Raw genomic sequence first — 135,968 nt, 5'->3', positions numbered from 1 at the left:
CCCTATCCCCCCCCTAGGCATTTTAATCTGGTTTATTACTTGCCACCTTAATTGGCTGATAGAATGTTTAGCTTCTAGAAAATGGGATGACACTGGGGCATCCTTATCCCCACACCTGATGTTAGACTTATGTTTCCTTATTCGATCATCGCCTTTCTGGTGGTCTCCCTAATATAAATTTTAGAACATGGGCATTGGATTAAATAAATTATAAAGGTGGAGTTAGGTAAAATGATCCCTTATTCTATAAATTTTACCAGATCTGAGATGGGCAAATGTAGCCCCCTTAATCATAAAATTACAGCTATTACATCCCAGACAAGGGTAACACCCCAGGTTTTTCTCCGTTATATAACTCTGGGTCAACTTTTTATCAGTACCAATGTCTGTCTGTACAAGCATATCTTTGAGGTTACGATTTCTTTTGTAGGCCATCATCGGGATATGTTGAAAACTGCTAATATTTGGATTACAATCTTTCAAGATATGCCAAAGTCTGTAAACCATATTTTTGATCTCTCTAATATTTTTACTATACTTAGAAACCAGGACCAATCTGTCCTCTTTATTTCTTACTTTCTTATCCTTGTTTCTAATAAGCTAGGAAGCCCTATCAATATTACTTACTGCTGGCAATTTCTTTATCAATAAGAGGTTTCAGATAGGCCCTATCCAAGAATTTGTTGCCCATTTCCTCTTAATCTGTCTGGTATAATACTATCCTGGCTCACAATACGCTTAACGCTAATCAAGCTGACTCCTGGGTAGGGGGAGTTTAAAGTACTTCTGGGTGAAAGCTATGGTTGTGGGAGTAAATTATTTCTATCTGTGGTTTTAGTATGTATATCACATCGCAAATTACCTCCTTCCTTCACAACTTTAGTATCCAGGAAGGCAACAGAAGTCTCATGCCACGTAAGGGTAAATCTAATACCCCTAACTACCAAAATCAGCTCAGCTACAAAACTCAAGCAAGGAGACAATGTTATCCCCCCTCCCCCCCTATATGCTAAACACATCATCGATAAAAAAAGACCACCAAGTGGCTCCAAATTTTCTATATAATAGATTTTCATATACATACTTCTCTTCAAAAATTACCCATGAATATGTTGGCATTATGAGGGGGGCAACAGTAGACCCCATTGCAGTCCCCTGATTCTGCTATACCATGTATCTTGAAATAGAAAATAGTTTATTAAACAAAACTAGTCATAGAAGTTCTTCCAAAAATACTAATTGTAGTCATATTATATCTCCCAGTATTGAACAATAACTTCTTGACACAGGCTATGCCATTCTCATGTTTTATAGATGTATATAAACTCTGCACATCTAGGAGTATATAGAATGCATTTTTCTGTCTCAAGAAACTTTATTTTTTCAATTTAGACACTCAATAGCTTTAATTTGGGTATTTATAGTTTGTGGTGTGTGTATAGTGTATATATATATATTATATATATATATATATATATATATATATATATATATATATATATATATATAAATATATATCAGTACCTGTGTGTATATATATATATATATATATATATTAATATATATGGGCCCTGGGACAAAATCTACATTGTATTCCCATTGTTTTATTTGCACGCATTGGGTTTAATACCCATTGTAATTTTAATTATTTTACAGGCTGGGCTGGTTTACGTTTGTCGGGTTAGCACATGTATGTCCTCGGCCTTGCGCATGTTCCTGTTTAACACCCTTTGTAATTTTAATTATTTTTCAGGCTTGGCTGGTTTACACTCGTCGGGTTAGCACACCTATGTCCTCCGTCTTGCGCATGTCAGGTTTGGTGCAATTATAACTATCATTTTTTTTTGTGTGCACGTTATTCATTACTGCTGTGGCATTCAGATGTGAAGTTCATATGTCTTGTGCTTTGTTTTGCATTTCGGCTTAGCGTGCCTTGAAATGCTACTTTTTGGGGAAACTATTACCAAAGTCGTTGGGTCAATTTTCTCTCTGGCTAAATATTCTATTTTCCTTTGGAAGATAGTTCTTCCTTTATATTCCTTTAGATACGAAGGTGATAATCCTTCTTTAGGAGGGCTTATTTGCATGCAAGTTATATGTTTAATAATATCTTTTTGCTGATGTGGCTGTTTGTGGCTTTTGGTTATGTAGTCTTTCTGGACAGATCTTTTTTATGCCACAAAGACTTTTTAAAACTTTTTATCTTGTTTTAATGTGCAATGCTTTCTTTGTGATGTCTTCTTGTCATCATTCATTTATGCTAGAGTATGTATTTAGCTGTTCTCTCTAGAAAAAGCATTATAACTGGAGTCTTGGTCTCTTGACATGATTTCTTTTTTTCAAACTTTATAAGTCTTTCTTTTAAAGAAGTTTATATTTCTGGTTTGGTTTTCTATTATTTATACGGTGTCCTGGGGGTTCACAAGCTTTTTTTCCTCAGGACTAGAAGTCCAAGATTTCCTTTCATCAGAATAAGGCTCAGTAATCTTTTTCCTCCTCTCAGTATCAGAGTTCCTCTGGTTTGATCGGGAAATAATAGTATAATATTTGTGTTTCAGAGTCTTTAACTGAATTTGAGCATTAGTCTCACTGCTTGCAAGACTGCAAGCTATTTACCAGACCTATTTATATGCTCTGAGAGATGCTGTCAGGGTCTGTTTCCAGTGTTGGTTCTGGAACAGGATAAGCAGTTTAATATCCTCTCCCCTTCCAAATCTGTGTTGTAGATTTCAGTCCTTGATCTAGAGGCCCTGGTAGGGAGCGAGGTTATTCCTTTTTCAGGAAGCTTGGGTTGTCATTATGGTCTCAAGGATATAGAAAAGGTTTCAGATCAAGGCCTCCCAAGGGAAGGTTTTTTTTTGTGCTATATTCCTAGGATCCCTGTAAGTCTTAGGTAGATGGGAACTTCAACCTATTCTTTCTTCGTAGAAGTAGGGGGGAATTTTTGGTTCTTATTCTGATCTAGAAACTTTATACATACTTCTTTAGTTCCTACTGTTGAAATGGAAACTTTCCAGACTATTATGTGAGGTTAGTTTATGTCCTCAACTGTTTTGAGAATTTTTTACCTTTATGTTCTTATTTCTAGGAATCTAGTCTTTGTTTTCTGATATTTACTTTTGCAGTATGTTGCTTTTCTATTTGGACTGGCCACAGTTCTCAAATATTCTGCAACGTTTTGGGTGCCCACTTATCTGTAATTAGCTTTCAGGGTATTGTAGTATTTCTTGGGCCAGGTGATATCTTGGTTCAAGCAGTATTTCCTTTTCTACAGACTGTTGTTTCTTTAACATTGGTTGGGAAATCTTTTCCCCCCCAGTCTTTTAGTTCCTCAGATAAAGGCTTTCTTTTCTGGGGCTTAGATGGTTGAATCTGGGGTTTGCCTGTTAGAACCTTTTCTTAGTTTCTCTTTGCATGGGAGGTGTCATGTCTCATGTTTGTCCGTCTGCTTGCATTTATATGAGTCATCTTTAGCTTTATATATTTTGCTATGATACAGGGTTTTGTCTCTGTTGTCTCTGAGGATTCATTTTCTTTTCAGAGCAAGTCTGTTTTTGTCTTAGTGGCTGAACTATTAGCTCTTTATGCTGGGGGTTTCTTTGTTCATACTTATTGATCTGTAATTTTACAGATGCAAGGCATGGTGTGTGTGTGTGGGGGGGGGGGTGGCTTCTGAGGGTCTCAGAAGGGCATACAGAGTTTGGTTTCTTTGAGAGGTGAGGTTATCAATTAATATTTTAAAGTCCATGCATTATTCAGGGCCTTTCAGGGCTGGCTTCTTTTGAGGAGAATCTTTTCTCTGTTTTCAGATTGGACTATGTTACATCTGTAGCTTATGTCAATCATCAGGGGGGAACTTGCAGTTCCCTACTTATGAGGATAGTATTTTAATTGCTTTCCTAGGCAGGATTTTATTTCTGCTGTTTTTTTATTCTAATACTGAATAACTGGGAAGCAGGGATTTTTCAGTCTTCAGTTTTTGCGCCTGGAAGAGTTTTCTTCTCTTCTTTTGGTTATGTTTCTATCAGACAGTAGTTCTTTTTTGGGTTGCTCAGATATGTTTCTTATAGCTTCCTGGTTCAATCTATTTTTTCCTGGGTATGGTGGTATGTCCAGGGATTCTTTGAACTGTGTTTGTGGATGCTCTGGTAGTTCAGTGGTTATATTGGTTAGCCAATATTTTTTCTACCTCTGTTTTTCCCCCCAGCGTGATTGTTAAGAATAGTTTTGGAGTTTTTTTGTTTACTCCAACTTATTCCTGATGTCCAGATTATTTCTTTGGCTGCTTCTTTGGATCCAGCCCTTCTCTTTATGTCCTTTTTTTCTATTAGGATTCTAGTTCTCTCGACATGATGGCTTGGGGATAGAATCATTTATTCTTTTTGTTTTAAACTATTTGTTCAGTGTATTAGATTCTTTTTCAAGTTTGTTAGGTTTATTATTTAAAGGTCTGGAAGGCCTTTATTTTTTGGCTTTATTTTTCCAGATTTCTAGCTATTTTTTAAGGGTTAGTCTGGATAAAAGTTTATCCGCCAGTTCTTTAAAAGGTCAGTTTTCTGTCCTTTTTTGTTATATTCCATATGAAGATTGCTAACCTTTCTGACATACTTTGTTTAGTCCTAGCCTGGCCTAGAATTAAGCCTGTTATTTTCCAATATTTTCCCCCTTGGGATCTTTATATTGGTTTTGAGGATTTTGCAGTTTTCTACTTAAAACCTTTGCTTTTTTGTTTCATTTAGTGTATTTCTTCTGATAGAAGAATTTCTGCTCTTTATTTCTTTTCTCCTTATCTAATTTAGGATAAGGTGATGTTTTCTAGCTATTACGTTGTTTTGTTGTTGTTCCTTCCATATGTCTTATTTCCATATAATTATTCTGAGTGACCTATTTGTTTTGATTTCTGTTAGAGCTGTGTAGTGTAATGTGTGACACCACTAAGGCTTTCAGGCAAACTTTTAGTTTGTTCCTTTTGCTGGTTCTATGCCATTCAGTTTTTTTCTCCTGTTTCTTTGGCTTCTTGGTAGAAGCTTTTTTATTTATTTAGTTGTCTTGACAGGTAGCATCCACCCTGTTCTTTCTTTCAGTCCAGTTGCCTTTTCTTGTTTTCTTGTATTTCTGATTGTTGTATCACTGAAACCAATTTTGCTAGATAGCTATTTGGTCTTTCCTTGCATATTTTTTTCTATCATTTTTATGTTTTTGCTTCTTCTGAGGTGGCCTTTGGTAGGGTGTCCTTCAGGCAGTTTTCTCAGGTTATTTTAATTTATGCCTGTCGGTTATTTTTTATTGCCTTTTTTAGGCTGTTGTGGTTGTGGATTTTGATTCTCAGTGAAAAAATAGTTTCTTCGATCCCTCCCTTTTATGTGGACTTACTCCTGTACTCCACAGGCTTGGGTATTAGTTCCCAGGAGTAGTGGATGGGTGACTCTCACCACCGGTATGAAAGAAAACATAATTTATGCCTACCTGATAAATTAATTTTCTTTATGGGTGTGATAAACAATAAGACACCACCCTGTTTTTGATTTGGTTGTTTTTTTTATTTTTGTGCACATCTTTTTTCCCTACTCATTTTATGGCTCTTATTCCTTTTTCCTACCTCATTTTGCTTGGCTATATGTTTCTATATGTTAGAAAGAGGGGTTTTATAGAGTTCTTGGGGTTTGGGAATCTTTTTCTCCCAACGGTGGTAGGGAAGAGTAATTCCCAGGATCAATGGATTGTGGACTCACCATCATGAAAGAAATGATTTATCATGTAAGCATAAAATATTATTATTTTTTTATGGTAAATTTATGAAAAGCGACACAAGCTATGCTGCAACATTTTTACGATGCAAACTATGAGCAATTACAATTTTTGAGTTACGCGTTTCATATTCCTGAATGTTATTCACTTACTTATAATAATTAAACAAATATACCTATTTTGAGTTCAATGTACATGTGTTGAAACTATTAGACATTGGGCTAGATACGAGTGGGGCGCTATTTTTTGCTCCCACTCATGCATTAACTCTGCTATAAGTAAGCTTTTTTGTGCTCATCGGGTAACGCACCTATTAGAGGTTGAAAGTAAAAAGTTGAATTTAAAATATAGCAACTGTTAACGTATTCCCCCATAGACTTCAATGGAGTGCGAAAAGTGGGGAAAAAAACGTACTTGCCGCTCAAACGCGATCACATTTTATCAAGTACGCTAATCCGACATGAAATATTAATATCCATTCCAATGTTATTCACATAGCAGAATATTCTATTTATTCTTAAATACATATTTCTATACATATCTGATGTTATTTTGGTAAAATATATAATTATATATATGTTTAGATATAGATATATATAGGAAATATATATTTAAAAAATACTTAGAACATATTCCCCTATGTGAAGACCATTGTAATGGGAAATAACTTACAGTAAATATATAGTTAAACACTTTATTACATATGAATGTTGCATAAATATGATTTTTCATGTTTTCAGTTACCTGACTGCAAGGGGCTCCAAAGTGTGTATATATATATATATATATATGGGGTAGTTTATTGCCCGAAAACGTTCACTAATTAAAGGTGACATTATTTAAAAGTCTTCTGGAGTGCTTCTTGTCTTTTGATATAGTATATATATATATATATATATTATATATATATATATATATATATGTATTTATGTGTTTATATGTGTATATAGTGTCTGTAAATACACACATATATACATTATATATATATATATATATAGAATATATATATATTATATATATATATATATATATAGTTATGTATATTATTATATTACCACACACACACACACACACACACAATATATATATATTTATATACACACACACACACACACACACAGCCACATATATATATATGTATATTATTTATGTATATGTATGTGTGTTTATTATATATATATATATATAGTATATATATTGTATATTATTATATATGACACACACACATATATATATATATACACACAACACACACACACATATATATATATATATATACACACCCACACACACACACATATATATATATTGTATATATATATATGTATATGTATGTGTGTTTTTATATATAGATATATATTATATATAGTATGTATATTATTATATATACACACACACACACACACATATATATATATTACTATATATATATATATATATATATATATATATATATTACACACACATACATAAAAAATGTTAAAGCTTTTTTGCATGCCTGTTTTTTTCCTGAGACCTCATATATTTGAGCCCTTATAACTATTTTATACAAATTTTCTTCATTAATATTTTTATTAAACAGTGTTATAATGAGTGTAACTGTACATTTAAATGTATTTTTGATGTGCTTTGTGAAACTTTGTCTCGCGTAACAGTTAACCCAGAGCTCTGAAGTTGCGCCATTCTGTTAAATTCAATTGCGCTCATTTACCTTCAACTGGTAATATGCACGCTACATCCGATGCACTCATAGAGCTGCAATAAACCCCTTTTCTCTCACACGCAACAGTTAGCACCCTACATATAATCTAGCCCATTATTGGCAATTACAGTGTTGTGTAGATTAAAACACAATATTTATTTATAAGACAAAGATTAAATAATATATCCTAATATCGACTAATATTTACAATTATAGTTAAAAAAAGTTAATTTAAATGTCTTGAAACTAGTCATAAATATGTTATCAGGGTATGCCAATATTATATACATGCTATTGTTGAGGCTACATGTTAAGAAAAATAATATATATGTTGATATTGTCCATGATGCTTTCTCTATTTTGAACACAAATATGACATAATAGGTCCCGGAGTAAAGACAAAGGATATCATTATTGCCTGGAGTTACACTGCAGGAAATTCTAAAGCTGAGAAAATCTGTTGGACCAGAAGAATAATGTTAATTCATTTTGATGATGTTAAAAGGACATAGTGCTTAAACATTTTGTAAGATGTCTTTGAAAGAAGAGTTAAACATGTTTAAATTTCTTTTTTTGTTGTTGCATGAAAAAGGTGAAGTGTAGTTTAGCAAATTAAAGTACCCCCCCCCCCATTTTTTTTCTTTATCTTGAGCTAAAACCTAGACAATACTTACCAGGTGAGATCTTTTTTCCAGAGGGGCATTGACATAATAACCATGCTCCTTTTACCTATATAACTCTTACCTGAGCTCCCCATCCTCATTCCTAGTTCTGGACAGCATAGATACACAGAAACAGTTAAGAGTGGGACCCTGTTAAGTATTATCTAGGTTATAGGCTAAGATATAGAAATTTCAGTTTTTATGATTGAATTTCTAATTGTCTTGGCCAACTATCCAATACTTAACAGATGAGAGAATATCAAGCAGTATGTCTCAAGAAGAATAGGGAATGGGAAAAGAGAAAACAAAAACAAATGTGAATAAAAAATATAGAGATTTATTTAAGAAACAGAGCTCAGATTTTCCTTCCAAATTAAGCATAAGATGAAGACATCCAACTCATAATGTTATATTAATGTGTGCAGTGGTTTTCCATGCAGCTGCTTGACAGTTGTATTATTTTTAAATACCCAGAATGTAGAGACTGTCCTTGTGTGAGTGTGCCCTGAGCCTAGCATTAACTGGTAAAGAATTAAACTTGTAGATGTCAGAGTTACATTGTGTAATCTTAGATTAAATTAGTTGTCTTTGGAGGTTTACCTTTTCTATTCCTGAGAGAAATAACAAACAATCTATCTCTTCAATTGAAATTTTTAGTCTTAACATATTTATGAAGACATTGTACAGATCCAATGTATAAAAAGATGGTAGAACAATCTCCTTTAGAGGAATAGAAGTCTGAAACCACCTTTTGTAGGAATTCCAGAACTGTTTAATAGGATAACTTTATCTTGATAAAAAAACAAGGGAGGGTTCTTTCGCTGACAAGGCTGTAATTCTGATACTTGTCTTGCTGACGTTATTTGCTACCAGAAACATAGTTTTTCAAAGTTATATTCCACAATGATGCTGATTTCAAAGGTTCAAAAAGAGCTATCATTAAACCATTTCATACTAGAGGTAAGTCCCCAAGCAGAATATTGACAATTGCAAGAATATGCTCCAGGGCTTGAAAGAACTGGAGTATCAATGGGATGCTGAGTCCATCTGACTCCAGTCTTGCAGAATTTGCTTATACTTGGACTTTCAGACTAGAGGTAGAAAGGCCTTGTTCATAACTATCATGTAGAAACTGAAGTAACTGAGAATTTTGAACATCTTAGAGAGGAAACCTCTTACATCTTTTCTGACAATCCAAGTAGATAAAACATCCTAAATACTATATTATGCTTTTGAAGTCGAATATTTTCTTACTTGTAACAAAGTCTAAATAACTAGAGGAGGGAATGTTCAAACTGCTAAACCTTACCCACTCAGCCATTCCACCAGAGCTATTTGTGAGGACAAGGATAAAACACTGGACTTGGCTTAGGATGTCTAGAATTTCTGGGAAGTAACCAAGAAGGCTGAACTGTTAGCTGAAGCAGAATAGGGAACGATGGTCATCTTGGGCCAGTAAAACAGTCAGGTCAAACATCTCTTTCTCTTTCCCAATTCTGTACAGGAGGTCGTGGAAGTAATTCCAGAAGAGGAAAGACATACCCAGATGTAAATCCTGGGTTCTGGGCAAATGCTTCCATCCCCAGACTGGCTCAGTGATGGATACCTGTTGAAATTTGCTTACTTGATGATTGTGATGATCTTCCATGATGTCTATTTCCGAAAGGCCCTTCGTCCTTGTGACCTTGAAGGAAAACATCTTCTTTAGATATAACTTTGTTGAATGAACCTGTCTTTCTGCTCAGAAAATCTGCAAATATGTTTCTGTGGTCCTTGGTCTCCTGGAAGGGTGACCCAAAACAGGTCCCTGCAATGCTGCCAAACTGAATTCCTACTTGATATAGGAAACCATTGTCATATGATCTGACATAATCCTTACTGACTGATTTTGAGTATTGGATAAAAAAGCTTGTAAGGCCTGAGAGTCTGCTCTTAATTCCATAATGGTTTGCTGGAAGTTTGAATCCTCCTGGCTCCAAACTCCCTGGACATGATTTTGCCCGCGGATTGCACCCCAGCTTGTGCTGCTGGAATCTGTGGTTTCATTTTATCCAATTGAGCTGAGTTAATGGAACTCCTTGGTAAAGATTTTTGCTCTTCATCCACCATCTGAAATTTTATTTCAGAGACTTTGGAAAAGGGAATCTCGTGCATCAATAAAACTCCTTCTACCAGTGTGCAAGAAAAGGAAAATTGGAATGGCCTGTCTCTCCACCTGTTTTGACTATAGGAATTTTATTTATTTATAAAATATTTTACCAGGAAGGATACATTGAGATTTCTCCTCGTTTTTAAGTATGTCCTGGAATGGTAGAATTGAACTTGCCAATCCGCTTCAATCCATTGCCTTACTGTTAACCACATGTATATTCTGAATTATAAAAGGAACAACTGTGCGGAAGTAAATCTAGACCTCTTTCAGTATTGAAGAGGGTGCCCAAAAAACCTTCTGGTCTGGGAAGGCTTGAGCTGGCTCTTTCTCTCATTGACCAACCATCCAAAGTTTTCTTAAGATTTGCAGGACTGTATGTGTATGAAGTTCGGCTCTAAAGATGTCACCAGAAAAATTGTTGTCTAGGTAGTGCAGAAGAAAAATACTCTATGTTTGCATTTCTGCCACCAATGGAACCAAAACCTTTGTGAAAGCTCTTTGGTGTGGTGCTATCCTGAAAGGAAGAACCACAAACTCTAAACGCTGGACAATTTACTGTAAGCTGAGATATTTTCTGTGAGGTGCTGCTACTGGAATATGTAAATAGGCTTCTTAGAGTCTATAGAAAACTAGAAAGGAAGTTTTGGGGATTAGAGGAATTAACAATAAGCAGAGAATTCCTTGTGAATTTTCAGGGTTTCAGAAACTGATTTAGAGATTGCAGATTCAGACTGGTCTCCATGACTTGTCTTTTCTTTTCTCTTCATCAGGAATAACCTTGTTATTGAAGGAAAATACTTCTTGAATGACCTGAGTTTCTAAAATGGAGCTTTACTTTTTGCTTCTTTCCATCCTGAGGAACCTGAGATTAAAAAAAAATACAGGAGGCTTTTTTTAACATAACCAATTGTAACAATATCCACAGCCCATTCATTTGGAATAAACACGTACCCAGTTATCCCTTAAAATGTGAGAGACAAGCTCCACAGGAACATTCTGATTACTTACACTATTACTGTGGCCGAGAAGAAAAATAAATAAAATTTACCACGCCCTCTGCCTCTAGTTGCTGACTTAGACTACCAAAAGCTGTGAGCAAAAGTATTCTTTAAAATCACGGGTTTCTGTAAGCGTGAGCACGTTGCCTGAAATACCCAGAGACTGGCCTTCACTGTCTAGTAATCTAAAGTTGCAAAGGACTTTGCCTTCAGTCCTCATAGCAATTAAATCTTTAAGCTTCTTCCAAAATGCATAGTTGAATAAATGGATAAATTCAATAGGTTGAATTTAGATGAAGGTTCCCACAATCTCAGCCATAATACCCTTTTAGCTAGATTAGCAGCCACCATACACCGGCAATGAGACATAACAAATCATGCATAGCTTCAGAATAGAAGGTGAGATGTTGAAAAAAAAAATGAAATAAGACACCTTTTTTTCCACATTAGTTTAAGAAGGATGTTACTCAAAATATGAAACCCAGCTTTCAGCAACCGTAGAAACAGAGAGCATTGCTAAAATAGGGTGAAACATGGCACTTTGGAATGTAAATGTTTTCTTTAGATTATATTCCATCTTTTTATCCATAACATCACATATTCCCCCTGAATTTACAGTAGGAAATAACAATCTTTTAGGTAAACGTGTAATAGGTGCATCTACTTTTAAAAGGGAATTACAGAATCCTACAATAGATTTAGGTAATGGGTACATTTCTCAGGAATAATAAGCTGTTAATCAGATTTCATAAACTCTTCCAAAAACAAGTTTGACAGAGTCTCAAAGGATATTCCACAGGTACAGGAGTATCAGCATTATACCAATCAGAAGAAAAGGCATTCCTCCTTAATAACAGGCATTCTTGTAAACAATCAGACTCAGGTTCAGCAGTAAATTGATTATTAAAAAACAATCCTCTAATACTTGGCCAATACATTTAAAGTATATATATTTTTTATCTACATAAGCAGGCTTATTGCACAGGACACTACTTTTAGGCATAACAACAGATTTAGACTCAGGGCTGCAAGACAGAAAATAGCCTAATAAAAATAGAAGTTAAAATGAGCAGCAAGAGGAAAGGTAAAAAATTAGTTACAAGAAGGCAGAAACCAGATCAGTATATAAATAACTCACCAGCCACCCATGGGCAACTGATTATATACTTCCCGTGATTTAAATGAGGTATCTGGATATCCATCTGGAACAAGGCAGCAGCTTTAGAGAAAGTGCAGCCTTAAAAAGCGTTCAAAGCATTGTCATAATGATCCAAGTAACTCACCAAACAGCAAGGAACCAGATGAGAACACCCCAACTGCAATCTCGGGAGTGTTAGGCCTACTAATAAAGCCGCTGCGCATGCATGCTGAAGTCTTCACAAAAGGGCTAAATTATACTGTCACTTCTGCATCCAATATAGTGGTGCTCATCCGCAGGAGGTAATGGGGCACAGGCAGCCTCCTACTACCAAGGATAGCCTCGATCAGCGGGAAATGTGTAAGCAGCCCTAGAAGAGGATCATTCTATGATAGAAAGAACTAGGAATGATGACGGGAGCTCAGGTAAGTAATATCTAGGTAAAAGGGACATGATTAATATTTCTGTCCTTTGGAGAGGGGATCTCATCTGTAATAAGTATAGGATAGGTTTGTCAAGATAGCTTTTTACAGTAAAACAAACAGGAAGTGCAGTTTTGTGTACACCAGATATGTAGATATCCAATACATAGTGGCTGTTAGACTAAATGTAATTAATTCAACAATGGAACATCATTTATTTTTTTAAATCAAAGCAACTGTAATACACTTACATATTCGTTTTTTAGGGGGGGGGACCTTCTTGATTGCAATAGCCCTTTAAAGAATGAGCGTAGCTAATAGTATATTTAATAATTTTCAATTGAAACTTGGTTTTACACAGAGTGTTCTGATAAATATATTAACAAACATGAATATTCTTGATATTATGTATATTCAATCCATGGTTTGTCTTTAAAAAATGGGATTATGCATAGTAATTTATATACACTTTAATATTTAATATATTGTGGGATGCATGGACAAGTGAGACATATATCAGTTTAGATACACTTACTACTAAGGTAACTCAGGGGCCCAGTGAGTTGTAAATTGAAGACATGGAGGCCTACTTATCAAGCCGTCAACCGCAAATACGCTGGAATTCTGCAGCGTAATTGTGGAGAGCTTCATTCCCCTTAGGTTTCAAAGCCTACAGACCGGCAAAAGTTTAAATCTGTGATGTAACATACGATCCGCCGGTCTCAGGTCCGACACAGATTGATGCTTACGTCATTACAGATGTTCCGAATGCAAATTTGGCACTATCTGACTACTTTTGCTAGTTAACAAATACCTACCAGGTACGCTCGCCACTATTCCGGCCCAGCGTACCTGCTTTTCAATCCGCCGCCTGCCATAGGAATCGTTGGGAGTCTGAAAGCAGCAAAAGCTCATGTTCGCTGCTGCCCGATATCCCAGTGATTCCTATGGTAGAATAAAAGGTTACGTTTAAACCTAACACACCTAACATAAGCCCTGAGTCTAAACACCCCTAATCCTGCCGCCCCCTACACTGCCGCAACCTACATTATGTTATTAACCCCTATTCTGCCACCACCAACACCGCCGCCACCTACATTATACTTATTAACCCCTAATCTACCGCCCAGACACCGCCGCCACCTACATAAAGTTATTAACCCATCTTGCGCTCCCGGAGCCCACTGCAACTAAATACATGTATTAACCCCTAAACCCCTGGCCTCCCACATCACTACCACTTACTAAACCTATTAACCCCTATACCGCCAGCCCCCCACATCGCCATAAACTAAATTAAACTATTAACCCCTAAACCTAACAACCCGCTAACTTTATATTAAATATTATCTCATCCCTATCTTATAATAAATTTAAACTTACCTTTAGATTTAAATTAAACTATATTAAACTTTTAATTAACCTACCCTAACTATTATACTAAAATTACATTAAACTATATTAAACTAATAATTAATCTACCCTAACTATTATTCTAAAATTACATTAAACTATATTAAACTAATAATTAATCTACCCTATTATACTAAAATTACATTAAACTATATTAAACTAATCATTAATCTACCCTAACTATTATACTAAAATTACATTAAACTAATAATTAATCTACCCTATTATACTAAAATTACATTAAACTTTATTAAACTAATAATTAATCTATCCTAACTGTTATACTAAAATTACATTAAACTACAAATTAAATTAACTATATTATATATTTAAACACCTAACCCTACTCAAATAATTTAAATATACAATAAAAAAAAATTACAAAGTTACAAAAAAACTAACAGCTAAGTTACAAAAAATAACAAACACTAAATAAAAAAGAAATTATCAAATATTTAAACTAATTACACCTAATCTAAGAGCCCTATGAAAATAAAAAAGCCCCCCCCCGGAAAATAAAAAACCCCTAACCTACAATAAACTACAAATAGCCCTTAAAAGGGCCTTTTGCGGGGCATTGCCCCAAAGAAATCAGCTCTTTTACCTGTAAATAATATATACAATTACCCCCCCAACAGTAAAACCCACCACCCACACAACCAAACCCCCCAAATAAAAACATAACTAAAAAAACCTAAGCTCCCCATTGCCCTGAAAAGGGCATTTGGATGGGCATTGCCCTTAAAAGGGCATTTAGCTCTATTGCTGCCCAAACCCTAATCTAAAACCCACCCAATAAACCCTTAAAAAAACCTAACACTAACCCCCGAAGATCCACTTACAGTTTTGAAGATCCGACATCCATCCTCAAAGAAGCCGGGAGAAGTCCTCATCAAAGCCGGCAGAAGTCTTCATCCAAGTGGCCAAAGTCTTGATCCAAGCCCGCAGAAGTCTTCACCCAGACGGCATCTTCTATCTTCATCCATCCTGCGCAGAGCGGCTCCATCTTCAAGACATCCGACACGGAGCATCCTCTTCGTTCGACGTCTTCTTGAACAATGAATGTTCCCTTTAAATGACATCATCCAAGATGGCGTCCCTTACATTCCGATTGGCTGATAGAATTCCAATCAGCCAATAGGATGAAAGCTCAATCCTATTGGTTGATTGCAACACCCAATAGGATTTTTTCCACAATAATTCCTATTGGCTGATAGAATTCTATCAGCCAATCAGAATCTAAGGGACGCTATCTTGGATGACGTCATTTAAAGGAACATTCATTGTTCAAGAAGATGTCGAATGAAGAGGATGCTCTGCGTCGGATGTCTTGAAGATGAAGCTGCTCCACACCGGATGGATGAAGATAGAAGATGCCGTCTGGGTGAAGACTTCTGCGGGCTTGGATGAATACTTCGTCCGCTTGGATGAAGACTTCTGCCAGCTTCAATGAGGACTTCTTCCGGCTTCTTTAAGATGGATGTCGGCTCTTCAAAACTGTAAGTGGATCTTCAGGGGTTAGTGTTAGGTTTTTTTAAGGGTTTATTGGGTGGGTTTTAGTTTTAGATTAGGGTTTGGGCAGCAATAGAGCTAAATGCCCTTTTAAAGTGATGGTAAATTTGTTAATAGTATTCAACATATTTTATGCCAATCATCTGCTCACCATGCGCCCCATGTTAAATAGGACCTGCTCGCTCCCATGCTATGAACTCCCTAATTGCGATGGAATGTTTTCTGTATGGAAACCAGAGCTGAGGATTCTCATTTACAAATGCGCAAGTAGCGTAAGAGTTGCGCATGTGCATTCCATCGCAATTAGGGAGTTCAGAGCACGGGAGCATGCAGGTCCTATTTAACATGGGGCGCATGGTGAGCAGATGATTGGCTAAAACTTATGTCAATCAAAGCAGCCCCTGTGAAAAATTTAGAGAGAGGCTGATTATAACATTGTACCGTTACTGAAATAAAATTAAAGTTAATAAGTAAAAAGATTTTTTTTTATATAATATAAGCATATCAATGTGCTAGTTAAGGTAAGAGTTTATAAAATATGTTGAACACTATTAACAAATTTACCATCACTTTAAGGGCAATGCCCATCAAAATGCCCTTTTCAGGGCAATGGGGAGCTTAGGTTTTTTTAGTTAGGTTTTTTTTTGGGGGGGTTGGTTGTGTGGGTGGTGGATTTTACAGTTGGGGGGGTATTTGAATTTTTTATTTACAGGTAAAAGAACTGATTTCTTTGGGGCAATGCCCCGCAAAAGGCCCTTTTAAGAGGTATTTTTAGTTTATTGTAGGTTAGGTTTTTATTTTGGGGGGGCTTTTTTATTTTCATAGGGCTCTTAGATTAGGTGTAATTAGTTTAAATATTTGATCATTTCTTTTTATTTTGTGTAACTTAGTGTTTATATATTTTTTAACTTTTGTTTGTTATTTTTTGTATTTTAGTTGTTAGATTTTTGTAACTTTGTAATTTTTTATTGTAGATTTAAATTATTTGAGTATTGTTAGGTGTTTAAATATATAATATAGTTAATTTAATTTGTAGTTTAATGTAATTTTAGTATAACAGTTAGGATATATTAATTATTAGTTTAATATAGTTTAATGTAATTTTAGTATAATAATTAGGGGTAGATTATTAGTTTTAATATAGTTTAATGTAATTTTAGTATAATAGGGTAGGTTAATTAATAGTTTAATATGGTTTAATGTAATTTTAGTATAATAGTTAGGGTAGGTTAATTAATAGTTTAATTTAAATCTAAAGGTAACTTTAAATTTATTATAAGATAGGGATGAGATAATATTAATATAAAGTTAGCGGGTTGTTATGTTTAGTGGTTAATAGTTTAATTTAGTTTATGGCGATGTGGGGGGCTGGCAGTTCAGGGGTTAATAGGTTTAGTAAGTGGTAGTGATGTGGGAGGCCAGAGGTTTAGGGGTTAATACCTTTAGTTAGCAGCGGCGGGATAGGGGTTAATAACTTTATTAGAGTTGTGATGGGCTCCGGGAGCAGCGGGATAGGGGTTAATAACTTTATTTAGTTGCGGCAGAGTCTGGAAGCAGCGGGATAGGGGTTAATAACTTTATTTAGTTGTGGCGGGGTCTGGGAGTGGCGGGATGGGGGTTAAACAGTTTAGTATACTGGCGGTGTTTAGTGACAGGGTATAAATAAAGCTGTGAAAAAGCCGAATAGCAGCGAGATCGATGACTGTTTAGTTAACAACAGTCCGCTGCTCATTGCCCCTTACTTGGTGCGTGGCTTTTTGACAGCTTTTTATATAAATATGGAGAGCATATTCAGGTCTGCGGCCGCGATGTTAGGCGATGTCAGTGAGCGTATTGGTGCCGTCAAATGCAGCATAGTTGACGGCTTGATAAGTAGGCCTCTAGGTGGTCTGAACATTTGAGAAATATCAGCAATTTAGTTTAGCTTACAGTGTTTCTAGACATGTTTACATCATGGTAGCAAGAAACATATGTTTAAAGTTACTCCCATAGAACAGATCTGCAATATTGATTCAGGACTTAGATATAAAAAATTAAGAGTAAGAGAATCCTTTTGGATATGTAAAATATATACTCTTTACCATGATGGGCTAAATGAAAATATTGATTTAGCATTTTTTAAATTAAACTTTTATTAATTATGGAGCTTTTGTTCTTTAGCCTGATCAAGTCTTTTGTTCACTATTTATGTTTAAATAGTTTTGTATAATGTTGACTTTAATTTGATTTTTTTTTTTTGTGGTTATATGAAATTATTATTTAATGTCTGTCAACGAATGTGCGATTAATATAGGTATTATCCTTTTGCATAAACTAGCATTTGTTTTTAAGTTGATATTGTTTGGTTTTATTTGCTTATGAACTAATCTGATTTGAGCAAGGTCACATTTATATAATATATATAACTATCAATACAATTTTTTTCGATATGTTGAGAGAGCATATATATCACTTGATTATGAGCATTGATATGTGTATAATTGTTGATTGTTACTATAGATACTAGTCTGATCAATATTTAATCTAACGAGGAGCACAATTGTTTACTGTTACCATACATACAAGCCTGATCTATATTTCACGTGAGTATATCGCCCACTTTTGGTTGCGATAAATTACATCACGTGATGATTTGATGTCTTTGGGTAATTGTGCTTTGGATTATAAAGTCAATTTAATAGATTTGAGTTTTAAATGATTGGTGGAAATCAATGGATTTGAAATGGGAGTTTATGCTGTATTGGACGTACATACGTAATTATCTTCTGTTGTGTACATAAACTGCCAGAGGAAATAACCAGAGAAACATATGGGCTGAGAAATGTGTAGCAGTTATTACTGAATGTTTTTATTGAAATAATGTATACTGTTTTCATTTTGTGACCTTGTTTGGCAGTTGGAGTACTTTTGACCACCTAAGCAGATGTAACCAAGTGACCGGTTTTGATTTTGCTGAGATCTCAGCCTGCATTTTAACACCCAGAGAGCCTTTTAAATATTGTGAGTATATGTCTAAAGCCTCCTATCTCTGTATTGTTTGGTATAACACTGAAGTTTCATGTTTTTAAAGATGATGTGATTTTTTTTATTTGGGTTCACCTATTAGTTATTCTTTCCTGAATTAAAGGTCACTAAATACTTCTTGTTTTTGAGTAAATATTATGCTTGTTCCACGTTCATTGCAAAGTCGAAAAAGCTAATTCTAGAACATGCAAATACTGCGTATCAAATAGTTTGGTTTAGGTACATTTCAGAGTTTTGAAAACCTAAGTTACTTATTTCTTTCATAAAGGTGGTGAGAGTCTATGAGCTATTACTCTTGGGAATTCCACTCCTGGCCACTAGAAGGAGTCAAGGATTCCTTAAACTCCAAGAGCACTTAAAAACCTCCTTATTTTTGCCTCCGCAGGAGGAAGGTGAAGAATGGAGGTGCTCCAGGTGTTCTTTTGGTGAGAGGGGTTCTCAGACCAATTTGAGGCCCATTTCCCCTCAGAGAGCTACTGTTTGGATAGCGGGAAGTTTATGGAGTATTGGTTAGTGGCACAATTACACCCATTGGTAGTTAGTCACAGGGACCAGTCCCTAACCTTCTCCTTTTGGATCGTCGTTATACTCAGAACCTCTCTCAAGCGTACAGCACTGGATTGGCTATCCAGTGTTCAGCAGTGTGGGTGCTTATTAGGTAAGGTAGAGGATCAGTAGGTGCCCAAGAGCTGTCTGCAGCTTTTTCTCTTTTACAAAAGAACTTTGTACTTCCACACTGATGTGCCTTCTATGTATGTGTTGTGTTAACTCCTTGACTTCCAAAGCAGATATCAACAGCTTGCAGTGCCTTATCATCTCTGTGAGTGAGATTGAAAGTGTCTCAAAGAGTGTTCTCAAGACCGGATGTACCCCTGGGTCCAGCACCTCTTATAAGATACAGCACAAGTTTTGACGTTTTTTGGGAGAAAACTGTGAGACGGCAGCAGTCCCATTTAAGGGGAGTATTTTAGCTATACCATATTATCCTGTTGTTTATATCTGCTTATTAGGTAAGTATGTTGTTTAAGTGGGCACTCACATAGCCTATAGGCTATTAATAGGTACACTTATTGTTTTACATCTTAGCCAGGGGACTATTATGACAGGCATTTTTCCTTATATGTTCAGTTTGGGAATTTGGGCTGCGGGAACCTACATTTTTATTATATACACCTTATGTTTTAAATTTTTTTTAGCAAATATTGGTTATTTTGAGCTTGTTCGACTTATGTTAGTGGTGGGTTCTGTTTAGTTTTTGCACGCATACGTAACTATTTTTTAGCTTGCGTCAGCTTTGTTTGCATGCATGTTTAGTTTTGTTGTGCACATTGTTATCTTTTTAGTGTGCTATGGTTTTGCCTGCTTTGGTTATTTAGGCCTAGATTTGGAGTTTGGCGGTAGCCGTGAAAACCAGCGTTAGAGGCTCCTAACGATGGTTTTAGGCTACCTCCGGTATTTGGAGTTACTCAAAATAGGGTCTAACGCTCACTTTTCAGCTGCGACTTTTCCATACCGCAGATCCCCTTACGTCAATTGCGTATCCTATCTTTTCAATGGGATTTTTCTAACCCCGGTATTTAGAGTCGTGTCTGAAGTGAGCGTTAGAAATCTAACGACAAAACTCCAGCCGCAGAAAAAAGTCAGTAGTTAAGAGCTTTCTGGGCTAACGCCGGTTTCATAAATCTCTTAACTACTGTACTCTAAAGTACACCAACACCCATAAACTACCTATGTACCCCTAAACCGAGGTCCCCCCACATCGCCGCAACTCGATTAAATTTTTTTAAACCCCTAATCTGCTGACCGCCACCTACGTTATCCTTATGTACCCCTAATCTGCTGCCCCTAACACCGCCGACCCCTATATCATATTTATTAACCCCTAATCTGCCCCCCACAACGTCGCCGCCAGCTACCTACACTTATTAACCCCTAATCTGCCGTCCGCACGCCGCCGCCAGCTACATTATCCCTATGTACCCCTAATCTGCTGCCCTAACATCGCCGACCCCCATATTATATTTATTAACCCCTAACCTGCCCCCCACAACGTCGCCGCCACCTACCTACAATAATTAACCCCTAATCTGCCGACCGCAAAGAGCCGCCAGCTACATTATAGCTATGTACCCCTAATCTGCTGCCCCTAACACTGCCGACCCCTATATTATATTTATTAACCCCTAACCTGCCCTCCCTAACATCGCCGACACCTAACTTCAATTATTAACCCCTAATCTGCCGACCGAATCTCGCCGCTATTCTAATAAATGTATTAACCCCTAAAGCTAAGTCTAACCCTAACACTAACACCCCCCTAAGTTAAATAGAATTTACATCTAACGAAATTAATTAACTCTTATTAAATAAATTATTCCTATTTAAAGCTAAATACTTACCTGTAAAATAAATCCTAATATAGCTACAACATAAATTATAATTATATTATAGCTATTTTAGGATTAATATTTATTTTACAGGTAACTTTGTATTTATTTTAACCAGGTACAATAGCTATTAAATAGTTAAGAACTATTTAATAGCTAAAATAGTTAAAATAATTACAAATTTACCTCTAAAATAAATCCTAACCTAAGTTACAATTAAACCTAACACTACACTATCAATAAATAAATTAAATACATTACCTACAAATAACTACAATGAAATAAACTAACTAAAGTACAAAAAATAAAAAAGAACTAAGTTACAAAAAATAAAAAAATATTTACAAACATAAGAAAAATATTACAACAATTTTAAACTAATTACACCTACTCTAAGCCCCCTAATAAAATAACAAAGCCCCCCAAAATAAAAAAATGCCCTACCCTATTCTAAATTACTAAAGTTCAAAGCTTTTTTATCTTACCAGCCCTGAACAGGGCCCTTTACCGGGCATGCCCCAAGAAGTTCAGCTCTTTTGCCTGTAAAAAAAAACATACAATACCCCCCCAACATTACAACCCACCACCCACATACCCCTAATCTAACCCAAACCCCCTTAAATAAACCTAACACTAAGCCCCTGAAGATCATCCTACCTTGTCTTCACCATACCAGGTTCACCGATCCGTCCTGGCTCCGATATCTTCATCCAACCCAAGAGGGGGCTAGACATCCATCATCCGATGGCTGAAGAAGTCCAGAAGAGGGTCCAAAGTCTTCATCCTATCCGGGAAGAAGAGTAGATCCGGACCGGCAACCATCTTCTTCCAAGCGGCATCTTCTATCTTCATCCGATGAGGACCGGCTCCATCCTGAAGACCTCCACCGCGGACCCATCTTCATCCGGCGACGTCCAACTGAAGAATGACGGTTCCTTTAAGGGACGTCATCCAAGATGGCGTCCCTCGAATTCCGATTGGCTGATAGGATTCTATCAGCCAATCGGAATTAAGGTAGGAATATTCTGATTGGCTGATGGAATCAGCCAATCAGAATCAAGTTCAATCCGATTGGCTGATTTGATCAGCCAATCGGATTGAACTTGATTCTGATTGGCTGATTCCATCAGCCAATCAGAATATTCCTACCTTAATTCCGATTGGCTGATAGAATCCTATCAGCCAATCGGAATTCGAGGGACGCCATCTTGGATGACGTCATTTAAAGGAACCGTCAATCGTCGTTCAGTCGTCGGCCAGGATGGATGTTCCGCGTTGGAGGTCTTCAGGATCCTGCCGCTCCGCTCCAGATGGATGACGATAGAAGATCCCGCTTGGATGAAGACTTCAATCGGATGGAAGACCTCTTCTGCCCCGCTTGGATGAAGACTTCTACCGGATGGAGGACCTCTTCTTGCTCCGCTTGGATGAAGAATTTGGCTCGGCTGGGTGAAGACGACTCAAGGTAGGGAGATCTTCAGGGGCTTAGTGTTAGGTTTATTTAAGGGGGGTTTGGGTTAGATTAGGGGTTTGTGGGTGGTGGGTTGTAATGTTGGGGGGGGGTATTGTATGTTTTTTTTTACAGGCAAAAGAGCTGAACTTCTTGGGGCATGCCCCGCAAAGGGCCCTGTTCAGGGCTGGTAAGGTAAAAGAGCTTTGAACTTTAGTAATCTAGAATAGGGTAGGGCATTTTTTTTATTTTGGGGGGCTTTGTTATTTTATTAGGGGGCTTAGAGTAGGTGTAATTAGTTTAAAATTGTTGTAATATTTTTCTTATGTTTGTAAATATTTTTTTATTTTTTGTAACTTAGTTCTTTTTTATTTTTTGTACTTTAGTTAGTTTATTTTATTGTAGTTATTTGTAGGTATTGTATTTAATTAATTTATTGATAGTGTAGTGTTAGGTTTAATTGTAGGTATTTTATTTAATTCATTTATTGATAGTGTAGTGTTAGGTTTAATTGTAACTTAGGTTAGGATTTATTTTACAGGTAAATTTTGTAATTATTTTAACTATTTTAGCTATTAAATAGTTCTTAACTATTTAATAGCTATTGTACCTGGTTAAAATAAATACAAAGTTACCTGTAAAATAAATATTAATCCTAAAATAGCTATAATATAATTATAATTTATATTGTAGCTATATTAGGATTTATTTTACAGGTAAGTATTTAGCTTTAAATAGGAATAATTTATTTAATAAGAGTTAATTAATTTCGTTAGATTAAAATTATATTTAAGTTAGGGGGGTGTTAGTGTTAGGGTTAGACTTAGCTTTAGGGGTTAATACATTTATTAGAATAGCGGTGAGCTCAAGTCGGCAGATTAGGGGTTAATAATTGAAGTTAGGTGTCGGCGATGTTAGGGAGGGCAGATTAGGGGTTAATACTATTTATTATAGGGTTAGTGAGGCGGATTAGGGGTTAATAACTTTATAATAATAGCGGGTGCGGTCCGCTCGGCAGATTAGGGGTTAATAAGTGTAGTTAGGTGGAGGCGACGTTGTGGGGGGCAGATTAGGGGTTAATAAATATAATATAGGGGTCGGCGATGTTAGGGCAGCAGATTAGGGGTACATAGGGATAATGTAAGTAGCGGCGGTTTACGAAGCGGCAGATTAGGGGTTAATAATAATATGCAGGGGTCAGCGATAGCGGGGGCGGCAGATTAGGGGTTAATAAGTGTAAGGTTAGGGGTGTTTAGACTCGGGGTACATGTTAGAGTGTTAGGTGCAGACGTAGGAAGTGTTTCCCCATAGGAAACAATGGTGCTGCGTTAGGAGCTGAACGCGGCTTTTTTGCAGGTGTTAGGTTTTTTTTCAGCTCAAACAGCCCCATTGTTTCCTATGGGGGAATCGTGCACGAGCACGTTTTTGAGGCTGGCCGCTTGCGTAAGCAACTCTGGTATCGAGAGTTGAAGTTGCGTTAAATATGCTCTACGCTCCTTTTTTGGAGCCTAACACAGCCTTTATGTGGACTCTCAATACCAGAGTTATTTTTATGGTGCGGCCAGAAAAAAGCCAGCGTTAGCTTTTTGGGGTCGTTACCGGCAAAACTCTAAATCTAGCCGTTAGTTAGCACGCCTTGCTCATTGTTTAGTGGATTTATATCACTCCTCTGTTTGCTTTAGCCTTAACTGGTGGAGGGGTAATATTTATCTGTGTATCTGTGTTTCCAATCAGGCAATTTCACAGTGGTGGCTTACTTCTATCATCAAGAAGTAACTCACAGTTACCTTGCAATGAGGGAGTTGTACTGAATTTTGTTCTGGGCAGAGACTAATCTTTGTTACATTTTTTCAGTTCATATTCCAGGAGTGAGCTTTTGGGAAGCAGGCTTCTCTTCATTCAGAGGAGTGTTTCTTCATTTAGAAGTTTTCTATCAAATTGTGGATCAATTGGGTCTTCAAGAAATAGTTCTGATGGCTTCTCTGTTGAACAACAAGCTCCCCAATCATTTTGAGAGGTACAGGGATCCTCAGGTGGAGTTTGTGGTTGTTCTAATAGCTTCTTGACTGTTTTGTCTAGCTTATATCTTTCCATCTCTTGTTCTGTTGCCAAGAGTGATGATAGCCCGGATCATGCAGGAAGTATCATAAGTAATTCTGATTGCTCCAACTTTTCCTCACAGATCCTGGTTTGGGGATCTGGTGCATATCTTTAGTTTGCTCGATGGCCTCTTCCTATGATCCACGACCTTCTGTCTCAACTTGATGGCTTGGAGATTGAATGTTTAGTTTTTAAACAGAAATGTTTTTTTTGTTTCTGTTATTGAGATCTTGATTCAGGACCGTTATCCTTTGACAAAAAAGGTTTTTCATAGTGTTTGGAAGACCTTTTTTTTGGTTTGTAAAGTATGTTAGCTGGCACTCTTATAGAATTCCTTGAAGTCTTCAGTTTCTTCAAGATAAGGGTTTATCCGCACATTTTTTAAAGAGCCTGATTTTGGATTTTCAATTTTGATTCTCAAGAAGTATGCTAACCTTCCTGACTTTCAGAGTTTTGTTCCAGCTTTAGTCAGGATCAAGCCAGTGGTAAAACCAATTTCCTCTCTTTGGAACCTTAATTTGGTTCTAAAAATTTAGCAGGTTGTTTTTTTAAGTCTATGCACCATTTAAATACTCACTTTTTTTCTTGGAAGGTTTTGTTTCTTTAGGTAATTCCAGCTGTTGTCTGCTCATTTTTGTGGACTTTCTTATCTTGTTTGCCATCAGGATAAGGCAGTTTTCAGAATTAGTTTGATTCTTACTTTTTTTTCTAATCTAAAAATATTCTAAGGAGAAGCTTCTTCTTATTTTGGATGTTGTTAGGACTTTGAAATTCAATTTGCAGGCTCCTAAGGATTTTAGACAAACCTCTAGTTTGTTTGTGCTTAGCTGTTGATTGATAAGTTTATTGGAGGTGGGTTAGCCTCCTCCTAAACATTGTACTGCTCATTCTCTTAGGTCAGTTACTTTTTCTTGTTTTTTTTTAGAATGAGGCTTCTGTTGATACAATTTGCAAGGCAGCTAATTGGGAACAGACCAGTGTTGCCTAGCAGGTAGCTTATCTGCTTTACAAGTTGGAGGCTGTATATTTGAACACAGTTATGGGTGCTGGTTCTTCTTTACATATCTTTTCTATATTCTTCTTTTTTGATGTTTTTACTTGTTCTGAAGTGGCTTTTAGTAGGAAAATCCTTCAAGCAGTAGTTTCTGGACCGTTGATATTTTTTTTAAAAAAGAGTGTTTGATTTAAAGGATATATTGTCTCACCCAAATTACTCATGTATTCATCAGCAGCTTAGTTATAAGTTTCCCAGAGGTAATGGCATGTGGACTCTCATTACCTTTATGAAAGAAAATATAATTTATGCTTTCCTGATAAATTAATTTCTTTCCTGGTGGTGAGAGTCAACGAGACCCAACCATTTTTTTGCTAGATTTTAATTTTATATATATATATTATTTTTCTGGCGGCAGTTTAAGTAGACGCCTCTTTTTTACCTGCTACTTTTTTTTTGTCCTTTCCTATCTTTCTTATCTCCATGCTTGGCTATATGTCAGCCTGGCTTACCAGTAAAGTTGGAGGGGCTTTAAGGGCTCTTGGCGTTTTGGGAATCTTTGCCTCCTCCTAGTGGACAGAAGTGAAATTCCCAGGAGTAACTCATGGACTCTCATCACCATGAAAGAAATTAATTTATCAGGTAAGCATAAATTATATTTCTTTCATGTAATTAACAAGAGTCCATGAGCTAGTGACGTATGGGATATACATTCCTACCAGGAGGGGCAAAGTTTCCCAAACCTTAAAATGCCTATAAATACACCCCTCACCACACCCACAAATCAGTTTTACAAACTTTGCCTCCAAGGGAGGTGGTGAAGTAAGTTTGTGCTAGATTCTACGTTGATATGCGCTCCGCAGCAAGTTGGAGCCCGGTTTTCCTCTCAGCGTGCAGTGAATGTCAGAGGGATGTGAAGAGAGTATTGCCTATTGAATGCAGTGATCTCCTTCTACGGGGTCTATTTCATAAGGTTCTCTGTTATCGGTCGTAGAGATTCATCTCTTACCTCCCTTTTCAGATCGACGATATACTCTTATATTTACCATTACCTCTACTGATTCTCGTTTCAGTACTGGTTTGGCTTTCTACAATCATGTAGATGAGTGTCCTGGGGTAAGTAAGTCTTATTTTCTGTGACACTCTAAGCTATGGTTGGGCACTTTATTTATAAAGTTCTAAATATATGTATTCAAACATTTATTTGCCTTGACTCAGAATGTTCAACTTTCCTTATTTTCAGACAGTCAGTTTCATATTTGGGATAATGCATTGAATTATCATATTTTTCTTACCTCAAAAATTTGACTTTTTTCCCTGTGGGCTGTTAGGCTCGCGGGGGCTGAAAATGCTTCATTTTATTGCGTCATTCTTGGCGCGGACTTTTTTGGCGCAAAAATTCTTTTCCGTTTCCGGCGTCATACGTGTCGCCGGAAGTTGCGTCATTTTTTGACGTTATTTTGCGCCAAAAATGTCGGCGTTCCGGATGTGCGTCATTTTTGGCGCCAAAAGCATTTAGGCGCCAAATAATGTGGGCGTCTATTTGGCGCTAAAAAATATGGGCGTCGCTTTTGTCTCCACATTATTTCAGTCTCATTTTTCATTTGCTTCTGGTTGCTAGAAGCTTGATATTTGGCATTCTTTCCCATTCCTGAAACTGTCTTATAAGGAATTTGATCTATTTTGCTTTATATGTTGTTTTTTCTCTTAGATATTGCAAGATGTCTCACGTTGCATCTGAGCCAGAAGATACTACAGGAAAATCACTGCCTGCTGGATCTACCAAAGCTAAGTGTATCTGCTGTAAACTTTTGGTAGCTATTCCTCCAGCTGTTGTTTGTAATAATTGTCATGACAAACTTGTTAAAGCAGATAATATTTCCTTTAGTAATGTACCATTGCCTGTTGCAGTTCCCTCAACATCTAAGGTGCAGAATGTTCCTGATAACATAAGAGATTTTGTTTCTGAATCTATAAAGAAGGCTTTGTCTGTTATTTCTCCTTCTAGTAAACGTAAAAAGTCTTTTAAATCTTCTCTCTCTACAGATGAATTTTTAAATGAACACCATCATTCTGATTCTTTGGACTCTTCTGGTTCAGAGGATTCTATCTCAGAGATTGATGCTGATAAATCTTCATATTTATTTAAGATGGAATTTATTCGCTCTTTACTTAAAGAAGTACTAATTGCTTTAGAAATAGAGGATTCTAGTCCTCTTGATACTAATTCTATACGTTTGGATAAGGTTTTTAAAGCTCCTGCGGTTATTCCAGAAGTTTTTCCTGTTCCTAATGCTATTCTGCAGTAATTTCCAAAGATGGGATAAATTGGGTAATTCATTTACTCCTTCTAAACGTTTTAAGCAATTATATCCTGTTCCGCCTGACAGGTTAGAATTTTGGGACAAAATCCCTAAAGTTGATGGGGCTATTTCTACCCTTGCTAAACGTACTACCATTCCTACGTCAGATGGTACCTCGTTTAAGGATCCTTTAGATAGAAAAAATTGAATCTTTTCTAAGAAAAGCTTATCTGTGTTCAGGTAATCTTCTTAGACCTGCTATATCATTGGCTGATGTTGCTGCAGCTTCAACTTTTTGGTTGGAAACTCTAGCGCAACAAGTAACAAATCGTGATTCTCATGATATTATTATTCTTCTCCAGCATGCTAATAATTTTATCTGTGATGCCATTTTTGATATTATTAGAGTTGATGTTAGGTTTATGTCTCTGGCTATCTTAGCCAGAAGAGCTTTATGGCTTAAGACTTGGAATGCTGATATGGCTTCTAAATCAACTCTACTTTCCATTTCTTTCCAGGGAAACAAATTATTTGGTTCTCAGTTGGATTCTATTATTTCAACTGTTACTGGTGGGAAAAGGAACTTTTTTTACCACAGGATAAAAAATCTAAAGGTAAAAACAGGGCTAACAATCGTTTTCGTTCCTTTCGTTTCAACAAAGAACAAAAGCCTGATCCTTCGTCCTCAGGAGCAGTTTCAGTTTGGAAACCATCTCCAGTCTGGAATAAATCCAAGCCTGCTAGAAAGGCAAAGCCTGCTTCTAAGTTCACATGAAGGTACGGCCCTCATTCCAGTTCAGCTGGTAGGGGGCAGGTTACGTTTTTTCAAAGAAATTTGGATCAATTCTGTTCACAATCTTTGGATTCAGAACATTGTTTCAGAAGGGTCCAGAATTGGTTTCAAGATGAGACCTCCTGCAAAGAGATTTTTTCTTTCCCGTGTCCCAGTAAATCCAGTGAAAGCTCAAGCATTTCTGAATTGTGTTTCAGATCTAGAGTTGGCTGGAGTAATTATGCCAGTTCCAGTTCCGGAACAGGGGATGGGGTTTTATTCAAATCTCTTCATTGTACCAAAGAAGGAGAATTCCTTCAGACCAGTTCTGGATCTAAAATTATTGAATCGTTATGTAAGGATACCAACGTTCAAGATGGTAACTGTAAGGACTATATTGCCTTTTGTTCAGCAAGGGAATTATATGTCCACAATAGATTTACAGGATGCATATCTGCATATTCCGATTCATCCAGATCATTATCAGTTCCTGAGATTCTCTTTTCTAGACAAGCATTACCAATTTGTGGCTCTACCGTTTGGCCTTGCTACAGCTCCAAGAATTTTCACAAAGATTCTCGGTGCCCTTCTGTCTGTAATCAGAGAACAGGGTATTGTGGTATTTCCTTATTTGGACGATATCTTGGTACTTGCTCAGTCTTTACATTTAGCAGAGTCTCATACGAATCGACTTGTGTTGTTTCTTCAAGATCATGGTTGGAGGATCAATTTACCAAAAAGTTCTTTGATTCCTCAAACAAGGGTAACCTTTCTGGGTTTCCAGATAGATTCAGTGTCCATGACTCTGTCTTTAACAGACAAGAGACGTCTAAAATTGATTACAGCTTGTCGAAACCTTCAGTCTCAATCATTCCCTTCGGTAGCCTTATGCATGGAAATTCTAGGTCTTATGACTGCTGCATCGGACGCGATCCCCTTTGCTCGTTTCACATGCGACCTCTTCAGCTCTGTATGCTGAACCAATGGTGCAGGGATTACACGAAGATATATCAATTAATATCTTTAAAACCGATTGTTCGACACTCTCTAACGTGGTGGACAGATCACCATCGTTTAATTCAGGGGGGCTTCTTTTGTTCTTCCGACCTGGACTGTAATTTCAACAGATGCAAGTCTCACAGGTTGGGGAGCTGTGTGGGGATCTCTGACGGCACAAGGAGTTTGGGAATCTCAGGAGGTGAGATTACCGATCAATATTTTGGAACTCCGTGCAATTTTCAGAGCTCTTCAGTTTTGGCCTCTTCTGAAGAGAGAATCGTTCATTTGTTTTCAGACAGACAATGTCACAACTGTGGCATACATCAATCATCAAGGAGGGACTCACAGTCCTCTGGCTATGAAAGAAGTATCTCGAATTTTGGTTTGGGCGGAATCCAGCTCCTGTCTAATCTCTGCGGTTCATATCCCAGGTGTAGACAATTGGGAAGCGGATTATCTCAGTCGCCAAACGTTGCATCCGGGCGAATGGTCTCTTCACCCAGAGGTATTTCTTCAGATTGTTCAAATGTGGGGGCTCCCAGAGATAGATCTGATGGCCTCTCATCTAAACAAGAAACTTCCCAGGTATCTGTCCAGATCCCGGGATCCTCAGGCGGAGGCAGTGGATGCATTATCACTTCCTTGGAAGTATCATCCTGCCTATATCTTTCCGCCTCTAGTTCTTCTTCCAAGAGTAATCTCCAAGATTCTGAGGGAATGCTCGTTTGTTCTGCTAATAGCTCCGGCATGGCCTCACAGGTTTTGGTATGCGGATCTTGTCCGGATGGCATCTTGCCAACCATGGACTCTTCCGTTAAGACCAGACCTTCTGTCGCAAGGTCCTTTTTTCCATCCGGATCTGAAATCCTTAAATTTAAAGGTATGGAGATTGAACGCTTGATTCTTGGTCAAAGAGGTTTCTCTGACTCCGTGATTAATACTATGTTACAGGCTCGTAAATCTGTATCTCGAGAGATATATTATAGAGTCTGGAAGACTTATATTTCTTGGTGTCTTTCTCATCATTTTTCTTGGCATTCTTTTAGAATACCGAGAATTTTACAGTTTATTCAGGATGGTTTAGATAAGGGTTTGTCCGCAAGTTCTTTGAAAGGACAAATCTCCGCTCTTTCTGTTCTTTTTCACAGAAAGATTGCTATTCTTCCTGATATTCATTGTTTTGTACAAGCTTTGGTTCGTATAAAACCTGTCATTAAGTCAATTTCTCCTCCATGGAGTTTGAATTTGGTTCTGGGAGCTCTTCAAGCTCCTCCGTTTGAACCTATGCATTCATTGGACATTAAATTACTTTCTTGGAAAGTTTTGTTCCTTTTTGCCATCTCTTCTGCTAGAAGAGTTTCTGAATTATCTGCTCTTTCTTGTGAGTCTCCTTTTCTGATTTTTCATCAGGATAAGGCGGTGTTGCGAACTTCTTTTGAATTTTTACCTAAAGTTGTGAATTCCAACAACATTAGTAGAGAAATTGTGGTTCCTTCATTATGTCCTAATCCTAAGAATTCTAAGGAGAAATCGTTGCATTCTTTGGATGTTGTTAGAGCTTTGAAATATTATGTTGAAGCTACGAAATCTTTCCGTAAGACTTCTAGTCTATTTGTTATCTTTTCCGGTTCTAGGAAAGGCCAGAAAGCTTCTGCCATTTCTTTGGCATCTTGGTTGAAATCTTTAATTCATCTTGCCTATGTTGAGTCGGGTAAAATTCCGCCTCAGAGAATTACAGCTCATTCTACTAGGTCAGTATCTACTTCCTGGGCGTTTAGGAATGAAGCTTCGGTTGACCAGATCTGCAAAGCAGCAACTTGGTCCTCTTTGCATACTTTTACTAAATTCTACCATTTTGATGTATTTTCTTCTTCTGAAGCAGTTTTTGGTAGAAAAGTTCTTCAGGCAGCGGTTTCAGTTTGAATCTTCTGCTTATGTTTTTTCGTTAAACTTTATTTTGGGTGTGGATTATTTTCAGCAGGAATTGGCTGTCTTTATTTTATCCCTCCCTCTCTAGTGACTCTTGTGTGGAAAGATCCACATCTTGGGTAGTCATTATCCCATACGTCACTAGCTCATGGACTCTTGTTAATTACATGAAAGAAAACATAATTTATGTAAGAACTTACCTGATAAATTCATTTCTTCATATTAACAAGAGTCCATGAGGCCCCCACCCTTTTTGTGGTGGTTATGATTTTTTTTGTATAAAGCACAATTATTCCAATTCCTTATTTTATATGCTTCGCACTTTTTTTCTTATCACCCCACTTCTTGGCTATTCGTTAAACTGATTTGTGGGTGTGGTGAGGGGTGTATTTATAGGCATTTTAAGGTTTGGGAAACTTTGCCCCTCCTGGTAGGAATGTATATCCCATACGTCACTAGCTCATGGACTCTTGTTAATATGAAAGAAATGAATTTATCAGGTAAGTTCTTACATAAATTATGTTTTTTGCTCTCAAGGGGAGGGTGAGAACAAGCTTAATTTGTGAAGAAATGCAAGAGGTGCTTAATCTCCCTTTACATTTCACTGTGAGGATCTTTATTTCTCTCTTGCAATATGGTTCAGTCACAGACTCTGCTCCCCATATACTTTTATTTGCATTTGCTTAGTGCTGTTTCACCTCTTTACCTGTTAGCTCTGATCTTTCTCGAACTGGTGTGGTCTGGAAAGTTTGGTTGCATCCTAGATTGAACTACACAACTGAGACATACATTTAACTCTTATGTAACTCAGAAATATAGTTTAGTGTGGCTGCACAGTGTGTTTTTCTTGCATGCAGGTGATACTGTTTTCTTGTAAATAAGAATACTGATATAGCTATCAGTTATAGCTGGATATGCATTTCACATCGAACTCTGTGTCACCTTGAAGTAAGTTACCTTATCTCACAAACACCACAGTCTCCAAAACTATTTTCACCTTCTCTGTGCAAGATAACATAATAAAGCATATCTGCTATGTAAACTTACCTTGCAAATGTTTGCATTTTATCTTGTAACTCAGTTTTCTTATTTTAAGGGCTGAATGACACTTTTCCTTCATAGGGGTCATGAGGATTGTCTGTAGAAAATTCCATGTCCAACTATTTTACATACCACAGGTATATCGGTGTTCTTTACAACATTTAGGAATTTCACTGCTACCAATGGATTGGTATAGTTTGGCTGGTAAAAAAAGCAAACAGAAAATAACAGGTATGTAATCACTTATAAACCAGAGAACACTTATCTTTCAATCAAACGAATTATGATGAAAATACCTGAGCTTTTTTCCCATAGTAAGGGAAGTACTGTAAGCCGAATGTCCCTCCTGGTGGAAAATATTCTAATGGTCCCATGTCTTCACTCTGTTTAGTATAACAAAGGGCTTATAAGAACAGGAACATTTACTAAATCAAAACTATACAGTATAATGTATTCAAGCAAACTTAATTATTTAAATATTGAAAATAATAAATACTGCTTTTTATCTCTGCTTAGGCCAATTAAAGGGACAGTAAAGTCAAAATGAAACAAATGTATTGGATAGAACATGCAGTTTGAAGCAACGTTTCAATTTACTTTGATTATCAAGTGCGCTAATTTCTCTTGGTATCCTTTGTTAAAGAGTAATCTTATGTATGCTCAGGAGCATGCACGTGTCTTCTACCCACGTGTCAGCGGTGTTTGCAAATAGATAGGTGCATTTGGATCCTTTGTTAGGATCCAAATGCAGAAGACGGTCGCTGCTTGTGGCATTCAGCTCTTTTCGGAGCCAGATTTATTCTTGTGAAGTTTAACAAACTAAGATCTGGATTTGCCCTGATCTTACTGTGTTAAACTTTCACAAGAATAAATCTGGCTTTGAAAAGAGCCAAATGCCAAAAGTGGTCACCTTTTTCCGCATTCGGATCCTAACGAAGGATCCAAGGGCACATGTCTATTAACAACAGTGTTTGTAGAAATGTTATACATACTGTAATTGCAACCATTGCTACCATAAATTATTAAAGACACAAACATGCTCCTAAGCTTCTATCAGCCTACCTAAGATTATTAGTGGTGTTATACATAGTTGCAAATGCTACTGCCATACGGCTAGATTACGAGTTTTTGTCGGTAATGGTATGCGTGGCTAATGCACAGTTTTTCCTTACCGCTCACCTAAAGTAACGCTGGTATTATAGGTATTTTTAAACCCGGCGTTAGCCGCAAAAAGTTGAACGTAGAGCAGAATTTAGCTCCATATCTCACCGCAATACCAGCGCTGTTTACGGTAAGCTGGCTAAACGTGCTTGTGCACGATTTCCCCATAGGAATCAAAGGGGCAGAGCCGGCTGAAAAAAAACACCTGCAAAAAAGCAGCATTCAGCTCCTAACGCAGCCCCATGGATTCCTATGGGAAAATACTTTTATGTCTACACCTAACACCCTAACATGAACCCAGAGTCTAAACACCCCTAATCTTACACTTATTAACGCCTAAACCTGCCGCCCCAACATCGCCGACACCTGCATTATATTATTAACCCCTAATCAGCCGCTCCGTAAACTGCCGCGACCTACATTATACTTATGAACCCCTAATCTGCTGCCCCCAACATCACCGACACCTACTTTTTATTTATTAACACCTAATCTGCCACCCCCCAATGTCGCCACCACCTAACTACACTCATTAACCCCTAATCTGCCACCGCCCGCCACCACTATAATAAAGTTGTTAACCCCTAAATCTAAGACTTCTGGCCGTCTGGAGGACCACTTCTGCCCGGTTGGGTGAAGACGTCTCAAGGTAGGGTGATCTTCAAGGGGTTAGTGTTAGGTTTTATTAAGGGGGGATTGGGTGGGTTTTAGAGCAGCGTTGGGTGTGTGGGTTGGGTGGTGGGTTTTAATGTTGGGGGGTATTGTCTTTTTTTTTACAGGTAAAAGAGCTGATTACTTTGGGGCAATGCCCGCAAAAGGCCCTTTTAAGGGCTATTTGTAATTTAGTATAGGGTAGGGATTTTTTTTCTTTTGGGGGGCTTTTTTATTTTATTAGGGGGATTAGGTGTAATTAGTTTTAAAAAATTGTAATTATTTTATTATTTTCTGTAATTTAGTGTTTGTTTTTTTGTACTTTAGTTTATTTAATTTAATTGTAATTAATTGTAGTTAGTTTAGGTAATTAACTTAATTATAGTGTAGTGGTAGGTGTAGTTGTAACTTAGGTTAAGGTTTATTTTACAGGTAAATTTGCAGTTATTTTAACTAGGAAGTTATTAAATAGTTAATAACTATTTAATAACTATTGTACCTAGTTAAATAAATACAAACTTGCCTGTAAAATAAAAATAAACCCTAAGCTAGCTACAATGTAACTATTAGCTATATTGTAGGTAGCTTAGAGTTTATTTTATAGGTAAGTATTTAGTTTTAAATAGGAATTATTTAGTTAATAATAGTATTTTTATTTAGATGTATTTAAATTATATTTAAGTTAGGGGTTGTTGGGGTTAATAAATTTAATATAGTTGTGGCGATGTTGGGGGCGGCAGATTAGGGTTTAATAAATGTAGGTAGGTGTCGGCGATGTTAGGGACGTCAGATTAGGGGTTAATAAAATTTAACTAATGTTTGCAAGGCGGGAGTGTGGCGGTTTAGGGGTTAATATATTTATTGAAGTGGCGGGCGATGTCCAGTCGGCAGATTAGGGGTTAAAAATGTATTTAAGTGTTTGCAATGTGGGTGGGGGGGGGGGGGGTGCTCGGTTTAGGGGTTAATAGGTGTTAGTGTACTTTTTAGCACTTTATTTAAGAGTTTTATGTTACGGCGTTAGCCCATAAAACTCTTAACTACTGACTTTTAAATGCGGTAGGAGTCTTGACAGGAGAGGGTGTACCGCTCACTTTTTCCAAGACTCGCAATACCGGCATTAGGCAAATCCCATTAAAAGGATAGGATACGCAATTGACGTAAGTGGATTTGCGGTATGCTCGAGTCGCGGAAAAAAAGTGAGCGGTACACCTGTACCTGCCAGACTCGTAATACCAGCGGGCGTTAAAAAGCAGCGTTGGGACCTCTCTTAATCTAGGCAAGACTCGTAATCTAGGCGATAGGTTGTTAGACATGTGCACACCCATAAGCTCCTATAAGCATACCTAGACTTACTCTTCAACTAAGAATACTAAGAGAACAAAATAAATTTGATAAAAGAAGTAAATTTGAAAGTTGCTCTTTCTGAATTAGGAATTTTTAATATTGACTTTTCTGTCTCTTTAAGGAATTCTATAAATAACTAATAAACATCATCTGTATGGAATATAGCATTCTCAGTCTGGAGTTTGCACTACCAATTCTAGTTGGAATTGGAAAGCCCACTATGTGCAGGATTATACATGTAGATAGGACATAATAAATTATAAAAGTAAATTGCATTTTTTTTTTACTACACATAACATACAGTATATTATGATCGAAAAGTTTTTTCAGTTGGTGTAACAGGATATAAAGTGCAAGATGTCATTTTATTTTTGTAGTATACTTACATTTGATGTGCAGTTTACATAGGGCGCTGTCTTGTTGCCAGGCATAAAATTTATAATCTAAATTTAAGATAAAAAGTATATAAGGTTTATGGGGTTTTTTCAGTTATATATTTTAAAAAGCATGGGAATAAGTCAAGAAATGTGTGTTAACTCAAATGTACAAAACAAATCCTGGTTTAAAGGAAGCTAGTGTAAAAATAAATGTATAATAATATAATGTATAATAATATTTTAATAATTTATATTTCTTTCATGTAATTGCCAAGAGTCCATGAGCTAGTGACGTATGGGATATACAATACTACCAGGAGGGGCAACGTTTCCCAAACCTCAAAATGCCTATAAATACACCCTTCACCACACCCACAATTTAATTTTACAAACTTTGCCTCCTATGAGGTGGGTGAAGTAAGTTTGTGCTTGATTTTTATGATTTCTTCTATGATATGCGCTTCTAAGCATTCTGAAACCCAATTCAAGGGTTCTCTGTTATCGGTCGTAGGCATTCATCTCCTACCTCTCTTTTCAGATCGACGATATACTCTTGTATACCATTACCTCTGCTGTTAGTTTTCAGTACTGGTTTGGCTATCTGCTATATGTGGATGGGTGTCTTTTGGTAAGTATGTATCTTTTTTTTTTTTAAAGACACTCTCAGCTATGGTTTGGCGCTTTATGTATTAATATAAAGTTTTAAATATATGTATTTTACTTTGCAGTCTGGCAGTTTCATTATGGGAATGATGTTTTAGGACGTTTGTCTTACCTGGGGTATTGTCTTTTTTTCAATTTGACTTGTTTTTTTCTTTGAAAACTTGCGGGCAAATTAGGCTCGCGAGGGCGCAAAATGCTGGTTTTTATTGCATCATTCTTAGCGGGAGAATTTTTTTTGGCACAAATGTGCGTCTGTAGTGACGCAAGTTCGTCATTTCCTGCATCTTAGTTGACGCCAGGTTGTTTGGCGCGAGTTGCGTCATTTCTGGATATATGTTGGCGCCCCAAAAAATTTAAACTTCCTCTTGCATTGTGCGTCATACTTGGCGACAAAAATGTAGATTTATTTTACCCCACTTCCTGTATGCTCCTTGCCTTCTTAATGCTCAGAGGGCTATGCTATTTGCTTTTTTTGTCAATTTTAGCATTTGCATTTTTCCCCATTCCTGAAACTGCTATATGTGGAAATAAGATATTTCTGTTTTAATGTTATTTTTTTTTTTACATTTTATAAGATGTCTCAATCTGATCCTGTCTCAGAAGCTGCTGTAGGAACCATGCTGCCTGAACACAGTTCTACCAAAGCTAAGTGTATCTGTTGTACACTTGTGGATATTATATCTCCAGCTGTAGTATGTAACAGTTGTCATGATAAGCTTTGCATGCAGAAAAATGTTTTTATTAGTGCTAGTACAGTATCTGTTGTTCCTTCAACATCTAAAGTACATATATTCCTGTTGATATGAAAAATTATATTGCTGATGCAATACAGAAGGCTATGGCTGCTATACTGCCTTCAAATAAACGTAAAAGGTCTTTTAAAACTTCTCATAATACTGATGAAATTTGTAATGACCAACAACATACTGATATATCCACCTCTGATGAGGATCTCTCTGATTTGGAAGATCCTTCTTCAGACATTGACACTGATAAATCATCTTATCTTTTTAAGATTGAGTATATTCGTTCTTTGTTAAAAGAAGTGTTGATAACTTTTGATATTGAGGAGTCTGGACCTCTTGATAATAAATCCAGTAAACATTTAAATTTTGTTCATAAACCTCCTGTGATTACTCCTGAGGTTTTCCCTGTTCCTGATGCTATTTCTGATGTGATTGCTAAGGAATAGTCTAAGCTTGGTACTTCATTTGTTCCTTCTTCAAGGTTTAAAAAGCTGTATCCTTTGCCAATAGCTAAATTAGAGTTTTGGGAAAAAGTCCCTAAGGTTTGATGTGGCTATTTCTACTCTTGCTAAGCGTACTACTATTCCTATGGAAGATAGCAGCTCTTTTAAGGATCCTTTAGATAGAAAAAATTGGAATCTTATCTAAGGAAAGCTTATTTACATTCTGGCTATATTCTCAGACCCGCCATTTCTATGGCCGATGTTGCGGCTGCATCAAATTTTTGGTTGGATAGCTTAGCACATAGGGAAAAAGATTCTGATTTACATAGCATTGTTTGTTTGCTTCAACATGCTAATCATTTCATCTGTGATGCTATTTTTGATATCATCAAGATTGATGTTAAATCTATGTCTTTGGCTATTTTAGCTAGAAGAGCTTTATGGCTCAAATCATGGAATGTTGACATGGAATCTAAATCTAGGTTACTTTCTCTATCATTCCAGGGTAATAATTTGTTTGCCATTCACTAACCTGCACAACGGAGCGCTGCAAAGAAAACCATCCGGTAAATAGTATACGTTGTAACGGCTCTGTTGGAGAGTGGGCTGGATTCAATGATTCCTGGTTAGATGAGGACTGAGGCAGCTGATTCCAGCGTGTCTGTTCCACACGCTATAAACCAAGATATCCACGTAGAGGGTAAAAAGCGCTCAAAGTCCTTGTAGTAAAAAGTGAAAAATGTTTATTGGGACAAAATTTAAAAACAAACAATTCGTCCTAAATAGGAGGACATGATAAAATCCTGGTTGTAAAGCAGGTGCACAGAGCAGACATGTTTCGTGCTCAAACAGCACTTGTTCACTGCTAATAATTTGTTTGGTTCCCAGTTGGATTCTATTATTTCCAGTATTACTGGGGGGAAAGGAGTTTTTTTGCCCCAAGATAAAAAAACTAAGGGTAAATCTAAAGCTTCTAATCGGTTTTGTTCCTTTCGTCAGAATAGAGAACAGAAAAACCACTCCTTCCCTTATAGACTCTGGCTCCAATTGGAAGCCAAATTCTGTTGGAATAAAACCAAGCCTTATAAGAAACCAAAGCCAGCCCCCAAGTCTGCATGAAGGTGCGGACCTCAATCAAGTTCTGCTGGTGGGGGGAAGATTGAAATTATTTCAAGACATTTGGGCAGGTTCCGTTCAGAATCATTGGATTCAGAATATTGTTTCTCAGGGGTATTGAATAGGTTTTAGAATAAGACCTCCTGTGAGAAAAATGTTTCTCTCACATTCCAACAAATCCTGTGAAAGCTCAGGCCTTTCTGAAGTGTGTTTCAGATCTAGAGCTTTCAGGAGTAATTGTACCAGTTCCACTTCTGGAACAGGGTCTGGGTTTTTATTCAAATCTATTCAATCTCCCGAAGAAGGAAAATTCTTTCAGACCAGTCATGGATCTGAAGTTTTTGAATCAATTTGTAAGGGTCCCAACTTCCAAGATGGTGACTATAAGGACTATTCTGCCTTTTGTTCAGCAAGGTCATTACATGTCCTCAATAGACTTACAGGATGCGTATCTTCACATTCCGATTCATCCAGTCCTCTATCAGTTTCTCAGATTCTCTTTTCTACACAAGCATTACCAATTTGTTGCTCTTCCGTTTGGCCTAACAACAGCTCCAAGAATCTTTTTGAAGGTTCTCGGTGCCCTTCTATCTGTAATTAGAGAGCAGGGTATTGCAGTATTTCCTTATTTGGACGATATCTTGGTACTGGCTCAATCTTTTTATTTAGCAGAATCTCACACAAATCAACTTGTGTTGTTTCTTCAAAAACATGGTTGGAGGATCAATTTACCAAAGAGTTTCTTGATTCCTCAGACAAGGGTCACCGTTTTAGGTTTCCAAATAGATTCAGGGTCTATGACTCTGTCTTTAACAGACAAGAAACAAATGAAATTGGTTTCTGCCTGTCGAAACCTTCAGTCTGGATCATTCTCTTCAGTGGCTATGTGCATGGAAGTTTTAGGTCTTATGACTGCAGCATCGGACGCGATCCCCTTTGCTCTTTTTCATATTAGACCTCTGCAACTTTGAATGCTGAATCAATGGTGCAGGGATTATACTCGGATATCACAGTTGATATACTTAAATCCCAACATTCAACTCTCTCTGTCCTGGTGGTTGGATCATCATCTGATTATTCAAGGGGCCTCTTTTGTTTGTCCTTCCTGGACTGTGATTTCAACAGATGCAAGTCTCACAGGTTGGGGAGCTGTCTCGGGGTCTCTGACAGCACAAGGAGTTTGGAATCCTCAAGACGTGAGGTTACCAATCAATATTTTAGAACTATGTGCTATTTGCAGGGCTCAGGCTTGGCCTCTTTTAAAGAGAGATTCATTCATTTATTTTCAGACAGACAATATCACAACTGTGGCATATGTCTATCATCAGGGGGGACTCACAGTCCTTTAGCTATGAAAGAAATATCTTGGATACTTTCTTGGGTGGAATCCAACTCCTGTCTAATTTCTGCGATACATGTCCCAGGTGTAGACAATTGGGAAGCGGATTATCTCAGTCATCAATCTTTACATCCAGGCGAGTGGTCTCTCCATCCAGTGGGAACAAGAAATCAAAAACAAAAAAAGTTCTTGATGGAGGTGCGCCTACGGTAACGGAAGCGAAAATCAGTTGAAACAATCCGATGTGAGGCCGCTCTTCTGTAACGTATGTCGACGGTTAGGAAATCTGTAGTGGGGAAACAGGAAGGCGCCAATAGGGTGATAACGTAAAGGACCCGGACATGTAAGTAAGAGGAAAAAGGGTACTCACAAGCAGGGCGGCACTTGAACATGCCTAACCACGCGGGCCGGGGACCTCAGCGTCGCCCGGAAGACTCACAACGGCAACAACCAATCCTCAAGCCGGACCAAGTTCCGTGTGGCCAATCAGGAACGCTGGATGCTAACACACCTCCCTCTTCGTATGCCGATTCCGAACAATGGTAGGGGCACTTGTACTGAAAGTGATATATCAAGCATAATGGGTTTTTCCAATGCTACAAACTTCCTGGTAACAAGCAAACAGCTTTCTCTCAACTGATCTTCTAGAGAGGACTGTATACACCAACCACTGAAGCCATAAAAAAACATATACTTTGCTGCATCACAATATTCTGAGCTCTCTCCATCCCAGATGTATTTTGTCAGATTGTACAAATGTGGGGTGTTCCGAAATAGATCTGATGGCTTCCCATCTAAACAAGAAGCTTCACAGGTACCTTTCCAGGTCCAGGGATCCTCAGGCGGAGATGGTGGATGCATTAGCAGGTCCTTGGTTTTACTAACCTGCTTACATTTTTCCGCCTCTAGTTCTTCTTCTAAGGGTGATCTCCAAGATCATAATGGAACAATCTTGTGTGTTTCTGATAGCACCAGCATGGCCTCACAGGTTTTGGTATGTGGTACTTGCCGGATGTCCAGTTGCCAACCTTGGCCACTTCCTTTAAGGCCAGACCTTCTGTCTCAAGGGCCATTTTTCCATCAGGATCTCAAATCTCTAAATTTGAAGGTATGGAAATTGAATGCATAGTGCTTAGTCATAGAGGTTTCTCTGACTCAGTGATTAATACTATGCTACAGGCTTGTAAGTCTGTTTCAAGAAAGATTTATTATCGAGTTTGGAAAACCTATATTTCATTGTGTTTTTCTCATAAATTCTCTTGGCATTCTTTTAGAATTCCTAGAAATTTACAGTTTCTTCAGGATGGTTTGGATAAAGGTTTGTCTGCAAGTACTTTGAAGGGACAAATTTCTGCTGTTTTATTTCATAGAAAGATTGCTAAACTTCCTGATATTCACTGTTTTGTTCAGGCTTTGGTTCATATCAAGCCTGTTAATTCAATCTCTCCTCCTTGGAGTCTTAATTTGGTTTGAAGGCTTTGCAGGCTCCTCCTTTTGAGCCTATGCATTATTTGGATATTAAACTACTTTCTTGGAAAGTGTTGTTTCTTTTGGTTATCTCTTCAGCTAGAAGAGTTTCTGAATTGTCTGCTCTCTCTTGTAAGTCTCCTTTTCTGATTTTTAATCAGGATAAGGCTGTTTTGCAGACTTTGTTTAAATGTCTTCCTAAGGTTGTGAATTCTAACAACATTAGTAAAGACAGTCTTGTTCTTTCCTTGTGTTCTAATCCTAAGAATACTCTTGAAAGATCTTTACATTCTTTGGATGTTGTAAGAGCTTTGATATTATGTCAAAGCTACTAAAGATTTCAGGAAGACTTCTAGTCTATTTGTTGTTTTCTCTTGTCCTAGGAATGGTCAGAAAGCCTCTGCCATTTCTTTGGCATCTTGGCTAAAGCTTTTGATTCACAAGGCTTATTTGGAGGCAGAACAGTCTCCGCCTCAGAGAATTACAGCTCATTCTACTAGATACGTTGCCACTTCTTGGGCTTTTAAGAATGAAGCTTCCGTTGATCAGATTTGCAAAGCTGCAACTTTGTCTTCTTTGCATACATTTAGTAAATTTTACCATTTTGATGTATTTGCTTCTTCTGAAGCAGTTTTTGGTAGAAAAGTTCTTCAGGCATCTGTCTCAGTTTGATTCTTCTGCTTATAATTTAAGTTTTTTCTTGAAATTTATGAGAGACTTATTTTTTTTGTGGATTTTATTTTTTTTGTGGAAATAGCTGTTTCTTTCATGTAATTGGCAAGAGTCCGTGAGCTAGTGAAGTATGGGATATACAATCCTACCAGGAGGGGCAAAGTTTCCCAACCCTCAAAATGCCTATAAATACACCCCCCACCACACCCACAATTCAGTTTTACAAACTTTGCCTCCTATGGAGGTGGTAAAGTAAGTTTGTGCTAGATTTCTACGTTGATATGCGCTTCTCAGCTTTTTTGAAGCCCGGTTCCTCTCAGAGTGCAGTGAATGACAGAGGGATGTGAAGGGAGTATTACCTATTGAATACAATGGTCATCCTAACGGGGATCTATTTCATAGGTTTTCTGTTATCGGTTGTAGAGATTCATCTCCTACCTCCCTTTTCAGATCGATGATATACTCTTATATACCATTACCTCTGCTGATTCTCGTTTCTGGTTTGGCTATCTACTTTATGTAGATGAGTGTCTTTTGGTAAGTATGTTTCCTTTATTTAAGACACTCTCAGCTATGGTTTGGCATTTTATATTTAAAGTTCGAAATATATGTTTGTACTTATATTTACCATGATTCAGGTTTATCAGTATATTTCCTTTTTGCAGACTGTCAGTTTCATATTTGGGAAATGCATATAAAAAAAAAAAAATTCTTACCTGAAGTTTTCAAATTGACTCTCTTTTCTAAATTGCGGGCTGTTAGGCTCGCGGGAGCGCAAAATGCTATAATTTATTGCGTCATTCTTGGCGCAAGACTTTTTTGGCACGAGAATTACGTTTGTTGACGTAATTTTGTCATTTCCGGCGCCGAGATTTTTCACGTGGTTGCGTCATCTATGACGCTCATTTTTGTTGCAGACGTTTTTGGCGCCAAAAAATATTTTGTCAGTTGTGGGCGTCATTCTTGGCGCCAAACTTTTTACATTATTTAAGACTTCATTTCTTTTTGCTTCTGGTTTTCAGAGGCTTATTTTGTTTTGCATTTCTTTCCCATTCCTAAAACTGTCATATAAGGAAATTGATATTTTGCTTTATATGTTGTTTTTTCTCTTACATTTGCAAGATATCTCAAAACCGTTCCTGTATCAGAAAACACTGTTGGATTCCTGCTGACTGATATCAGTCCTACCAAAGCTAAGTTCATTTATTTTAATGTTATGAATTTTTATCTTTAGCTATGGTTTGTAATTAGTTATCATGATAAACTTTTACATGCAGAGAAAATGTCCATCAGTATTAATGCATTGTCTATTGCTATTCTTTTAACATCTGGGGCCCGATCCGATATGCAGCGTCGCCCGCAAATGCCGGCAACGCTGAATTTTGAGCTGGTTTGATATCCTATATACGGCGTAACCTAGAAGTTACGCTCGTATATTTCTGCCGTCGCCCGTAGTTTTTTGGGCCATAGGCAGGTATACCAAACCAGCGCAGTTTGGTTTCCAATATACAGCGTAAGGACTTACGTGGCGAAAATTGAGAAATCTTACTCCATTTTCACCTCACCACAAAAAGCAGCCGTAGTAAGCCTTACGCTGTCTATTGGAGCCCCGTAACTCCCTAAACTAGCTACAAAATAAACCTAACACCTAACGCATGCGCAATGTCTATCTAGCTGTCAACCGCTATCTGCTAAATAAAACCTAACACCTAACGCATGCGCAATGTCTTTTTGCGTGACATAACCCCAAAGTAAACTGCTCTATTGCCAGCCCTTAAAAGGGCTTTTTGCGGGGCATGCCCCAAAGAATTCAGCTCTTTTACCAGCCCTTAAAAGGGCTTTTGGTGGGGCTTTGTCACCAAAGTAAACAGCTCTTTTGGCTACAATCTAAATCCCCCTACACCGCCGCCACCTATAATAAATGTATTAACCCCTAATCTAATCCCCCTACACCGCCGCCACCTATATTAAACACATTAACCCCTAATCTAATCCCCCTACACCGCCGCCAGCTATATTAACTATATTAACCCTAATTATATTAGGGTTAATATAGTTAATATAGTTATTATATATATATATAATAACTATATTAACTATATTAACCCTAATTATATTAGGGTTAATATAGTTAATATCGTTATTATATTATATTATATATATATATATTAAGTATAATAACCCTATCTAACTCTAACATCCCTAACTAAACTCTTATTAAAATAAATCTAATATTAATACTATTAATTAAAATATTCCTATTTAAATCTAAATACTTACCTATAAAATAAACCCTAAGATAGCTACAATATAATTAATAATTACATTGTAGCTATTTTAGGGTTTATATTTATTTTACAGGTAACTTGGTATTTATTTTAACTAGGTAAAATAGCTATTAAATAGTTAATAACTATTTAATAGCTACCTAGTTAAAATAATTACCAATTTACCTGTAAAATAAATCCTAACCTAAGTTACAAATACACCTACACTATCAATAAATTAAATAAACTACAAATATCTTACTAAAATACAATTAAATAAACTAAACTAAATTACAAAATAAACACTAAATTACAAAAAATAAAAAAAGATTACAAGATTTTTAAGCTAATTACACCTATTCTAAGCCCCCTAATAAAATAATAAAAACCCCCAAAATAAAAAAAATTCCCTACCCTATTCTAAATTAAAAAAGTTAGCTCTTTTACCTTACCAGCCCTTAAAAGGGCCTTTTGCGGGGCATGCCCCAAAGAAAACTGCTCTTTTGCCTGAAAACCCCCCCACAATACCACCCCCCAACATTACAACCCACCACCCACATACCCCTACTCTAACCCAAACCCCCCTTAAATAAAGCTAACACTACCCCCCTGAAGATCTCCCTACCTTGTATTCACCCAGCCGGGCAGAACTCTTCATCCGATCCGGGCGATGTCTTCAATCAAGCGGCAGTGAAGTCTTCTTCCATCTGGGTGATGTCTTCAGGCAAGCGGCAGAGAGTCTTCTTCCATCCGGCGATGTCTTCAAGCAAGCGGCAGAGAGTCTTCTTCCATCCGGTGATGTCTTCAAGCAAAGCGGCATCTTCAATCTTCTTTCTTCGCTCCTCCGCCACGGAGCATCCACCCGGCACGACGACTTCCTGATGAATGATGTTCCTTTAAATTACGTCATCCAAGATGGCGTCCGTCGAATTTTGATTGGCTGATAGGATTCTATCAGCAATCGGAATTAAGGTTGAAAAATCTGATTGGCTGATTGAATCAGCCAATCAGATTCAAGTTCAATCTGATTGGCTGATTGGTTCAGCCAATCGGATTGAACTTGAATCTGATTGGCTGATTCAATCAGCCAATCAGATTTTTCTACCATTATTCCGATTGGCTGATAGAATCCTATCAGCCAATCGGAATTCGACGGACGCCATCTTGGATGACGTCATTTAAAGGAACATCATTCGTCGGGAAGTCGTCGTGCCGGATGGATGCTCCGCGGCGGAGGAGCGAAGAAAGAAGATTGAAGATGCCGCTTTGCTTGAAGACATCACCGGATGGAAGAAGACTCTCTGCCGCTTGCTTGAAGACATCGCTGGATGGAAGAAGACTCTCTGCCGCTTGCTTGAAGACATCGCCCGGATGGAAGAAGACTTCACTGCCGCTTGATTGAAGACATCGCCGGATCGGATGAAGAGTTCTGCCCGGCTGGGTGAATACAAGGTAGGGAGATCTTCAGGGGGTAGTGTTAGCTTTATTTAAGGGGGGTTTGGGTTAGAGTAGGGGTATGTGGGTGGTGGGTTGTAATGTTGGGGGGGTGGTATTGTGTTTGTTTTTTTTCAGGCAAAAGAGCAGTTTTCTTTGGGGAATGCCCCGCAAAAGGCCTTTTTAAGGGCTGGTAAGGTAAAAGAGCTAACTTTTTTAATTTAGAATAGGGTAGGGAATTTTTTTTATTTTGGGGGGCTTTATTATTTTATTAGGGGGCTTAGAATAGGTGTAATTAGCTTAAAAATCTTGTAATCTTTTTTTTTTTGTAATTTAGTGTTTTTTTTTTTGTAATTTAGTTTAGTTTATTTAATTGTATTTTAGTTTAGATATTTGTAGTTTATTTAATTTATTGATAGTGTAGGTGTATTTGTAACTTAGGTTAGGATTTATTTTACAGGTAAATTGGTAATTATTTTAACTAGGTAGCTATTAAATAGTTATTAACTATTTAATAGCTATTGTACCTAGTTAAAATAAATACCAAGTTACCTGTAAAATAAATATAAACCCTAAAATAGCTACAATGTAATTATTAATTATATTGTAGCTATCTTAAGGTTTATTTTATAGGTAAGTATTTAGATTTAATATTTTAATTAATAATATTAATATTAGATTTATTTTAATAAGAGTTTAGTTAGGGATGTTAGAGTTAGATAGGGTTATTATACTTAATATATATATTATATAATAACGATATTAACTATTTTAACCCTAATATAATTAGGGTTAATATAGTTAATATATAATATAATAACTATATTAACTATTTTAACCCTAATATAATTAGGGTTAATATAGTTAATAAAGCTGGCGGCGGTGTAGGGGGATTAGATTAGGGGTTAATGTGTTTAATATAGGTGGCGGAGGTGTAGGGGGGATTAGATTAGGGGTTAATAAATTTATTATAGGTGGCGGCGGTGTAGGGGGATTTAGATTGTAGGCAAAAGAGCTGTTTACTTTGTGACAAAGCCCCACCAAAAGCCCTTTTAAGGGCTGGTAAAAGAGCTGAATTCTTTGGGGCATGCCCCGCAAAAAGCACTTTTAAGGGCTGGCAATAGAGCAGTTTACTTTGGGGTTATGCCACGCAAAAAGCCCTTTTCAGGTTTATTTGTAGGGTTAGACTTAGGTTTAGTGGTAGGGATAGTTTAGTATTTTAGGGGTTAAATAATTTAATATAGCTGGCGGCGGGGTAGGGGGATTAGATTAGGGGTTAATTAATTTAATATAGGTGGCGGTGGGGTAGGGGGATTAGATTAGGGGTTAATTAATTTAATATAGGTGGCGGCGGGGGTAGGGGGATTAGATTAGGGGTTAAATAATTTAATATAGGTGGCGGCGGGGGTAGGGGGATTAGATTAGGTGTTAAATAATTTAATATAGGTGGCGGCGGTGTAGGGGGATTAAATTAGGGGTTAATAATTTTAAAATAGATGGCGCGGGGTAGGGGCTCACTTTAGGGGGTAGGTAAGGTAGATGGCGGCGGGGTAGGGGCTCACATTAGGGGGTTATATATTTAATATAGCTGGCGGCGGGGTCCAGGAGCGGGGGTTTAGGGGATATTAACTTTAATAGGTGGCGGCGGGGTCCGGGAGCGGCGGTTTAGGGGTTAATACATTTTTTTTATTGTTAGGATAGTGAGGGGGGATAGCGGATAGAGGGGTATACGTGTCGGGCTATGTTAGGGAGGCATGTTAGACAGTACGGGAGATTTTATAATTTAGTCAGCTTTTGTAGGCGCCGGAAGTTTCTAAAGTGCCATAAGTCACTGGCGACTCCAGAAATTTGTACTCACGCAGATTTCTGGACATCGCTGGTTTGTGAGACTTACGGCACTTTAGCATCTGACGGCGCCGTATATAGGATAGCTCGAGTTGTGAGCTGAAACTGCGGGCGGCGGGGGTTCCCTCGCTTGCGCAGCAAACTACGCTGCATATCGGATCGCGCCCCTGATGTACAAGATATACCTAGGAATTTATAAGAATATTTTTCTGATTCTATTCAGAAGGCTTTGTCTGCCATCCCACCTTCTAATAAAATGTAAAGGTCTTTTTTAAACTTCTCATTTAGTTGATGAATTTTCAAATGAAGGAATTATCCTTCTCTGATGAGGATTTATCTGATTCAGAATATCCTTCATCAGATATTGACACTAACAAATCTACTTTTTTATTTTTAAATGGAGTACATTCGTTCTTTGTTGAAAAAGTGTTGATTATATTGGATATTGAGGAGACTAGTCCTCTTGATTTTAAGGCTAGCTAACATTTAAATTCTGTTTATTAACCTCCTGTGGTTACTTCAGAGGTTTTTTTTTCCAGTTCCTAATGCTAGGGAATGGAATAGGCCTGGTACTTCTTTTATTCCTTCTTTAAGGTTTTAAAAATTGTATCCTTTGCCAGCAGTTAGTTTGGAGTTTTGGGAAAAGATCCCCAAAGTTAATGGGGCTATCTCTACTCTTGCTAAACGTACTACTATTCCTATGGAAAATAGTATTTATTTTAAAGATCTTTCAGATGGGAAACTTGTATCTTATCTAAGGAAAATTAATTTATTTTCAGGTCCTTTTCTTAGGCCTGTAATTTCTTTTGCTGACGTTGCAGCTGTTTCATCTTTTTTGGTTGGAAACTTTAGCACAACAAGTATCGGATTATGATTTGTTTAGCATTGTTAACTTGATTCAACATGCTAATAATTTCATTTGTGATGCCATTTTTTGATATTATCAAAATTGAGGTTAAATCTATGTCTTTAGCTATTTTAGCTAGAAGAACTTTATGGCTTAAATCTTGGAATGCTGACTGATTTCTAAATCCAGATTTCTATTTTCTTTCCTTCCAAGGTAATACATTATTTGGTTCACAGTTTGATGCAATACTTAAAACTGTTACTGTGGGGAAGGGAGTTTTTTTTGCCTCAAGATTAAGTTCTAAGGGTAAATTTTAAGCTTATTACCTTTTTGTTCTTAATAAGGAATAGAAACCTAATTCTTCCCCAAGTAATATGTTTCTAATTGGAAGCTTTCTTCAAAATGGAATGAATTCAAGCCATTTAAGAGGTCAAAACCAGCCCCCAAATTCGCATGAAGGTGCGGCCCTTATTCCAGCTTAGCTGGTAGGGGGTAGGTTAAGATTTTTCTAAAGTTATTTGGTTCAATTCGGTCCAAACTCCTTAGATTGGGGTACAGAATAGGTTTCAGAGTAAGACCGCCTGTGAGAAGTCTTTTTCTCTCTCACATATTCCAGCAATCCCAGTAAAGGCTCAGACTTTCCTGAAGTGTGTTTCAGACCTGGAGTTATCTGGGGTATTCATACCAGTTCTGTTTCAAGAACTGGATCTGGGGTTTTATTCAGAACTATTCATTGTCCCAAAGAAAGAAAATCTTTTGAATTGTCATGTAAGAGTACCATCTTTCAGAATGGTGATTATAAGGTCTATTCTGCCTTTTGTTCAACAAGGGCATTATTTGCCCACAATAGACTTACAGGATGCATATCTTCATATTATGTTTCATTCAGATTATTTTCATTTTCTGAGATTCTCTTTTTAGACAAGCATTACCAATTTGTTGCTCTTCCTTTCTGGCCTAGCGACAGCTCTAGGAATCTTTTCAAAGGTTCTCTGTGTTTCCTTATTTGGACGATATCTTGGTACTTGCTCAGTCTTTTCGTTCTGCAGAATCTCATATGATTCAACTTCTGTTGTTTCTTCATAGACATGGTTGGAGGATCATTTTACCAAAAAAGTTCCTTGATTCCTCAGACAAGGGTCACCTTTTTTAGGTTTCCAGATAGATTGTGTCAATGTCTTTGTCTCTAACAGACAAGAGACAATTTATATTGAGTTCAGCTTGTCAGAACCTTCAGTCTCTATTATTTCTTTCAGTAGCTATATGCATGGAAGTTTTAGGTCTCATGACTGCAGCATCGGACTCGATTCCTTTTGCTCGTTTTCATATGAGACCTCTCCAGTTTTTAATGCTGAATTAATGGTGCAGGGATTATACTAGGATATCACATTTAATATCCTTGAATCCCAATATTCAACTATCTCTGACTTGGTGGTTAGATCACCATCGTATAGTTCTACTGGTCTCTTTGGTTCATCCAACCTGGACCGTGATCACAACAGATGCAAGTCTTTTAGGTTGGGAAGTTGTCTGGGGATCTCTGACCGCACAAGGGGTTTGGAAATCTCAAGAGGCGAGATTTCCAATCAATATTTTGGAACTCTGTGCGATTCTCAGAGCTCTTCAGTTTTGGCTTCTATTGAAGAGAGAGATGTTTATTGGTTTTCAGACAGACAATGTCACAACTGTGGCATATGTCAATCATCAGGGTGGGACTCACAGTGCTCAGGATATGAAAGAAGTAACTTGGATACTTGTTTGGGCAAAATCAAGCTCCTGTCTAATTTCTGCGGTCCATATCCCAGGTATAGACAATTGGGAAGCGGATTATCTCAGTCGTCAAGCTTTACATCCGGGAGAGTGGTCTCTTCACCCAGATGTGTTTTTTCAAATTGTTCAGATGTGGGGGCTTCCAGAAATAGATCTGATGGCATCTCATCTAAACAAGAAACTTCTCAGGTACCTATCCAGGTCCAGGGATCCTCAGGCGGAAGCAGTGGATGCAATGACACTTCCTTGGCGTTATCAACCTGCTTATATTTTTCCGCCTCTAGTTCTTCTTTCAAGAGTAATTTTCAAAATCATCATGGAGCAATTGTTTGTGCTGCTGGTGGCTGCAGGTTTTGGTATATGGATCTTGTTCGGATGTCCAGTTGCCAACCTTGGCCACTTCCATTAAGGCCAGAACTTATATCTCATGGTTCGTTTTTCCATCAGGATCTCAAATCATTAAATTTGATGGTATGGAAATTGAACGCTTAGTGCTTAGTCATAGTGGTTTCTCTGACTCAGTGATTAATACTATGTTGCAGGCTCGTAAATCTGTGTCTAGAAAGATTTATTATCGAGTTTGGAAGACTTACATCTCATGGTGCTCTTCTCATAAATTCTCTTGGCATTCTTTTAGAATTCCTAGAATTTTACAGTTTCTTCAGGATGGTTTAGATAAGGGTTTGTCTGCAAGTTCTTTGAAAGGACAAATCTCTGCTCTTTCTGTTCTGTTCCACAGAAAAATTGCTAAACTTCCTGATATTCATTGTTTTGTATAGGCTTTGGTTCATATCAAGCCTGTCATTAAATCAATTTCTCCTCCTTGGAGTCTTAATTTGGTTTTGTAGGCTTTACAGGCTCCTCCGTTTGAGCCTATGCATTCTCTGGACATTAAATTACTTTTTTGGAAAGTGTTGTTCCTTTTTGGCCATCTCTTCTGCTTGAAGAGTTTCTGATTTATCTGCTCTTTCTTGTGAGTCTCCTTTTCTGATTTTTCATCAGGATAAGGCGGTTTTGCGGACTTCGTTTAAATTTTTACCTAAAGTTGTGAACTCCAACAACATCAGTAGAGAAATTGTTGTCCCTTCTTTGTGTACTAATCCTAAGAATTCTCTGAAGAGATCCTTACATTCTTTGGATGTGGTAAGAGCTTCGAAATATTATGTTGAAGCTACTACAGATTTCAGGAAGACTTCTAGTCTGTTATCTTTTCTGGTTCTAGGAAAGGTCAGAAGGTTTCTGCCATTTCTTTGGCATCTTGGTTAAAGCTTTTGATTCATCATGCTTATTTGGAGTCGGGTAAATCCCCGCCTCAGAGGATTACGGCTCATTCTACTAGGTCAGTTTCCACTTCCTGGGCTTTTAAGAATGAAGCTTCTGTTGATCAGATTTGCAAAGCAGCAACTTGGTCTTCTTTGCATACTTTTACTAAATTCTATCATTTTGATGTTTTCTCTTCTTCAGAAGCAGTTTTTGGTATAAAAGTACTTCAGGCAGCTGTTTCAGTTTGATTCTTCTGCTTATAATTTCATTTTTTTTCATTATAAGATTAAAACTTTTGATTTGGGTTGTGGATTTATTTTTTCAGCGGAATTGGCTGTCTTTATTTTTATCCCTCCCTCTCTAGTGACTCTTGCGTGGAGTTCCACATCTTTGGTGTTTGCTATTTCATACGTCTTTAGCTCATGGACTCTTGCCAATTACATGAAATAAAACATAATTTATGTAAGAACTTACCTGATAAATGAATTTCTTTCATATTGGCAAGAGTCCATGGGACCCACCCTTTTTATGGTGGTTATGATTTTTTTGTATAAAGCACAATTATTCCAATTCCTTGTTGATGCTTTTTGCTCCTTTCTTATCACCCCACTTCTTGGTTATTCGTTAAACTGAATTGTTGGTTTGGTGGGTGGTGTATTTATAGGCATTTTGAGGGTTGGGAAACTTTGCCCCTCCTGGTAGGATTGTATATCCCATACGTCACTAGCTCATGGACTCTTGCCAATATGAAAGAAATTAATGGTGGTTATGATTTTTGTATAAAAGCACAATTTTATTTCCAGTTCCTCTTTTTTGTATGCTTTTTTACTCCTTATTTTATCCTGCCACTACTTGGCTATTCGTTAAACTGAATTGTGGGTGTGGTGAGGGGTGTATTTATAGGCATTTTGATGTTTGGGAAGCTTTGCCCCTCCTGGTAGGATTGTATATCCCATATGTCACTAGCTCATGGACTCTTGCCAATATGAAATAAATGAATTTATCAGGTAAGTTCTTACATAAATTATTTTTTATATATAATATTTCAAGAACACACATTGACAATAGCAATTCTTCATGTGCACTAACCCAACAGCGCTAGTCTTAAGTTGGGATCCCCGAAGCGTTACACATATTTAACATTTCTATGTTCTTCACATAGAAAATAATGTACTTTTTATTATTAAATATATATTTCTATACATATCTCATACTCCTAATGTAAAATACATATATATACCTATATATCTTTAGGAATAGATATATAGGTATATATATATATATATATATATATATATATATATATATATATATAAATATATAGAAGGAGAAAGGGTTTCAACATCGCAAATAATTTCTATACTATAACATGAAACATAAAAAAGCAATAGGACATATAAAAAACAAATGCAAAATGACAAAACCAATGTAAAAAAGTCAATAAAGATAGTAATTATCTCTATATAACTGATGATTCCAATGTAGAAATTAGATGGGTTAATATTCCCCTTACCAGAATATACCTCAATCTAATGAGATAAGTTGCCGCAACTGGTAGAGGGTGATGCAATTCCAGTGTGTATATATGAAGATCAGTGTCGTGCAATCCACCTCTTGGAGTAGGTGTTCTTCCGTGATTTTTCCTCCCCAGGGATATTATAGAAGAGAGAAAGGCTGATATAGTGGTGGATGGCACAACACTGTTCTTCATATATACACACTGGAATTGCATCACCCTCTACCAGTTGCGGCAACTTACCTAATTAGATTGAGGTATATTCTGGTAAGGGGAATATTAACCCATCTAATTTCTACATTGGAATCATGAGTTATATAGAGATAATTACTATCTTTATTGACTTTTTTATATTGGTTTTGTCATTTTGCATTTGGTTTTTATATGTCCTATTGCTTTTTTATGTTTCATGTTATAGTATAGAAATTATTTGCGCTGTTGAAACCCTTTCTCCTTCTACATTTACACATCTGAACAGGTGCGAGTGTTTTACTAACACCTGCTCTATTTTTTATCACAATAGCTGCAATTCTTTCTTTTTCAATACTGGCGCATATCTATTAGTGCTTTTTGTTATCATTCCAGTGATCTGGTCTGTAACATTCTACTTGCCCTTTCATATATATATATATATATATATATATATATACAGGGAGTGCAGAATTATTAGGCAAGTTGTATTTTTGAGGATTAATTTTATTATTGAACAACAACCATGTTCTCAATGAACCCAAAAAACTCATTAATATCAAAGCTGAATAGTTTTGGAAGTAGTTTTTAGTTTGTTTTTAGTTATAGCTATTTTAGGGGGATATTTGTGTGTGCAGGTGACTATTACTGTGCATAATTATTAGGCAACTTAACAAAAAACAAATATATACCCATTTCAATTATTTATTTTTACCAGTGAAACCAATATAACATCTCAACATTCACAAATATACATTTTTGACATTCAAAAACAAAACAAATCAGTGACCAATATAGCCACCTTTCTTTGCAAGGACACTCAAAAGCCTGCCATCCATGGATTCTGTCAGTGTTTTGATCTGTTCACCATCAACATTGCGTGCAGCAGCAACCACAGCCTCCCAGATACTGTTCAGAGAGGTGTACTGTTTTCCCTCCTTGTAAATCTCACATTTGATGATGGACCACAGATTCTCAATGGGGTTCAGATCAGGTGAACAAGGAGGCCATGTCATTAGATTTTCTTCTTTTATACCCTTTCTTGCCAGCCAACCTGTGGAGTACTTGGACGCGTGTGATGGAGCATTGTCCTGCATGAAAATCATGTTTTTCTTGAAGGATGCAGACTTCTTCCTGTACCACTGCTTGAAGAAGGTGTCTTCCAGAAACTGGCAGTAGGACTGGGAGTTGAGCTTGACTCCATCCTCAACCTGAAAAGGCCCCACAAGCTCATCTTTGATGATACCAGCCCAAACCAGTACTCCACCTCCACCTTGCTGGCGTCGGAGTCGGACTGGAGCTCTCTGCCCTTTACCAATACAGCCACGGGCCCATCCATCTGGCCCATCAAGACTCACTCTCATTTCATCAGTCCATAAAACCTTAGAAAAATCAGTCTTGAGATATTTCTTGGCCCAGTCTTGATGTTTCAGCTTGTGTGTCTTGTTCAGTGGTGGTCGTCTTTCAGCCTTTCTTACCTTGGCCATGTCTCTGAGTATTGCACACCTTGTGCTTTTGGGCACTCCAGTGATGTTGCAGCTCTGAAATATGGCCAAACTGGTGGCAAGTGGCATCTTGGCAGCTGCACGCTTGACTTTTCTCAGTTCATGGGCAGTTATTTTGCGCCTTGGATTTTCCACATGCTTCTTGCGACCCTGTTGACTATTTTGAATGAAACGCTTGATTGTTCGATGATCACGCTTTAGAAGCTTTGCAATTTTAAGAGTGCTGCATCCCTCTGCAAGATATCTCACTATTTTTTACTTTTCTGAGCCTGTCAAGTCCTTCTTTTGACCCATTTCGTCAAAGGAAAGGAAGTTGCCTAATAATTATGCACACCTGATATAGGGAGTTGATGTCATTAGACCACACCCCTTCTCATTACAGAGATGCACATCACCTAATATGCTTAATTGGTAGTAGGCTTTCGAGCCTATACAGCTTGGAGTAAGACAACATGCATAAAGAGGATGATGTGGTCAAAATACTAATTTGCCTAATAATTCTGCACTCCCTGTATATATATATATATATATATATATATATATATATATATATATATATATATATATATGTATGTACAATAAAAAGTATTGTAAGTGAAGAACATTTGAATGTAAAATATTTACAGTAAATATACAGTAAAACACAAATACTTAAATACATCTGTACAAACACATATATAAAGAGGGTGGCGGTGCACCAGCTAAATCCCAATCAGATAATATAATGGATAACCCTGAATATCTAAAAAATAATGTTTCCAGGGGTGCAAGGGGGTATAATAAATATTAAGAGAAATAAAAGGAATAGCACAATCTATTAAGGGGAATATAGGAAAGATAAAGCTATCAGCGCAGGGGGTGGTGGCTACTGCAGACATCCCAACTCTCCTTGAAGTTCAGGGAGTCTCCCTGATTGTAATAGCGGCTCCCTGATGCCAGCAAATGGAATGCAATGTCCCTGAAACTCCAAGTACCATGATCCAATGTGGCCAAAATTCAGAAAAGTGTTTCTTTAAGGAATGCCTTTAGTTACTGGGACGTTATAGAACCCTCAAAGCATGCATCAGTAACCAAAAAGTCCCCACTGATTTTAATCAAATAAAAACAAAAATACTACCTTATTTACTGCACGTAATTAAACTTCGTATTCTAAAATATTTAAGCATTCAACAAGCATACGATCACTGGAAAATAGGTTTGTTTTATGTGGGTGAGCAATAAAGCAATTTTTTTTTTTTAATGTGAACATTTGTGGATTGCTATTGCTGAAACTTTGTAGCTTGGTCTATGTGGCCAGTATGGCATGCAGTCATCCAAATGGTCAGAGTGGATTAGGATGCTTGACTGGCCTTGCCGAGGTAGTAAAGCAAAACACTACACATGCTTCGCCGCTGGGGATACTCAATGCGGCTTTTTTAAGGCGTAACTTTCCTTGTGGTTTGTAATCCCTCCCAGAAATTTAAGCTGTGTTTCAGCTGCTTCCCTGCTAGCTAACATTCTCCGAAATTGCCTGCTGCTTTATTCTCACTGCTTATGTGCTCGTTGTCACTTGCTTGGAATATTGTCTGTTATTTGGCATGGACTCTATGTGAAAGAGACTCTGATGTGAAATAAGCATATGGGAGTATCATATTAGCTGTTCTTTTTTAATCTATGAAGGCTCATAGACGCCGACATCAGTCACCTTATTACTATCATCTATCATCATCCTTTTTGAGCTCTTTTCATTTAAAGGGGATTTTTTGTGTTTCCCAATGGCTTTTGGAGGATTGGTACCAATTTTATATAGGCACTTATCATTTATTGTTTTAAGTTTATATGTATGAATTGTTTAATAAATACTTCTTTTTGTAAATTCATCTGCTAGCAATACAGTGTTTTTGGGAGCGGGGCTTGTGTTTCTCTCAGACCAGTAGCCACCACCTGATAGCTTTATCTTTTCTATATTCCCCTTAATGGATTGTGCTGGCATAGGGCATACTGTTTTTCTCTTCCTTTTTGTTTTCTCTTCCCTTTTTTTCTCTTAGTATCTTTGTATCTTAGTATCTTTGCCTCAAGATAAAAAATCTAAGTGCAAATCTAAAGCTTCTAACCGTTTTCGTTCCTTTCATCAGAATAGAGAACAGAAAACTGTTCCATCCCCTAAAGCCTCTGGCTCTAATTGGAGACCATCTCCAAATTGAAATAAATCCAAACCATTTAAGAAACCAAATCTGGCCCCTAAGCCTGCGTAAAAGTGCTGCCCCCAATAAAGTTCTTCTGGTGGGGGCAGACTAAAACTGTTTCAAGAATTTTGGGCAGATTCTGTCCAAAATCAGTGGATTCAGAATATTATTTCTCAGGGGTATTGAATTGTATTCAGAATAAGACCTCTCGTGGGAAGAAGATTCTTTCTCACCCATGTACCAAAGAACCCAGTGAAGGCCCAAGCATTTCTGAAATGTGTTTAAGATCTAGAACTTTTGGGGATGATTGTCCCAGTTCATCCACAGGAACAGGGGTTGGGTTTCTATTCAAATCTTTTCAGTGTCCCAAAGAAGGAAAGTTCTTTCTGACCAATTTTGGATCTGAAAACTTTAAATTGATTTGTAAGAGTCCTGACTCAAGATGTTGATTATAAGGACCATTTTGCCTTTTGTTCAGCAAGGTCACTTTATGTCCACAATAGACTTACAGGATGCTTACCTTCACATCCAAATTCACCCAGATCATTATTGATTTTCTTACCAATTTTTCGCTCTTCCATTAGGCCTAGCAATAGCTCAGAGAATATTATCAAAGATTCTTGATGCCCTTCTATCTGTAATCAGAGAGCAGGGTATTGCGGTGTTTCCTTATTTGGATGATATCTTGCTACTAGCTCAATATTTTCATTTAGCAGAATCTCACACAAAACAACTATTGTCATTCCTTCAAAGACATGGTTGGAGGATTAATTTACCAAAGAGTTTCTTGATTTCTCAGACAAAGGTCAACTTTTTAGGTTTTCAGATAGATTCAGTGTCCATGACTCTATCCCTAACAGAAAAGAGACGATTTAAATTGGTTTCAGCTTGTCTAAACCTTCACTCCCTATCATTGCCTTCAGTCCCTATCATTGCCTTCAATTGCCATGTGTATGGATGTTTTAGGTCTCATGATTGCAGCATTGGATGCAATCCTCTTTGCTCATTTTCATTTGAGACCTCTACAACTTTGCATGTTACACCAATGGTGCAAGGATTACACTCAGGTATCACAACTGATTTTCTTAAATCCTGATGCACAGCTTTCTCTGACTTGGTGGTTAAACCACCACTTTATTCTTCAAGGGGCCTCCTTTCTTTGTCCTACCTGGTCTGTGATCACAACAGATGCAAGTCTTACAGGTTGGGGAGTTTGATATCCTCGAGAGGCGAGGTTACTAATCAATATTCTGGAACTCCATGCTCTATTTAGAGCTTTTCAGACTTGGCCTCTATTAAAGAGAGAACCTTACATTCGTTTTCAGACAGACAATATCACAACAGTGGCACATGTCAATTATCAAGGGGGGACTCATAGTCCCCTAGCTATGAAAGAAATATCTCGAATACTCTCTTGTCTAATCACTGCAATTTATATCCCACGTGTAGACAACTGGGAAGCGGATTATCTCAGCCGTCAATCTCTACATCTGGGGGAGTGGTCTATATCCAGATCTATTCTATTAAATTGTACAGATGTGAGGCCCTCCAGAAATAGATGGTCTCTCGTCTGAACAACAAACTTCACAGATACCTCTGAAGCTCCAGGGATCCTCAGGCAAAGATGTTAGATGCTCTAGCAGCAATCTTATGTGTTTCTGATAGCTCCAGCATAGCCACACAGGATTTAGTATGCAGACCTTGTTTAAATATTGAGTTGTCTGCTTTGGCCTCTTCCTTTAAGACCAGACCTTCTATCCCAAGGTCTGTTCTTCCATCCAGATCTCAAATCTCTATACTTAATGGCATTGAAATTGAACTTTTAGTCCTCAGTCATAGAGGTTTCTCTGACTCTGTGATTAACACTATGATTCAGGCTCACAAGCCTGTTTCAAGGAAGATTTACCATTAGGTTTGGAAAACATATATTTCATGGTGCTCTTCTCATGATTATTCCTGGCATTCTTTCAGGATACCTAGGGTTCTTCAAGATGGTTTGGATAAAGGTTTGTCTGCCAGTACTTTGAAAGGACAAATCTCAGCTCTTTTTGTTTTATTTCACAAAAAGATTGCTAAACTTCCTGATATTCACTGTTTTGCTCAGGCTTTAATTTGTATTAAACCTGTCATTAACCCTTTAAGGACACAGCTTTCAGTTTGCTCAATTATTTTATGACGGAAAAATTCCATCATATGTCCTTAAGAGGTTAAATCTATTTCTCATACTTGGAGTCTAAATCTGGTACTAAATATTCTAAAGGGCTCCTCCTTTTGAGCCTATGCATTCTTTGGATATTAAATTACTTTCTTCGAAAGTGTTGTTTCTGTTGGCTATCTCTTCTGCTAGAAGAGTTTCAGAATTGTCTGCTCTCTCTTGTGAGTCTCCTTATCTGATTTTCCATCAAGATAAAGCAGTTTTGCAGACTTCTTTCAAATTTTTACCTTACGTTGTGAATTCTAACATTAGTAGGGAAATTATTGTTCCTTCCTTATGTCCTAATCCTAGATCTACTCTTGAAAGATCTTTAAACTCTTTGGATGTAGTAAGAGCTTTTAAATACTATGTTGATGCTACTAAGGATTTTAGGCAGACTTCTGTTCTTTTTTATGGTTCCAGAAAAGGTCAGAAAGCCTCTGCCATTTCATTAGCATCTTGGTTAAAACTCAATTCACAAAGCTTATTTGGAGGCAGGCCAATCTCCGCCTCAGAGAATTACAGCTCCTCCTTAAACACCTCACCTCTTGGCTATGTGTTAAACTGAGGTATGAGTGAGGTGGGCGGGTTATTTATAGGCTTTTGATGTCTGGGAAACTTTGCCTCCTCCTGGTAGGAATGTATACCCCATCAGTAACAAGCTTGTGGACTCTCGCCACTATGAAATAAATGAATGTATCAGGTAAGTTCTTACATAAATGCACAAACCACCGCGATAAACCCCTTATCGCTCTGGCGCAAAAGTATGCACTCCACTTGTAATCTGCCGCTATGATGGGCAAAAGAAGATTGGAAAAAAGTGTTTCGGACAAATGAATCTAAGTTTGAGATGTAAGGATCAGAAATAAAAATATTTGTGGGATGCAGACCAAATGAAAAGACGCTGGAGGATTGCTTGACGCCACATTTCAAACATGTTGGAGGCAATGTGATGGTGTGGTGGTAAAGAGGGAGATTTATACATGGTCAAAGGGAACTTGAAGAAGGTAGGTTAGCACTCCATTTTGGTTCACAATGCCATACCCTGTGGGCTGCGCTTGATTGGAGACAATTTCCTCCTACAACAGGACAATGACCCAAAGCAGAGCTCAAAACTATGAAAGAACTATTAAGGGAAGATGCAGTTAGCTGACCGTAACCCTATTGAACTGTTGTGGGAGCAGCTTGACTGTATGGTACGTAAGAAGTGCGCATAAAGCCAATCCAACTTGTGGGAGGTGCTTCAAGAAGCAGGGGCTGAAATCTCTTCAGATTACCTCAAAAAATTGACAATTCGAATACCAAAGGTCTGCAAGGCTGTAATTGCTGCACGTGAAGGATTCTTTGACAAAAGCAAAGTTTGACGGACATAGTTATTATTTCACTTACAATTCATTATTTCTAACCTTGTCAATGACTAAATTTCCTATTCAAACTCAATTCATGTATGTTTTCATGGAAAATAAGAAAATGTTTGAGTGACCCCAAACTTTTGAATGCCAGTTTATTTATATAAATAAAAAGAACACTCTGTCTATGTTAATTCAATAAAGCTTTTTGGAAAAAAAATAAAATAAAAATAACACACGTACATACACACACATATATACCACATATCTACAACCACCCTGTAAAGGGGTTAAACATATAACCCTTTTGTGGGGGTTAAACACATATCACTGAAGGGTCACTAGTTTTAAAATTACATGCTATAAGAAACTAGAGCATGTAACTTTTTAACTATTATGGCCCTCTCTGAAATTCATAATTTTCTGCAGTTATAAATTAAGTAGTTTTAAAGGGACACTAAACCCAATTGTTTTCTTTTCTTTCATGAATCAGATAGAGCATACAATTTTAAGCAACTTTCTAATTTACTCTTATTATTATTTTTTCCTCATTCTCTTGCTATCTTTATTTGAAAAAGCAGGAACCTAAGCTAAAGAGCCGGTCCATTTTTGATTTAGCACCCTGGATAGCGCTTGCTGATTGGTGGCTACATTAAGCCACCAATCAGCAAACTCAACCCAGGTTCTCAACCAAAAATGGTCCGGCTCCTAAGCTTTCATTCTTGCTTTTCAAATAAATATAGCAAGAGAACAAAGACAAAATGATAATAGGAGTAAATTAGAAAGCTGCTTAAAATTGCATGCTCTATCTGAATCATAAAATAACAAATTTGGGTTTAGTGCCCCTTTAAATAACAAACTGTAGTCTTGAGGCAGATATGCTTACACGCAGCATAAATAAGGCAGATAGAGTGTAGAGTTTTTTGTTGATAGAAACATTCTTTAGTTTATTAATTTATAATATATACATTTGATTAACCTTTGTGATTTATTGCTGAATCTTGATTAAATCCTCATAAAAAAAAAGCTTACCCTGTTCATTTTAATAAGAATGCAGGGCTGTCCAGATGCGAAGCCAAAGGTTGGATCATCTTTCCCAGAGCAGTTTCCAAGCATGTTAGTTGTAAACTGACAGGCAAATTTATTGCGGCCAGAACCCGACAGCAATGAATTTACATCCATGACATTTGTGCAGTTTTTGTTCATCATCTCTTCTTGCTTTGTTGTGGAATACACTTTGCATGAGAAAAAAATAAAAATTAAATGTACACATTTCCAACACAAAAACACATTTTGATGGCAGAAACCAGAAAGCCCCATATACTCTACCCTAATGCATATCCCAAGCTATCCTGAGTATTCATTAACAGTTCTTGCATGACTTTGTCCTGAAGCTGTAAATAAAGGCAAAATAGGAAAGTGAAAAAACAACTTTTATCATGTGTACCCCAATTTTACTTGCCTGTCAGTAATATAAGGTTAAGGACAAATGAATCCCAAAATGTTCTTTCATTATTGAGATAGAACATACAATTTTAAACAACTTTCTAATGTACTTATATTATTAATTGTGCCTTGTCTTCTTGGTATCCTTTATTGAAAGAGCAGCAATGCATTTGTTGCAGCTAGCTGAAAACATCTGTAAGCCAATTACAACAGGCAGATATGAGCAGCCAGCTCCTGAGCCTAACAATGTATTCTTTTTAAAAAAGGATACAAAGAGAACAAAGTAAATTTAAAAGTTCTTTAAAGTTGCATGCTCTACTTGAATCATGAAAAAAAACATGTTGGGTTTTATGTCCCTTTATTAATAAACTAAATAAATATTTTGTTAATAACTATGGTAAATTCTACATTACCGTTATGCTTCAGGTGGCAGTTAAAAGGTAGAGGGGACATTTTTGGATTTTCTATGGTAAATAACCAAAGGGGAATGAGAAAAGTGCCTTCTTTTTTTTTTTTTTTAGACTTAAGTAGCACAGTAATATATCCTGCAAACATAATGATGCTAGGCGCTCTGTTAGCCAAATATTCAACCTACCCTGCTATGGTCGTCATCCCCTAGATAGAACATCACACTCTAGTCACAAGCTATTGTAATTCTTATTTTTTATTTATTTTGTGAATGTTCAAAATATGCTATAGACCCTCTCTAGTACAAAATGTTACTCTTAGGAATCTTATATTCCAAAATGGCTGATTTCTGAAATTGCACGGTCAGCTAGTCACGCAGGGCTGCATAATTATGCATTTCTAAAAATAAGCGCCAATCAAATAAGAAAATATCCTAATTTGATACATACTTTATATTAATATAACTTTCTAATTCTATATAAATCTAGAATGTTATAACAAATAAAATCAGTATAAAAGTTAGTCAGGTTATGAAAATTGCAGCTGCACATTGAATTTGCCTTCACCTCTGAATGCGTGAGCAAAATTGGAATATTGCAACTTTTACAGTGATGGTAAAGTCATTCAAAGTGCTTATATACGTTAAGCTTCAGGGGTTAAATGTAACTAAGTTTAAGAAATGAAAGTGCTTCATTTCTATGAAAATTTACTTTAGTTTCCGTGCTTTTAATCAACCCCCCTCCACAAAGCATTTTTTTTTTCTTTTGACATGCGGCAGTACAGCAAACAGGAGCTAACCCCCTGCTCTATGTAAGTCTATAGCAGCGCAAGCTGAGGTTTCAGTCTAGCAGCGGCATTGTAGTGCACAGCTATAGACTTTCATAGTCAGCCATTAGTAGCTGGAATAACCAAGTGTCAAAAAAAATAAAATTGCTTTATGAAGAGGTGGAGGCGGTGAATGATTAAAAGCACAGAACATAAGTTGTTGGTTTGTTTTTAGAAAATAAATGCTTCATTCCTTAAATTCCTTTATTTACAACTGAAGCTTAAAGGGACATTAAACACTAAATACATGCTAGATAGAATGATGCATAAAGAAAAGATTAGTCCATGACTAACATGTAGATGTATTTTTTAAAGTTTCATTAGTTGTTTAAAAAGTGACAAAATAAGTGTAAAGTTTTAGTGTCTATAAAACACTGGGAGCTGCCATGTTGTAACTTGTGTTACTTTCTCTGCTGTGGCCAATTAGGGTCAGTTATAAATAGGTCACTAGAGTGTGCAGCCAATGGTTGTGCTGGATTTAACAGTGTTCTGCACTTCCATTTCTAACGGGAACTGAAAAGCTCACAATTTCAGAATGGAATTACAGGCAAAGAGGACAAAATAAATAATGCAATATATTGCAGAGTTGTTTTATTATATACAATTTATCATTTTATATTACCATCTCAAAGTGTTTAATGTCCCTTTAAGGGACACTAAAGTTAAAATTAAACTTACATGATTCAGTTAGAGTTTGTAATAAAAAGTAAAAAAACCTTTCCAATTTACTCACATTATGAAATTGTACACAGTCAAAACTCCAAGAAAACAGAGATGCATCAGTAACTCTTAGATCATAAAATAACGGTATAGTTAAAAAGCACAATTAGCCATCTGCTTTCATAAGATCAAATAGTGAGAGAACTTTAGAAGAGTAGAAATCACAGTAATAATGAATGGAACATAAAAGCTTAAACTAGGAAGGCAGCAGAACATCTCTGAAAAGCTAGTAATTCAAGAAGCATAAACTATTAGGCCATAGCATATTCAGATATGTGACACAGATGAGGAATAGAGAGGGACAAATACATTATAACTCTGATTTGAGGCATGAGCCCTAAAGTGTTGAGGCATCAGACTTCTGGTAGGGAGATAGCGTTGGGTATCAATAATATAATTACATCTCTGCATATATCAGTGATTATCAGAATACGGTAATGTATCAAGTCAAGTGTAATTGACCTAGTGATAAACAGGTTGAGACTAGGGGCCGGATGATCTAAAGCTCTCTGATCTGGTGAGATGATCTCAGTAGTCTCGACAGAACAGCGCGGCCCCTCAAATCATTTTAGAAATGCAATTTTTACATTAAAGGGACATGAAACACAAAATTGTTCTTTCATTATTTAGATAAAGCATACAATTGTAAACATTTTTCTAATTTACTTCTATTTTCAATTTTGATTTATTTTCTTGGTATCCTTTCTTGAAGGAGCAACAATGCTCTACTGGGAACTAGCTGAACAGATCGGTAAGCCAATCACAAGAGGCATATATGCGCAGACACTAATAAACAGCTAGCTCCCAGCTCCTGAGCCTATCTAGATATTCTTTTCAACAAAGGATATCAAGAGAATGAAGAAAAATTAAATAAAAGAAGTCAATTGGAAAGTTGTTTAAAAAGTTATGCTCTATCTAAATATGAAATCATTTTGGGGGTTTTTGTGTTCCTTTAAGAGATGTTTATCTCACTATGCAGGCTTCTCTGTTTGAAGGAAAGACTCCTGTATTACAATATAAGGTCTAAAAAAACTCCCAAAGATTTTGTGTGATTTCTCTCCATGGTGGTGAGTTTTAGATGTTCAGGCCCTAGAAGAGAAAAGATAAAAAAGGGGGGGGGGTGGGCTAAAGACTCCCCTTACACCTTTGACTTCACCAGTAAAAAGGAGCTTAAAAAAAATATTGAGCAGATAGTTTTATGGATTAGATCTGATTACTCTGCCACTGTGCCCATACAATATATGCACGTCAATAGTACCATAGGGGGTTATGCACATATTCTTCCATTTCCCTAATATATTCAATGATATCCAGGACCAGCTTGGTGATTTTTCTCTTAACTAGGCTCTCGCTAGGGCTAGCAGGATTATGATAATAAAAGACCTGAGTTGCCATACTGGGCTAGATTATGAGTGGATCGGTAATTCCCGCTCCCACTCCGCCTGACTTCTGCTCTTTGCTCTCTTTTGGTAGCGCATGTATAACAAGTTGAAAGTAAATATTTTTTGCTTGCGTGCTATCCCGACGCACTGAAAGAGCAGAAGTTAGAATATTGTGACTGCATTAATGTACTTCCCTTAGACTTCAATGGAGAGAGAAAAGTGGAAAAAGCACCTATACTCAGGCGCTAACCCGAATCGCCATAAGCCCCCTACTCTAATAACCCCTAAACTGCCACAAAGCCAGCACAAATTGCCCACTGCACTATTAACCCCTAAACTGCCAGATTGTCCACCGCAAAGTCCCCTTTACCCTATTAACCTCTAACCAGCTGCATAGCCCATCACAGTCCCCTCTACTCTATTAACCCTTAAACTGCCACACACTCCATCATAAAATACCCCCTAACCAGCTAACCCCCCTAACCTAACATGTCCGTTTAAGCGCACACTTCCGTGCGCTCGCATTTGGGCAAAATTGCGACTTTAAGAGCGCAAATGTAATTTTACTCCTATTACATGTTGATAGTAAGGGGTAGATTTACAAAGGGTCGAGTGGACATGATTCTCTGTATCAAATCATGTCCGCGCGGCCTTGCTAAATGCCGACAGCATAAGCTGTTGGCATTTATCATTGCACAAGTATTTCTAATAAATCTACCCCCTTATGCGATCACACTCTTGTGATCGTGGTTTGCACTTTGGTTAACAACGCTTCTAAAAAACTGATTAAAAAGTTGCATAAAACATATCAAAAATACATTGGACAGTATAGTAACACTCATATTAACACTGTCTGATAAAATGATAAATACATTTTATTGCATTAAAAAGTTATAAAGGTTCAAAGTTATGAAATGTCAGGCGTTAGAAAAGGAGTTTTGCATAGGGATCCATTGGGACACATTTATTAATATTTCTCTTATGAATGTATACATATATATTTATGTATTTGTATGTGTATATTTATATGAATACGGGTTCGCAGAAGTGCAAAGTTGCTCTCCGTATGTAATCTATGTTGTCTAGGTGATTAAAGGGAAAGTCAAATCTTGAGATTTTTATATAAAACATTCTGTGCTTTAGAAAGTCTTTTTCATAGCCTAATTACATGAAAACAGAGCAAAATAAATATTTATATTGCTCAATTGTTTCATTATGCCTAACTAAATAGGCAGGGAATGTCATAGAGCTGAATAGTGTAACATAAGGATACTCTTTCCTATTAAAAAAATGTTTAAAAGTATGGAAAGTGCAGCCATCCTCTATGGCACAGCAAAATTTTTAACAAATGTGTCACAAGCTTGACAGTTTGAGCGTTTCAACTAAATGTAGTGTGCTTCTGTGCTAGGTAAAGCATCCAATAGCTTTGCCTTATCACAGGAGCATGCTACAGTAGCTGAATGACATGATCTGTCTCCCTGTCATTAGACAGCCAGCCCATGACACTTGTTAATAACCTTCTGTGCTAAAGTGGACGGCTGCGCTTACAATGTAAGTAAAGTTTCAGATGCCAAATTCAGTATTTTTCATTATTTAATAATAGCAAAGACTATCCTTCTTATGTTACATAATTCTGCACTTTATATAACATATCCTGTCCCTTTAGTTATGCCTAATGAAACAATTTTGCAGTATATATATATATATATATATATATATATATATATATATATATATATATATATATATTAATTTTGCATTCTTTTCATGTCACTAGGTTCAAAAAATTGAAGACTTTCTAATTCTCAGAACTTTAAATGCATTCTACTGACTTCTCAAGGCTAACCTTGCTACATACCTTTCTGTAACTGATAATAACTGTAAAACAATGTATTTCTTTCATGTAATTAGCAAGAGTCCATGAGCTAGTGACGTATGGGATATACATTCCTACCAGGAGGGGCAAAGTTTCCCAAACCTCAAAATGCCTATAAATACACCCCTCACCACACCCACAATTCAGTTTTACAAACTTTGCCTCCTATGGAGGTGGTGAAGTAAGTTTGTGCTAGATTCTACGTTGATATGCGCTCCGCAGCAAGTTGGAGCCCGGTTTTCCTCTCAGCGTGCAGTGAATGTCAGAGGGATGTGAGGAGAGTATTGCCTATTTGAATGCAGTGATCTCCTTCTACGGGGTCTATTTCATAGGTTCTCTGTTATCGGTCGTAGAGATTCATCTCTTACCTCCCTTTTCAGATCGACGATATACTCTTATTTATATACCATTACCTCTGCTGATTTTCGTTTCAGTACTGGTTTGGCTTTCTACAAACATGTAGATGAGTGTCCTGGGGTAAGTAAATCTTATTTTCTGTGACACTCTAAGCTATGGTTGGGCACTTTATTTATAAAGTTCTAAATATGTTCAACATTCCTTATTTTCAGACAGTCAGTTTCATATTTGGGATAATGCATTTGAATCAATCATTTTTTCTTACCTTAAAAATTTGACTTTTTTTCCCTGTGGGCTGTTAGGCTCGCGGGGGCTGAAAATGCTTCATTTTATTGCGTCATTCTTGGCGCAGACTTTTTTGGCGCAAAAAAATCTTTTCTGTTTCCGGCGTCATACGTGTCGCCGGAAGTTGCGTCATTTTTTGACGTCCTTTTGCGCCAAAAATGTCGGCGTTCCGGATGTGGCGTCATTTTTGGCGCCAAAAAGCATTTAGGCACCAAACAATGTGGGCGTATTATTTGGCGCCAAAAAATATGGGCATCGCTTTTGTCTCCACATTATTTCAGTCTCATTTTTTCTTTGCTTCTGGTTACTAGAAGCTTGTTTATTGGCATTTTTTCCCATTCCTGAAACTGTCATTTAAGGAATTTGATCAATTTTGCTTTATATGTTGTTTTTTCTCTTACATATTGCAAGATGTCTCACGTTGCATCTGAGTCAGAAGATACTTCAGGAAAATCGCTGTCTAGTGCTGGAACTACCAAAGCTAAGTGTATCTGCTGTAAACTTTTGGTAGCTATTCCTCCGGCTGTTGTTTGTATTAATTGTCATGACAAACTTGTTAAAGCAGATAATATTTCCTTTAGTAATGTACCATTGCCTGTTGCAGTTCCCTCAACATCTAAGGTGCAGAATGTTCCTGATAACATAAGAGATTTTGTTTCTGAATCCATCAAGAAGGCTATGTCTGTTATTTCTCCTTCTAGTAAACATAAAAAATCTTTTAAAACTTCTCTCTCTACAGATGAATTTTTAAATGAACATCATCATTCTGATTCTGATGACTCTTCTGGTTCAGAGGATTCTGTCTCAGAGATTGATGCTGATAAATCTTCATATTTATTTAAAATGGAATTTATTCGTTCTTTACTTAAAGAAGTACTAATTGCTTTAGAAATAGAGGATTCTGGTCCTCTTGTTACTAATTCTAAACGTTTAGATAAGGTATTTAAATCTCCTGTGGTTATTCCAGAAGTTTTTCCTGTTCCTAATGCTATTTCTGAAGTAATTTCCAGAGAATGGGATAAATTGGGTAATTCATTTACTCCTTCTAAATGTTTTAAGCAATTATATCCTGTGCCGTCTGACAGATTAGAATTTTGGGACAAAATCCCTAAAGTCGATGGGGCTATTTCTACCCTTGCTAAACGTACTACTATTCCTACGTCAGATGGTACTTCGTTTAAAGATCCTTTAGATAGGAAAATTGAATCCTTTCTAAGAAAAGCTTATCTGTGTTCAGGTAATCTTCTTAGACCTGCTATATCTTTGGCTGATGTTGCTGCAGCTTCAACTTTTTGGTTGGAGACTTTAGCACAACAAGTAACAGATCATGATTCTCATAATATTATTATTCTTCTTCAGCATGCTAATAATTTTATCTGTGATGCCATTTTTGATATTATCAGAGTTGATGTCAGGTTTATGTCTCTAGCTATTTTAGCTAGAAGAGCTTTATGGCTTAAAACTTGGAATGCTGATATGGCTTCTAAATCAACTCTACTTTCCATTTCTTTCCAGGGTAACAAATTATTTGGTTCTCAGTTGGATTCCATTATCTCAACTGTTACTGGTGGGAAAGGAACTTTTTTACCACAGGATAAAAAATCTAAGAGTAAATACAGGGCTAATAATCGTTTTCGTTCCTTTCGTTTCAACAAAGAACAAAAGCCTGATCCTTCATCCTCAGGAGCAGTTTCAGTTTGGAAACCATCTCCAGTCTGGAATAAATCCAAGCCTTCTAGAAAGGCAAAGCCTGCTTCTAAGTCCACATGAAGGTGCAGCCCTCATTCCAGCTCAGCTGGTAGGGGGCAGGTTACGTTTTTTCAAAGAAATTTTGATCAATTCTGTTCACAATCTTTGGATTCAGAACATTGTTTCAGAAGGGTACAGAATTGGTTTCAAGATGAGACCTCCTGCAAAGAGATTTTTTCTTTCCCGTGTCCCAGTAAATCCAGTGAAAGCTCAAGCATTTCTGAATTGTGTTTCAGATCTAGAGTTGGCTGGAGTAATTATGCCAGTTCCAGTTCTGGAACAGGGGATGGGGTTTTATTCAAATCTCTTCATTGTACCAAAGAAGGAGAATTCCTTCAGACCAGTTCTGGATCTAAAAATATTGAATCGTTATGTAAGGATACCAACGTTCAAAATGGTAACTGTAAGGACTATCTTGCCTTTTGTTCAGCAAGGGCATTTTATGTCCACAATAGATTTACAGGATGCATATCTGCATATTCCGATTCATCCAGATCATTATCAGTTCCTGAGATTCTCTTTTCTGGACAAGCATTACCAGTTTGTGGCTCTGCCGTTTGGCCTAGCTACAGCTCCAAGAATTTTTACAAAGGTTCTCGGTGCCCTTCTGTCTGTAATCAGAGAACAGGGTATTGTGGTATTTCCTTATTTGGACGATATCTTGGTACTTGCTCAGTCTTTACATTTAGCAGAATCTCATACGAATCGACTTGTGTTGTTTCTTCAAGATCATGGTTGGAGGATCAATTCACCAAAAAGTTCATTGATTCCGCAGACAAGGGTAACCTTTCTGGGTTTCCAGATAGATTCAGTGTCCATGACTCTGTCTTTAACAGACAAGAGACGTCTAAAATTGATTTCAGCTTGTCGAAACCTTCAGTCACAATCATTCCCTTCGGTAGCCTTATGCATGGAAATTCTAGGTCTTATGACTGCTGCATCGGACGCGATCCCCTTTGCTCGTTTTCACATGCGACCTCTTCAGCTCTGTATACTGAATCAATGGTGCAAGGATTACACAAAGATATCTCAATTAATATCTTTAAAACCGATTGTACGACACTCTCTAACGTGGTGGACAGATCACCATCGTTTAATTCAGGGGGCTTCTTTTGTGCTTCCGACCTGGACTGTAATTTCAACAGATGCAAGTCTCACAGGTTGGGGAGCTGTGTGGGGATCTCTGACGGCACAAGGAGTTTGGGAATCTCAGGAGGTGAGATTACCGATCAATATTTTGGAACTCCGTGCAATTTTCAGAGCTCTTCAGTCTTGGCCTCTTCTGAAGAGAGAATCGTTCATTTGTTTTCAGACAGACAATGTCACTACTGTGGCATACATCAATCATCAAGGAGGGACTCACAGTCCTCTGGCTATGAAAGAAGTATCTCGAATTCTGGTTTGGGCGGAATCCAGCTCCTGTCTAATCTCTGCGGTTCATATCCCAGGTATAGACAATTGGGAAGCGGATTATCTCAGTCGCCAAACGTTGCATCCGGGCGAATGGTCTCTTCACCCAGAGGTATTTCTTCAGATTGTTCAAATGTGGGAGCTTCCAGAAATAGATCTGATGGCGTCTCATTTAAACAAGAAACTTCCCAGGTATCTGTCCAGATCCCGGGATCCTCAGGCGGAAGCAGTGGATGCATTATCACTTCCTTGGAAGTATCATCCTGCTTATATCTTTCCGCCTCTAGTTCTTCTTCCAAGAGTAATCTCCAAGATTCTGAAGGAATGCTCGTTTGTTCTGCTGGTAGCTCCGGCATGGCCTCACAGGTTTTGGTATGCGGATCTTGTCCGGATGGCCTCTTGCCATCCGTGGACTCTTCTGCTACGACCAGACCTTCTGTCGCAAGGTCCTTTTTTCCATCAGGATCTCAAATCCTTAAATTTAAAGGTATGGAGATTGAACGCTTGATTCTTGGTCAAAGAGGTTTCTCTGACTCTGTGATTAATACTATGTTACAGGCTCGTAAATCTGTATCCAGAGAGATATATTATAGAGTCTGGAAGACTTATATTTCTTGGTGTCTTTCTCATCATTTTTCTTGGCATTCTTTTAGAATTCCGAGAATTTTACAGTTTCTTCAGTTCTTTGAAAGGACAAATCTCTGCTCTTTCTGTTCTTTTTCACAGAAAGATTGCTAATCTTCCTGATATTCATTGTTTTGTACAAGCTTTGGTTCGTATAAAACCTGTCATTAAGTCAATTTCTCCTCCTTGGAGTTTGAATTTGGTTCTGGGGGCTCTTCAAGCTCCTCCGTTTGAACCTATGCATTCATTGGACATTAAATTACTTTCTTGGAAAGTTTTGTTCCTTTTGGCAATCTCTTCTGCCAGAAGAGTTTCTGAATTATCTGCTCTTTCTTGTGAGTCTCCTTTTCTGATTTTTCATCAGGATAAGGCAGTGTTGCGAACTTCTTTTGAATTTTTACCTAAAGTTGTGAATTCTAACAACATTAGTAGGGAAATTGAGGTTCCTTCATTATGTCCTAATCCTAAGAATTCTAAGGAGAAATCATTGCATTCTTTGGATGTTGTTAGAGCTTTGAAATATTATGTTGAAGCTACTAAGTCTTTCCGAAAGACTTCTAGTTTATTTGTTATCTTTTCTGGTTCTAGAAAAGGCCAGAAAGTTTCTGCCATTTCTTTGGCATCTTGGTTGAAATCTTTAATTCATCTTGCCTATGTTGAGTCGGGTAAATCTCCACCTCAAAGGATTACAGCTCATTCTACTAGGTCAGTTTCTACTTCCTGGGCGTTTAGGAATGAAGCTTCGATTGATCAGATTTGCAAAGCAGCAACTTGGTCCTCTTTGCATACTTTTACTAAATTCTACCATTTTGATGTATTTTCTTCTTCTGAAGCAGTTTTTGGTAGAAAAATACTTCAGGCAGCGGTTTCAGTTTGAATCTTCTGCTTATGTTTTTCATTAAACTTTATTTTGGGTGTGGATTATTTTCAGCAGGAATTGGCTGTCTTTATTTTATCCCTCCCTCTCTAGTGACTCTTGCGTGGAAAGATCCACATCTTGGGTAATCATTATCCCATACGTCACTAGCTCATGGACTCTTGCTAATTACATGAAAGAAAACATAATTTATGTAAGAACTTACCTGATAAATTCATTTCTTTCATATTAGCAAGAGTCCATGAGGCCCGCCCTTTTTTGGGTGGTTATGATTTTTGTATAAAGCACAATTATTCCAATTCCTTATTTTATATGCTTTCGCACTTTTTTATCACCCCACTTCTTGGCTATTCGTTAAACTGAATTGTGGGTGTGGTGAGGGGTGTATTTATAGGCATTTTGAGGTTTGGGAAACTTTGCCCCTCCTGGTAGGAATGTATATCCCATACGTCAATAGCTCATGGACTCTTGCTAATATGAAAGAAATGAATTTATCAGGTAAGTTCTTACATAAATTATGTTTTTATACTATCATTATGACTGTAGCTAACTTTGTTGTCTGTAGACTAAAGCTCAGATTTGCTTTTTCAAATAAGGCAAATGGTGGCTATTGAAAAACAATTGCAGTAAAAAGGATGTTAATTTGTTTTAAAACGTTTAGAAATGTCTTGTAACTACAGGATGTTTACTGTCCCCTCAAGTATTCATCATTGTCATCAATCATCTTACATATAGATTACTGTCCTTAAATAAATGGTCTCATGGGTTTGCAGATTTATTTGTAGTTGAAAGCAGACAAATTCTGTACCCTCCTATATTATCACATTAAAACTGATATATATCATTGCAATTTTTATATTAACTATGGCATATCGAGGAGTCACATCATTCCTAATTTAGAGATTTTTTCTCTTTACAATGAAGTGTTACTTATACTAATACTGATACTGAATATACTTTATTATGGGCCAGTGTACAAAACAACTATGTCACAGTCTATATAAGCAGCAAAAAAAAGTTATAGAAAGAAAATGTTCATTGTTAACATATAGATTACATGTTCATTAGGTTTTCATGGAGTCGCTAGTTTTGAAAATTTAAGAATTTATTCGTACCCTGGCTAACCTTGGTATAAATATGAAGACCTCTGTTCTTAACCTCATTGAACAGAGAGTTAGTAGATGTAAGGATCCTATTGTCCATTATGGGACCAGGGTTTCATAAGGGGGAGAAAAAGGAAAGAGAAAATTAGGGAGGAATAGGGGAGAAATCAGAGGACGGGAAGAAGAGAAGGAGAGAAAAAAAAAAGAAAAAGGGGTGGTTTGACGTTTAGTAAAATCTCCGGTGGGTGCATACCAAACACTTGTCAAATAGAGAACTAACCTCACACCTCTCTACCCTGCCATAGCAGTGTCATATATTCATGTGTCACAAGCTTCCCAAGTCCGAAGGTAATGAAATCTTTCTAGGCAGAGCAGGTCCCCAACCCCAGCCCTCCACTCCCTGACACTTGGCACCTCTAAGGATTTCCAGTATTTTGGTATAAGCCCCTTGTCACAATTCAGCATCAATAGGAGCAATGGACGTTTTGCGTCCTCGGCCAATTTGGGCATTTCCTGCTATATTAAAAAAATTGGATTTGGAGGCAGTATAACCTTCAGAAGTCGGCCACTCTCTCGAAAAACACTTTCCCAGAAGGGCTGGATACAAGGGCAATGCCACCATATGTGTAAGAGTGTCCCCTCTTTTGCCGCAGCCCCTCCAACACTCGTATGTGGATATATTTTCTTTATCCTCTGAGGGGTCAAATACCACCTACTGAGAAATTTGAAGTGCATCTCCTGAAGTCTCACAGAGACTGAAGCTTTTCTTGCTTTGTCAAATATCAACAACCATGTCTTCATTTCAATTTCCATCCCCAGCTCTCTATGCCAAGCAGCTACATAGGTAGGCATCACAGTCTCATCCCCCCCCCCCCCAACAGCAGTCTATATAGAAGTGATATTAGGTGTCTTGGGATAGCCGAGGTGGTACAGAGCACCTCAAAAGGATGGGGCATGTATTTTTAAACAACTTTCCAATTTACTTTTATCACCAATTTTGCTTTGTTCTCTTAGTTTAAAGCTAAATCTAGGTAGGCTCAAATGCTAATTTCTTAGCCCTTAAAGGCCGCCTCTTATCTCAGGGCATTTTCACAGTTTTTTACAACTAGAGGGCATTAGTTCATGTGTTCCATATAGATAACATTGTGCTCACACCCGTAGAGTTACCTAGGAGTCAGCACTGATTGGGTAAAATGCAAGTCTGTCAAAAGAACTGGAATAAGGGGGCAGTCTGCAGAGGCTTAGATTTAAGGTAATCACAGAGGTAAAAAGTGTATTAATATAACCCTGTTGGTTATGCAAAACTGGGGAATAGGTAATAAAGGGATTATCTATATTTTTAAACAATAACAATTCTGGTGTAGACTGTCCCTTTAACTGTTACAAAAATACATTTAAAAGTACAGTTATACATTAGTTATACATTATAGTTACATAATAACACCATCTAATAAAAATTATTTTAAAAAAATTGCAGTAAAAAGTTATAAGGGCTCAAAGATATGAGGTTTTAAGTGTTAGAAAAAAAAGGCTGCAAAGGGCTTTAACATAGATACATACTGTACATATAAATGTCTAAATATGTGTTTGTATATATATATATATATATATATATATATATATATATATATATATATACACACTGATCTAGTAGAATGAGCTGGAATTCTCTGAGGCGGAGACTGTCCCGCCTCCACATAAGCCTTGTGAATCAAAAGCGTTAACCAAGATGCCAAAGAAATGGCAGAGGCTTTCTAACCTTTCCTAGGACCAGAAAAAACAACAAATAGACTACTTGAAGTCTTCCTGAAATCTTTAGTAGCTTCAACATATTTCAAAGCTCTTACAACATCCAAAGAAGATCTTTCAAGAGTATTCTTAGGATTAGGACACAAGGAATGAACAACAAGTTCTCTACTTATGTTGTTAGAATTCACAAGCTTAGGAAAAAATGTATACGAAGTCCGCAAAACAGACTTATCCTGATGGAAAATCAGAAAAGGAGACTCACAAGAGAGAGCAGACAATTCAGAAACTCTTCTAGCTGAAGAGATAGCCAAAAGAAACAACACTTTCCAAGAAAGTAGTTTAATATCTAAAGAATGCATAGGCTCAAAAGGAGGAGCCTGCAAAGCCTTCAAAACCAAATTAAGACTCCAAGGAGGAGAGATTGATTTAACAACAAGCTTGATACGAACCAAAACAGTGAATGTCAGGAAGTTTAGCAATCTTTCTATGAAATAAAACAGAAAGAGCAGAGATGTGTCCCTTCAAAGTACTTGCAGACAAACCTTTATCCAAACCATTCTGAAGAAACTGTAAAATTCTAGGAATTCTAAAAGAATGCCGAGAGAATTTATGAGAAAAACACCCGATAATATATCTTCCTTGAAACAGACTTACAAGCCTGTAATATAGTATTAATCACTGAGTCAGGGAAACCTCTATGACTAAGCACTAAGCGTTCAATTTCCATACCTTCAAATTTAGCGATTTGAGATCCTGATGGAAAACAGCCCTTGAGACAGAAGGTCTGGCCTTAAGGGAAGTGGCCAAGGTTGGCAACTGGACATCCGGACAAGATCTGCATACCAAAACCTGTGAGGCCATGCCGGTGCTATCAGAAACACATGCGATTGTTCCATTATTATCTTGGAGATCACCCTTGGAAGAAGAACGAGAGGCGGAAAAATGTAAGCAGGTCAGTAAAACCAAGGAACTGCTAACACATCCACCATCTCCGCCTGAGGTTCCCTGGACCTGGAAAGGTACCTGGGAAGCTTCTTGTTTTGATGGAAAGCTATCAGATCTATTTCGGGAAGACCCCACATTTGTACAATCTGACAAAATACATCTGGACGGAGAGACCACTCGTCTGGATGTAAAGACTGATGACTGAGATAATCTGCTTCCCAATTGTCTACACCTGGGATATGTATCACAGAAATTAGACAGGAGTTGGATTCCATCCAAGAAAGTATCCGAGATACTTCTTTCATCGCAAAAGGACTGCAAATCCCTCCCTGATGATTGACATATGCCACAGTTGTGATATTGTCTGTCTGAAAATGAATGAATGATTCTCTTTTTAATAGAGACCAAGCTTGAAGAGCCCTGAAAATAGCATGGAGTTCTAAAATATTGATTGGTAACCTCGCCTCTTGAGGATTTCAAACTCATTGTGCTGTCAGAGACCCCCAGACAGCTTCCCAACCTGTGAGACTTGCATGTGTTGAAATCACAGTCCAGGAAGGATGAACAAAAGAGGCCCGTTGAATAATCTGATGATGGTCCAACCACCAGGACACAGAGAGTGAATGTTGGGATTTAAGTATATCAACTGTGATATCCAAGTATAATCGCTGCACCATTGATTAAGCATGCAAAGCTGCAGAGGTCTCATATGAAATTGAGCAAAGGGGATCACGTCCGATGCTGCAGTCATGAGACCTAAAACTTCCATGCACATAGCCACTGAAGGGAATGATCAAGACTGAAGGTTTCTTCAGGCAGAAACCAATTTCCTTTGTCTCTTGTCTGTTAAAGACAGAGTCATGGACACTGAATCTATCTGGAAACCTAAAAAGGTGACCCTTGTCTGAGGAATCAAGAAACTCTGGTAATTTGATCCTCCAACCATGTTTTTGAAGAAACAACACAAGTTGATTTGTGTGAGATTCTCCTAAATGTAAAGATTAGTACCAAGATATCGTCCAAATAAGGAAACCCCGCAATACCCTGCTCTCTGATTACAGATAGAAGGGCACTGAGAACCTTTGAAAAGATTCTTGGAGCTGTTGCTAGGCCAAATGGAAGAGCAACAAATTGGTAATGCTTGTCTAGAAAACAGAATCTGAGAAACTGATAGTGGTCTGGATGAATTGTAATGTGAAGATACGCTTCCTGTAATGACCTTGCTGAAAAAAAAGGTAGAATAGTCCTTATAGTCACTATCTTGAAAGTTGGGACCCTTACAAAATTATTCAAAAACTTCAGATCCAAAACTGGTTTGAAAGAATTTTCCTTCTTCCAGACAATGAATAGATTGAATAAAACCCAGACCCTGTTCCAGAAGTGGAACTGGTAAATTACCACTGAAAGCTCTAGATCTGAAACATACTTCAGAAAGGCCTGAGCTTTCACAGGATTTGTTGGAACATGAGAGAAAAGAAATCTTCTCACAGGAGGTCTTATTCTGAGAGACAATATTCTGAATCCAATGAGTTAGATTTACCCTTAGACTTTATCTTGGGGCAAAAAAACTAATTTCCCACCAGTAATAGTGGAAATAATAGAATCCAACTGAGAACCAAACAAATTATTACCCTGGAATGATAGAGATAGTAACCTAGATTTAGATACCATGTCAGCATTCCATGATTTGAGCCATAAAGCTCTTCTAGCTAAAATAGCCAAAGACATAGATCTAACATCAATCTTGATGATATTAAAAATAGCATCACAGATTAAATGATTAGCATGTTGAAGCAAACGAACAATGCTATGCAAATCAGAATCTTTTTCCCTATGTGCTAAGCTATCCAACCAAAACGTTGATGCAGCCGTAACATCAGCCATAGAAATGGCAGGTCTGACAATATAGCCACAATGTAAATAAGCTTTCCTTAGATAAGATTCAATGTTCCTATCTAAAGGATCCTTAAAGGGACACTGTACCCAAAAATTTTCTTTCATGATTCAGATTGAGCATGACATTTTAAGCAACTTTCTAATTTACTCCTATTATTATATTTTCTTCATTCTCTTGGTATCTTTATTTAAAATGCAAGAATGTAAATTTAGATGCCGGCCCATTTTTGGTGAACAACCTGGGTTGTCCTTGCTGATTGGTGGATAAATTCATCCACCAATAAAAAATTGCTGTCCAGAGTTCTGAACCCAAAAAAGCATAGATGCCTTCTTTTTCAAATAAAGATAGCAAGAGAACAAAGAAAAATTGATAATAGGAGTAAATTAGAAAGTTGCTTAAAATTGCATGCTCTTTTTGAATTACAAAACATAATTTTTGGGTTCAGTGTCCCTTTAAAAGAGGTACTATCTTCCATAGGATTAGTAATATGCTTAGCAAGAGTAGCAATAGCCCCATCAACCTTAGGAACTTTTCCCCAAAACTCTAATTTAGCTACTGGCAAAGGATACAACATTTTAAACCTTGAAGAAGGAACAAGAGAAGTACCAAGCTTAGACCATTCCTTAGCAATTGCATCAGAAATAGCATCAGGAACAGGAAAAACCTCAGGAGTAATCACAGGAGGTTTATAGACAGAATTTAAACATTTAATTGATTTATTATTAAGAGGTCCAGACTCCTCAGTATCCAAAGTTATCAACACTTCTTTTAACAAAGAACAAATATACTCAATCTTAAAAAGGTAAGATTTATTAGGGTCAATGTCTGAAGTAGGATCTTCCTCATCAGAGAGATCCTCATCAGAGGTGGATATATCAGTATGTTGTCGGTCATTAGAAATTTCATCAGTATTATGAGAAGTTTTAAAAGACCTTTTAAGTTTATTTAAAGGCGGTATAGCAGCCATAGCCTTCTGTATTGCATCAGCAATATCATTTTTCATATCAACAGGGATATCATGTACTTTAGATGTTGAAGGAACAACAGATACTGTGCTAGCACTAATAGAAACCTTTTCTGCATGCAAAAGCTTATCATGACAACTGTTACATACTACAGCTGGAGATAAAATCTCCACTGGCTTACAACAGATACACTTAGCTTTGGTAGAACTGTGTTCAGGCAGCATGGTTCCTACAGCAGCTTCTGAGACAGGATCAGATTGAGACATCTTGTAAAATGTAAAAGAAAAAAATAACATTTAAACAGAAATATCTTATTTCCACATATAGCAGTTTCAGGAATGGGGAAAAATGCAAATGCTAAAATTGACAAAAAAGCAAATAGCATAGCCCTCTGAGCATAAAGTAGGCAAGGAGCATACAGGATGTGGGTTGAATTTTTTTTTTGGTGCCAACAAAGATCCAGAAATTACGCAACTTGCGTCATAATAAACGCAAATTCACGCCAAACAACCTGGCGTCAACTAAGACACAGGAAATGACGAACTTGCATCACTAAAGACACACATTCGTGCCACGAAAATTCTCACGCCAAGAATGACGCAATAAAAAACAGCATTTTGCACCCTCGCAAGCCTAATTTGCCCGCAAGTTTTCGAAGAAAAAACTAGTCAAATTGAAAAAAAAAGACTGTACCCCAGGTAAGACAAACTTTCTAAAACATGATTCCCATAACGAAACTGCCGGACTGCAAGGGAAATACACATAGACCTGACTCATGGCAAATATATGTAAAATACATATATTTAAAACTTTATAATAATACATAAAGTGCCAAACCATAGCTGAGAGTGTCTTAAATAATGATACATACTTACCGAAAGACACCCATCCACATATAGCAGATAGCCAAACCAGTACTGGAAACTATCAGCAGAGGTAATGGTATATAGGAGTACATTGTTGATCTGAAAAGGGAGGTAGAAGATGAATCCCTACAACCGATAACAGAGAACCCTTGAAAAGATTCCCCGTGAGAGAAACCATAAAATTAATAGGCAATACTCTCTTCACATCCCTCTGACAAGCACTGTACTCTTAAAGGAATTGGGCTTCAGAATGCTTAGAAGCGCTTATCATAGAAGAAATCATAACAATCAAGCACAAACTTACTTCACCACCTCCATAGGAGGCAAAGTTTGTAAAACTGAATTGTGGGTGTGGTGAGGGGTGTATTTATAGGCATTTTGAGGTTTGGTAAATTTTGTCCCTCCTGGTAGGATTGTATATCCCATAAGTCACTTGCTCATGGACTCTTGCCAATTACATGAAAGAAAGATATATTTTTTTTATACCATTATGCTAAAAAAAATTGATATTTTGATTATGCTGTATAAAAGTATTTGATATTTCAAATCTGCTCATATGACTTTTATTGTAAATAAAATTTATATTATTTAATACATAGTTCTAATATAGAACTCGGGTGTGTATTAATTGCCTCTTCAGTACATGATTGGATAACATATTTACAACATTGTGATATAAGTTTATAAAAGGGATGTGCCTATAAAGAAATTGAAGAATAATTATAACTCATATAAACTACATTCTACATGGAATTTTAAATGTTTAACTACCATTAAAGGAATTTTTCATTTAGAGTTCATAAAGAACCATAAAAATGAAAGGATTTTAGCTCCAAAGCAACAGGGAAAGAATATAAAATAAAAGATACATACAGATGCTCAGATTTTAATGTAGTATATCCGATAGAATGTTTCTGTGGGATACAATATATAGGGGAATCGGAGAGGCCTGTTAGAGAAAGGATTAGGGAACACTTAAATTAGATTGAAAATATGGATACAGACAGAAATAGGGAGCTTCCAATTCCTAGACATTTTAAAAGCTGCAATAAAAAGGGAACCTTAAGCATTTTAATTATACAATAATCAACCATATAGGAGAGGGTGCAATATTCAGAAAGAACTACTCAAACTAGAAGCCAAATGGATTTTTGAGTTAAAAACCCTTTCTTTCATGTAATTAGCAAGAGTCCATGAGCTAGTGACGTATGGGATATACATTCCTACCAGGAGGGGCAAAGTTTCCCAAACCTCAAAATGCCTATAAATACACCCCTCACCACACCCACAATTCAGTTTTACAAACTTTGCCTCCGATGGAGGTGGTGAAGTAAGTTTGTGCTAGATTCTACGTTGATATGCGCTCCGCAGCAAGTTGGAGCCCGGTTTTCCTCTCAGCGTGCAGTGAATGTCAGAGGGATGTGAGAAGAGTATTGCCTATTTGAATGCAGTGATCTCCTTCTACGGGGTCTATTTCATAGGTTCTCTGTTATCGGTCGTAGAGATTCATCTCTTACCTCCCTTTTCAGATCGACGATATACTCTTATATATACCATTACCTCTGCTGATTCTCGTTTCAGTACTGGTTTGGCTATCTGCTATATGTAGATGAGTGTCCTGGGGTAAGTAAGTCTTATTTTCTGTGACACTCCAAGCTATGGTTGGGCACTTTGTTTATAAAGTTCTAAATATATGTATTCAAACATTTATTTGCCTTGACTCAGAATGTTCAACTTTCCTTATTTTCAGACAGTCAGTTTCATATTTGGGATAATGCATTTTTTGATTTATTCATTTTTTCTTACCTTCAAAAATTTGACTCTTCCCGGTGGGCTATTAGGCTCGCGGGGGCTGAAAATGCCTCATTTTATTACGTCATTTTTGGCGCGGACTTTTTTGGCGCAAAATTCTATTTCCGTTTCCGGCGTCATACGTGTCGCCGGAAGTTACGTCATTTTTTGACGTTTTTTCACGCCAAAAATGTCGGCGTTCCGGATATGGCGTCATTTTGGCGCCAAAAGCATTTAGGCGCCAAATAATATGGGCGTCGCTTTAGTCTCCTCAATTATTTAAGTCTCATTTTTTATTGCTTCTGGTTGCTAGAGGCTTGTTCTTGGCATTTTTTCCCATTCCTGAAACTGTCATTTAAGGAATTTGATCAATTTTGCTTTATATATATGTTGTTTTTTCTCTTACATATTGCAAGATGTCTCATGTTGCATCTGAGTCAGAAGATACTACAGGAAAATCGCTGTCAAGTGCTGAATCTACCAAAGCTAAGTGCATCTGCTGTAAACTTTTGGTAGCCATTTCTCCAGCTGTTGTTTGTATTGATTGCCATGACAAACTTGTTAAAGCAGATAATATTTCCTTTAGTAAAGTACCATTGCCTGTTGCAGTTCCTTCAACATCTAAGGTGCAGAATGTTCCTGATAATATAAGAGATTTTGTTTCTGAATCCATAAAGAAGGCTATGTCTGTTATTTCTCCTTCTAGTAAACGTAAAAAATCTTTTAAAACTTCTCTCCCTACAGATGAATTTTTAAATGAACATCATCATTCTGATTCTGATGACTCCTCTGGTTCAGAGGATTCTGTCTCTGAGGTTGATGCTGATAAATCTTCATATTTATTTAAAATGGAATTTATTCGTTCTTTACTTAAAGAAGTACTAATTGCTTTAGAAATAGAGGATTCTGGTCCTCCTGATACTAATTCTAAACGTTTGGATAAGGTATTTAAATCTCCTGTGGTTATTCCAGAAGTTTTTCCTGTTCCTAATGCTATTTCTGCAGTAATTTCCAAAGAATGGGATAAATTGGGTAATTCATTTACTCCTTCTAAACGTTTTAAGCATTTATATCCTGTGCCGTCTGACAGATTGGAATTTTGGGACAAAATCCCTAAAGTTGATGGGGCTATTTCTACCCTTGCTAAACGTACTACTATTCCTACGTCAGATGGTACTTCGTTTAAGGATCCTCTAGATAGGAAAATTGAGTCCTTTCTAAGAAAAGCTTATCTGTGTTCAGGTAATCTTCTTAGACCTGCTATATCTTTGGCTGATGTTGCTGCAGCTTCAACTTTTTGGTTGGAAACTTTAGCGCAACAAGTAACACATCGTGATTCTCATGATATTATTATTCTTCTACAGCATGCTAATAATTTTATCTGTGATGCCATTTTTGATATTATCAGAGTTGATGTCAGGTTTATGTCTCTAGCTATTTTAGCTAGAAGAGCTTTATGGCTTAAAACTTGGAATGCTGATATGGCTTCTAAATCAACTTTACTTTCTATTTCTTTCCAGGGTAACAAATTATTTGGTTCTCAGTTGGATTCCATCATTTCAACTGTTACTGGTGGGAAAGGAACTTTTTTACCACAGGATAAAAAATCTAAAGGTAAAAGTAGGGCTAATAATCGTTTTCGTTCCTTTCGTTTCAACAAAGAACAAAAGCCTGATCCTTCATCCTCAGGAGCAGTTTCAGTTTGGAAACCATCTCCAGTCTGGAATAAATCCAAGCCAGCTAGAAAGGCAAAGCCTGCTTCTAAGTCCACATGAAGGTGCGGCCCTCATTCCAGCTCAGCTGGTAGGGGGCAGGTTACGTTTTTTCAAAGAAATTTGGATCAATTCTGTTCACAATCTTTGGATTCAGAACATTGTTTCGGAAGGGTACAGGATTGGTTTCAAGATGAGACCTCCTGCAAAGAGATTTTTTCTTTCCCGTGTCCCAGTAAATCCAGTAAAAGCTCAAGCATTTCTGAAATGTGTTTCAGATCTAGAGTTGACTGGAGTAATTATGCCAGTTCCAGTTCTGGAACAGGGGATGGGGTTTTATTCAAATCTCTTCATTGTACCAAAGAAGGAGAACTCCTTCAGACCAGTTCTGGATCTAAAAATATTGAATCGTTATGTACGAATACCAACGTTCAAAATGGTAACTGTAAGGACTATCTTGCCTTTTGTTCAGCAAGGGAATTATATGTCCACAATAGATTTACAGGATGCATATCTGCATATTCCGATTCATCCAGATCATTATCAGTTCCTGAGATTCTCTTTTCTGGACAAGCATTACCAGTTTGTGGCTCTGCCGTTTGGCCTAGCTACAGCTCCAAGAATTTTTACAAAGGTTCTCGGTGCCCTTCTGTCTGTAATCAGAGAACAGGGTATTGTGGTATTTCCTTATTTGGACGATATCTTGGTACTTGCTCAGTCTTTACATTTAGCAGAATCTCATACGAATCGACTTGTGTTGTTTCTTCAAGATCATGGTTGGAGGATCAATTTACCAAAAAGTTCTTTGATTCCTCAGACAAGGGTAACCTTTCTGGGTTTCCAGATGGATTCAGTGTCCATGACTCTGTCTTTAACAGACAAGAGACGTCTAAAATTGATTGCAGCTTGTCGAAACCTTCAGTCACAATCATTCCCTTCGGTAGCCTTATGCATGGAAATTCTAGGTCTTATGACTGCTGCATCGGACGCGATCCCCTTTGCTCGTTTTCACATGCGACCTCTTCAGCTCTGTATGCTGAAGCAATGGTGCAAGGATTACACAAAGATATCTCAAACAATATCTTTAAAACCGATTGTTCGACACTCTCTAACATGGTGGACAGATCACCATCGTTTAATTCAGGGGGCTTCTTTTGTGCTTCCGACCTGGACTGTAATTTCAACAGATGCAAGTCTCTCGGGTTGGGGAGCTGTGTGGGGATCTCTGACAGCACAAAGAGTTTGTGAATCTCAGGAGGTGAGATTTCCGATCAATATTTTGGAACTCCGTGCAATTTTCAGAGCTCTTCAGTTTTGGCCTCTTCTGAAGAGAGAATCGTTCATTTGTTTTCAGACAGACAATGTCACAACTGTGGCATACATCAATCATCAAGGAGGGACTCACAGTCCTCTGGCTATGAAAGAAGTATCTCGAATTTTGGTTTGGGCGGAATCCAGCTCCTGTCTAATCTCTGCGGTTCATATCCCAGGTATAGACAATTGGGAAGCGGATTATCTCAGTCGCCAAACGTTGCATCCGGGTGAATGGTCTCTTCACCCAGAGGTATTTCTTCAGATTGTTCAAATGTGGGAACTTCCAGAAATAGATCTGATGGCGTCCCATCTAAACAAGAAACTTCCCAGGTATCTGTCCAGATCCCGGGATCCTCAGGCGGAGGCAGTGGATGCATTATCACTTCCTTGGAAGTATCATCCTGCCTATATCTTTCCGCCTCTAGTTCTTCTTCCAAGAGTAATCTCCAAGATTCTGAAGGAATGCTCGTTTGTTCTGCTGGTAGCTCCGGCATGGCCTCACAGGTTTTGGTATGCGGATCTTGTCCGGATGGCCTCTTGCCAACCGTGGACTCTTCCGTTAAGACCAGACCTTCTGTCACAAGGTCCCTTTTTCCATCAGGATCTGAAATCCTTAAATTTAAAGGTATGGAGATTGAACGCTTGATTCTTGGTCAAAGAGGTTTCTCTGACTCTGTCATTATATTTCTTGGTGTCTTTCTCATCATTTTTCTTGGCATTCTTTTAGAATACCGAGAATTTTACAGTTTCTTCAGGATGGTTTAGATAAGGGTTTGTCCGCAAGTTCTTTGAAAGGACAAATCTCTGCTCTTTCAGTTCTTTTTCATAGAAAGATTGCTATTCTTCCTGATATTCATTGTTTTGTACAAGCTTTGGTACGTATAAAACCTGTCATTAAGTCAATTTCTCCTCCTTGGAGTTTGAATTTGGTTCTGGGAGCTCTTCAAGCTTCTCCGTTTGAACCTATGCATTCATTGGACATTAAATTACTTTCTTGGAAAGTTTTGTTCCTTTTGGCCATCTCTTCTGCCAGAAGAGTTTCTGAATTATCTGCTCTTTCTTGTGAGTCTCCTTTTCTGATTTTTCATCAGGATAAGGCGGTGTTGCGAACTTCTTTTGAATTTTTACCTAAAGTTGTGAATTCCAACAACATTAGTAGGGAAATTGTGGTTCCTTCATTATGTCCTAATCCTAAGAATTCTAAGGAGAAATCGTTGCATTCTTTGGATGTTGTTAGAGCTTTGAAATATTATGTTGAAGCTACGAAATCTTTCCGTAAGACTTCTAATCTATTTGTTATCTTTTCCGGTTCTAGAAAAGGCCAGAAAGCTTCTGCCATTTCTTTGGCATCTTGGTTGAAATCTTTAATTCATCTTGCCTATGTTGAGTCGGGTAAAACTCCGCCTCATAGGATTACAGCTCATTCTACTAGGTCAGTTTCTACTTCCTGGGCGTTTAGGAATGAAGCTTCGGTTGACCAGATCTGCAAAGCAGCAACTTGGTCCTCTTTGCATACTTTTACTAAATTCTACCATTTTGATGTATTTTCTTCTTCTGAAGCAGTTTTTGGTAGAAAAGTACTTCAGGCAGCGGTTTCAGTTTGAATCTTCTGCTTATGTTTTTCGTTAAACTTTATTTTGGGTGTGGATTATTTTCAGCAGGAATTGGCTGTCTTTATTTTATCCCTCCCTCTCTAGTGACTCTTGTGTGGAAAGATCCACATCTTGGGTAGTCATTATCCCATACGTCACTAGCTCATGGACTCTTGCTAATTACATGAAAGAAAACATAATTTATGTAAGAACTTACCTGATAAATTCATTTCTTTCATATTAGCAAGAGTCCATGAGGCCCGCCCTTTTTTTGTGGTGGTTATGATTTTGTATAAAGCACAATTATTCCAATTCCTTATTTTATATGCTTTCGCACTTTTTTATCACCCCACTTCTTGGCTATTCGTTAAACTGAATTGTGGGTGTGGTGAGGGGTGTATTTATAGGCATTTTGAGGTTTGGGAAACTTTGCCCCTCCTGGTAGGAATGTATATCCCATACGTCACTAGCTCATGGACTCTTGCTAATATGAAAGAAATGAATTTATCAGGTAAGTTCTTACATAAATTATGTTATCTCCCCAAGGGTTAAATCTGGACTTCAATTTAGTTGTTTTTTATGAATTGTTTTATAAATTGTTTATAAATTGTTTTTTATTTTTTATTTATCATCATCTTTCAAGAATTTTTATGGTCTTTATGAACTCTAAATGAAAAAATCCTTTAATGGTAGTTAAACATTTAAAATTCCATGTATATATACAATCAGTCGTTTCAGGCTGATCGGACAGTAAAACACCAGCCTTACTTTTGGATTCTCATGAACTTTATTTATTTGTTATATAGATTGATTTTTATGTATTCTGTTTTGTATGAATTGTGCTGTTTGGTATTTTATATATTTTATATGTTGATTTACTATTTTTAGCCACTATCAGATTTTAGATTATTATATAAAGTTTGCTTTTTAATTGACATATATCGTTTATATGTTTTAACCCTTTCTCTAAATATACACTTAAGCATTTTTTGCACTCTCTACCTTTCACATAGTTTCTATATATAGGGTGGAGGAGAACCTTATTCTTCTTGATCGTCTGTGTATTTTTGTATTCCTGGCGCTGATCATTATATATTTTTTTTCTACTAAACATCTTTATGCCTTGCACAATACAGCTAATCTTCTCACACCAGTATAGTACTTCAGTTGATCCCCACATTTTCTCTCTACAAACTTTCTTACTATTATATAAATACATTAATTAATACATAACTAAATTAATTTAGAATATTTCCTTTGAGGGAGACATGAGAGCCACAAAATCAACTTGATAGGTTACTTGTGAGCCAAGGACGTTAGCTAAATGGCCTGTTCCAGATAAAATGTGAAATGATTCATAATACATTATATTTCCTGCGATGGATAGTTTCCTAGTTACGTTACACCATTTGTGTCATTTGTTCTTACCTGATAGAAAATTGTAAATGACATTTACAGAGCTATTATATGAAGTTTCACTAGACACGTTAAAACATATTTCAATGTCATCTTCATTGTATATATTCGGCCTCATTGTCACACCTGCCAAAAGGAGAAAATTGCATTTATGTTAGAGAAATTGACAATAACACATAATATCTATTGTTTTAATATCTGTAAATTTATTTGTTTCATGTTTCACTTGGAACCCTAATGTCAGGAATATACCTTAAAGGGACATAAATGGCTACACTGTATTTAACATTACACAGTAAGCAGGCATTGTTATTGCCTTTGACAATAAAAAAAAAAAATATACAAACGATAGTTTCACCTTGTGGTGAATGTTCACCTCTCCAGTCCAGCTGCCCCTTGTTTTTAGCATCTTTATCACTTTCTCTAGGTATGTTTTGCAGCCAATAAGAGGCTGCACTACCCACTTCATGCAAAACTAGCAAAGTTTGCTCCTGCAGATCTGCTGCATAATGTTCTAAAAGTCAATGGCCTAGATTTGGAGTTTGGCGGTAGAAGGGCTGTTAACGCTCCGCAGGCTTTTTTCTGGCCGCACCATAAATTTAACTCTGGTATCGAGAGTTCAAACAAATGCTGCGTTAGGCTCCAAAAAAGGAGCGTAGAGCATTTTTACCGCAAATGCAACTCTCGATACCAGAGTTGCTTACGGACGCGGCCAGCCTCAAAAACGTGCTCGTGCACGATATCCCCATAGGAAACAATGGGGCTGTTTGAGCTGAAAAAAAACCTAACACCTGCAAAAAAGCAGCGTTCAGCTCCTAACGCAGCCCCATTGTTTCCTATGGGGAAACACTTCCTACGTCTGCACCTAACACCCTAACATGTACCCCGAGTCTAAACACCCCTACCCTTACACTTATTAACCCCTAATCTGCCGCCCCCGCTATCGCTGACCCCTGCATATTATTTTTAACCCCTAATCTGCCGCTCCGTAAACCGCCGCAACCTACGTTATCCCTATGTACCCCTAATCTGCTGCCCTAACATCGCCGACCCCTATATTATATTTATTAACCCCTAATCTGCCCCCCACAACGTCGCCGACACCTGCCTACACTTATTAACCCCTAATCTGCCGAGCGGACCTGAGCGCTACTATAATAAAGTTATTAACCCCTAATCCGCCTCACTAACCCTATAATAAATAGTATTAACCCCTAATCTGCCCTCCCTAACATCGCCGACACCTAACTTCAATTATTAACCCCTAATCTGATGACCGGAGCTCACCGCTACTATAATAAATGGATTAACCCCTAAAGCTAAGTCTAACCCTAACTCTAACACCCCCCTAAGTTAAATATAATTTAAATCTAACGAAATAAATTAACTCTTATTAAATAAATTATTCCTATTTAAAGCTAAATACTTACCTGTAAAATACATCCTAATATAGCTACAATATAAATTATAATTATATTATAGCTATTTTAGGATTTATATTTATTTTACAGGCAACTTGGTAATTATTTTAACCAGGTACAATAGCTATTTAATAGTTACCTAGTTAAAATAATAACAAATTTACCTGTAAAATAAATCCTAACCTAAGATATAATTAAACCTAACACTACCCTATCAATAAATTAATTAAATAAACTACCTACAATTACCTACAATTAACCTAACACTACACTATCAATAAATTAATTAAACACAATTCCTACAAATAAATACAATTAAATAAACTAGCTAAAGTACAAAAAATAAAAAAGAACTTAGTTACAAAAAATAAAAAAATATTTACAAACATAAGAAAAATATTACAACAATTTTAAACTAATTACACCTACTCTAAGCCCCCTAATAAAATAACAAAGCCCCCCAAAATAAAAAATTCCCTACCCTATTCTAAATTAAAAAAAGGTAAAAGCTCTTTTACCTTACCAGCCCTGAACAGGGTCCTTTGCGGGGCATGCCCCAAGAATTTCAGCTCTTTTGCCTGTAAAAAAAAAACATACAATACCCCCCCCCCAACATTACAACCCACCACCCACATACCCCTAATCTAACCCAAACCCCCCTTAAATAAACCTAACACTAAGCCCCTGAAGATCTTCCTACCTTGTCTTCACCATCCAGGTTCACCGATCCGTCCTGAAGAGCTCCTCCGATGTCCTGATCCGAGCCCAAGCGGGGGGCTGAAGAGGTCCATGATCCGGTCAAAGTCTTCATCCAAGCGGGGCAGAAGAGGATCTTCCATCCAATTGAAGTCTTCATCCAGGCGGCATCTTCTATGGTCTTCTATCCGGAGCGAAGCGGCAGGATCCTGAAGACCTCCAGCGCGGAACATCCATCCGGCCCGACGACTGAACGACGAATGACTGTTCCTTTAAGGGACGTCATCCAAGATGGCGTCCCTCGAATTCCGATTGGCTGATAGGATTCTATCAGCCAATCGGAATTAAGGTAGGAATTTTCTGATTGGCTGATGGAATCAGCCAATCAGAATCAAGTTCAATCCGATTGGCTGATCCAATCAGCCAATCAGATTGAGCTCGCATTCTATTGGCTGTTCCGATCAGCCAATAGAATGCGAGCTCAATCTGATTGGCTGATCGGATCAGCCAATCGGATTGAACTTGATTCTGATTGGCTGATTCCATCAGCCAATCAGAAAATTCCTACCTTAATTCCGATTGGCTGATAGAATCCTATCAGCCAATCGGAATTCGAGGGACGCCATCTTGGATGACGTCCCTTAAAGGAACAGTCATTCGTCGTTCAGTCGTCGGGCCGGATGGATGTTCCGCGCTGGAGGTCTTCAGGATCCTGCTGCTTCGCTCCGGATGGATGCTGCTTGGATGAAGACTTCAATCGGATGGAAGATCCTCTTCTGCCCCGCTTGGATGAAGACTTTGACCGGATCATGGACCTCTTCAGCCCCCCGCTTGGGCTTGGATCAGGACATCGGAGGAGCTCTTCAGGACGGATCGGTGAACCTGGATGGTGAAGACAAGGTAGGAAGATCTTCAGGGGCTTAGTGTTAGGTTTATTTAAGGGGGGTTTGGGTTAGATTAGGGGATGTGGGTGGTGGGTTGTAATGTTGGGGGGGGGTATTGTATGTTTTTTTTTACAGGCAAAAGAGCTGAAATTCTTGGGGCATGCCCCGCAAAGGGCCCTGTTCAGGGCTGGTAAGGTAAAAGAGCTTTTACCTTTTTTAATTTAGAATAGGGTAGGGAATTTTTTATTTTGGGGGGCTTTGTTATTTTATTAGGGGGCTTAGAGTAGGTGTAATTAGTTTAAAATTGTTGTAATATTTTTCTTATGTTTGTAAATATTTTTTTATTTTTTGTAACTTAGTTCTTTTTTATTTTTTGTACTTTAGCTAGTTTATGTAATTGTATTTATTTGTAGGAATTGTGTTTAATTAATTTATTAATAGTGTAGTGTTAGGTTAATTGTAGGTAATTGTAGGTAGTTTATTTAATTAATTTATTGATAGGGTAGTGTTAGGTTTAATTATATCTTAGGTTAGGATTTATTTTACAGGTAAATTTGTTATTATTTTAACTAGGTAACTATTAAATAGCTATTGTACCTGGTTAAAATAATTACCAAGTTGCCTGTAAAATAAATATAAATCCTAAAATAGCTATAATATAATTATAATTTATATTGTAGCTATATTAGGATGTATTTTACAGGTAAGTATTTAGCTTTAAATAGGAATAATTTATTTAATAAGAGTTAATTTATTTCATTAGATTTAAATTATATTTAACTTAGGGGGGTGTTAGAGTTAGGGTTAGACTTAGCTTTAGGGGTTAATCCATTTATTATAGTAGCGGTGAGCTCCGGTCGTCAGATTAGGGGTTAATAATTGAAGTTAGGTGTCGGCGATGTTAGGGAGGGCAGATTAGGGGTTAATACTATTTATTATAGGGTTAGTGAGGCGGATTAGGGGTTAATACATTTATTATAGTAGCGCTCAGGTCCGCTCGGCAGATTAGGGGTTAATAAGTGTAGGCAGGTGTCGGCGACGTTGAGGGGGGCAGATTAGGGGTTAATAAATATAATATAGGGGTCGGCGGTGTTAGGGGCAGCAGATTAGGGGTACATAGGGATAACGTAGGTGGCGGCGCTTTGCGGTCGGAAGATTAGGGGTTAATTATTTTAAGTAGCTGGCGGCAACGTTGTGGGGGGCAGGTTAGGGGTTAATAAATGTAATACAGGGGTCGGCGGGGTTAGGGACAGCAGATTAGGGGTACATAAGTATAACGTAGGTGGCGGTCGGCAGATTAGGGGTTAAAAAATTTTAATCGAGTGGCGGCGATGTGGGGGGAGCTCGGTTTAGGGGTACATAGGTAGTTTATGGGTGTTAGTGTACTTTAGGGTACAGTAGTTAAGAGCTTTATGAACCGGCGTTAGCCCAGAAAGCTCTTAACTACTGCTATTTTCCTGCGGCTGGAGTTTTGTCGTTAGAGCTCTAACGCTCACTTCAGAAACGACTCTAAATACCGGCGTTAGGAAGATCCCATTGAAAAGATAGGATACGCAATTGACGTAAGGGGATCTGCGGTATGGAAAAGTCGCGGCTGAAAAGTGAGCGTTAGACCCTTTAATCACTGACTCCAAATACCAGCGGGCGGCCAAAACCAGCGTTAGGAGCCTCTAACGCTGGTTTTCACGGCTAACGCCAAACTCCAAATCTAGGCCAATAAGAGGTCATGTGTGTATTGATAATTTAAGTATGTTCAATTGCTTAAGCTAAAAATGACAAGTTTATTGTATCAAAGATTAAAAGACAGGTCATGTGTGTACTCTGTTTACTTTGTATTGGGTAGGTGGTTCAAGAAAAGTGGAAAATATGATTAAAATAAGGGATGGAAAGAGAAGAAAGCCATTTTCAATTTTTATTCCTCAATTTCAGTGCTTTTTGTTACCCATACAAATCATAAATTAATTCTTCAGCATATTGTGCACTTTTAGAAACTTAAAGGGATATGAAACCCATTTTTTTTATTTCATGATTCTAGAGCATGCAATTTTAAGCAACTTTCTAATTTACTCCTATTATAAATGTTTCTTTGTTCTCTTGCTATCTTTATTTGAAAAGCAGGAATGTAAGCTTAGGAGACGGCCCATTTTTGGTTTGGCACCTGGGTAGCGCTTGCTTAAATACACTTTTGAAACAGCTATAGCTTTTATTAGAAGCATTTTTGCTAATACATTTATATTACAAAAATGCTTATATTTAAAATTTTAAAGCATCAATGTGAATTCCAATTCAGTGCACTACTGTGTCTCACCATGGAACACATATGCATGTATTCCCTAGTCAGTGGCTGTAAATGGACTTTTAAAATACTGCTGATCTATTTATGCAGCCATCACAAACTCACACTACTTAGGAATTTACTGTGTGTGTGTGTGTGTATGTGTTTGTGTGTGTATGTGTATATATGTATATATGTATATGTATGTATATATATGTAAACATATTTCTTTAAGAATTACTCTTCATGTTAAACAGCACAGTTATTAACATTCGGCTAGATTACGAGTTTTGCATTATGAGTAAAAAAGCAGCGTTATGGGTTATAACGCTGCTTTTTCACTACCGCTGCTATTACGAGTCTTGTAGGTACAGCTGCCCCGCACACTTTTTTGGCCATACTGCAATTTGCGTAAAGTCTTTTTTCAATAGGACTTCCTTAGTGCCGGTATTACAAGTTTTTTTTGGAGGCCAAAAAGTGAGCGGTACAGCCTATCCCGCAAGTTTCGTAACGCATTCTAAAGTCAGTAGTTATGAGTTTTACGCTACAAAGCTGTAGCATAAAACTCATAACTAAAGTGCTAAAAAGTACACTAACACCCATAAACTACCTTTTAACCCCTAAACCGAGGTCCTCCCGCACCGCAAACATTAAAATAAAATTATTAACCCCTAATCTGCTGCTCCCAACATCGCCGCCACAATAATAACCATATTAACCTCTAAACCGCTGCACTCCGGCATCGTAAAAACTAGTTAAATATTATTAACTCCTAATCTGCTGCCCCCAATATCGCCGACACCTACATTATATTTATTTACCCCTAATCGCCCACCCCCAATGTCGTCGCAACCTACCTACACTTATTAACCCCTAATCTGCCGCCCCAACGCCACTGCCACTATACTAAATGTATTAACCCCTAAACCTAAGTCTAACCCTAACACCCCCTAACTTAAATATAATTAAAATAAATCTAAATAAAAATTACTATCATTACCTAAATAATTCCTATTTAAAACTAAATACTTACCTATAAAATAAACCCTAAACTAGCTACAATATAACTAATATTTACATTGTAGCTAGCTTAGGGTTTATATTTATTTTAACTAGGTAGAATAGTTACTAAATAGTTATTAACTATTTACTAACTACCTAGCTAAAATAAATACAAATATACTTGTAAAATAAAACCTAACCTGTCTTACACTAAAACCTAACATTACACTACAATTACTAAAAATTAAATTAATTAAATACAATTACCTAAATTACAAAAACAAACTAACACTAAATTACACAAAATATAAAACAAATTATCAGATATTTAAACTAATTACACCTAATCTAATAGCCCTATCAAAATAAAAAAGCCCCCCAAAATAAAAAAAAAACCCTAGCCTAATCTAAACTACCAATAGCCCGTAAAAGGGCCTTTTGCGTGGCATTGCCCCAAGGAAATCAGCTCTTTTACCGTAAAAAAAATACAAACAACCCCCCCAACAGTAAAACCCACCACCCACACAACCAACCCCCAAATAAAATCCTAACTAAAAAAACCTAAGCTCCCCATTGCCCTGAAAATGGTATTGAATGGGCATTTAGCTCTACTGCTGCCCAAACCCTAACCTAAAAATAAAACCCACCCAATAAACCCTTAAAAAAACCTAACACTAACCCCCGAAGATCCACTTACAGTTTTGAAGACCTGACATCCATCCTCAACAAAGCCGGGAGAAGTCTTCATCCAAGCCGGCAGAAGTGGTCCTCCAGACGGGCAGAAGTCTTCATCCATCTGGGCAGAAGTCTTCATCCATCTGGCACGGAGCGGGTCCATCTTCAAGACATCCGGCGCAGAGCATCCTCTTCTTCCGACGTCTAACAAAGAATGAAGGTTCCTTTAAATGACGTCATCCAAGATGGCGTCCCTTGTATTCCGATTGGCTGATAGAATTCTCAGCCAATTGGAATTAAAGGTGAAAAATTCCTATTGGCTGATGCAAGTTCAATCCTATTGGCTGATTGGATCAGCCAATAGGATTGAAGCTCAATCCTATTGGCTGATTGCATCAGCCAATAGGAATTTTTCACCTTTAATTCCGATTGGCTGATAGAATTCTATCAGCGAATCGGAATTCAAGGGACGCCATCTTGGATGACGTCCCTTAAAGGGCCACTGTAAGTAAATATTTTCTATGCCTGTTACTAACTAACTACCCCATATACGCTTTTTATCAATAGCATTTCATTAACATATCTCTACCGTATATCAGATATCTTGTCTGCAAATGTAATTGTTTTCCAAACCCACTCCGTGGGTATCCTTTGCTCTGTACCAATCCGTTTACAATACCTAGGTTTCAAAATGGCGCTTTAAACACAAAGGTATTGGTTTAAGTATTTTGAACATGCAGTGCTGAAAATAGTGGGCAGGATAACGTGACATCATCGGCGAATAAAAGATATAACTTTTAGAATGTTATGAAACTTAGTTTTGGAGAAAATATAGGTCAGTAGGTTTTAATTAATGTTTATTAACTTTAATATGCTAGTTGTTTAGCTTAAAAATTATAACAGAAAGTAATCCTTTAAAGGAACCTTCATTCTTCAGTAGCCATCAGAAGAAGAGGATGCTCTGCACCGGATGTCTTGAAGATGGACCCGCTCCGCGCCGGATGGATGAAGACTTTTACCCGTTTGGAGGACCACTTCTGCTGGCTTGGATGAAGACTTCTCCCGGCTTCGTTGAGGACTTCTCCCAGCTTTGTTGAGGATGGATGTCCGGTCTTCAAAACTGTAAGTGGATCTTCGGGGGTTAGTGTTAGTTTTTTTTTTAAGGGTTTATTGGGTGGGTTTTATTTTTAGGTTAGGGTTTGGGCAGCAATAGAGCTAAATGCCCTTTTCAGGGCAATGGGGAGCTTAGTTTTTTTTAGTTAGGATTTTATTTGGGGGATTGGTTGTGTGGGTGGTGGGTTTTACTGTTGGGGGGTTGATTGTATTTTTTTTTTTTTTAAGGTAAAAGAGCTGATTTCTTTGAGGCAATGCCCCGCAAAAGGCCCTTTTAAGGGCTATTGGTAGTTTAGTTTAAGCTAGGGTTTTTTTTATTTTTCGTGGGGGCTTTTTTTATTTTGATAGGGCTTTTAGATTAGGTGTAGGATTGGAGTTCAATCCTATTGGCTGATCCAATCAGCCAATAGGATTGAGCTTGCATTCTATTGGCTGTTTCAATCAGCCAATAAAATGCGAGCTCAATCCTATTAGCTGATTGGATCAGCCAATAGGATTTTTTCTACCTTAATTAATTAAATAAATCTAAGGGACGTCATTTTGGATGATGTCATTTAAAGGAACCATCATTTAGTAAGAAGACTCCGGATGAAGAGGATGCTCCATGTCGGATGTCTTGAAGATGGACCCGCTCCGCATCGGATGGATGAAGATTGAAGATGCCGTCTGGATGAAGACTTCTGCCCGTCTGGAGAACCAGTTCACCCGGCTTAGATGAAGACTTCTCCCGGCTTCGTTGAGGACTTCTGCCTGGTTGGATGAAGACTTCTGCCGCTTTCTTGAGGATGGATGTCCGGTCTTCAGAACAGTAAGTCGATCTTCAGGGGGTTAGTGTTAGTTTTTTTAAGGGTATATTGGGTGGGTTTTATTTTTAGGTTAGGACTTTGGGCCGCAAAAGAGCTAACTGCCCCCCTTTCAGGGCAATGGGGAGCTTAGGTTTTTTTTAGTTAGGATTTTATTTGGGGGATTGGTTGTGTGGGTGGTGGGTTTTACTGTTGGGGGGGTTGTTTGTATTTTTTTTTTTACAGGTAAAAGAGCTGATTTCTTTGGGGCAATTCCCAGCAAAAGGCCCTTTAAAGGAGGCTATTGGTAGTTTAGTTTAAGATAAGTTTTTTTTTTTTTGTGGGGGCTTTTTTTATTTTGATAGGGCTTTTAGATTAGGTGTAATTATTTTAAATATCTGATTAGTTTTTTATTTTTTTGTAATTTAGTGTTTGTTTTTTGCAATTTAGGTAATTGTATTTGATTTAATTTTATTTTATTTAATTGTAGTGTAATGTTAGTAAATAGTTAATAATTATTTAGTAACTATTCTAACTAGTTAAAATAAATACAAACTTGCCTGTAAAATAAAAATAAACCCTAAGCTAACTACAATGTAAATATTAGTTATATTGTAGTTAGCTTAGGGTTTATTTTATAGGTAAGTATTTAGTTTTAAATAGGAATTATTTAGGTAATGATAGTAATTTTTATTTAGATTTATTTTAATTATATTTAAATTAGGGGGTGTTAGGGTTAGGGTTAGACTTAGGTTTAGGGATTAATAAATTTAGTATAGTGGCGGCGAGGTTGGGGGCGGCAGATTAGGGGTTAATAAATGTAGGTAGGTGGCGGCGATGTTAGGGGTGGCAGATTAAGGGTTAATAATATTTCGCTTGTGTTTGCGATGCATGAGTGCGGCGGTTTAGGGGTTTATGTTTATTGTAGTGGCGGCGACGACGTTGGGGGCGGCAGATTAGGGGTTAATAAGTGTAGGTAGGTTGCGGCGACATTGGGGGCGGGAGAATAGGGGTTAATAAATATACTGTAGGTGTTGGGGGCAGCAGATTAGGGGTTAATAAGTATAATGTAGGTGTTGGCGATGTCCGGAGTGGCAGATTAGGGATTAATAAATATAATGTAGGTGTCAGCGATGTCGGGGGCGGCAGATTAGGGGTTAATAAGTGTAAGATTAGGGGTTTTTAGACTCGGGGTTCATGTTAGGTTGTTAGGTGTAAAGATAAATTTGGTTTCCCCATACGAATCAATAGGGCTGCGTTACGGAGCTTTACGCTGCTTTATTGCAGGTGTTAAACTTTTTTTCAGCCGGCTCTCCCCATTGATGTCTATGGGGAAATAGTGCACGAGCACATAAAACCAGCTCACCGCTGAGTTAAGCAGCGCTGGTATTGGAGTACAGTATGGAGCTAAATTTTGCTCTACGCTCACTTCTTGCCTAATAACGCCGGGTTTCTGAAAACCTGTAATACCAGCGCTGTAGGTAAGTGAGCGGTGACAGTAATGTGCAAGTTAGCAACGCTCCCCTCATAATGCAAAACTCGTAATCGAGCAGATAATTACTAAGGTTTTAACTCTCTAACTGTACTGTAGAACTACATAAAAAATATTCATTGTTTATTATCAACTTTTTAAAAAAAAAATCAATAATTTGCACAATTCCAAAATATATTATAGTCAACTTATTTCTGAGTGTTTAAATGAAAAACAACTATTTTTATTAACTTGCTGATGCAATTTGTGGTGGTTTGTGCTTAGAAAGAATAGTCAGTACAAAAAAAGTTGTCTTATTAAGATTCTTTTGAGATAAGATAGCATTTAAAATAAACAAAAACAAAAAATCCAAGACTGACCAAAGTACAGACAAATTAAACAGAGTCCAAAAAAACTAATACTCCAGTTGTAATCTTAACTACAGGTATTAACATCATAAATCTGTAAAGCCTAGATCATATGCAATTTCAATATTGCAGAACTATAGATTCCAGGAGTGGCTCACAAGCTTTGATACTCAGCTTACTGCAAAAGTATGTGTCAGCCAGGAAGTGAAATCTTGCAATGGCCAATGTTTTCCTTTACATCTGTCTAGTGTCTACTTTAACCCTTAAAAATTGTAGTGCTGCTACGTTTTGGTTTAGTGGATCTATTGTACCACTTGCATAGGATTTAGACCTAGGTTTATGAAATATTGGCTCAGTTAGGTTTAGACATGAATGTAATTTTTCTCTAAAATTGTGCTATTCCAACAAAATACCAAATAATTAATCTGAGCTTTTTTTTTTTGCATATTAAAATGTCCCATATATTTTTACTCTGTAAACATCACATATGTACTTATCATCTGTGTTATACTTGCCTGGTGATTTCAGTCGATCCTGATAGTCTGGCTCATATGGACTGAGAGTTTTCATCAGGGAGTATATGGAGAGTGCAAAGATTCCAATTATCATCACATAGAAAGCCACATAGTATAGACTGATGTATACTGCAAAATAATAAAGTAATTATAAAGGTAATGCTTAACAAGTATAGATCTTATTTTGCTCAGACTCTGCAGTCTTTAGTCTCTTATATATGAGTACATTTTTGAAAAGTCTGCATAATTTGTATTTTATTACCTAAATAACATGATCAGTATTCACCTAGTATAACACAATCTGGTATTACAATTGGATGGTTAAATATTTTAACCAAAGTATTAAAACAGAATTTTTTTTTAGTACGTCCCAAGTGGGGAGTTAAGTGTTCACTTGAGCACAATCCAAAATACTTCTGTAAAATAATCCACTTTTTGAGACCTGAAGAAAACAATTATTATATGACATATATTATATTTACAAAATTACATGAAGAATTTCGCTACTTATGCACCCTGAGCTTAGTGTACCCTCAGTTTAGCACAACAGCAGCTTATATCAGTGACATGAATTAAAGGGGATATTTATCAATCCATCCAATCTGTTTACACAGAGATACACTTAAAGGGACACTAAACCCAAAAATTTTCTTTCGTGATTCAGATAGAGAATTCAATTTTAAACAACTTTCCAATTTACTTCTATTATCTAATATGCTTTATTTTTTAGATATCCTTTGTTAAAGAAATAGCAATGCACATGGGTGAGCCAATAACACGAGGCATCTATGTGCAGGCACCAATCAGCAGCTACTGAGCCTATCTAGATATGCTATTCAGCAAAGAATATCAAGAGAATGAAGCAAATAAAATAATAGAAGTAAATTAGAAAGTTGTTTAAAATTGCTTTCTCTATCTAAATCATGAAAGAAAAAATGTGGGTTTAATGTCCCTTTAATTCTTCAATTGTAAATATATAACGAGTTATACAGAGCTCTGGAAACACTATTATTTTTTATTTTTTCACTTTTTTATACTTTTTTTATATTTTTTAAAATTCTTTCGAATTCAATTCACTTAGCGGCTTGTTATATGTATCTAGTATGTATGTAGATGTTAGACTATTGCTTGAGCGATTCAAATTAAAGGGACAGTCTAGTCAAAATTAAACTTTCATTAATCATATAGGTAAATCCCATTATAAAAAAACAGCACAATCCTATGTGAAAACTACCACAGGCAACTGCTAAGCCCACAAAAATATCCAAAAAAAATATTACAAGCAGTAGTCTCCAATAAACTATTGATTTATTAGTTACATACAGTATGTAGGGATCCAAAAAGTACAATGTCTCAGGGAAACTCCCCTTGGTCATCTAAGATAGGGCATGCAATTTTAAACAACTTTTCAATTTACTTTTATCATCAAATTTTCTTTGTTCTTTTGATATTCTTTGTTAAAAGCTAAAACTAGGTAGGCTCATATACTAATTTCTAAGCCCCTGAAGGCCGCCTCTTATCTCAGTACATTTTGACAGTTTTTAACAGTGATCGCTATTACATCTCTGCCATATAGATAATATTGTGCTCATTTATGAGTCAGCACTGATTAGCTAAAATGGAAGTCTGTCAAAACAACTGAGATAAGTGGGCAGTCTGCAGAGGCTTAGATACAAGGTAATCACAGAGGTAACATTTTTATTAATATAACTGTGTTGGTTATGCAAAACTTGGGAATTGGTAATAAAGGGGTTATCTATCCTTTTAAACATTAACAATTCTGGAGTAGACTGTCCCTTTAACTTTGGACTTAATATGAATTAAAAAATATGAGTGCTGCTGATTGCTCTTGAGTGATGTTAATGCACAATAGTGCTATTTTTTTGTAACTCCATTTTCAATCAAGGCCATAATTGGGTTTAAAGGGACAGGAAACCCTAAAAGTTTCTTTGATGATTTGGATAGAATATATAATATCAAACAACTTTCCAATTTACTTCTATTATCAAATTTGTTACATTCTCTTGTTATCCATTGGTAAAGGAACAACATTGCACTGCTGGCAGCTACTGAACACATCTAGTTAGCCAATCACAAGAGACAAATGTGCAGGCACCAATCAGTAGCTAGTTCCCACTAGTGTAGGATATGTGCATATTCTTTTTCAACAAGGGATACAAAGAGAACAAAGCACATTTGAAGATAGAAGTTAATTGAAAAGTGTCTATAAATTGCATGCTCTACCTGAATCATGCAAGTTTAATTTTGTCTTTCCTATCCATTCAAGAAGCATTACACCAAATGCCATTTCTTTGGTGATTGCTTACCGCAGACTTCCTGAGTCTTTGTCCTAGGATTGCAATAAAGTTTTTCATCAGTATCTTACTTTTCCAAATGATATAAAAGTGTCTGATTCATGGAGGTATTTTATAGCAATTTGAATCAGGCTGCCTGCTATCCCAAGTTGCTCATGTACAGTATTTATAGGCAACTTGATAACAACTTATTTAAAGTCATGTGAATTGTTGGCTTGGTAAAAAGCTACCAAGTTGGCTATTATTTAAAAGCTAATATGTTATAAATTCTACTTTTATTGTTATAGTTGGATTTTTAAAAGCAGCTGATTTGTTATTACTAGATGACTTTATGCCTCAAGTTGGTGATATCAGTTCACATACCAACATGTAATATTTAGGCCTCAAGAACAGAACTATAATTAACTACATTTACCATGTTGTTTAACAAATACAGGTATCATAGTTATTCATTTTAGACACATTCTAATCAATTGCAATACTATTGTATTTTAATTCAATAATAATATTACAATATTTTAATGCATTATTATTACATTTACATTTTCAAAAAATGATATCATTGTATTCCATGCTGTGTGCATTTCAACTATGTGTAGGTTTACAAGTAGACTTTGCAAACTTTAAAGCTGGTTATAAATTGGTTGAAAACAGACTACTCTGAATCATGTTAATGTAAGTTAGCTGAAAGGTTGATTAATGTTGAAATTATTTAAAGGTGGTCTAAGTAGATGTTCACTGTTTGCGAGTTCAACAACTTTAAAGCACCTGCTGGCTTGAAAGGGACATTAAATACTACCAATACACCACAATACCAAGGTCATACTTTGTGATACCATTCTTGATATTCATGTGGAAATTAAAGGGACAGTCTACTCCAGAATTTATGGTTTAAAAAGATAGATAATTCTTTTTTTCCACACTCCCCAGTTTTGCATAACCAACACTGGTATATTAATACACTTTTTACCTCTGTGATTACCTTGTATCTAAGACTCTGGAGATTGCCCCCTTATCAGTTCTTTGGACAGACTTGCATATTAGCCAATCAGTGCTGAATCCACGGGAGTGAGCACAATGTTATCTATGTGGCACACATGAACTAGCCCTGTCTAAATGTGAAAACTATCAAAATGGACTGAGATAAGAGGCAGTTTTAAACAGTTTAGAAATAGGTTTGAGCCTACCAAGGTTTAGCTTTCAACAAAGAGAGGAAAGCAAATTTGATAATAAAAGTATGGTGGAAAGTTGTTTAAAATTGCGTGCCGTATCTGAATCATGAACGTTTAATTTTGACTAGACTGTTCCTTTAATTCTAGAAATGTAAAAAAAAAAAAGAATCCTAGAGCCGTTCCTGATCCTCTACTACTTCAAAATTGTACAATTTCTAAAGAACCTCATTGGAATGAAGGAAAATTGCAAATATAACTACATAATTTGTTTCCTAAGCAGTAAACCAAGTTTCTATAGCATGTTCCAAGCAACTTTAATATTAATAACATGAAACTTTTGCAAAACATGCGTTTTATTCAATGGAATTAAATAGGGAATCTAAAATGAGGAGCGAAAAGACAGTCTGTGAAACAGGTTTGTAAAACTGTTGATGCTATATAATAAATATTCTCCCTGGAATAAAAACAGTAAATACAGATTTGACTCCCCAATTTTCTTACAGAGCTCTCTTTTCTCATTTGTTTATGTGAGCTCTTTTTTAGTAGTTTGGGCATTAGACTTTCTTTTTCAGTGTTTCCATTTTCTCAATAACCTGCATATGATTAAATCTTAATATAAATAATCAGCAGATACAACCTACCCCACTTGATTAAAGTTCTTCCCATCAGCTCCCCCGTGTCAGAATTCCATACAAAACGTCCAAAGTTCTCCATGCGCTGACTGCATGTCTTCTTTTCATTAAAAGTGGCCATTTTCTCAAGCAAGATAGAACCCTTTTGAGTGCAGAGCCAACATACACAAAGTGTCACCTCTGCCAACCCTCACTTATATAGAGTTTCTGAAGGTTGCTTAGATGACATTGAATTTGGACCACACCTTCTGTATAATCCAGTTCCTTTATTAGAATAGTTATCTCTAATAAAACCACTTCTGATAGCATACAGCAAAGAATTCTTGATATTACGTCCTTTCATTCTGAAAAAAAATCACTTTAACCTGCTTTACGCACATACTGAGTTTAAGGGACAATTTTCCTGATTGCTTTGTTTATTTTGATAAAGAAATAACTGCATGTTCACTAATTAAACCTGGCACACAACTTGTAAGGTTTTAATCGTATATTAATTTATATTTAAATGAATAGTGAATTATACTTTATTTTTTATATTGTTTTAAAATCAATCCATAAATTGGAATGCAATAAGTAACACTGGCTGGCTGGACGTATAGAAATTTAATTATTATTAAGTCACTAGAATAATCTTTTTTGGCTTTTGTCTCGTTTTTTAAAACTGAGAAATAATCCCTTTTTCCAGCCTATAAAATCTTAATAATGGTACACTTAAATGCAGCAACGGGCTACCTATCATCAGTGTGCTCCTACCTATAGCTAGTATTGTTATTACATCATCAAAGGGTTTTATCATGAAATCTCCTGGACTACTGAAAATTAACTCACATCTGCAAACCTGGCAACATTTCCCAGAAGCTTTTAGGGACAGAGAGGTGAGGGGGACTTATTAGTAGGTGACCCATCAGTGTTTTGTAGGCAATGCAGTGACAGGATGGGTGGGGGCTTGGGTGTGCCATGGCCTGGGCCATGCATTTAATGGGCAAGGTTTGACAGACATGGGGAGTGGGATGGGCAGAGCCGGGGCAGTCCCTGGATACCATAACATTTGCCCTGACTGGGAAAACTGGGGGAGGGACAGGGGGTGGATCTCCCAACCAATGACTACCCCAAAGTATCTGAGATGGCAGGGAGATCTGCATCCGTGACTAATCAAATACAGAATGAAGCCATGCGCCAAAGCTACATCACCTACCTCCTGGTTTAGACATAAACAAATGTAATTTCAAGAAGACACTCAGTTTTAGAAGGAGCAAACTATTAGTGATGCTCAGAGCAAGTATACACACAACATAAATTACTATATAAGCACTGTACGTGGTAATGCAAGAACAAAATCAGAATAATTATCACTAACTTAATAAGTAATCAAATTTAGTGTGCACCACAGACACTGCAATTTATGCAAATACATGCTCTATTTTTGGAGCAAAATTACCAGTAAACTATGCAAAAACCTATTGCTCATGCTCAGAATAGAGAGCAAGTTGTAGTCTTTTAAAATGAGGTTTGAAGCTAAGGCTTTTTTTTTTTATTTAACAACCAAAAGCATTAAAGTAAAAGCTGTCAGGAATGGGGATAAACACTATTTTGACTTAAATGCTATTCATAAAACTGGTTTCTTCATTAATGCTAGAACACCATAGGTAGCTCATCCTAATAATGTGGGTAAAGGATAAGTATTCACAGCTAGGACAAGATCTACGTTACATTAATCATGCTCTTACAAACTGTCCCACTTCTACTGAAAACTAGATGTTTCCAGTTTTAGATCCATCATTATGATCTCAGCACTGTTCAATAAAATTTTCTCCAACTAGTCTCTCAAATCAATCTCTTCCAATAGAGATAAGTAGTTATCATTGTTGACATAGCTTCACCCCTAAACTCTTGGTTTTATTTCTCTGATAGACAGCTATGAGGATATAGGCACTCAACAACTTAAAATTAAAATTATACAGAAGGGTCACTGAAAGATGGTGGGAGAAATTTCATAAAGAGAGAATAAGCCTAAACAACACAAAAATATGGAAAGTCTATACATTTGATCAAATAACTCCACTTGGGAACTCTATCAAAATGAGTTTGGGGGTGATCACTATCCCTGCACTTCTCTCAGCCTTCACCATACTGGTGGTGTTTATAATACTATGGAAAACTCTAAGAAGGGGCAGCAAAAAAATGCACAGATCCTTCCAGAAGGGGGACAGATGATTAGGTAGCAGACTGGGCTGTGAATGAAGGAGCCATCTATGAAAATACACCTGAACTCAGGGATTCTGAAGAAGTGGGAGCTACCGAGTGAATGGTCTATACAGGACAGGGTAATTCTGTGCATGGGACAATAAGCCATGCACACCTGAAAGGGGAAGGCATAGCCAATGAGATGCAGGAGGTTGTTCTGAAAGAGTTCTCCGAGTCTGCCAGCCCTGGCGAAATTCAAGACTTCATTGATCTGATGAAGTTTCATGTCCAGGTGTGTAACCACGACAACTTGGTGAAGATGCTGTGGTGTCGCACTGAAACAAGGCAATTGTGCCTCATCCTCAAGGCCGTGAGACCTGGGAACCTACTTAGGTTTTTATGGCGATCACGCGAGGGTGGTGTCACTACAAAAGACCTTATTTTTAAAATCACAGAGAAACAAGTGTACTTAATGGCTTTCCAGGTAGCAAGTGGAATATCTCTCTGAATTGCACAACTTGGTTCATGGTTTTGTTGCTGCCTGTAAAGTGCTGATCCACCATGACTTGAGTGTCCACCTGTGTGGCCTGGGATTAGCAGCTACAATGCACACGACGGGCAGAATGCCTGCCAGAAGAGCTGCCCAGGTGCCCATAAAATGGCAGTCACCCGAGAGACTGGCAGAGGGAAGTGTGTCTGAGAAGAGTGACGTGTGGTCCTTTGGGATTTTGCTGTACGAGATAGTCATATTAGGTGTTCCTCCTTATCCAAATATTGAGCCATAAGACCTGCTCTCCAAACTTCAGAAGACATATCGCATGGAGCAGCCAGATCAGTGCACTTGACAGCCTGTTTAAAGTAATGAGGAGCTGCTGGGGATGGGATCCAGCCTCACTGACTTCATGAAAAAGTTGCAAAACAACATGAGCCGCGCTGATGATATGAAACTCCTGACAGCCACAGACTCTGTAAACCAAAGTGATTATGAGCAAATAACTGGGATTATTTTGTGACAAACATCAGATCAGACCTTGTTTTAATGCTGCGCTGGGATTGTAGGAACTGAGGCACAAGAAGTTGGAGCAAGAAGACAAAAAAGCAAAAACAGTGTAACATTCAGCAGTTACAAGAGATGCTGCATTTCAGGTTTTTGTGAAAGACAAGTTGTTAATCCAACGCTGGATCTGCATATCCCACTGGCTGATGGGAAAAAGTCCTGTAACATTATCTGATCTTCTCTTGGTGCCTTCTTGTATAATCACATTCCTCCTACAAAAATAGCACTGGTATAATGTTTATCTCCCTGAAATAATCACGCTTACAATGCTATCTGTACACAAATGTATAGACTATGGAAATATATAATTTAAATCAGGGGTGGTCACATGTGGTCCTCGGCACTGGCTTTTGTGGCCCATGTAAAACTGTGAATATTTTGTCATTTGTTTTTGTCAACCCTGGAAAACGTGGAACTAAATATATGTGATTTAGGTACCTCTGGATAATCATCTGAAGGGAGAACAGCAAATAGAGGGTATCCCGCAGCATTGCCCAAATATCTCTGCTAGTGGCACTTGACATTTTTAGGAAATATATGATTTGTTTGTTTAATATCCATAAATTAATATGCAGCCCTTAAGGTTTCTAAAATATTGACATTTGGCCCCCCATGTGTTAGGAAATTGGTCCTCACTGATTTAAATAATACAAACTTAAATGCACATTAAAGTACATTTTTTATATCTGCATCAGAAATGAATTCCTGTATTGCAAAAGCATTTCAAGTTGTAAATTTGTAAGGAAACTATGCATAGCTTTGCTTTTCAGGGACACACCTATTGAATTATCTCTGCTTTACTGTAGCAATTTAGAGACAGATATAAATAAGCTCTCCTGCACTAATCAGCCAATCACTGTGCAGCATGAAGGATGATCACGGTTTTGAATTCTATGGAATGCACAAGAGTGTAACTGGGCAAAACATTACTATGTAAAGTACAAATATGTAGAATATCAATTTAATATATAAAAAAATACTGACAAAAATCTGTAAATACATTACAAAAATGTGTTCATCAACTAAACAAACCGGATGTATGGGTACAACATTTGTTCGTTCATTTATCAATTTATCCTCTTCATTTATTGATTCATTCTCTGTCTATTATATAATAGAAATAATTAACAAACGAAAGAATGAATTAATGAAACTAACAAACTGGCAAACGGGTGAACAAGTGTTGTATTTGTTCATTCATTTAATTTTGTCAGCAAACACATTAAATATATATACACACACCGTTTAGCCCTGTATTATCAAAGTCCAGGGCCTAACAGATCTCACTTTTCATAGGGGGGAGTGCCACAATAATACCGCTCACAAAACTTGTTCAAACCCACTTAATGAATGTTCACCGCTGTAAGTACTCTTGCTATTTGCAATTATTACTCACGTTGCCTTCTATGACACATATCCGCCAGTGCTCGGTCCTAGGGGATGCCCTCACACTCCAGACCGTGTCCGGTGGGCCATATCTCCCCTCCTCAAGCTTCCTGGTTCACTGTGTCTCCATATGGGTATCGGCGTTGTTCACACTGTTTCTGTGTAGTCGGTGACGTCAGTGGCTACGTACTCACCCCTTAGTGGTCTGTGACCTCACTTGCATCCAACCGGAACTCCTCTGCTGGCTCCAATCATGAAAATTCAAATATACAATGCTGGTAAAGGAGTAATCCGGAGTCTTGCAGGTAAAATAAAACGTCCTTTATTATTTACCAAATTTAAAAACAGGTTAGCAGCTTCAGCTCCAAATAATGCAATCCATCTAGGGTAGGCTTGTCACTAATGCTGACATGTTTCGGCTACTTCTGCCGTAGTCATAGCTTGATTAGTAACAGCCAAGCCTCTACTTAAAAAGCTGTTGCCCTCATTTAATAGGTTAAATGAAACTGTCATCTTAGCCAATGCCCTGTCTATTCTTATTTGACCATGGATGACTTACCATTAACCCTTTCCTAGACATAGTATATCAACATTTAGAATTTCTATTTACTAAGTATACATGTAGTTTAAATTCAAATAAATAAATATTTTGCCTACTGTAATATCTGCATTCTTAGCTGGCAATCTATATTAAGTATATAAGGAAACATAGGAAAAAAAGGTATACATTACATTGTTTTCAAAAAGGATTTCAAAAAAGCCAAAATAGTGACAATAATGGTTATTGTATATGTTCATTTATGTTAATGCACAAACATGTGCACCAACTTACAGATATGCAAAGACACAGATAATGCTACACATAGCTATGTTGATAAATACAGGTCTATCATAACATATCTATTGAAAACCATTACAATAGATTTTATTTTACTTCAGTTTGTGTTTTAATATATGAGATTTTAAATTATTTTATTATATTTTTATATTATTATATTTTTCTTCACTTTTCTCCATCCTTATCTATTGCATGATTCCCATAATTTCATAGTTAGTTACAACCCATTATGTTGTGTCACTTATCTGAGTCATAGTCTAAGTCCAGTAATTTATTAAATCAAACTCACTGTTTAGACCTATTGGCTTCCTTGTTTTTAATCTCAAAATCCAATAAGCCTCTTGCCTAGTGTTTTATCCCTATCACCCCCTCTCTTGGGTATAGGAATGTCTTCCACTATGGTCCATTTTAAGCTTCTGGGATCTTTGTTATGTCTCTATTTGAAATGCATGACCAGGGGTGTTGTTAATGTACCTGCTTTTATATTTCCCACATGCTCTCGTATTCGCGACCTGACCTCTCTTGAGGTCATTCCAATGTATTGAAGTTTGCATAGGGAACAAGATAATAAATAGACAGCATAACTTTGTTACAGTTCTAACATCTCTTATGAGAGAAATTCTCCTTCGTGGCCTCCCTTTGGAATCCATTGTCCTGTTCAACATGTGAACAAGCAATGCAATCAATATTATGGCACTTATAAACTCCTTTAGTGTTAAGCCACGAACTTTGTTGGACCTGATTGGTACTCTTTAAGTTTGTTGGAGCTATTCTATTAGCAATAGTGAGACCTCTCTTGTAGGCAAACTTACAACCTTTTCTCACTGTATCAGCCAGATCTTCATCCGCTGTTAACATTGAGAAATGTTTTGAGACTATGTCACAAATTTGACCATACTGTTCACTATAGGTAGTTAGAAATGTCACTCCCTGTTTGTTAAACTCCTATTTTCCATTCTTGTTTTTATCTTTTTTTAGAAATAGTTTACTTCTTTTATGTTTTTTGATGTCCTTCTTTACCCCTTCTACCATTTTTCTTGGATAGTCCCTAGAAACTAGCCTTTCTGTCAGCTCATTTGCTTGTCTACTAAAGGTTTCTTTTTCAGAGCAATTCCTTAGTGCCCCTATAAATTGCCCTTTAGTAATAGCCTTAAACACTCTTTTTGGGTGACTGCTTTCTTTCATGTAATTGGCAAGAGACCATGAGCTAGTGACGTATGGGATATACATTCGTACCAGGAGGGGCAAAGTTTCCCAAACCTCAAAATGCCTATAAATACACCCCTCACCACACCCACAATTCAGTTTTACAAACTTTGCCTCCCATGGAGGTGGTGAAGTAAGTTTGTGCTAGATTTCATTTTGATGTTTTTTCTTCTTCTGAAGCAGTTTTTGGTAGAAAAGTACTTCAGGCAGCTGTTTCAGTTTGATTCTTCTGCTTATAATTTCAGTTTTTTTTCATTATAAGATTAAAACTTTTTGATTTGGGTTGTGGATTATTTTTTCAGTGGAATTGGCTGTCTTTATTTTATCCCTCCTTCTCTAGTGACTCTTGCGTGGAAGTTCCACATCTTGGGTATCTGCTATCCCATACGTCACTAGCTCACGGACTCTTGCCAATTACATGAAAGAAAACATAATTTATGTAAGAACTTACCTGATAAATTAATTTCTTTCATATTGGCAAGTCCATGAGGCCCACCCTTTTTGTGGTGGTTATGATTTTTTTGTATAAAGCACAATTATTCCAATTCCTTGTTTGATGCTTTCGCTCCTTTCTTATCACCCCACTTCTTGGCTATTCGTTAAACTGAATTGTGGGTGTGGTGAGGGGTGTATTTATAGGCATTTTGAGATTTGGGAAACTTTGCCCCTCCTGGTAGGAATGTATATCCCATACGTCACTAGCTTATGGACTCTTGCCAATATGAAAGGAATTAATTTATCAGGTAAGTTCTTACATAAATTATGTTTTTTGCATGTAGAATCGTGTTTTTAGCTGTTTCCTTCCTGTAAACTTGAGTTTCAATATGGCCCCCTTTTGCATCGGGAACTCCTCTTAGGGTAATATCTAAATAATTTATGCTTGATTTGTTTGACTCGTGTGTGAAACTAAGACCCATGGCATTTTTATTCAATTCTACCATAAAATAATACAGGGCTAAACGGTGTGTGTATATATATTTTTCACTAAAAGTGTAGAGACTCTGGCTGTCTCAATTAACCCTATATATCCTGAAGTCCGGTATTAAAAAGGATTCCCTGTCTCAGTACTTGAACAGGAAACTTATCACAAGCATCATATGTAAAAGGAATTTCTTGCAGAGGGACGTGTGTCTATATATTTGGAAAGAGACAACACAGTCTTTATTTGCAGCTGAAAGAGTGTGTGTTTTCTAGACATATAGTATATCTGACATGATTGGAAGCATGGAACTGTGTGAGATTTTTTCCCTACAATCAACAGTAGAAAGACATGGGACAGATATAGAGTTTGAAAAGGTGTTTACGACGGACAAGTCACAGCTATCACTTAGCTTCTCTTTTTAATGAGATGGAGATATTGCTAAAGAGGGGGAAATAAAGTAAAATGTGATATTCAGATTTTAAAGAGATATCACAATATGGGAATAATTCCCAGGGGACTGAGAATCAGCAAGTTCCCGACTTTTATAACAGAGGATAAAGACTTTATTACCCGTTGGAATAACACAATGTCTGATTGTTCACTTAAACTGATTTTATTAATAGTTGAATACAAAGAAGTATTATTGAGGGAAATAATTGAACAAATTGGCCTTACACAGACTGAACTCAATAAAAGACGGGAGGAATCTGATTTTTTGAATTTTGACAGAATTTTACAACAGACTATAGTGGAAGCTAAAAATCTGTTGTTAGAATTGAAACATAAAAAATACCTCAGTCTGATTATGACCAAAATAAGGTGTACTTATGGGTTAGAAAGGAACGATCCCAATCATATAGATCCTCATATAGGGGTCACAGAGGAAGAAGGGGAAGAGGCAGAAGAGGTAGAAATAACTATTATCAGGAAGATAAGAAAGTAAGATTCTCAGGAAGTGAAGGGGAATCCACAGATGATAACTCAACATCAGAAGGGGAGAATTTAGAAAGAATTAACCAAAATGATGTAAATTCTGCATCCCTTACCCAAGATCCCACTACATAGGAACAAGTAGTAAGACCCAAATAAAATCAATTTTAGTTCAACCCCAAAAGGGTCCAGAGGGTCAGGGAGAGACTAGCAATGTTAGCAAATATAAGCCAACACAGAAAACATGAATGGCAATAGTGATATGGATAAGGCTTTTCAGTTAAGACCAAAAGGAACAGAAGGGGGAGGTACACATACAAACACACAGGTGGACAGGGGCCATTCGCTATCTTCACAGTACCAGCAAACACAGATGCAGACCAGGCCAGGTCCACACGTTATCCCCAAATTACACAAAGTACCAATAAATAACGTAATAAATATTTCTAACTATGAATTGAGTGAAATGGAAACAAGGGTCTTGAATAAAGGGCTTGGTTTTGTACCCTCCTCCAATTTTAATTTATTTCATACATTGTTAGATGTCAACAAACTCATTAGGAGTTTGACCTTAAAGAAATTTTATAAAAACAGTGAATTGGAGGAGAAAGACAAGCAAACACTTCTGTTGGGGAGCCTTGTTTTACATTTGATAAGGTATGTGATCTAGCCACTATGAATGATTTATATTCTGAGGGGGCAGTGGGCCCATTTGAATCTGTAAAATTACCAAAATTTAAAAATAAATAATGTTTTTATCCTATACAATCAAGAGGACATATACTTGAAACCTTTCAGAAAAGGGTAGAGAAAGATCTAACAGAATTGTCAGAAAAAGCAAATATCTTGAAACATAACCTGACGAGGAAAGAAAGATTAGCCCTAAAAAGTTTACAAGAAAACAGTGACTTAGTCATTAGGGCTGCGGATAAAGGAGGATCAGTGGTAGTGATGAGCAGGGAAAAATTTGTGAGTGAAGCTAGAAGACAATTAGAGGATAGGGAACAGTATTTTTTTGTTGAAAGGTGATCCCACCTACAGTTTTTGCTAGATGAAGGAAAATTTATAGGCATTATTGATGAGAAAACTATGGAATACTTGAAAGTATTAAATCCAGTAAGACCTATATTCAATCATCTACCAAAAACACATAAGGTTGGATGCCTTACACAGGGCAGGCCAATAATTAGTGGAATAGGTTCCCTGAATGAAAGGTTGTCGCAATGGCTAGACGCTATCTTACAACCATTTGTTGAGGAGTTACTAAGCCACTTGCAGGATACAAAACATGTATTGGGTTTGCTAAGTGAACAAGGTTGGAGCAATGATATGTTATGGCTCACTGTAGACGTGAAGTCTCTATATTCCTCTATACCACACGCTGAGGGATTAAAAGCAATACAGTATTTCCTAATCAGATCAGGTCAGTTTAGTATGGATTATTGTGATTATATATTTAAAGTGACCAATTATTTACTTACACGTAATTATTTTAGTTTCAACGGTGAGTTCTTTCTCCAAAGATTTGGAACTGCAATGGGTGCAAAGTTTGCCCCATCTTACGCTAACCTCTATATGGGGTGGTGGGAGCAGTTCCACATCTTTGTAGAGGAGAACTCGCACAGGGACAAGATAGTTTTTTACAAACGTTTTATAGATGACCTGATACTAATATGGAGAGGAAGTGAGCATGAGTTAACTAATTTTATGGTAGAATTGAATAAAAATGCCATGGGTCTTAGTTTCACATACGAGTCAAACAAATCAAGCATAAATTATTTAGATATTACCCTGAGAGGAGTCCCCGATGCAAAAGGGGGCCATATTGAAACTCAAGTTTACAGGAAGGAAACAGCTAAAAACATGATTCTACATGCAAAAAGCAATCACCCAAAAAGAGTGTTTTAGGCTATTACTAAAGGGCAATTTATAAGGACGCTAAGGAATTGCTCTGAAAAAGAAACCTTTAGTAGACAAGCAAATGAGCTGACAGAAAGGCTAGTTTCTAGGGACTATCCAAGAAAAACGGTAGAAAGGGTAAAGAAGGACATCAAAAAACATAAAAGAAGTGAACTATTTCTAAAAAAAGATAAAAGCAAGAATGCAAAATCGGAGTTTAACAAACAGGCAGTGACATTTCTAACTACCTATAGTGAACAGTATGGTCAAATTTGTGACATAGTCTCAAAACATTTCTCAATGTTAACAGCGGATGAAGATCTGGCTGATACAGTGAGAAAAGGTTGTAAGTTTGCCTACAAGAGAGGTCTCACTATTGCTAATAGAATAACTCCAACAAACTACCAATCAGGACCAACAAAGTTCGTGGCTTAACACTAAAGGAATTTATAAGTGCCATAATATTGATTGCAGTGCCGTATAGATAACATTGTGCTCACTAATGTGGAGTTATGTATGGGTTGGCACTGATTGGTTTAAATGCATGTCTATGTATAAGAGAAAGGAAATGCGATAAAGAAAGATCTCACACTCAACAATGGGTTAAAATTTTTATCTATTAAATATCTCAAACATTTTTATATTACATTCAATACAGAAGCCTGAAAGGATGTATATATATATATATATAGAATGTATTTTAATTAAAAATTCAAATAAGACCACCGGTGGATTTCTAAGGAGATTAAAATATAGGATTAGATTGGTAAAATATGTTGCGATAGGGAAATTGTTATTAAAAGACCAGATAGAAGAAACAATAAAGTCTTCTAAACAATAAGATACAATGGTATAACATGTTAAAAAACAAAGTCCGTTTTTTAAATGATTTGCTGCAACTGTGCACTTACTCTGTGACTTATAGCACATTTATCTAAATGATTTGCTGCAACTGTGCACTTACTCTGTGATTTATAGCACATTTATCTAAATGATTTGCTGCAACTGTGCACTTACTCTGTGATTTATAACACATTTATCTAAATGATTTGCTGCAACTGTGCACTTACTCTGTGACTTATAGCACATTTATCTAAATGATTTGCTGCAACTGTGCACTTACTCTGTGACTTATAGCACATTTATCTAAATGATTTGCTGCAACTGTGCACTTACTCTGTGACTTATAGCACATTTATCTAAATGATTTGCTGCAACTGTGCACTTACTCTGTGATTTATAACACATTTATCTAAATGATTTGCTGCAACTGTGCACTTACTCTGTGACTTATAGCACATTTATCTAAATGATTTGCTGCAACTGTGCACTTACTCTGTGATTTATAGCACATTTATCTAAATGATTTGCTGCAACTGTGCACTTACTCTGTGATTTATAACACATTTATCTAAATGATTTGCTGCAACTGTGCACTTACTCTGTGATTTATAGCACATTTATCTAAATGATTTGCTGCAACTGTGCACTTACTCTGTGATTTATAACACATTTATCTAAATGATTTGCTGCAACTGTGCACTTACTCTGTGACTTATAACACATTTATCTAAATGATTTGCTGCAACTGTGCACTTACTCTGTGATTTATAGCACATTTATCTAAATGATTTGCTGCAACTGTGCACTTACTCTGTGATTTATAGCACATTTATCTAAATGATTTGCTGCAACTGTGCACTTACTCTGTGATTTATAGCACATTTATCTAAATGATTTGCTGCAACTGTGCACTTACTCTGTGATTTATAGCACATTTATCTAAATGATTTGCTGCAACTGTGCACTTACTCTGTGATTTATAACACATTTATCTAAATGATTTGCTGCAACTGTGCACTTACTCTGTGATTTATAACACATTTATCTAAATGATTTGCTGCAACTGTGCACTTACTCTGTGATTTATAGCACATTTATCTAAATGATTTGCTGCAACTGTGCACTTACTCTGTGATTTATAGCACATTTATCTAAATGATTTGCTGCAACTGTGCACTTACTCTGTGATTTATAGCACATTTATCTAAATGATTTGCTGCAACTGTGCACTTACTCTGTGATTTATAGCACATTTATCTAAATGATTTGCTGCAACTGTGCACTTACTCTGTGATTTATAGCACATTTATCTAAATGATTTGCTGCAACTGTGCACTTACTCTGTGATTTATAGCACATTTATCTAAATGATTTGCTGCAACTGTGCACTTACTCTGTGATTTATAGCACATTTATCTAAATGATTTGCTGCAACTGTGCACTTACTCTGTGATTTATAGCACATTTATCTAAATGATTTGCTGCAACTGTGCACTTACTCTGTGATTTATAGCACATTTATCTAAATGATTTGCTGCAACTGTGCACTTACTCTGTGATTTATAGCACATTTATCTAAATGATTTGCTGCAACTGTGCACTTACTCTGTGATTTATAGCACATTTATCTAAATGATTTGCTGTAACTGTGCACTTACTCTGTGATTTATAGCACATTTATCTAAATGATTTGCTGCAACTGTGCACTTACTCTGTGAATTATATAATTATCTAAATGTTTTGCTGCAACTGTGCACTTACTCTGTGATTTTTAACACATGTATCTAAATGATTTGCTGCAACTCTGCACTTACTCTGTTATGAATAACACATTTATCTAAATGAATTGCTGCAACTTTGCACTTACTCTGTGATTTCTAACACATTTATCTACCTGCTAATTTTCATCACACTGTCAGTATTTGGTTTTATAATAAAGTTACATTTATTTTCTAAAAAAAAAAAAAAAAAAAAAAAAAAGTGTTATTTTTATTTCTTAAAAAAAAATAACGTTTAATGATTCCATTAAAATGTTGTGGCGCACTAGCAAATAGCTCTGCACTTCATCAAAGAGTCTACATTCTAGTATTTTCCTGTACTTCTAATGCATGTTTCTTACATTATAATAAACATATAATCAAAATAGCATTTATATTGAGGTTTGGATTTGCTAGGCACACAAAGAATATTAAACTGAAGATTAAAGTTAATATTTAAAGGGTAATAATTATAGTGAAGCATTGAATTACATGGTTACCTTTGTGAATCTGATTTTATTTACACAAAATGCACATCTTCCTGTTAATTCTTAAAGTGAATGTCAATTTTGATGCTAAAGTGCCCGGTTTTTAAAAACAGGAGCACGTTAATTCATCAAAATTTACATTTCCCTCTTGTTGAGAAAAACATAATTTATGCTTACCTGATAAATTCCTTTCTCCTGTAGTGTAGTCAGTCCACGGGTCATCCATTACTTATGGGATATTAACTCCTCCCTAACAGGAAGTGCAAGAGGATCACCCAAGCAGAGCTGCTATATAGCTCCTCCCCTCTACGTCATACCCAGTCATTCGACCAAAACCAAACGAGAAAGGAGAAACTATAGGGTGCAGTGGTGACTGGAGTTCAATTTAAAATTTAGACCTGCCATAAAAAACAGGGCGGGCCGTGGACTGACTACACTACAGGAGAAAGGAATTTATCAGGTAAGCATAAATTATGTTTTCTCCTGTTAAGTGTAGTCAGTCCACGGGTCATCCATTACTTATGGGATACCAATACCAAAGCTAAAAGTACACGGATGACGGGAGGGACAGGCAGGATCTTTACACGGAAGGAACCACTGCCTGAAGAACCTTTCTCCCAAAAACAGCCTCAGAAGAAGCAAAAGTGTCAACTTTGTAAAATTTGGAAAAAGTATGAAGAGAAGACCAAGTTGCAGCCTTGCAAATCTGTTCAACATAGGCCTCATTCTTAAAGGCCCACGTGGAAGCCACAGCTCTCGTAGAATGAGCTGTAATTCTTTCAGGAGGCTGCTGTCCAGCAGTCTCATAGGCTAAACGTATTATGCTACGAAGCCAGAAAGAGAGAGAGGTAGCAGATGCTTTTTGACCTCTCCTCTGTCCAGAATAAACTACAAACAGGGAAGAAGTTTGGCGAAAATCTTTAGTTGCCTGTAAATAAAATTTCAGGGCACGGACTACGTCTAGATTGTGCAGAAGTCGTTCCTTCTTTGAAGAAGGGTTAGGGCACAATGATGGAACAACAATCTCTTGATTGATATTCTTGTTAGTGACTACCTTAGGTAAGAACCCAGGTTTAGTACGCAGAACTACCTTGTCTGAATGAAAAATCAGATAAGGAGAATCACAATGTAAGGCCGATAACTCAGAGACTCTTCGAGCCGAGGAAATAGCCATTAAAAACAGAACTTTCCAAGATAACAGCTTGATATCAATGGAATGAAGGGGTTCAAACGGAACACCCTGTAAAACGTTAAGAACTAAGTTTAAGCTCCACGGTGGAGCAACAGTCTTAAACACAGGCTTAATCCTGGCCAAAGCCTGACAAAAAGCCTGAACGTCTGGAACTTCTGACAGACGTTTGTGTAAAAGGATGGACAGAGCTGAGATCTGTCCCTTTAAAGAACTTGCAGATAAACCCTTTTCTAAACCTTCTTGTAGAAAAGACAATATCCTAGGAATCCTAACCTTACACCATGAGTAACTCTTGGATTCGCACCAGTGTAAATATTTACGCCATATTTTATGGTAAATTTTCCTGGTAACAGGTTTCCTAGCCTGTATTAAGGTATCAATTACTGACTCCGAAAATCCACGCTTTGATAAAATCAAGCGTTCAATCTCCATGCAGTCAGCTTCAGAGAAATTAGATTTTGATGTTTGAAAGGACCCTGAATTAGAAGGTCCTGTCTCAGAGGCAGAGACCAAGGTGGACAGGATGACATGTCCACTAGATCTGCATACCAGGTCCTGCGTGGCCACGCAGGCGCTATTAGAATCACTGATGCTTTCTCCTGTTTGATCCTGGCAATCAATCGAGGAAGCATCGGGAAGGGTGGAAACACATAAGCCATCTTGAAGGTCCAAGGTGCTGTCAGAGCATCTATCAGGACCGCTCCCGGGTCCCTGGACCTGGACCCGTAACAAGGAAGCTTGGCGTTCTGGCGAGACGCCATGAGATCCATATCTGGTTTGCCCCAACGTCGAAGTATTTGGGCAAAGACCTCCGGATGAAGTTCCCACTCCCCCGGATGAAAAGTCTGGCGACTTAGGAAATCCGCCTCCCAGTTCTCCACGCCTGGGATGTGGATCGCTGACAGGTGGCAAGAGTGAGACTCTGCCCAGCGAATTATCTTTGAGACTTCCATCATCGCTAGGGAACTCCTTGTCCCTCCCTGATGGTTGTTGTAAGCCACAGTCGTGATGTTGTCCGACTGAAACCTGATGAACCTCAGAGTTGCTAACTGAGGCCAAGCCAGAAGGGCATTGAGAACTGCTCTCAATTCCAGAATGTTTATTGGAAGGAGACTCTCCTCCTGAGTCCATGATCCCTGAGCCTTCAGGGAATTCCAGACAGCGCCCCAACCTAGTAGGCTGGCGTATGTTGTTACAATTGTCCAGTCTGGCCTGCTGAAGTTCATCCCCCTGGACAGATGTGGCCGAGAAAGCCACCATAGAAGAGAATCTCTGGTCTCTTGATCCAGATTCAGCATAGGGGACAAATCTGAGTAATCCCCATTCCACTGACTTAGCATGCACAATTGCAGTGGTCTGAGATGCAGGCGTGCAAAAGGTACTATGTCCATTGCCGCTACCATTAAGCCGATTACCTCCATGCATTGAGCCACTGACGGGTGTTGAATGGAATGAAGAACACGGCAAGCATTTAGAAGTTTTGTTAACCTGTCCTCCGTCAGGTAAATTTTCATTTCTACAGAATCTATAAGAGTCCCCAAGAAGGGAACTCTTGTGAGTGGCAATAGAGAACTCTTTTCTACGTTCACCTTCCACCCATGCGACCTTAGAAATGCCAGAACCAACTCTGTATGAGACTTGGCAGTTTGGAAACTTGACGCTTGTATCAGAATGTCGTCTAGGTACGGAGCCACCGCTATTCCTCGCGGTCTTAGTACCGCCAGAAGAGAGCCCAGAACCTTTGTAAAGATTCTTGGAGCCGTAGCTAACCCGAAGGGAAGAGCTACAAACTGATAATGCCTGTCTAGGAAGGAGAAGCTTTGAAATCCAGAAGATATCCCTGAGATATGATCTCTAACGCCCAGGGATCCTGGACATCTCTTGCCCAAGCCTGGGCGAAGAGAGAAAGTCTGCCCCCTACTAGATCCGTTTCCGGATTGGGGGCCCTCACTTCATGCTGTCTTAGGGGCAGCAGCAGGTTTTCTGGCCTGCTTGCCCTTGTTCCAGGTCTGGTTAGGTTTCCAGCCCTGTCTGTAACGAGCAACAGTTCCTTCCTGTTTTGGAGCGGAGGAAGTTGATGCTGTTCCTGCCTTGAAGTTACGAAAGGCACGAAAATTAGACTGTCTAGCCCTTGGTTTGGCTCTGTCTTGAGGCAGGGCATGGCCCTTACCTCCAGTAATGTCAGCGATAATTTCTTTCAAACCGGGCCCAAATAATGTCTGCCCTTTGAAAGGTATGTTAAGCAATTTAGATTTAGAAGTCACATCGGCTGACCAGGATTTTAGCCACAGCGCTCTGCGCGCCTGAATGGCGAATCCGGAATTCTTAGCCGTAAGCTTAGTTAAATGTACTACGGCATCAGAAATAAATGAATTAGCTAGCTTAAGGACTCTAAGCTTGTCTATAATTTCATCCAATGGAACTGAGCTAATGGTCTCTTCTAGAGACTCAAACCAGAATGCCGCCGCAGCCGTGACAGGCGCAATGCATGCGAGGGGTTGTAATATAAAACCTTGTTGAGTAAACATTTTCTTAAGGTAACCCTCTAATTTTTTATCCATTGGATCTGAAAAGGCACAGCTATCCTCCACCGGGATAGTGGTACGCTTAGCCAGAGTAGAAACTGCTCCTTCCACCTTAGGGACCGTCTGCCATAAGTCCCGTGTGGTGGCGTCTATTGGAAACATTTTTCTAAATATAGGAGGGGGGGAAAAGGGCACACCGGGCCTATCCCACTCCTTGGTAATAATCTCTGTAAGCCTCTTAGGTATAGGAAAAACGTCAGTACACGCCGGTACCGCATAGTATCTATCCAGCCTACATAATTTCTCTGGGATTGCAACTGTGTTACAATCATTCAGAGCCGCTAATACCTCCCCTAATAATACACGGAGGTTCTCAAGCTTAAATTTAAAATTTGAAATGTCTGAGTCCAGTCTATTTGGATCAGATCCGTCACCCACAGAATGAAGCTCTCCGTCTTCATGTTCTGCCAATTGTGACGCAGTATCAGACATGGCTCTAACATTATCAGCGTACTCTGTTCTCACCCCAGAGTGGTCGCGTTTACCTCTAAGTTCTGGCAATTTAGATAAAACTTCAGTCATAACATTAGCCATGTCTTGTAAAGTGATTTGTAATGGCCACCCTGATGTACTTGGCGTCGCAATATCACGCACCTCCTGAGCGGGAGATGCAGGTACTGACACGTGAGGAGAGTTAGTCGGCATAACTTTCCCCTCGTTGTCTGGTGAAATTTTCTTTACATGTACAGATTGGCTTTTATTTAAAGTAGCATCAATGCAATTAGTACACAAATTTCTATTGGGCTCCACATTGGCTTTTGAACATATTGCACAAAGAGATTCCTCTGTGTCAGACATGTTAAAACAAACTAGCAATTAGCCTAGCAAGCTTGGAAAATACTTTTCAAATAAATTTACAAGCAATATAAAAAACGTTACTGTGCCTTTAAGAAGCACACAAAAACTGTCACAGTTGAAATAACAATGAACCGGATTAGTTATAGAAACCAAATTATCACAGTAAATGCATTAAGTTAGCAAAGGATTGCACCCACTAGCAATGAATGATTAACCCCTTAATACCAAAAAACGGATAACAATTGAAAATATAAGCGTTTTTATCACAGTCAAAGCACAGTCTCACAGGTCTGCTGTGAGTGATTACCTCCCTCAAAACTAGTTTTGGAGACCCCTGAGCTCTGTAGAGACGTCCTGGATCATGCAGGGAGAAAAAGGCAGACTGTGACTGAATTTCTACTGCGCAATAAAAGCGCCAAAATAGGCCACTCCCACTCATAATACAACAGTGAGGGAAGCTCAGCAAACTGTTTTAATTCAAAACAAACGACAGCCATGTGGAAAATAACGCCCAAAACAATTTTTCACCAAGTACCTAAAGATAAATAAACGATTAACATGCCAGTAAACGTTTAAAATATAATTTATGAAATGTTATTAAAAAGCCTGCTGCTAGCCGCTCACACTGCAGATTTAGGCTAAAAGTTATATGTATACAGTATTTTCCCAGTGAAGTGCCATTCCCCAGAAATACTTAAGTGTAAACAGTAAACATACATACATATCAGCCTGATACCAGTTGCTACTACTGCATTTAAGGCTGTTACTTACATTACATCGGTATTAGCAGTATTTTCTCAGTCAATTCCATTCCTTAGAAAATAATATACTGCAACATACCTCCTTGCAGGTGAACCTGCCCGCTGTCCCCTGTTCTGGGGCGCGATCCGATATCGATCGCAGTTTGCGGCGCAAGCAAGGGAACCGGCGTCGCCCGCAGTTTCAGCTCGCAACTCGAGCTATCCCATATAGGTCGCCGTCAGATGCTAACGTGCCGTAAGTCTCACAAACCAGCGATGTCCAGAAATCTGCGTAAGTACAAATTTCTGGCGTCGCCAGTGACTTGCGCCACGTTAGAAACTGCCGGCGCCTATAAAACCTGACTAAAGTTTAAAACACCCGCACTGTCTAACACGCCTCCCTAACATAGCCCGCACTGTCTAACACGCCTCCCTAACATAGCCCGACACGTCTAACCCTCTATCCGCTATCCCCCCTCACTAGCCTAACAATAAAAAAGCTATTAACCCCTAAACCGCCGCTCCCGTACCCAGCCGCAACCTAATAAAGTTATTAACCCCTAAACCGCCGCTCCCGTACCCCGCCGCCAGCTATATTATATCTATAACCCCCTAAAGTGAGCCCCTAACACCGCCGCCATCTATATTAAAATTATTAACCCCTAATGTAAGCCCCTTACACCGCCGCCATCTCTATTAAAATGATTAACCCCTTATTTAATCTACCTACCCCGCCGCCAGCTATATTATCTATATTAACCCTAAGTATATTATAGTTAATATAGGTATTACATTATATATATTAACTATATTAACCCTAATTATATTAGGGTTAATATAGTTAATATAGTTACTATAGTATTTATATTAACTATATTAACTCTATCTAACCCTAACTAAATTTATATTAAATTAATCTAATTCATTTATAAACTAAAATATTCCTATTTAAATCTAAATACTTACCTATAAAATAAACCCTAAGATAGCTACAATATAATTAATAATTACATTGTAGCTATGTTAGGGTTAATATTTATTTTACAGGTAAATTGTTAATTATTTTAACTAGGTATAATAGATATTAAATAGTTATTAACTATTTAATATCTACCTAGTTAAAATAATTACCCAATTACCTGTAAAATAAATCCTAACCTAAGTTACAAATACACCTACACTATCAATAAATTTAATAAACTACAAACATCTATCTAAAAATACAATTAAATTAACTAAACTAAATTACAAAAAAAAACAAACACTAAATTACAAAAAATAAAAAAAAGATTACAAGATATTTAAGCTAATTACACCTATTCTAAGCCCCCTAATAAAATAATAAACCCCCAAAATAAAAAAAATTCCCTGCCCTATTCTAAATTCAACAAATTTCAAAGCTCTTTACCTTACCAGCCCTTAAAAGGGCCTTTTGTGGGGCATGCCCCAAAGAATTCAGCTCTTTTGCATACAACAAATACAATACCCCCCCCCATTACAACCCACCACCCACATACCCCTATTCTAAACCCACCCAAACCCCCCTTAAAAAAGCCTAACACTACCCCCCTGAAGATCTCCCTACCTTGTCTTCACCACACCGGGCCGAACTCCTGATCCGATCCGGGCGATGTCTTCCTCCAAGCGGCAAAGAAGAATTCTTCCTCCGGCGATGTCATCCTCCAAGCGGCAAAGAAGAATTCTTCCTCCGGCGACGTCTTCCTCCAAGCGGCAGCAAAGTCTTCATTCTTCCGGCGGCATCTTCAATCTTCTTTCTTCGCTCCGCCGCCGCGGAGCATCCATCCCGGCCGACTGCTGAACTTGGAATGAGGTACCTTTAAATGACGTCATCCAAGATGGCGTCCGCCGAATTCCGATTGGCTGATAGGATTCTATCAGCCAATCGGAATTAAGTTAAAAAAATCTGATTGGCTGATTGAATCAGCCAATCAGATTCAAGTTCAATCCGATTGGCTGATCCAATCAGCCAATCAGATTGAGCTCGCATTCTATTGGCTGATCGGAACAGCCAATAGAATGCGAGCTCAATCTGATTGGCTGATTGGATCAGCCAATCGGATTGAACTTGAATCTGATTGGCTGATTCAATCAGCCAATCAGATTTTTTTAACTTAATTCCGATTGGCTGATAGAATCCTATCAGCCAATCGGAATTCGGCGGACGCCATCTTGGATGACGTCATTTAAAGGTACCTCATTCCAAGTTCAGCAGTCGGACGGGATGGATGCTCCGCGGCGGCGGAGCGAAGAAAGAAGATTGAAGATGCCGCCGGAAGAATGAAGACTTTGCTGCCGCTTGGAGGAAGACGTCGCCGGAGGAAGAATTCTTCTTTGCCGCTTGGAGGATGACATCGCCGGAGGAAGAATTCTTCTTTGCCGCTTGGAGGAAGACATCGCCCGGATCGGATCAGGAGTTCGGCCCGGTGTGGTGAAGACAAGGTAGGGAGATCTTCAGGGGGGTAGTGTTAGGCTTTTTTAAGGGGGGTTTGGGTGGGTTTAGAATAGGGGTATGTGGGTGGTGGGTTGTAATGGGGGGGGTATTGTATTTGTTGTATGCAAAAGAGCTGAATTATTTGGGGCATGCCCCACAAAAGGCCCTTTTAAGGGCTGGTAAGGTAAAGAGCTTTGAAATTTGTTGAATTTAGAATAGGGCAGGGAATTTTTTTTATTTTGGGGGTTTATTATTTTATTAGGGGGCTTAGAATAGGTGTAATTAGCTTAAATATCTTGTAATCTTTTTTTTATTTTTTGTAATTTAGTGTTTGTTTTTTTTTGTAATTTAGTTTAGTTAATTTAATTGTATTTTTAGATAGATGTTTGTAGTTTATTAAATTTATTGATAGTGTAGGTGTATTTGTAACTTAGGTTAGGATTTATTTTACAGGTAATTGGGTAATTATTTTAACTAGGTAGATATTAAATAGTTAATAACTATTTAATATCTATTATACCTAGTTAAAATAATTAACAATTTACCTGTAAAATAAATATTAACCCTAACATAGCTACAATGTAATTATTAATTATATTGTAGCTATCTTAGGGTTTATTTTATAGGTAAGTATTTAGATTTAAATAGGAATATATTAGTTTATAAATGAATTAGATTAATTTAATATAAATTTAGTTAGGGGTGTTAGGGTTAGATAGAGTTAATATAGTTAATATAAATACTATAGTAACTATATTAACTATATTAACCCTAATATAATTAGGGTTAATATAGTTAATATATATAATGTAATACCTATATTAACTATAATATACTTAGGGTTAATATAGATAATATAGCTGGCGGTGGGGTAGGTAGATTAAATTAGGGGTTAATCATTTTAATAGAGATGGCGGCGGTGTAAGGGGCTTACATTAGGGGTTAATAATTTTTATATAGGTGGCGGCGGTGTAAGGGGTCAGATTAGGGGATAGATAATGTAGATGGCGGCGGTTTTAGAGGCTCACAGTAGGGGGTTAGTTTATGTAGATGGCGGCGGGGTCCGGGAGCGGCGGTTTAGGGGGTAATAACTTTATTAGGGATTTCGGGGGGGGGGATCGCGGTTGACAGGGAGATAGACATTGCGCATGCGTTAGGTGTTAGGTTTATTTTAGCAGATCGCGGTTGACAGGGAGATAGACATTGCGCATGCGTTAGGTGTTAGGTTTATTTTAGCAGATCGCGGTTGACAGGGAGATAGACATTGCGCATGCGTTAGGTGTTAGGTTTATTTTCTAGTTAGTTTAGGGAGTTACGGGGCTCCAATACTCAGCGTAAGGCTTCTTACGGCTGCTTTTTGTGGCGAGGTGAAAATGGAGTAAGTTTTCTCCATTTTCGCCACGTAAGTCCTTACGCTGCATATTGGATACCAAACTGCGCGGGTTTGGTATACCTGCCTATGGCCCAAAAAACTGCGGGCGACGGCAGAAATATACGGGCGTAACTTCTAGGTTACGCCGTATATGTGATACCAAATCCGCGCAAATATTGGCGTCGCCGGCTTTTGCGGGCGACGATTTATATCGGATCGACCCCCTGAAGTTACCTCGCTCCTCAGAATGGCCGAGAACAGCAAATGGATCTTAGTTACGTCCGCTAAGATCATACACAAACTCAGGCAGATTCTTCTTCTAATGCTGCCTGAGAAAAAACAACACACTCCGGTGCCGTTTAAAATAACAAACTTTTGATTGAAGAAATAAAAACTAAGTTTAACAACCACAGTCCTCTCACACATCCTATCTATTAGTTAGGTGCAAGAGAATGACTGGGTATGACGTAGAGGGGAGGAGCTATATAGCAGCTCTGCTTGGGTGATCCTCTTGCACTTCCTGTTAGGGAGGAGTTAATATCCCATAAGTAATGGATGACCCGTGGACTGACTACACTTAACAGGAGAAATAAACTTACCTTTTACTCTTCACAGCAGCTCCAGCTTCCTCCGGTCGTTGCAAGCCATTTCTGACGTCAGAATTGATGGATAGGTCATCCTCCAATCATGGCTTCCACCCCGGGGGAATTAGTGTCTGATTCAACACCATGATTGGAGGAAGCCGGATTCCTCATTTTAGACCCAGCAAGAGGCTTTGGAACGGGTGGAGGAAGCTGGAGCTGCTGTGAAGAGTAATAGGTAGATTTTGATGAATTAAGTGCCCCTGTTTTTAATCCAATTTTTAAAAACCGGGCAATTTAGCATCAAAATTGACATTCACTTTAAACATATATAAAACTAGATCTTCCTGTTATATTGTTTACTGATTTGAGTGATTTTATGGATTCAAATGACAGCTCTTCTAAAGGATTAAAAGGGCTTAGAAAGCAAAGCAAAAAACAAACAAACAAACACCTGAGCTGTTGTACAGTGTTTTTGCACAGGAATTCTGATGGGTTGAACAGGAGCCTTTGAAAAGTGTCTGTCCTTTTTAGAGAATTTTTTTCTTTTACAGAATGTTTCATTTATGGATTTTTGTTTAGTATTGTAGTATAAGAACAGTTTAAATGTCTGATAAAAAAAAAACAAACCTTTAACTATTCTAAGGGGCGCACAACAAACTTGTGTATGTTTTTATTATAAATAATTGATTTGTTAGAATAGCATTGTAGCGTATGTTATTCAAAATTTTAGAACATTTTATTTCTTTGGTAAATTGTGCTGATACAAATCTGAACATTAAACACTAAATAAATGCTAGGCAGAATGATGCATTCAACTAAAAGATTAGTGTGAGAATAACATGTGTATATATATACGTTAACTTTCATTAGCTGTTTAAATATTGACAAAATAATTGCAAAGTTTTTAGTGTTTATAAAATAATGGGAGCTGCCATATTGTAACTTAGGTTACCTTCTCTGCTGTGGCCAATTAGGGACAGTTATAAATAGGTCACTAGAGTGAGCAGCCAATGGCTTTGTTGAATATTACAGAGTTCTGCACTTCCATTTCTAACAGGAACTGAAAAGCTCACAATTTCAGAATGAAATTATAGGAAAAGGGGACAAAAATAAATAAGGAAAGTATAATGCAGTGTTTTTTTATATATACAATTTATCATTTTATTTTACCATACTGGTGATTATATTCAGTGCTAAAGTTAAAGGGACATGACATCTTTTAAATTATACTTGAGGGCAGTAAATAAATCAGAGAGTCAGACACTGATTTTATTGTTTTTATTTTCTTTCATGTAATTAGCAAGAGTCCATGAGCTAGTGACGTATGGGATATACATTCCTACCAGGAGGGGCAAAGTTTCCCAAACCTCAAAATGCCTATAAATACACCCCTCACCACACCCACAATTCAGTTTTACAAACTTTGCCTCCTATGGAGGTGGTGAAGTAAGTTTGTGCTAGATTCTACGTTGATATGCGCTCCGCAGCAAGTTGGAGCCCGGTTTTCCTCTCAGCGTGCAGTGAATGTCAGAGGGATGTGAGGAGAGTATTGCCTATTTGAATGCAGTGATCTCCTTCTACGGAGTCTATTTCATAGGTTCTCTGTTATCGGTCGTAGAGATTCATCTCTTACCTCCCTTTTCAGATCGACGATATACTCTTATATATACCATTACCTCTACTGATTCTCGTTTCAGTACTGGTTTGGCTTTCTACAAACATGTAGATGAGTGTCCTGGGGTAAGTAAATCTTATTTTCTGTGACACTCTAAGCTATGGTTGGGCACTTTATTTATAAAGTTCTAAATATATGTATTCAAACATTTATTTGCCTTGACTCAGAATGTTCAACATTCCTTATTTTCAGACAGTCAGTTTCATATTTGGGATAATGCATTTGAATCAATCATTTTTTCTTACCTTAAAAATTTGACTTTTTTTCCCTGTGGGCTGTTAGGCTCACGGGGGCTGAAAATGCTTCATTTTATTGCGTCATTCTTGGCGCAGACTTTTTTGGCGCAAAAAATCTTTTCTGTTTCCGGCGTCATACGTGTCGCCGGAAGTTGCGTCATTTTTTGACGTCCTTTTGCGCCAAAAATGTCGGCGTTCCGGATGTGGCGTCATTTTTGGCGCCAAAAAGCATTTAGGCGCCAAACAATGTGGGCGTATTATTTGGCGCCAAAAAATATGGGCGTCGCTTTTGTCTCCACATTATTTCAGTCTCATTTTTTCTTTGCTTCTGGTTACTAGAAGCTTGTTTATTGGCATTTTTTCCCATTCCTGAAACTGTCATTTAAGGAATTTGATCAATTTTGCTTTATATGTTGTTTTTTCTCTTACATATTGCAAGATGTCTCACATTGCATCTGAGTCAGAAGATACTTCAGGAAAATCGCTGTCTAGTGCTGGAACTACCAAAGCTAAGTGTATCTGCTGTAAACTTTTGGTAGCTATTCCTCCGGCTGTTGTTTGTATTAATTGTCATGACAAACTTGTTAAAGCAGATAATATTTCCTTTAGTAATGTACCATTGCCTGTTGCAGTTCCCTCAACATCTAAGGTGCAGAATGTTCCTGATAACATAAGAGATTTTGTTTCTGAATCCATCAAGAAGGCTATGTCTGTTATTTCTCCTTCTAGTAAACATAAAAAATCTTTTAAAACTTCTCTCTCTACAGATGAATTTTTAAATGAACATCATCATTCTGATTCTGATGACTCTTCTGGTTCAGAGGATTCTGTCTCAGAGATTGATGCTGATAAATCTTCATATTTATTTAAAATGGAATTTATTCGTTCTTTACTTAAAGAAGTACTAATTGCTTTAGAAATAGAGGATTCTGGTCCTCTTGATACTAATTCTAAACGTTTAGATAAGGTATTTAAATCTCCTGTGGTTATTCCAGAAGTTTTTCCTGTTCCTAATGCTATTTCTGAAGTAATTTCCAGAGAATGGGATAAATTGGGTAATTCATTTACTCCTTCTAAACGTTTTAAGCAATTATATCCTGTGCCGTCTGACAGATTAGAATTTTGGGACAAAATCCCTAAAGTCGATGGGGCTATTTCTACCCTTGCTAAACGTACTACTATTCCTATGTCAGATGGTACTTCGTTTAAAGATCCTTTAGATAGGAAAATTGAATCCTTTCTAAGAAAAGCTTATCTGTGTTCAGGTAATCTTCTTAGACCTGCTATATCTTTGGCTGATGTTGCTGCAGCTTCAACTTTTTGGTTGGAGACTTTAGCACAACAAGTAACAGATCATGATTCTCATAATATTATTATTCTTCAGCATGCTAATAATTTTATCTGTGATGCCATTTTTTATCAGAGTTGATGTCAGGTTTATGTCTCTAGCTATTTTAGCTAGAAGAGCTTTATGGCTTAAAACTTGGAATGCTGATATGGCTTCTAAATCAACTCTACTTTCCATTTCTTTCCAGGGTAACAAATTATTTGGTTCTCAGTTGGATTCCATTATCTCAACTGTTACTGGTGGGAAAGGAACTTTTTTACCACAGGATAAAAAATCTAAGGGTAAAAACAGGGCTAATAATCGTTTTCGTTCCTTTCGTTTCAACAAAGAACAAAAGCCTGATCCTTCATCCTCAGGAGCAGTTTCAGTTTGGAAACCATCTCCAGTCTGGAATAAATCCAAGCCTTCTAGAAAGGCAAAGCCTGCTTCTAAGTCCACATGAAGGTGCGGCCCTCATTCCAGCTCAGCTGGTAGGGGGCAGGTTACGTTTTTTCAAAGAAATTTGGATCAATTCTGTTCACAATCTTTGGATTCAGAACATTGTTTCAGAAGGGTACAGAATTGGTTTCAAGATGAGACCTCCTGCAAAGAGATTTTTTCTTTCCCGTGTCCCAGTAAATCCAGTGAAAGCTCAAGCATTTCTGAATTGTGTTTCAGATCTAGAGTTGGCTGGAGTAATTATGCCAGTTCCAGTTCTGGAACAGGGGATGGGGTTTTATTCAAATCTCTTCATTGTACCAAAGAAGGAGAATTCCTTCAGACCAGTTCTGGATCTAAAAATATTGAATCGTTATGTAAGGATACCAACGTTCAAAATGGTAACTGTAAGGACTATCTTGCCTTTTGTTCAGCAAGGGCATTTTATGTCCACAATAGATTTACAGGATGCATATCTGCATATTCCGATTCATCCAGATCATTTTCAGTTCCTGAGATTCTCTTTTCTGGACAAGCATTACCAGTTTGTGGCTCTGCCGTTTGGCCTAGCTACAGCTCCAAGAATTTTTACAAAGGTTCTCGGTGCCCTTCTGTCTGTAATCAGAGAACAGGGTATTGTGGTATTTCCTTATTTGGACGATATCTTGGTACTTGCTCAGTCTTTACATTTAGCAGAATCTCATACGAATCGACTTGTGTTGTTTCTTCAAGATCATGGTTGGAGGATCAATTCACCAAAAAGTTCATTGATTCCTCAGACAAGGGTAACCTTTCTGGGTTTCCAGATAGATTCAGTGTCCATGACTCTGTCTTTAACAGACAAGAGACGTCTAAAATTGATTTCAGCTTGTCGAAACCTTCAGTCACAATCATTCCCTTCGGTAGCCTTATGCATGGAAATTCTAGGTCTTATGACTGCTGCATCGGACGCGATCCCCTTTGCTCGTTTTCACATGCAACCTCTTCAGCTCTGTATGCTGAATCAATGGTGCAAGGATTACACAAAGATATCTCAATTAATATCTTTAAAACCGATTGTACGACACTCTCTAACGTGGTGGACAGATCACCATTGTTTAATTCAGGGGGCTTCTTTTGTGCTTCCGACCTGGACTGTAATATCAACAGATGCAAGTCTCACAGGTTGGGGAGCTGTGAGGGGATCTCTGACGGCACAAGGAGTTTGGGAATCTCAGGAGGTGAGATTACCGATCAATATTTTGGAACTCCGTGCAATTTTCAGAGCTCTTCAGTCTTGGCCTCTTCTGAAGAGAGAATCGTTCATTTGTTTTCAGACAGACAATGTCACTACTGTGGCATACATAAATCATCAAGGAGGGACTCACAGTCCTCTGGCTATGAAAGAAGTATCTCGAATTCTGGTTTGGGCGGAATCCAGCTCCTGTCTAATCTCTGCGGTTCATATCCCAGGTATAGACAATTGGGAAGCGGATTATCTCAGTCGCCAAACGTTGCATCCGGGCGAATGGTCTCTTCACCCAGAGGTATTTCTTCAGATTGTTCAAATGTGGGAGCTTCCAGAAATAGATCTGATGGCGTCTCATCTAAACAAGAAACTTCCCAGGTATCTGTCCAGATCCCGGGATCCTCAGGCGGAAGCAGTGGATGCATTATCACTTCCTTGGAAGTATCATCCTGCTTATATCTTTCCGCCTCTAGTTCTTCTTCCAAGAGTAATCTCCAAGATTCTGAAGGAATGCTCGTTTGTTCTGCTGGTAGCTCCGGCATGGCCTCACTGGTTTTGGTATGCGGATCTTGTCCGGATGGCCTCTTGCCATCCGTGGACTCTTCCGCTACGACCAGACCTTCTGTCGCAAGGTCCTTTTTTTCCATCAGGATCTCAAATCCTTAAATTTAAAGGTATGGAGATTGAACGTTTAATTCTTGGTCAAAGAGGTTTTTCTGACTCTGTGATTAATACTATGTTACAGGCTCGTAAATCTGTATCCAGAGAGATATATTATAGAGTCTGGAAGACTTATATTTCTTGGTGTCTTTCTCATCATTTTTCTTGGCATTCTTTTAGAATTCCGAGAATTTTACAGTTTCTTCAGGATGGTTTAGATAAAGGTTTATCCGCAAGTTCTTTGAAAGGACAAATCTCTGCTCTTTCTGTTCTTTTTCACAGAAAGATTGCTAATCTTCCTGATATTCTTTGTTTTGTACAAGCTTTGGTTCGTATAAAACCTGTCATTAAGTCAATTTCTCCTCCTTGGAGTTTGAATTTGGTTCTGGGGGCTCTTCAAGCTCCTCCGTTTGAACCTATGCATTCATTGGACATTAAATTACTTTCTTGGAAAGTTTTGTTCCTTTTGGCAATCTCTTCTGCCAGAAGAGTTTCTGAATTATCTGCTCTTTCTTGTGAGTCTCCTTTTCTGATTTTTCCTCAGGATAAGGCAGTGTTGCGAACTTCTTTTGAATTTTTACCTAAAGTTGTGAATTCTAACAACATTAGTAGGGAAATTGTGGTTCCTTCATTATGTCCTAATCCTAAGAATTCTAAGGAGAAATCATTGCATTCTTTGGATGTTTAGGAATGAAGCTTCGATTGATCAGATTTGCAAAGCAGCAACTTGGTCCTCTTTGCATACTTTTACTAAATTCTACCATTTTGATGTATTTTCTTCTTCTGAAGCAGTTTTTGGTAGAAAAGTACTTCAGGCAGCGGTTTCAGTTTGAATCTTCTGCTTATGTTTTTCATTAAACTTTATTTTGGGTGTGGATTATTTTCAGCAGGAATTGGCTGTCTTTATTTTATCCCTCACTCTCTAGTGACTCTTGCGTGGAAAGATCCACATCTTGGGTAATCATTATCCCATACGTCACTAGCTCATGGACTCTTGCTAATTACATGAAAGAAAACATAATTTATGTAAGAACTTACCTGATAAATTCATTTCTTTCATATTAGCAAGAGTCCATGAGGCCCGCCCTTTTTTTGGGGTGGTTATGATTTTTGTATAAAGCACAATTATTCCAATTCCTTATTTTATATGCTTTCGCACTTTTTATCACCCCACTTCTTGGCTATTCGTTAAACTGAATTGTGGGTGTGGTGAGGGGTGTATTTATAGGCATTTTGAGGTTTGGGAAACTTTGCCCCTCCTGGTAGGAATGTATATCCCATACGTCACTAGCTCATGGACTCTTGCTAATATGAAAGAAATGAATTTATCAGGTAAGTTCTTACATAAATTATGTTTTTTCATTTATGGCATTTTTTTTTTTACTTTATCCTGGGTGAACATAAACATGTTTACAATGTTTAGAATGCAAATTAATTCATGTCCTATTTATCATGAAGATATTGTAACGCAGCTGCTTTATAACATAGGAGTTACAGTCCTGCTCATATCCCTTTCTTTGATCTGATAGAGGTAGAGATGAGTAATCTTGGACTTATAGGATCAACGCTGTCATTACCTATTAGAAGCTGCTTCAGGTCACGGTATATCCTATAAATCTTTTTATTCATTTCCAATGAGTTTTGCCCACATTGATATCTATCAGGAAGGAAAAATAAGATTAAAACAGTGTGTAGTCAGAAGGACAACATAATTGCATTCTGCCGACAATATTTTTCTTAACAGTCTTTTAGGTCAAGTAGTTTTCTTGAATTGTTTGCATTAATTTCTGAAGCATAGCATTTCTATTAATGGGATATAATAAAATAAGACTTCAGATTATTATAGGTCTATCAGTTAATCTTTATATATATACACACAGACATAAAAGGGGGTACGTTACAAATACATTTTTGACATAATAATAAGTTCCAGAGAGAGCAGTATTATTTTTGGATTATAAAATGTTAAAGTAGATATAAAGTATAATAAAGTCAAAATAACTGACTGATATAACTTCCAAATTTGAAATGAACCATAATGAAATCAGTATTTAGCTACAGAAACACAGGCATAGTATTTCACAGCAGCTTATTTGCTTCTAGGCATGCTCCAGCAGATAATGAGTGTCTATTTCTGCATTCTACCAAAAGCAAGGATATATATATATATATATACAGCCATAGAAGGAATTGTGTGGGGGAGTTAGAGCTGTACAATTCGGAAACTTAAAAGAAAGGGTTAATGGCGAGGCACTGCAGTATATATTTGCAGGTAAAGTAATTAAAGTACATATTATTATATTTTGGCTCTATCCCAACTTGTTTTATGTCCCTTTAATATAAGCTATGTTCATAGTAACATATTAGCATAGTAGATGAGGTTTAAAGAAGACAGAAGTCCATCGAGTTCAACCTATACAGATCCTACCTGATTTACAAAAAAGCTTCATTTGCGCATAACTTAATCGTATTAAAAACGTGACCCATTTAACACAAGCAATTATATCCTTGAATTCTGTTTCTACCCAAAAATGTATCAAAGTCATTTTTAAATGTATCTTAGGTATTGCCTTTCACTACCTCCTTAGTCAATAAGTTCCACAATTTCGTTGGTCTTACAATGAAAAGACATTTACGTTGATGGAGATTAAATCTCCTTTACTCCAGCCTTGAAATGTGACCTCTTCTCACTAACAATTTCTGTGGAATAAAGAGAGCTTCTGCCAACTCTGTATATTGGCCTTAAATTATATATCATATCACCTCTCAAACACCTTTTTTTCTAGAGAAAACAGACCCAGTTTGGCTAACCTCTCCTCATAGTTTAAATTCTCCATTCCCCTTATTAGTTTTGTGGCCCTTCTCTCAACTTTTTCTAACTCTGCAATGTCTTTTTTTGAGATTGGTCACCAGAGCTGCACTTCATACTCAAAGTGAGGTTTTACCAGGAATTTAAATAGTAAAATAATTATGATTTCCTCCCTTGCATCAATGCCTCTTTTATGAAATGCTATTATTTTATTAGCCTTAAAAGCCGCTGCCCTGCATTGTGCATCCTATTTTAGCTTTTTATCTAGTATGACTAAATAATTTTTCATGTAATTGGCAAGAGTCCATGAGCTGGTGACGTATGGGATATACAATCCTACCAGGAGGGGCAATGTTTCCCAAACCTCAAAATGCCTATAAATACACCCCTCACCTCACCTACAATTCAGTTTTACAAACTTTGCCTCCCTATGGAGGGGGTGAAGTAAGTTTTTGCTTGATTTTCTTCTGTGATATGCACTTCTCAGCATTTTGAAGCCCGATTCCTTTCTGAGTACAGTGTTTATCAGAGGGATGTGAAGAGAGTATCACCTATTGATTCTATGGTTTTCCTCATGGGAAATTTTTTCAAAGGTTCTCTGTTATCGGTCGTAGAGATTAATCTCCTACCTCCCTTTTCAGATCGACGATATACTCTCATATT

The 135,968-nt window shown here is 37.4% G+C and overlaps 1 protein-coding gene and 1 pseudogene across 1 annotated transcript; one reads left to right on the top strand and one right to left on the bottom strand.

The window, feature by feature from the left end:
- Positions 1–32,830: 32,830 nt before the first annotated feature.
- Positions 32,831–103,820, bottom strand: ATP4B (ATPase H+/K+ transporting subunit beta). The gene is made up of 7 exons (XM_053704906.1): positions 103,709–103,820; positions 99,581–99,709; positions 88,391–88,504; positions 62,102–62,304; positions 36,289–36,345; positions 33,043–33,129; positions 32,831–32,947 (listed from the first exon to the last, which is right to left on the bottom strand). Exons 1-7 carry the CDS (start codon positions 103,818–103,820, stop codon positions 32,831–32,833), a joined length of 819 nt encoding a protein of 272 aa, XP_053560881.1.
- A 1,958-nt stretch (positions 103,821–105,778) lies between these two features.
- Positions 105,779–106,896, top strand: LOC128652533 (tyrosine-protein kinase STYK1-like; annotated as a pseudogene).
- Positions 106,897–135,968: the final 29,072 nt, after the last annotated feature.

Source organism: Bombina bombina, chromosome 3 (assembly GCF_027579735.1).
Source record: "Bombina bombina isolate aBomBom1 chromosome 3, aBomBom1.pri, whole genome shotgun sequence".
Taxonomy (NCBI): domain Eukaryota; kingdom Metazoa; phylum Chordata; class Amphibia; order Anura; family Bombinatoridae; genus Bombina; species Bombina bombina.
The sequence above is the reverse complement of the archived record's forward strand: the minus strand, read 5'-3'. Positions and strand labels throughout refer to the sequence as shown.

Coding starts and splice junctions, on each gene's coding strand:
- ATP4B (XM_053704906.1), bottom strand. CDS start 103,820: ATGGCCACTTTTAATGAAAAGAAGACATGCAGTCAGCGCATGGAGAAC. Junction 99,710..103,708: donor AAGAACTTTAATCAAGTGGG/GTAGGTTGTATC, acceptor ATTATTTTGCAG/TATACATCAGTCTATACTAT. Junction 32,948..33,042: donor ACTATGGGAAAAAAGCTCAG/GTATTTTCATCA, acceptor TTTTTTTACCAG/CCAAACTATACCAATCCATT.